At 45.0% G+C, this 126,391-nt stretch overlaps 1 protein-coding gene across 4 annotated transcripts; it reads left to right on the top strand.

The window, feature by feature from the left end:
• The first annotated feature begins 42,136 nt into the window (after positions 1-42,136).
• Positions 42,137-118,226, top strand: STARD8 (StAR related lipid transfer domain containing 8). Of its 4 annotated transcripts, XM_081276778.1 has the most exons (15): positions 42,137-42,321; positions 56,561-56,594; positions 106,335-106,406; positions 108,464-108,545; positions 109,498-109,561; positions 110,718-112,111; positions 112,752-112,925; positions 114,022-114,181; positions 114,653-114,851; positions 115,236-115,446; positions 115,709-115,823; positions 116,061-116,285; positions 117,362-117,579; positions 117,678-117,854; positions 118,051-118,226. In XM_081276778.1, exons 1-15 carry the CDS (start codon positions 42,277-42,279, stop codon positions 118,166-118,168), a joined length of 3,288 nt encoding a protein of 1,095 aa, XP_081132904.1. In that variant the 5' UTR covers positions 42,137-42,276; the 3' UTR covers positions 118,169-118,226. The 4 variants fall into 4 exon arrangements, with proteins under 4 accessions (XP_081132904.1, XP_081132903.1, XP_081132906.1 ...); XM_081276777.1 differs by lacking the exons at positions 42,137-42,321; positions 56,561-56,594 and adding an exon at positions 77,750-77,959; XM_081276780.1 differs by lacking the exons at positions 42,137-42,321; positions 56,561-56,594 and adding an exon at positions 84,928-85,077.
• The last annotated feature ends 8,165 nt before the right edge of the window (positions 118,227-126,391 follow it).

Genomic DNA, 126,391 nt, shown 5'->3' with positions numbered 1-126,391 from the left:
TATGGACTCTAGACTATGTTTGTGATTATTTGTTCTTATTGCATTTCTTCTGGCCACTTTGGAAAATACCTCCTCTAGACTCATGCTGACCCTAAAATTAGGTAACATATGGTCATCCTATGGTCTTAAGAAAGTCTTCTCTTGGACATAGAAGAAAATTCATCCTTTTCATATCTGTGGATATGTCCGGGAAGGGTCTTAATGTATGGAATGATTCTCTTCTAATTGGCTGCAGGAGAGGAGCAAAACAGTTCACACACACATCTGAGTGTTCACTGATAACTGCCAGGATAGGGTTGGATGGGAACAAAGGATGACATTTGGCTCCAACTCTTAGATTAAAAATTGGAGGCATGAATCTGTGAAGATCCTAGCGAGAGTTCTACTTCACAGTGCATGCTGATATTCTAATGGCTCTGAAACACCCAGGGATGCTTAAGCACCAAGCCAAATCCCCAGTCCTTTTTTATATTTTATTTTGAGACAGGGTCTCACTAAATTGCTTAGGGCCTTGATAAATTGCTGAGGCTGGCCTTGAACTTGTGATCCTCTTGCTTCAGCCTCCAAAGCCTCTGGGAACATAGGCATGAGCACTGCACCTGGCACTGATACTGTACTTCATTTTTTATTATTTTTTAGTTATAGTTGGACACAATACATTTATTTCACTTATTTATTTTTATGAGGTGCTGAGGATCGAACCCAGGATCTCATGCGTGCAAGGCGAGTGCTCTACTGCTGAGCCACAACACCAACCCTGATACTGTACTTCTTGAAAGAATGAAAACAAATCTGATGATCTTCTCATTTTCCTCCTCTTTTAAAAATTTTTTTCCAATGGTGATTATTAGTCACCAATTCTGATATTTGCTCTTATATAGCTATGGAAAACTCTGAATATCAGTGTCCTCATTTATAAATGTGAACTATGATGTTTACTTCTGAAAATTATTATGAGGAATAAATGAAATAATGCACATAAAGGACTGAAAACATTGCATGGGAAACAGTAGCTCAATAAAGTATCCTCCTATCTCTTTTAGTTGACCTGCAAGTGATGATTTCAATGCCTGGGTTTCAGCCCCTTTTCATGGTTGCCTATGACCTACACACAATTTTAAAACACAAAGGAAACTCTGATTACTAAGTTTCTTGACAATAAACAACAGGATGGAAGGTGATGACAGTGACTCATAAAAGGTTCAGTCCCTTATGATTGAAAAAAAGAAGAAGCTTCTGTCTTCAATTTTGTGTTCTCATGATTTTTTAAGGGCTAATGGCTTGTGAGTCATGTTCAAAGGAGAGATAGAAGATAAGGGAGAAAGAGAAAAAATAGGCCATCACGGATCAGCTGGGCCAGCCAACCTCAGGGGGAATAGGCCAGACCAATTACCATACAGGAATTAGCTGTCATCTTACATGGAAAAGAGAGGGACAGCAAAGTTGTGACAGAAGCAGCATACAAAAAAAGAATTGCTTAAAAGGATAAGTTTAATACATGAAATTATATAATAAAAATAGTTATTCACTGTTAGAGTATGCCAATGAAACCAACTTATTTTGAAAGCCAAAAGCTAAAGGGAAAGATCAAGCATTTGTCTTGGTTTTTCTCTAATATGGAAAGTGTGACCAAATAGTAAATGTGGGGAATTTCCATCTTATTCCACCTACAAAATGAATAAGAATGGCAGTGTTAGAGTATAATCATTTCTTGTAAAAAAAAATGTAGTTGTAGATGGACATAATGCCTTTATTTTGTTTATTTTTATGTGGTGCTAAAGATCAAACCCAGTACCTCACACATCTAAGCAAGTGTCCTGTAACTGAGCTACAGCCCAGCCCCTAGAGTATAATCATTTCTAATGGAAATCCTACTAAATTAATGAATTCAGACATTGAGCATCACTAGTTAATAACATTAAAAAACCAAAACACTAGATATTATGAACCTCCTGTTGAAGAACCCTATAATAACAGTGAAGTTCTATTTTTGCACAATAATCTGTACAATTTTTATTTGTTAACTTTTTAAAATAAGTAAATCAGCAAAAAATAATCAAAAAAGCAGTCTACATGAATATCAAAAAAGGTAATCATATAAGTAGTATTCTCTCCCCATAATATTATTTAAAAATCAATAACAAAGACACAACTGAAAAATCTCCACATGTTCAGATAAGAAACACATTTTTCATTCAATCCCTGGTACCAAAAAAAAAAAAAGATATAGAATGAGCTGGAAGTGGTGATGTGCACACCTATAATCCAAGCAACTCAGGAGGCTGTGGGAGGAGGATCACAAATTCAAGGCCAGCCTCAGCAACTTAGCAAGGCCCTAAGCAACTTAGTGCCACCCTATCTCAAAACTAAATTTTTTTAAAAAGGGCTGGAGATGTAGCTCAGTGGTTAAGTGCCCCTTGTTTAAGTCCTCAGTACTATTTAACATTAAAAACCAAAACACTAGATATTATGAACCTCCTGTTGTTCATAATAAATTTACTAATAACTATGCTAATTTATCTATACCTATATTTACCTACCCTGCTAAGCTTACATGGCACTATATGATTATTTATGGCCAAAGACTTGTGAATGAAAGTGATATGTATTACTTTGAAGTCAGAGGATTGAGAATCCACAAAATTCTCCTTCCTTCCTGCGTGGCAGCTAGCATCATTTGAGAAAATGGCTGCTTCTCCAGAATGTGTCTCGATGACTAAGTGAGCAGCAAATAGAACAAAATAGAAGGTCCCACATGACAACAAATGAAGAGAGGGAGATGGAGAAGGATAGTGGGAAGAATGAATGAGAATTCAAGGAACGGAACTTTTATGACCTCCTAATTCATATACTCAGGGATCCAGAAATATATTCAATTAATAAATCAAGAACAGGGTGCCACAACAAAAGAGTGATCATGGTAAAAAAAAGACTTCTTGGAAATTAAAAAAAAATAATCACATAAATATTTTGTGTTTTTATATAAATATTTTGTTTCATATTTTAAATTCACAATATGAAGTAAAAAACATGGAACAAAAGCCAAAAAATACTAAAATATATTGGATAAAAGTTAGGTCATGAAGAATCAATGTAAGGGTCCAAAGGTTTAATAGAGATTCCAAAAAATGACAGATAAACATGAAGATGAAGCAGCAATTTTTTATTGATTTTGTTATTTTTTTAAATAAATGACAACAGTGGAATGCATTACAATCCTTATTACACATATAGAGCATACTTTTTTATACTCTGTATATGAAGTATGTTCATGTCAATTTATGCCATTATACGTGTACTGCTTTTCATTACAATTCTTAATACACATATATACACAATTTTTCATATCTCTCTTTGTACATAAGGTATGTTGATACCCAATTCAAGTCTTCGTACATGTACTTTGTATAATGATGACCATCACATCCCACCATCCTTGCTAATCCCCTTCCCCTTCCCTTCCCCTCCCACCCCTCTGCCCTATCTAGAATTAATCTAATCCTCTCATGCTCTCCCTCCCTACCCCATTATGAGTCACCCCCCCCCCCTTATATCAGGGAAAACAGTTAGCATTTGTTTTTTGGGGATTGGCTAACTTCATTTAGCATTATCTTCTCCAATGCCACCATTTACCTGCAAATGCCATGATTTTGTTCTTTTTTAATGCCAAGTAATATTCCATTGTGTATAAATGACACATTTTTTTATCCATTCATCCACTGAAGGATATCTAGGTTGGCTCTACAGTTTAGCTATTGTGAATTCTGCTGCTATAAACATTGATGTGGCTGTGTCCCTGTAGTATGCTGTTTTTCAGTCCTTTGGGTATAGTCTAAGAAGAGGAATAGCTGGGTCAAATGGCGGTTCCATTCCCAGATTTCCAATGGAAATATGCACCAATTTGCAGTCCCACCAGCAATGTATGAGTGTACCTTTTTTCATACATCCTCATCAATACTTATTGTTGGTTGTCTTCATAACAGCTGTCATTCTGACTGGAGTGAGATGATATCTTAGAGTAGTTTTGATTTGCATTTCTCTAATTGCTAGAGATGATGAGCATTTTTTCATATATTTGTTGACCGATTGTATGTCCTCTTCTGAGAAGTGTCTGTTCAGGTCCTTAGCCCATTTATTGATTGGGTTATTTGTTTTTTGGTGCTTAGCTTGTTGAGTTCTTTATATACCCTAGAGATTAGTGCTCTATATGATGTGTGAGGGGTAAAAATTTGCTTCCAGGATGTAGGCTCTCTGTTCACCTCACAGATTGTTTCTTTTGCTGAGAAAAAACTTTTTAGTTTGAATCCATCCCATTTATTGATTCTTGTTTTTAATTCTTGTGCTATAGGAGTCTTATTAAAGAAGCTGGGACCTAATCCCACATGAAGATTAGGGCCTACCTTTTCTTCCATTAGACACAGAGTCTCTGGTTTAACTCCTAGGTCTTTGATCCATTTTGAGTTAAGTTTTGTGCATGGTGAGAGATAGGGGTTCAATTTCATTTTGTTTGAAGCAGCAATTTTTAAAGGAAGATAATTTCTTAAAAATAAAGGAAAATATGAATACTGAGTTGAAAAGATTCACCAATCCAGAATAAAAGAAAGATCTACACTTTCACTTGCAAGAAAACTACAGGCCTAGATAAATGGTTTTGAATTCTATCAAATATTTATAGAAAAATATAACACCAATTTTACACAAACTGCTTTGGGAAATAGGAGAGGAAGAAACACTTTTGAACTTATTTTATAGAGCACTCCTGGTGAGCATAACACTAGCTGCATCAAAGCCCAGTAGAAAATCTGGGGCACTAGCTCACCATGATCCTTCCTCCTGGCTCAGTGGGGCATGATCCAGAGAAAACATTCAGTTCCCAGCTTCTCCTGGGGAAAGAAAAGGAAAACTGAAACATATCAAACATTCAGCCTTTCTGAAGATGGCATGGGGGACTAGTATTTTTTAAAAAATATTAATTTCTTTATTTGTACACAATACCTCTATTTTATTTATTTTTATGTGGTGCTGAGGATCGAACCAAGAACCTTGCACATGCTAGGTGAGCACTCTACCACTGAGCCACAATCCCAGCCCCAGGACTAGTTTTTATTTTTCTCAAATCTAAGCACTGACAGAACAGAGGACAAGAGTGGGAGTCACACAAATTTCCAGGAATACCTTGGCTGTGTGTTATGGTGAATGCATCTGTGGGTTTTTGAGAAACTGACAAACTGTCTTTCAGAGTGGCTGTACCATACAATATTTCCACCAGCAACATTCAAGTGACCCAGTTTCGCTGAATCTTCTCCACAATTGGTATTGTCACTGTTTTTCCCCTTTGATTAATTATTATAGTTTTCACTTGCATTTCCCCAATGGCTAATGAATTTGAGCATTTTTTCATAAATTTGTTGGCCATTGAGGTTTTTGTTTTCTTTAAGTATTGTCTATTCATATCCTTTGCCCATTTTTCATTAGATTATTTGTTATTTTCAAGTTCCTCATATACTCTGGATATTAAATCCATGTTACTATTATTTGTCCATTTCAATAGGTATGAAGTAATATCACATCAAGGTCATAATTTGCATTTCCCTAATGGTTAGTGACTCTAAATGTGCTTTTTGGACATTATGTTATTTGTTCAAGTTTTTTACCCATTTTTCTAATTATTTTTTTTCTGTTCAGTTTTGAGAGTTTTTATATGACTTATTTTTGAAATTTGTGGCTTGCAAGTATTCTCTTCCAGTTTGTAGTATGCTTTTTTTTTTTCATTTTAGCAGTGTTTCTTACAGAGCTAAAGTTTTCAGTTTTGATGAAGTCCATTCGTAGAAGGGAGATTCTCAGTCTATCTTCATTAAGCATAATGTCAGCTGTAAGATTTTTATAGATGTCTATATCAAGTTTCTGTCTAGTCCTAGTTTTCTGAGAGTTTTTTAAATCATGCATGGGAATTGAATTTTATTAAATTATTGTTAGGTATCAATTGCTATGATCATGTGTTTTTTTTCTTTTGCTTAGTAAAAATGTGAATTTTATTTATTGATTTTCAAATACAAAACCAATCTTGTGTCCCTGTGGTACATAATCCCACATCTGTACCATCATCATATTTATATCTATTGATGGTTTTTTCTCATTCAAGTTGAGATTTTCCTCATTCTGTGTATTAGAGATTTTTCTATCATATCCTGAACATTTTGGGCATGATGTCATCACTTTGGATCTATTTAAGTCTATTTTAGTAGGACCTCTCCCATAAGGGAAAAGGAGATCATTACCTCATTACTGCAAGATGCCTGTGGAAACTGGGTTTTCTACTCAGCCTACATCAAAAATTAGAGGAGGAGGTTTTCTCCTTCCTGCTTGGTTTGTCTGGGAGTTCATACTATCCACTATTCTTCCCCTAATACCACCCTGGCTGGGAGGGGCAAGGGTTTCTCATTAGTCATCCCCATGTGACTTCCACTGAAAACAGGGGGAGTGGCCTTATTACTCTTGTATAGTAGTGGAAGCCTTGGCTCTGTACTAGATATTTGCTGACATCAGCCTCATACCGAGAGGGAGGGAATCTCATTACCATTAAGTGAGGTTACAAGTCCAAGCTCCCCATTGTTCTCCATTAATACCTTGGGTTTCAGTTTTGTTTCTACATAACAGGGATGAAAGTCCCAGTTTCCCATTTGTCCTTTTCTGACTCCAACTCAATGGAGGATAGGATAGGCACTGCAGCCTGGTGAATATGGAGATCTAGGTTCTGCGACTGGCCTTTGCTAGCAATGGATGTTGGTGGAGCCACTGTTGGGTCTTGGCTGCTTGGGTCATTCTCTTCTTTGCCTGGAATGCCATGGTTATTATCTAAAAATATTGTGTGTGCTAGGCTGCCCCATTCTTGATTCTTTTTAAAATATTTTTAGTTATAAATGGATACAATGCCTTTATTTTATTTATTTTTATGTGGTGCTGAGGATTGAACCCCGTGCTTCACATGTGCTAGGCAAGTGTTCTACTGCTGAGCTACAACCCCTGCCCCCACCCTCCAATTCTTGATTCTTTAGGAAGGAAGAGAAGACTTTTATTGGTACTATTTTGGCCTATGCTCACTGTCATTTCCACATTGCCTGTGTCACTGGTACCAAGTCTAGAACATATAAGGCAAAAAGAAAACTCGGGAAACTCACTGGTATGTCATTTCTATGATTCCTTGGTCCCTTGGTCCCTAGGTAGTCTGATTTCTTCCATATGTGTTTGAGATTTTTCTTATGTCTATTTTATATACAATGTCCAGGGTTGAAGCTATACTTAGTGGGAGAAACAGGAACAAATATATCTATCTAATACATCTTGTAAGGAACCAGAAGTCTGTCAAGTTGAAATTTTAAAACAAATGGAAGTATGCCATTTTTATACGATTGACTGGCATTAGCCAGTCCCTATCTTCTCACATTCCATCTGTCAATGTGAGATAGACAGCAGGGCAGAAGTTTGCAATCCAAGCAAAATCTGGTATCTCTCACCCCATGTCAAAAGAGTAAGGTAAAAGGAATGATCACTGGGAGAAAGGGAGGGAGGTAGAGATGGAGGAGACAAACAAACAAACATGATTGTGAGCAATCCCCATTTATGCCACCATTCTCTTTCACCTGAAGTTTAGGCAAGTCTTCTAACTAGTTTTCCTTCTTCCAGTCTTGCTGACATCCCAATCCATTCTCTGTAATGGCCACAGCATTATCTTTCTAACTCAAAGCTGATCATACCACTCATTCTTAAAACTGAGGTATAATTCATATATCATAAAACTGGCACTTGGAAATGTGCACTTTAATGGTTTTTAGTATATACACAAAGTTCTGCAAACATAATTATTATTTAATTACAGAATAACTCTGTCACCCCCCCAAAAAAATATCCTATACCCTTTAACAGTCACCATCCATTACTCCCTGTCCCCACCTCCTGAGGAGCAATAATATACTTTCTAAGTATTTGCCTATCCCAGATATTTCATGTAAATGAAATCATACTATATGGGTCCTTCTGTGTATAGCTTCTTTCACTTAGCATGATGTTTTAATTTATAGCATGTATCCATGCTTTCTTTTTCTTTTTGTGTACCAGGGATTGAGCCCAAGGGTGCTTAACCAGTGAGCCACATCCCCAGCCCTTTTTATCTTTTATTTAGAGACAGGGTCTCAATAACTTGCTTAGGTCTTCACTAGTTGCTGAGGCTGGTCTCAATCTTGCAATTCTCCTGCCTCAGCCTCCTGAGTTGCTGAGATTATAGGCATGTGCCACTGTGCCCAGCTCAATGCTTTATTTTTTATATTGCTACGTAACTGTCCATTATAGCACTATACCACATTTTTACCCTTTCATAAATAGATGGACATTTTGGTGGTTTACACTTTTTTTCTACTATACTGCCATCAACATCTGTGTATAACTTTTTCTGTGGATGTATGTTTTCAGTTTTCTTGGGTATATACCCAAAAGGGGAATTGTTGAGTCAAACGGTAGCTCTGTTTAACTTTCAGAGAAATTGCCAAAATGTTTTGCAAAGCAGATGCACTCTTTTTGCATGTAGAAATTGAATAATTTTGACAAGTAAAAAGGTATATATTTATTGGATAGAAGATGAGATTTGATATGTGTAAACATGAACACATTAAAAAATGGCTTAATCAGCTATTTAACATTTTCATTACCTCAATAACTTATCATCTTTTTGGTAACAAAACTTAAAATCTAATCTCTAGCAATATTTTTCTTAAAAATTTTCAAGTATACAATATACTGTTATTATCTCTAGTTCCCGTGATATAATAGACTTCTTGAGCCAAGTACAGTGGCACACATCTGTATTCCCAGGGGCTCAGGAGGCTGAGGCAGGAGGATCCTAAGTTCAAAGCCAGCCTCAGCAAAAGCAAGGCCCTAAACAACTCAGTGAGAGCCAGTCTCTAAATAAAATATAAAAAGAGCAGGGATGCGGCTCATTGGTTGAGTGTCCCTGAGTTCAATCCCCTGTACAAAAAAAAAAAAAAATAGACCTCTTGTATGTATTCTGCCTCTTTTACTAAAAAATTGTGTCCTTTGACTATGTATCCCCAATTCCCTATTGTCCAGTCTCTGGTAACCACCATTTAACTCTCTGTTTCTATGAGATCGAGTTTTACATTCCACATAGAAGTAAAATCATGCAGCATTTGTCTCTATGTGCGTTGCTTAATTCACTTAACACAGTGTCCTCCAAGACTATCCATGTTATTGCCAATGACAGAGTTTCTCTCTGTTTTAATGCTGAATAGTGCTCCATTGTTGATACATACTCCATTTTCTTCATTCATCTGTTAGTGGACACTTAAATTGATATTGTATCTTCAGTATTGTGAGTAATGCTTCAATGAACATGAGAGTGCAGATATATCTTAAATATACGTATTTTATTTCCTTTAAGTATATACCCAGTAGTGAGACTGCAGGATCATATGGTAATTATATTTTTAATTTTTGGAGGAACTTCCAAACTGTTTTCCATAAGGCTATACTAATGAACATTCCCACCAAGAGTGCATGAGAGTTCCTCTTTCTCTGCATTCTCACAAGTTTTTTTTTTTTAAATAATAGACATTCTAGGTGGAGTGAGATGATATCTCATTGTTGTTTTGATTTGCACTTCCCTGATGGCTAATGATTCCCTGATAATGAGCAGTTTCTTGTATAGTGGTGGTTATTATATGTCTTTTGAGAAATGTCTATTCAGGTTCTTTGGCCATATATTAATTGCCTATTAGTTTTTTATTATTAAGTTGTTTGAGTTTGTTATATATGTTGGATATTAATCCTTTGTCAAATATATAATGTGTCTTTTCACTTTTGAATGTTTCCTTTGCTGTGGAGAAGTTTTTTTTTTTTTTTATGTGATCCCATTGGTCTATTTTTGCTTTTGTTGTCTGTTTTGGGGGCACATCAAAAAAATAATAATAATTGCCTAGACTAAGTTCCCCTATGTTTTTCTCTAGAGCTTTTATAGTTTGGGGTCTTATGTAAGTCTCTAATATATTTTGAGTTGGTTTTTATTCATGGTGTGACATGAAAATATAATTTCATTCTTCTAGCTATGGCAGCTGCACTATTTTACGTTTTTGCTGGCAATGAATGATTATTCCAATTTTTCTACATCATTGTTAATGCTTGATATTGTCTGGTAGATGTGATGTGTATTTTGTCATGTTTCGTGGTATTGGGGATTGAACCTAGGGGTGCTTTACCCTTACATTTTATCCTCACCCCTTTCCAGCCCTTTTTCTTTTCTTTGTTTCCTCCTCCTCCTCCTCCTCCTTCTCCTCCTCCTCCCCCCTCCTCATCCTCCCCCCCTCCTCCTCACTCTTCTTCTTTATTTTTGGTACCAGGGATTGAACTCAGGGGCACTCGGCCACTGAGCCACATCCCCAGCCCTATTTTATATTTCATTTAGAGACAGGGTCTCACTGAGTTGCTTAGTACCTTACTTTTTGCTGAGGCTGGCTTTGAACTGGTGATCCTCCTGCCTCAGCCTCCCAAGTCACTGAGATTACAGTTGTGTGCCACCACAGCTAGCTGTATCTTTGTTTTTAAGTTGTAAGGTTTCTTTATATATTCTGGAAACTAGGCCCTTAACAGATATATGATTGGTAAAAAATTTCCTCCAGTCTGTGGGATGTCTTGTGGGATAGTGCACAAATTTTTTTTTAATTTTTGTTGAAGACTGATTTATCTATTTTTCCTTTGACTGCCTTTGGTGTCATATCTAAGAAACCATTGCCTGACCTAAGGACACTGTAATTTATACTTATCTATTCTAAGAGTTTTATACTTTTGAGTCCTAAATGTAAATCTTTGATTTCTTTTGAGTTAAGTTTTGTATAGGTATGAGGGAAATGTCCAACTTAATTCTGTCACATGTGTATATCCATTTGTGTCCACACCATGTGTTGAAAAGATTATTCTTTCCCCATTGAGTCATATTGGCACTTTGTCTGAAGTCAACTGACTATAAATGGAAGGGTTTTTTTTCCTGGCATTGCAATCCTATTCTGTTGGTCTCTGTATATTTCATTATCTCAGACCTATACTGGTGGCTTTTTTTTTTTTTGTGGTGGCGGGGTGGGGTGAGGGGATGCTTGCAATTGAACTCAGAGCCTCACCAGTGCTAAGGAAGTGCTCTACCACTGAGCTCACCCCCAACCCTCCTATACTATCTTGATAACTACCTTTGCAGCAAGTTTCAAAGTCACAAATTCCAAATTCTATAACTCTCTTTTCTTTTTCTAGACTGTATTTTCTATTCTGAGTCTCTTCCATGTTCATATAAATTTTAAAATCAGCTTGTCAATTTCTGAAAAAAAGGCAGTTGGGATTTGAGAAGGATTACATGCAATCTTTAAATCAGTAGGTAAGACTGCCCTTTTATCATTATTAAATTTTCTAGTCCATAAATAAAGGATATCTTTCCATTTCTTAAGTATTTAATTTCTTAAATGATATTTTGCTTAAATATTGCATTTTTTTAAAAAACTGCTTCCTAAGTATTTTATTATTTTGAGGGTAATGTCAATAGAATAATTTTGTTCTTGTCATTTTCAGATTGTTCACTGCTAGTATATAGAAATAAAATGACATTTACATGATGATTTTGTGTTCTTTCAACAGTACAGAACTCATTTATTTGTTCAAATAGATATTTATGGACTCCCTATGCTTTCTATATACAAGATAATGTCTTCTGCAAATAGAGACAGTTTGCTCTTTCTTTTCAACCCCAGATGCCTTTTAATTTCTTTTCCTTGATGAGTTTCCCTGGATAATACCGTCATTACAATGTTAAATAGAAGTGACTAGAATGGACATCTTGAAGTCCTGTTCTTAAAATGAAACCTTTCTGTCTTTCCCTTTTAAGTCTGATCTTACCTATGGGATTTTGATAGATATTTTTAACAAGTTGAAGGATTTCCTTCTATTCCTAGTTTATTGGAAATTTTAGGAATGGGTGATGACTTTTGTCATTTTTCTTCATTTTTTTTTTTTTGAGGCACTCATGTGACTTTGTTCTAGTATGGTGTATCACATTGGTCAATTTTTATATGTTGAATCAACCTGGCATTCCTGGGATAAATCTCATTTACTCATGGTTTATAGTCCTTTTTATGTTGCTGGAATAGTTGATTAGTATTGTGTTGAAGTGTTTTACATGTATGTCCATAGAAGATAATCTATAATTTATTTTTCTGGTTTTGGTATCAGGGTAATACTGACTTTAGAATGATTTGGGCACATTCTTTCAACTTTGATTTATTTGGAATATTTTTGAAGGATTGGTATTAACTCCTCATTTAACATCTGATGGAATTAAAAATTTAAATCATATTGGTCCTGGGTTTTTCTTTGTGGGAAGTTTTTTGTTTGCTTGCTTGTTTTTGTTTGTTTTTTTGTTTGGATACTGGGCATTGAACCCAGGGGCGCTTTACCACTGAGCTACATCCTCAGCTCTTTTATATTTTTTTATTTTGAGACAGGGTCTTAGCTACATTGCTTAGGGCCTCACTAAGTTCCTGAAGCTGGCCTTGAACTTGTGATCCTCCTGCCTCAGCCTCCTGAACCACTGGAATTATAGGCATGGGCCACCGTGCCTGGCTGTAAGAACTTTTTGATTACTATTTTAACCACTTTGCTTATTATAGGTTTACTCAGATATTCTTGCTCTTTTTCAGTACTTTTTGGTACTTTATGTCTTCATAGGAATTTTTCTATTTCATGTAAGTTATCTAAATGTTTGGAATATGTGTTCATAGCATTTCCATATAATCGTTTAAATTTTTGTGAGATTGATAGCAACGTCCTCTCTTTCATCTCTGGTAGTTTGTATTCTTGTGTTCTCTCTCTCTCCCTCCCTCCTTCCCTCCCTCCTTTCCTAACTCATATGGGGGTTTAACTGAAGGTTCTTCAATATTTTGGGTCTTTTCATAGAATCAAATATAGGTTTCATTGATTTTCTCAATTGTATTTTTATTTTCTATTTTGTTTATTTTCTTCTCTAATTTTTTATTATCTCCTCCTTTCTGCTTGCTTGGTGATTCGTTTGTTGTTCTCTTCCTAATTTCATTTTTAATATTTTTAGTTGTAAATGGACAAAATACCTTTATTTTATTTATCTATTTTTATGTGGTGCTGAGGATCAAACCCAGTGCTTCACATGTGCCAAGCAAGTGCTCTGCTATGAGCTACAGCCCCAGCCCTTTTCCTAATTTCTTAAGGTGGAAATTTATCTTGTTGATTTGAGTTCTTATTCTTTTTAAAATATAGATGTGGATAGCTATAAATTTCCCTTTAAAAACTGCTTCAGTTTGATCCCCAAAATTTAGTATTTCTGGGTTTTTTTTCATGCTTCTAAGAGGTTATTGTTTTTTCTCATTTCTCTTGGTTATTTAAAACTGTGCTAGTTTTCACACAATTATGAATTCCAAAGTCCTTTGTTAATGATTACTAATTTCATTTTATTATGTCAGAGAAGATATTTTGTATGATTTTCATGCTTTTAAATTTAGTGATGGTCTATCCTGAAAATGTTCTAACTATAATTGAGATAAATATGTATTCTATTGTTCTTAGATGGTATTATATAGACACAAAATTCACATATAATATTATACAAGTCTTCTATTTCCATATTGAACTTCAATTTAGTTGTTCTATCCATCATTGAAATGAAATATTTGAATCTCCAAATAGTTTTGTTAAATTATCTATTTCTCTTTTTTAATTTTGGCAGTTTTGTTTCTGTATTTTGGAGCTTATTTGTTAGGTACATATTTGCTTATAATAGTTATATTTTCTTGATGAATTGACTCATCAAAAACAAATAAATATCCTTCTCTGACTTTAGTAACAATTTTGGTTATTGATTTTGTCTGATAGTAGTAATAGACAGTTTAGTTTCTCTCTCTCTCTCTCTCTCTCTCTCTCTCTCTCTATATATATATATATATATATATATATATATATACACACACACACACATATATACATATATCTGTTTTATTCCTGAGAATTGAACCCATAGGCGCATAGATGCATATTTACCACTGAGCCACATCCCCAGCCCTTTTTATTTTATTTTATTTTTTTATTTTGAGACAATTCTCCTACCTTAGCCTCCTGAGTCACTGGAATTTTAGGCATGTGTCACCATGCTTGACATGGCTCTCTTTTTATTAGTGTTTTTCCATCATTTTCCTTTAGGCCAATTTATGTTTTTGAATCTAAAATGTATATCTTGTAGACCACATGCAGTTGCATCATGTTTTTATTTATATGGGAAAAGCTAGGGAATGATATATTCATAAGCATCTTCAAAAAGCTTTGACATATTCATGAGAATCTAGAAAGATATACATATTCATGAATCTGTGAATATGATGAGAGCTGTATACATACTCAGGAACACCTAAGGTTACACTATTGTCTATTCAGTTATCTACTACCTCAGGTAGTATTGTTGTTAAACAAGTGACTCTGATTCTTTAAAAAAATACCCCTGGGAGCTGACTACAGTGGCATATGTCTATAATCTCAGCTACTTTGGAGGCTGAGGCAGGGGAATCATAAGTTCAAGGCCAGCCTGGGCAATTTAGCAAGTTCCTGTCTCCAAATTTAAATGATGAATCAAAAGGGCTGGAGATGCAGCTCAGTGGAGTGCCTCTGAGTTCAATCTCCAAAAGGACTCCCCACCCCCACACAAATACCACTTGGAAAAGATTGTTGGCTCTTGGCAAGATCCTAGGTAGATCAGATAAAGATGGCCCTATGAATGTGGTCTCCCAGGGAGTAATAAACAGGGTGAACAATGGCAATTCTTAGAAAGAACTCTAATCCTATTGTTCCCCTTCCATTGGCTGCTACCTGGCTGGTTTCACTGTGATTGTGGTTTGTTAGTTTTCAAGGCTATCATATACCTAGGAAGGGGGTATGCCAATAGAACAAGTTACAGTGCCACAAAACCGAGATCTAGGCTTTTTCTTAACCAAACATTTCTCTAATTCCTGAAAGATTACAGTTAATTTTCAGTGTTCTCAAAAAATTAATTTTGATAACTTTTATGAATATTCTTGTTGATTTTATGGAAGACAGACTTTCCAATGTTCTTTAGTCCACCATTTTTGATGACATTACTCTCAGTGGTCCTGCTTAAAACTCCTAACCTTGCTCTCTCCAATATACTAAGGAGAGTTCAAAATCATTAACTTTATCTCAAGCAACCTTCCTATGCTTTCAACTATTTTTCACCTTTGCACTTTCTTCTCAAACAATACTGAAATTATTTTTTCTTCTTCAAAGCATCATATGTTGTCTTATTTTTGAGATTTTTGCCCACTGAATCCTTCCTCCAATAGAACACTGTCCCTTTAATCCCATTTTTACCTGGTAACCTCAGATAGCTTAATAAACCCTTTTCCCCTAGACTAGATTGAATCCCTCATCTCCACGTTCCATTAGCATTTAACATATGTTGTGATTATTTCGGTAATATCCAGTCTCCTATTAGACTGTAACTTCTGTGAAGACATGCTTGTGTGGTTCATAGGTCTAGTCACTTAGTAGACCCTCAGTAAATATGTGTGAAATAATGAGTGATATTCTTTATATATATATATATACACATACATACATACATACATATATATATTTAGGAAACTAAAGCTAAGAGAGTAAATTAGTTACCCAATGCCATTCCTGTGGTAAAAAGCAGAGCAAAGTTTTGAACCCATATTTGATCAGAACCAGTGTTTGTTCCTCTCTGACATCCTACTTCTATAAGGCCTCTAGTAGGCTAGTGGACTGTTGATTCTCATGAATTCAAACCTCCCACTGTGTGTGGTGGGGTAACCTAACCTGTCCTCAAGCAAGTAGTTCTCAATTTTTCTCAGCATTCAGCATTGGTAAAGCTCTTCTTGAGCAAAGTTGCTGTGTAGCCACCACTGAGGTATAGCCTGCTAGCACACTGGGCTCTTACCACATCCTTCCTGTGCATCCCACCACTGCTGAACAGAGTTAAAACCTGAATTGAGAGGACAGATTAACTGTGCGGTGGCCAGAGATAGCTGCTTAGCACCCTCCTAACCCCACCATGACAAGTTGAAGAAGTCCATACCTTTGGTATATGGAGGCTAGTCATGTATAGGATGCTTTTGAGGGGAAAGGAGGAAGGTAAGGATGGAAATCTAATCTCCTACAATGGGCTACCTACCCTCACCACTCTCCACATGTACCACTGACACTCTATTTAGAAACCCAAGGAGACCTTCAATGATACACAAAATTATAAGAGGTTATGAGGGGCAAGGGGGAGGGGGGGAAAGGGGAGAGAATTGAACAACAGCAGAGGAGATAGAGAGGGAAGATGGGAGGGGAGGGGAGGGGAGTGGGGATAGTAGGGGATAGGAAAGGTAGCAGAATACAACAGTCACTAATATGCCATTATGTAATAATGTGAGTATGTAACAGTTGTGATTCTGCAATCTGTATTTGGGGTAAAAATGGGAGTTCAAAACCCAATTGAGTCTAATGTATGAAAGATGATATATCATGAGCTCTGTAATGTTTTCAACAATCAATAAAAAAAGAAAACCATGACCAAAGCAAATGTGGATAAAGAACCTAACCTTTCAGATTTGAGCTCACCAAAGACAGTGATGCATAAGTAAACATATTTAAATTATTGAATAAAATTTATACATGATCTATAAAAAATAATAGAAACCCAAATTGAAGGATTCCTCCTGCAGCCTGTCACCGGTTGTCATTGTTGACAACCACTTCTTCCTTGGGATTTGATTCTTCTGTGAGCTGCATGACAGAGCTTCCTAGGACTGAGCCCTCCTCCCACTTCTCTGCCTAGGCCTTCTTTGAACTCTTTGGGATCTCCTCTTGCTGTGTTTCAGTGTAATTGTTTAAGAAACATCAGTTTTGATGTTGGGCATATGTAGAAATTAAAGCTGAATTCAAGAATGTTGAAAGTCTGCATAGAGAAGAGCTAATTCTTCCCCATTCCAGAAAGGATTTCTTAAACACTTCTGTCCTCTTTCCTCAATCATAATCTGTGTGTTTGAACAGAGAAACCAGGAAAACCTCCCTTCTAGCCCCCTTTTCTTCTCTCCCTCTTGGGAGAGCCCTGTCCACAGAGAATACATACTCTCAATGGATCTTTACCATGCAGACACCTTAGCAGAATAGTCACTGTCATTCTGGGGAGGCCTGGGATGGTCTAGCACTACAGATAGCTGAGTGGGTAAACCTCTATTATTTTGAGCTTTAATTTTAATATTAGAAACCAGCTTGGCTCCATGTATGCCATATTGCAAGTTTCAGGCCAGTCTGGGTCAATTATAAGAACTTCTCTCAAAAAAAAAAAAAGAAGTTGGAGATGTAGCTCAGCAGTAGATGCTCCCCAGTTCAATCCACAGTACAACCCCCACCCCAAGAAAAATCACATCACATGGGTTAATTCTTCATTTCCTTCTTCATTGAGGTCATATTAGTCATTTGCAAGATATTTAGGTTTATTTGTTTCTGTTTTAAATTAAATTTTCCCTCATTCTTGTTGGTTTTATTTATTCTTTTATTTTCTTGAAAACATTTTACTTCAGATTAAAAAATGAAGAGTTTCCACACTGTCCATTGCAAGATACTCAATATTCACAAACACAATGCTGGTGATTTGAGAAAATGTATACACACCTCAGTTTCTCCTTGATGCTTTTTTATTTTATAAAAATACTATTTATCAAAAAGAAACTGCAGCAATACAGGTAAAACTATTTCCCCAATAAATTTATGAAAACCCAAGATTCCCAATGGAATTAAGATTGCCTTCCTGCTACCACCACCTTAAGGTTTTATAAAAACTTAACCAGATTTTTAAATAAAAATAAAAAATCAAGAAATGCCAGATACATTATAAATGTTTCCAACACTAAACGTAGGTATCAGGTAAAAATATTATTCAGTTAAAAATTGTTGGTGGGCTGGGGCTGGGGCTCAGTGGCAGAGTGCTTCCCTAGCAAGTACCACATACGAAAAAATAAGCAAATATAATAAAGGCATGCTGTCCATCTGAAACTCCAAAAAAATTTAAAAATGGTTGGTGGGTACCTGGATGTTAGATTGGCCTCTATTTCTGTGTGTTGAAAATATTTCTTAATTTAAAAACTATTTTGAAAAATAGCTATTGCTCATACAGAGCATGCTACCAGCCATGCCAAAAACTTTACATTTAATTGGTGTATGACCATCTCACGAATAAGGAGACTATGGGTCAGAGAACTTTGCATGTAGCTTCATGATGTTAATGATTACTGGACACCAGGTGATAAGTTTCTTGTGCCTTCATTTGCAGAGAGAGAAAAAGGCCCAGAAGACCATTGATTTGGCTCCTCAAATCCCCAAGGCCTTTCAAGTGCTGAGACTGAACAAAGATCCAGGAAGTGTTGCAGGCATTCCCATAAGACAGCCCTACTGAAGGAGGAGAGGGGTGGAAGGTCCATCATTGCCTTCCAGAAAATAACTACATACATACACAAAAGGGAAGGTAAAGGACTGCTCCTGGTGGCTTGGGGTCCCCACCCAGCCTCATGAAAGAGGGCCATTGATCAGATGTGAACAACATGGAGTGGTCGTGGTTTATTAAGAAAATTCCTGAGGTGCTGTGGCCACGGCAGGGGGACCTGCACTAAGGAAGGGGCAGTGTGAGCAGGGGTACATCTCAGGAGGCGGAGGCTGCAGTGGCAGGGGTGGAAAGGGGCCGGGCACACAGGCTCCTCACTGTTTGTACCTTGCCAAGTGGGGATGGGGGACAGAAAACTGGATCCTGGCAGGAGTACAAAGACCCCTCTCAGCCCTCAGCCCAGGGCACAACCATGGCCGCACCCACCTGCCACCTCCAAGCAGCCTGGAAGGAGGAGCTCTGCGCTGGCACTGAGGGAAGCTGAGAGCTGGCCAAGCCCCACCCAGGCCAGGGGACTTCAGGGTCACCCTGCCTCTCTGCGCTCTCCCCCCCCCCCCAGCTGGGACACAGAGGTGCTCCATCCCTGTGCCCGGCAGCCTCAGCAGCCCACAGGCGACTCCAGGCACTGGGATTGGGCACGCAGGCAGACAAGCCAGGCCCCACTCTCGCCCAGATATGCCAAGAGCTGTCATTGTCCCTACCAAACACCAGGCAAGGTGTCAGCCCGGTGGAAGGCTGGACCCCAAAGCCATGCAGCAGACCCCAGCCAGAGCCTGCACTGGCTGGTGGATTCAAGGGGGCCCGAGGTTTGCTGCTATAGGCAGATGGAGCACATATGAACCCCCATTCCCTCAAGGGGGTCTGCCTACCCCAGGCCCAATCCAAGAGGTAGGTCACCATGGACAGGGCAACTGGTGACGGCGGCATGGACTCCCAGAGTAGGATGTCCACCCCAGCCACCCCATGGCTGCCCTGCAGTGGAAGGTCACAGTGTGCTGAGGACATGAGCCAAGGCAAGCCCACCCTTAACACTGCCCCCTCATCTGGCCCCGCACCCCTCAACAGGAACACACACACACAAGCAGCTGCGGCCACACGGTCACTTTCTCTAGACCCCAACTCTTCCCTTGGCCTGATCCAGTCTCTGCCCTGGATAGGTCTTATTTCCTCACCTAGATAAGCAAAGGCAGGACCCTAGTTCCCAAGGCCTTTCTTTCCAGAACATTCTCTGCTCTGTGAGATTCTCTGTGTGTTCCTGAGGATGTGGAGCTTCTGCAGAGCAAGAGGCTAGGAGTGCAGTGAGGAGCTCTGAGGAAGGAGGGAGCTAAGAGAAAGGCCAGGAAAAACAGAGGAAGGGAGAGAAAGGGAGGGTGAGAGGAAAGCTGTGGAAGGGAGGGGTGAGGCCAAGTGGGCTCAGAGGCTGGGACCAGTCTCTGCCACTGAATCACCCTCAGCGCACCCTGGACCCATGGGCACCCAGAGCCCCTGAGCAGACCTCAGGATCCTGTCCCCTTGCCTGGGAGCCTTGCACATGTCCTTCTGGGGCTGTGGCTTCCACAACAAAACCTGGGAGGGTGAGGAAGAGATGGAGGGCAAAGAAAGGGGGCTCTTCCTCTCTACCACACGCTCCCCCATCAGCCCACATGGCCTGCCCTGCTGCTGCCACCAGACCCTGAGCCCAACACATTGGAGGGCTGCTTGGGGAGGGGTAAGGCTCTCACAGTACTGCCCAGAACTGGCCTAGCCCAACCCTGTGACAATGGGTCTTGAGGGCTTAACTGTGTGTTCAGGCCACTAAGCCCACCTCCAGACAACCACCCCCTGCTGTCCCTGAAAGGCAGCCCTCACAAGCCCCAGGAGGCCATCAGAGAGGGGTTGGGATGTTCAAGGGTCACTTAGCCAAGGGGTTAGGCTCTGCTTGGCTTCAAAGTCCCTGTCCCCTCTCAGAGGGCTCTTCTCCAAGTATACCTCCCCCCCCACACACACACACCACCACCACCATACTCCTCCAAATACACACCCTCTCACTAAATAATGCTTCGGATCTGATTAGCATCAGCTGGGGTTCCCCATGCCCAAACATATGGTTCAGATAATGTGGTGCCCAGACCCTGTCTATGCCAGGGGTAAGGGTGGGGAGAGGGATAGAGCAGCCTAAAGCCTGAGTCCCTGCACTCCTGGAGCTCCACCTCAGTGCAGGAAGCAATGGAAGCCCCAGACAGAAAATGCCCGTTGCTGGCATGTGAGCAGCCAGCTTAGGTTCCAGAAGAGCCTGAGGGCATAGCAGCAAGGCTCTTAGGGTGAGCAAGATCTAATGTCTCAGGATCAACAAACCCCTAGGAAAGTGGCTTCTGTAACCCACCGTCTCCAAGGGTCCTGGATTAGAGGTCAGGGCAATATAATTCTGGTTTCTACCCTGCTTCTACCATGGAGGATTTGTGTGACCTTGATGAGGTGTCTTGCCCTCTATAGACTTCAGTATCCCAGTATGTACTACCAGAGTCTGATCCAAGGATTTCAAAGATTTGTCTCATGACAAATCTATGATAAGAAACCTAACCTGGTCTGTTCTGTTCACTCTAACTGGGGAAGGGGGAGAGTTGGTAGGGAATTCCTGGGGCAAGAATCCTGCAGAAAGATTTGAAAAAGCTCAGGCCAATCACTTGCCCTCTCAACCTAGCTGAGGCAAAGTTCTCTCCATTTCCCTAGGACTTGTTTATTCCAGAATGAGTCCTGGGATTTATTACCCAACTGTCCCTCTCTCTTTCATTATTCCAGATACAAATGTACCTCCTTGGAGGGCTTGTTTAGAGGACTAGGAGTGAGTCCCTGGGAACAAAAGAAGTGCCCATTAGGTGAGACTACAGAGTACTGGTGCCATTTTGCCAGCCAGAAAGAGGGCAACAAGATTCACTCTTCTTCTCTGTTAATAGATCAGATGTATCACAAAAATATGATTCCTTTATGCTATATTCCTCAAAGTACTTTGTACATACACTATAGGCACATCTCAACAAGGCAAATTGATTATTTTATACATGAGAAAATTTGAAATTCATAAGCATGTATATGAGTGGCAGATCTGAGATAGTACTCTCAAAGCCACAGAAAGTTGATGCAAAGCTCAGGGACAGAAGAAGATGGGTACTGCATGGTTTGCTAGAACTCCCTGTGACCCCCTGGTGATCCTTCCATATGAGGATTCTTTGTCCTGTGTATAGATTCAGGGAGTACTTGGGTTTGTGGAGATGGCTGTGGCCTGGGGCTGCAGGTCTCTATGCCATTCTTCCTCTTTCTCCTTCTTCAGCACTGAGTTTGACTCTGACTCTGGGGTTGAAAACAGGATTGAAAAAGTAGCAATGGGAAACAAATCATGAAAGAAAGTTGCAAATGGTCCAAAAGTCAGCATTCCTCCACGGGTAAGCAAAATGGAATGGTCTGATTGCTACACAAGGTGGCCTGAAGTGTAAAACAATTTACTGCAATGTGAAATGCTCTTTTGAAAAATTCCAGATGAGAAATAAAAATGAGACAGGCTCAAATGGATTCAAAATTCCAAAAGGTTAGAAAGTGGAAGAATCTGTGAATTGTTTGTTTCTATCTTTTTCTTTCTCTTCCAAGAACTTTCCAGCAATCTTCCCAGCCAATTAATGCTGAATAATGACAAAGAATTATTTTAAAGTTGTTTCTTGTAGTATATAGGAAATCTCTTGTTTTGTTTTTTTGCAAAAGTAACGTTTGGGAGATGAGAATGAAGTGATAGAAATGAGACATGTCTCATAAAAGGACCTGGATTTAAGCCCTAGCTTTGCCAGTACCCTGCACTGTCGGCCAGGTTAGTTCCCTGTAGACCATCATTTCCTTATCTGCCAAATGAGAGTAAGAGGGGCAGATGTTACACTAAATAATCTTTAATGCCCTTTCTGGTTCTGCAGGCAATATTCAGCCTGTCTTCTCTCTCAAGAGTATAGTTCCCTCATTATAAAATGGGCTCCATAACCTTAAACATCTCTCATTCCCAGTCCTTCAATTTGGAGTCTGAGATGAGAAGACATTCCTGGCGTACCAGTCTCCTTTTCCAGCTCCTCACATTAGGCATCATGAATACCAAGTCCCTGTAAATGAATAGGATATGGAGGTGTTTAAGCAAGAAAAGGGGGAGCTGGGGTTGTGGCTCAGTGGTAGAGCACTTGCTTAGTATGCATGAGGCACTGGGTTGGATCCTCAGCACCACATAGAAACACACAAATAAAATAAAGGTCTTGTATCCATCTATAACTAAAAATATCTTTGAAAAGGAAGAGTAGTGATAGCATATTGGGGAAACTTCAGAATGGAGAGATCAGGCAGATGGGTTCAAATTCTGACTCACACCACTCCACAGCTGTTGTGATTTTTAAGCAAGTCATATAACCTTTCTGAGCCTCACTTTACTTGTACTCAAAGCAAGTTTTGTGGGATATTGTAAAGACTGAGTGAGACTGAAAGGGTTTAGGAAATTTTTCTTTGCCCTTGTTTTAGTAAGCTTTTTTGCCACTGATGAAAAGAACCAACCAGCACAATTGTAAAGAAGGAAAAGCTTTTTTGAGGGCTCACAGTTTCAGAGGTTGCAGTGCATTGGCAGCTGGCTCCATTACTCAGGGCTCAGGTGAGGCAGAACATCATGGCAGAAGAGTGTGGCAGAAGGAAACAGCTCACATGATGATCAGAAAGCAGAGAGAGACTCCATTCCCATATACAAACATATACCCCAAAGTCACACCCCAATTCCCACCTCCTTCAGCCACACCCTACTACACAGTTACCATGCAGTTAATCCCTACAGGTGATTAATTCACTGATTAGATTAACGGTCATTTCTTCTCCAAACCTTCTTGCATTATCTCACATGTGAGCTTTTGGGGAACACTTTGCATCCAAACCATAACAGCCCTACAAATATCCCATAGGTTCAAGTATGATATTCAGCATCTATACATTTGTATGGTCTCGATTCTGATTGGTCAGAATTTGTGCCAAACCAGTTGTGAAATATTTTGAGTATCATTCCCTAGCAGTTATCATCATCATCATCATCATCCAGGGTTTCTATAATGCCAGTCCTCTTAGAAAATCTTGGAAGAGTTGGGTGCTGTGGTGTATGCTATAACACCGACAACTTGGGAGGCTGAGGCAGGAGGATCACAAGTTTGAGGCCAGCCTAGGCAAAGACCCTATTTCAAAATTTAAAAAAAATAGAAAGGGTTGGGGATGTAACTTAGTGGTACAGTGCCCCTGGGTTCAATCCCCAATGTTAGAGAAAGAGAGAAAAAGAGAGAGAGAGAGAGAGAGAGAGAGAGAGAGAGAGAGAGAGAGAGAGAGAGAGAGAGAAGGAAAGAGGGAAGGAAGGAAGGTAGGGAGGAGGGAAGGAAGGAAAGAAGGAAAGAGGGAGGGAAGGAAGGGAGGAACGAAGGAAGAATACTTGGAACACCCTCCTTCCCAAGCCCTTGTGAGTCAAGCCCCTCCAGTAGACCATCCACCTAATCAATAATCATTTACTAAATCTCTACTCTAGGCCAAGACTTGTGATGAGCACATTAATTCAGAAACAAATCAGATACAAACAAAATGAATTAGATTCATGAAGGAAGAGTGTTCACCATGTGTGGATATAGGATGATGGTTAGACAGGCTTTCTAGGGAAGGCAGTTCTTAAGGTGGGACTTGATGTAAGAGTATTTGTTGTGCAGCTGTTATGGAGAATGCAATTCAGGCAGCAGTAGCAGCATGCACAAAGGCATGTACTAGCATGTTAGGCAACTATAGATGGAATATGATGTGTATCCATGTGTTATCTCTTCATTACAATGACAAATACATAACATAGATCATTTAAAAGCAGGCAAGATTCATGTTAGCTCTCAGTTTCAAAGGTTTCAAGTCATGGTTGACTGACTCCATTGTGCTGGGCCTGAGATAAGGCAGAACAACATGGCAGGAGGGTATGGCAAAAGAGAGCTGGTTAGCTCATGGCAGTGGGGAAGCAGAAAAAAGAAAGGAAGGGGCCAGAGACAAGTTATAGTCCTCAAGGGCATGCCCCCAAGAATGAACTCCTTCATCTAGGTCCTACCTCCCACAGTCTCCACCACCTCCCAGGAGTCCATTCAGATACCAGTGAATTAATCTACTGGCAAGGTCAGAGTTTTCATGATCCAATCACTTCCACAAAATCCCAGCTCTGAAGTTTGCTGCATTGGGGATTCATGCCTTCAACACACAAATCTTCAGGGGACACTTCACATCCAAACTACAATAGTTAGGATGCTTTCAACTGCAAGTAAGTGGATATCCATCTAAAAATCTCATGAACAATAATTGTCTTATCATCTCACATGAGAAGAATTTTGAAGGAAGGTGGGTTTCCAGGCAGGTGCAGTGACTCAAGGATGTCATCAAGGACCTGGAGTTCCCAGTGACATCTCTCTTCTTGATTGCAAGGTAGTTATTGTGTCACATGCAGGGAAAACACCCATGCTAAGAGGACCACTTCATAATGAGTGTCCTTATGTTAGGCAGGAAAGCTTGCCTTGAATCATCCATCAGATATCCCTTTGAGTCCCTTGTCCATGCTCTAAATGCAGGGGAGGATGGGAAGGTGAATATTATGAGCTTTTTAGCCTTTATGGTGAGAGGCTTTACCACAAAGAAGGGATGGCAGAAGTCTGAAGAAGTTAGTTCCTAAAGGTTACCTTATGCTTGGCTAAGAAACTTGTATTTTCTCCTCCAGGCTAGAAAGAAATTAGAGAACACAATGGATTGAATTTCCAAATCTGCATTTTGGAATGTTCACAATGTTTTATATATATACACATACACATATACATATGTATGAATATTATATATAGACAAGGTCTGGGATGATAGATGTCAGCTGTTCCTAATGATTGTCTCTGAGGAGGGGAGTGGGATTGGCAGAGCTCAAGGAGGACATACACTTTTTACTCTTTAGCAGCAATTTTCAACAGAGGAAGGTTTTGCCTCCTGGGGGATATTTGCCAGAATTTCCAGATGTTTTTTTAGTTGTCACAACTGGGTGAGTGCTACTGGAATCTTGTGGGTGGAAGACAGGGAGGTTGCTAAAAACCCTACAAGATGCAAGATGGCCCTCACAACAAAAAATTATCCAGTCCAAACTGTCAATAGTGCTGAGGCCAAAAGGCCCTGGTCTATAGACTTATTACTTATTTGGATTATTTACTACAAACATCTAAGTCATGTAGTATTTAATTTTATAATGTTACATAACCCAAAACTCATAAGGTGTGTTGGAAAGCAGATTGGAGGGTTAGGGCCTGGAAGCAGGAAGAAATGTTAGGAGACTGCTGCAATACTTAATGCAGTGGTGTTCATTTTTTTTTCTTTTTCATTTCCTTCCTTTTTTGCTTTCTTCCTTCCTTCTCTCTTTCCCTTGCTCTGTCTCCCAATCTCTCTGTTTCTCTCTGTTTCTCTCCTCTCTCCCCCACTCCCCCTCCCTCTTTCTCTTGTCAATATAAACTATTTTTTCCAAATAATCAAATTTTAAATTGATCTTAGCATATAAATCAATTCATCAATTAATCAGTTCTGCTCTGTTTGAAGCAGGAGTTGTGACCACAGCCCTCATTTTTCATACTCTCCCTCTCCCCTTGTGATGCTTGATGGACTCCAGAGCACTAAGGCTCTTCAGTACAGTTTGATGATCCCCAGGTAGAAACTGAGAGCTGACCTAGGGCAAACATGTTAGGGCTGTTAGGTGAGAGTACTGTGTTTTTTAGACCAGTCTGGATAGTAACTCAACTAATTACAAACTGTTTGTTATAATTCTGTGATAGTAGAAAAATCCAGAGTTGTCTTAAATTTCATTACAAGGGCAGGAGGATGGAGGGGCGAGGGATGGAAAAGGTTAATCAGTTAACAGCAATGGTCCAAAAACAACAAAGTCTGCTTCACATTCCTGAGCGGATGTTAAACCTTAACCCAAATCCCCTCACGACTTCCTAAGCATCACCACATCCTGCTTCTAACTCCAACCAATCCAAAGGCAACAAGTGCTTCACCTTATGGACTGTCCTCCTATCCCAAAGCCTTTCTAGTTTTGTATTATCCCACCCCTCTTATCTAGATCCAATGTAGGGTCCATGTAAACAACTTGTGCTTTCTCCTCTCAAATGTTCATAATAAAAATGTTCTAAGCTCTGAGTCCAGTGGCTATTTTTCCAACTGCTATCGTGCCCTACTTCTGGAAGTTGTGGGAACCTGTCCCAGGACCTGGTCCTTTTTGGGGCTGGCATCTGTAATGGCTTAATCAACCCTTATTTCAGAAATTCCTCAGTCTCAATAATTTTGGTTTAACATCTGGCAGGAAGAAGGGGCGCTTTTTTTGACCTTTTCTAATTTATGGAAGTTATCTTCCTTATTATTACAGTGAGTAAACTGATAAATCAACAAACCAAGAAAGAGGTATCCAGTAGGCAGAACTGATGGAACATGGTGATAGGATAGTGGAAAAAGAGGGGGGAAGCTGGGAGGATTTCTAGGTTTCTTTTCTGGCTTAGGTTAGTGAGAGGGTGTGAGAGCTCCCCATTAAAGTGAGAATACAGGAAAGGGCTAAACAATGAGTTCAACGTTGGATGTGTTGCATTTGAGGAGCCTGGGAGACATTAAGGCAGAGATGTGAAGTAGGTAACTGGATACATGGGACTGGGCTCAGGGAGAGGTCTGGGCTCAAAATGAAGGTGGGGAATCATCAGCACTAAATGGTGGCTGAAGCCTTGAAAATAAATGAGATTATCCAGGGAGAGGAGAATGAGTCTAGGAAAAATCTTTTGAGAAAAGCAGTAGTTAAAGTACAGGCAAAGAAAGATGTCTCTGTGACAGAGATGGGGTAGTGATGAACCAGAGGCTGAAGAGAGGAGAATGAAAGTGAGGAGTCATTGAAGTCAGAGTTTTTCAAGGAAGAGAAAGTAATTAACAAAGTGAGTACAGATGTCAAATGAGAAAATAACTAAAAAAAACTAAAATAACTAAAAATAACTAAAATAACTAAAAAGTGACCTGTACTGGTTTCTTTTCTGGGGCAGTGCTCTTTATAAAGGATTTTAGGGTGAAGGGTCAAGAATGGACAAAATGTCAAGACTCTTTTCTTTAGACATTGTGTTAGCTTTCTATCACTGTAGCAAAATATCTGAGACAATGAACTTTTAAAAAGAAAAGATTTATTTAGGGTCTTAGTTTTGGAGATTATTTGACCCCATTGACTCCATGATTATTTGACCCCATTGCTTTGGGCCTGTAGCAGATCATAGTGGGAGGACATGGTAGAGCAAAAGCAATTGCATCTGAGGTAGGGAGCAAAGAGAAAGAGACCAAAGTGTCACAATCCCCTTGAGGGTACACCTCCAAAGATCTAAGGACTTCCCCCAAGGCCTCATCTCTCAATGGTTCCACTACCTCTTAATAACTCCACCCTGGGGACCAAGCCTTTAACACATGGGCCTTTGGGGGGCATTCAACACCAAAACTAGCAGAAATTAACCAAACCAAACAGTACAAAACAAAATAAAACTATCTTAAGCAAAAAAAAGGGGGGGGAGGGGTAATATAGGGTAGAACATGCAAACCTCAGGAGAAGCAGGAATATAACTGGGCCTTGGGAACAACCAGAAGCAAATGGCTTGTTTTTTTTATGCAGTCGGATCAAGTCCCTGTACTCCTGAGGGCCTTTCAACATGTGGGAAAGCAGCAAGTCCCTGTTCCTGCTAGCAGCCCAACATAATGCAGCTTGGCCTCCTCTGTGGACCTCAGGTGGAACCAAGGAACCATCTCAGCTCAACATTGTGGCACGATGTGCTTACCTTTGATGCCTACTGACTTCACCTTCTAGATAATTAGACTCTACAAGAGTACATAATAGGGGATTCTAGAAAGAAATGTAATGGGGTATACATTTGATACTAATAACACATTTTCATGGTGTTTTCAAATCCCTCCCCCAAAACTTTCATATGCATTAACTTATTTAATTCTCGTAATTCAGAGCAGATGAACACTGGCAAGAAAAGTACTGAAGTAGACCTAGGTGTCTGTATATTTAAAAATCATGTGTGAGTTTGCATTTGATTTAAATGTTTAACTTAGGAAAGGTTGATGTTCAAGCCAAACTGCTGTCATAAAGAGTCCCATTTTTATGAAGAAGGTGTAAATGAGTTGAAAAGCACAACACTCTCCTTGTGTCAGTGAACATCCCCCACAGCCTGTTTAGTTCCTCAGATTGTTATAAACACCCACTTCCATTTGTGTGGCACTTTACAGAGCCACAGTAACTTTCACATACTTTCTATCATTTACTATTACAAATAACCCTAGGAGATGGGCAGGGCAGAGATTTTCATTCATATTTTTATAAGAGGAAACTGAGGCAAGGATTGATGCAGAGGGTTTCCCTAGATCTCCAAGCTATAAGGGGCTGAGTGGGGAACACAAGGTACACCTCTTGTCTCTTAGTTCAGGGCCCTTTCTCTTCCTTTGAATATCTGTTTTAGCTCTGAGACTAGATTGTAAACTTTCTGAGGGCAGGACTATGTCTTATATCATCTTGGATAAATCCACAGTGGCTAGTGTTCAAAGAATTGCTGACTGTTTGACTTTCTGAATGGGGTTCAATTCACCCCCATCTGAAAGATGAAGAAGAGCTCACTCCTAAAGTTCCAGGAACTTCCAAGGAAATTAGTGTCTCCGCCCATTACCTGGCCTTGCCACCAGGGGTCAGCACGAGGGTGGAATGCAGGGAGAGGAAGGGCAATGATGAACTGGAGTTCCCAATGGTTACTTAGTGAGGAGACTCCCATTGCCTATGATAAGAATTTCCCCACCACATACGCTGTAACCCTGGCTTGGTAGAATATGCCAGAACTCAGGGTTTTGGGTGGGATTAGTAAAGTATGGGCTGAAGGATTAGGAGACAGAGGAGCCCTGTGGAAGGAAGCCTGGGCTAGAATAGAGAAAGAGGCTCTAGTTCCTGCCCTGGTACTTGAACTACCTTGTGACATCAGATACACTTGTTACTCTCTGGTCTTCAGTTTCCTCATCTGTTACATAGGAGGTTAAGCCAGAGCAGTGATCAGAACCAGAAATGCTTATCAGCATGATCTGAAGAGTTTCTTTCAAAAGACAGAAGAATCTTCTGCAGGTGGGATCTGATATTGTGTCTTTGGAGACAACTCCCTGAGGGATTCTGTTGCTTGACTTTGCCTCAGGAACTCCTGGACCTGGGGTCCCTCCCGGTCATGTGCCCCATATCTCTTCACAGGCAGCACTAGGCAAGAATATTCATAAACACTGCTGGCTGCCTCTAGGCACTACCCCTACCTTCCTCCCAGGACTTGCTTGGGCTGCCTAGGGACGGTTTTCTCCCCACAGTCCTTCCTGCTTACATCTTGGCTCTCTCACATTCCTGAGTGGAAGCTGCAGGGCTCTAGATGTGCTACCTCCCCTCCCTAGTGGCAGTATCCCCCTGGTCCCCAGCATCTACTCCTCCTTCCTCTTCAGGCAGTGTCCTTTTTATAAAGGAGAAATCCTGAGGCATTTAGGAAGGAATTATTACAGAACTGGGGGAGGGAAACATCAGGAGGCAATGGCTAGGAGGAAGGGGTTTCTGTCAAGATAAAAAGCAAAAGGTGAAGTGACAGATACTAAGGATGAAACTAGGAATCATTCTTCCCATCTGGACAGTTTTATGACTTTCGCAGTCATTCACCACTTTATATTTCGGGCCTCAACAAGAGCCCTTTGAGGTGGGGCCATTATCCCCAGGCTTGAAGCCTCTGCTTTCCTGACCACCCTCACTAAATAGTCCTACCCTCGGCTCCATCGTTTGTCATCTCTCCCTGCTATACTTAGTATGACCATTTTCATTACCTGGCATATTATTTTACTTTATTGCATGTTTTCTTTTTGGTTGGTATTTTTATTCCCCACTAGAAAGAATTTAAACTTGAGGAGGGTAGGATATATGCCCCTCTCATTTACAGTGATTTGAAAAGTGCCTGACTTATGATGATAAATATTTGTTTAATGCATAAATATTTATTTAATGCATATGTGATGATAAATATTTGAAAAGCATATGTGGGAAAATCAAGATCAAGAGAAGTGCTTGTTCCCCATTCCCATGTCAAATCACTGCTTCACATAGGAGTGGATCGTATGTCCCTCTCTCTCTCCTGGCTCAGAGGACAGTGCCCTCTCTGTTCCCCTGGAGATAGGGCTTAGCTCTAAAACCACTGTCTGTTGACTTGTGTACCAGAACACTATGAGAGGGCTCAGGGCCTGGTGCCAACAAACTGATGACAATTACTGCGGTCTTATGAAGCGTTGATGCACCTTCTATAGAGGAAAGCTTTGGCCTTAGCCACAGCTGAACCTTTCTTTAGGCCTGGCCAGCAAAGGCCACTTAATGGTGTGAGGTCTGGGAGAAGTGTGGATAATGACCAACCCACCCACACTGTTAGAGATGCTCCCATTAACTGCTGATGGGTTAACAAGGGTGGTTGAGACCTTTTTAAAAATTAACATACATTAATAGCATATATTAATGGGGTTCAGTGTGATATTGTTATACATGCACACAGCATGCACAGATCAAATTCAGCCTCCTATTTTCTCCCTCTTTACCACTTCATAACCTATAGTAATCACTATTCTCCTTTCAAGTCAACTCGTTTTTACTTCTGTATATGAGGGAGAATGTGTGGTGCTTGTCTTTTTTGTGCCTGGCTTATTTCACTTAACATAATCTCTTACATTCCCATTCATTTTGTTGCAAATGACAGGATTTCATTCTTTTTATGGCTGAATGGTATTCAGTTGTGTATATGTACCACATTTTCTTTATCTATTCATTGGCCAAGGGGCATTTAGGCTGGTTCTATATCTTGGCTATTGTGAATCATGCTGCAATGAATATGAAAGTACAGATATCTCTTCAACACACTGATTTCATTTCCTTAGGATATATACCCAGCAGTAGAATTGCTGAATCACATGATAGTTTATTTTTAGTTATTTTGAGGAACCTCCTCACTATTTTGTATAATGGTTGCATTTATTTACATTCCCACTAACAGTCTATAAGAGTTCCTTTTTCCTCTACATCCCAACCAGCATTGTTACTTTATTTTATTATTATTATTTTTGGGGCACCAAGAATCGAACCCAGAAGTGCTCAAACACTGAGCCACATCCCCAGCCCCTTTTTTATTTTTTATTTTTATTTTGAGACAGGCTCTCATTAAGTTGCTTAGAACCTCACTACGTTGCTGGTTGCTGAGGCTGGCTTTGAACTTGGGATCTTCCTGCCTCCCAAGCTTCTGGGATTACAGGTGTGCACCACTGCACCCAGCTTTTTATTTTCTTTTATAATAGCCTCTCTATATAGGGTAAGATCTGCCCAGTAAAAAGAAACAATCAACAGAGTAAAGAGACAACCTATAGAATGGGAGAAAATGTTTTTCAACTATTCATCTGACAAGGCTTAATATCCAGAACCTATGAAAAACTCAAAATACTTACACACACACACACACACACACACACACACACACACTCCAGTTTTGTAAATGAGCAACTGATCTGTGTAGGGACTTCTCAAAAAGAAGAAATGTAAATGGAGATTTGTTTTCTCCCCATGAGCATGAGGGCTGCTTATGCAGGCTCAGGAGCCAGTTTGCCAAGATGAGAAGCCAATTTCCACTACTTACACACTATGTGACCGAAACATCTCTGAACTTTCTTGGGGGTGTTCATCTCTACATTTCACACATGGTTGCTGGTGAGGATTAAATGGGGTATTCCAGGAAAAAGTTTAGAGTGGTGTCTGGCACATAATAAGTGTTTAATACATGTCAACCATGATTGTGACTATTTTGATAGAATTAATTATTCTACTTTCTTCTTGCTGTTCTATTATTATTAGTTTTATTTTTATCATTTTTACCATGGTTAGTATTCTCATTTGGGCATTTCATTTCCTCCAGCTAGCTATATGGATTGGCACATAGGGAAATGAAGAGACAGAAGCCCAGTATTGGTTTGTCCAGGGTTTCATGGTTTACTGAGTCACTGAGAAGGCCATATTTCACAGCTCAGGATTTGCTTTTGCTGAGCCTGAGAGCCTATTGGAAGCTTTCTTGCTACTATGGCAGGGTCTGAATCAAGCTCTGTAAGCTGAGTTGTGTCGAGCAACCTCTGGGCTGGACTTGACCCTATAGAATGCCTACCATCTAACCTTGCATGGTACCCAGTCACTACTGGTCTCCTTCCCCTATAGTTGAGAACTTTTGATCTCATTTTCAGGAGCAATTGTATCTCTGGCCCCATCCTGACATTTGGCTTCCCCAGGCCCACCTGATGAACTCAACATCAATCCCTTGCTGTGAGGTGCCCCTGTCCCTGCACCCTGGTTCTAGTCACTGGACTCTGATAACAGTGACCAGGTCCCCACCTTGCTCACTCCAGTTCTGCTGTCTGAGTTTCATCGGTTTTTGCTGGTCCCTTCACAGACTTGAGCCTGGCCCCTTTCCCCGCACCAGGGTCCTGCTGCTTACACACATTCCCCCCCCCCGCCCCATTGCTACCTTCTTCTGTCACTGTAACAAAATATCTAAGATAATCAACTTAAAGGAACAGAGGTTTGTTTTGACTCATGGTTTCATAAGTTTCAGTTTCTGGTCACTTTGCCTCATTGCTTTGGGTTTGTGGCAGCACAGTACATCATGGCAGGGGTGTGTGATAGAAGAGGCTACTCACCTTATGATTGGTGGGAATGAAGGAGAACGAGAAGAAGCTGGGGTCCCAATATCCACTGCAAGGGCATGCCCCCAGTGACCTAACCTCCTTCCACAAGACCCCATCTCTTAAAAGATTCCTCCCAATAGCATCACACATTGGGAACAAAGTCTTGAACACATGAGCTTTCTGAGGACACTCCAGATCCAAACCCTAGCAAGAGTTTATATGCCCCTACAATCTTGTCCATTACTGTGACCTTTCCTAAGACATTGTGTGGGCCTGAAGACCTCTGCTGCTCCCTTAGATACCACCACTTCTGGTTGTCACCTCAGCTCACCAGCAAGCTTATTCTACCTACCCAACTGTGAATGTAGCAAGACCTGTTGCATAATGCCTGACATGTCTCAGGGCATCCAGATTTGCTTCAGCAAACTGTGGCTATAATCCTCTAAGACAAGGAATTTGACTATCCACTAAGCCTGGCAAATAAAATAGGCTCCCAGTATCAGCAGCCACTATCTCAGAGTCTTCCTGAGCTCTATACAAACTTAAGATATGCCTGTGGGCTATCAGGGAATTAGAAGTGGGCCCACAATCTCCACTGGGTCATTGGCCCAGACCTTGCTCCAAGCCAGTTTCTTTCCTTCTCCTTTCCTGTTCTTGGTCCCCTTCCCCCCTCTTTGTCTCCTTGTCCCTTTTCTCCTCCTCCTTCACTGGACAGCATTCCTGCCCTGCCCTTTTTGCCCTTCCAGCCTCTAGCTAGAGACAAGATGGATGCCTTGCTGCCAGAGTATTTGGAGCCCCCAGTGCATGCAGAAGATTGCTCAGGTGCTAGACTGATAATGACTGATGAGCCTGCTCATAATCAGGTGCTTATGAGCTTCAGCCCTCAGTTGCAACCCCTTTTTGTGAGCCCCAGCAGAACTCACCTGTTGGCAAGTGGACTCTAGTGAGGAGGCCATACCAACAAAGCTGTGACCATAAGAGGTGCATGCACTTAGGAATGGAGTCCAAGTCCCCCTGGAGAGATGGAATGGGTTGGTCCCAGGCAGGGGCTTCTGGGCCTGGCTAGGAAATACAGCAGATCCTGGTCGAGGATTCCTTGCCCTGCCTCTAAATCTCAGCATACCAGGCTTGCTGAGGTAGGAGCTACGGGAGCAAGGAGGTTCTGAGCTGACCTACTTATGGGCAGTAGCCACTGTGGCAGTGGGCAGGAGCCATGCGTTCCTAAGCTAGGAAGTCTGTCTTTCAGATTCCAGGCCCTGATGAATGGAAGACCAGACTTTCCAACAGCAGGAATTTCACTTCTCCAAGGAGCAGCTCATCTCTCTTTTACAGAGCATGCCCAGTTCTTCCTCAGTCTCTGGCTGCTTGCTTTGATGGTCCTGCAACATACAGAACTTCAGTGTCTACCCCATTTCCCAGTCATCCTGAGCCCTTCTCTTGGGTAGGAAGAAATTCTGTCAAAACAATGGACATTTTGCAGCAAGGACATGACCCACTGCCTTCTATTTGCCAAAATGCCCCATGTTGGGGGCATTTAACGTGGTGACCTTCTGTAAGCTGGGAGGGGAATGGAAGGAGAGTTCCAAGTCTTTTCTGGAAATGTTTGGGCCTTAATGATGAGGATACTCAGGGGACAGAAAGGAATTAAGAATTTAGTAGTATTAAGGCATAGTCTATCTCTCTGGTCTAACCAATACATGGATGAGTCACAATACACATTGGAAGTAGAAGAAGGCTTAGTTACCTGACCCACCATTTTCCAAACCCAGCTATTCATCAGAATCACCAGAGAATCAGGCTCTGTCCACTTAAGGTTCTGATTTAGTATGCCTATGGAGGGGCCTAGGAGTCTATATTTTTTATTAGTTATTGATGGACCTTTATTTATATGTGGTGCTCAGACTCGAACACAGTGCCTCACACATGCTAGGCAAGCACTCTACCACTGAGCCACAACCCCAGCCCTGAGTCTATATTTTTGAAATACATGTGCACCAGGTTTAGGAATCACTGTTCTAGTCAGTGCTGTCACATTACATATAGGCAAACTGAGACTCAAAGAGGAATGTTTTCATGGTCGTTTAGCAACTCACTAGCTTCCCTTGAAGGCCTTCTATGATATGGCTCTAATCTACCCTTTCGCATTCTAGAATCCCATTTACTTGCTCTTGGGGTTGCCATACAAATACAGGACATCAGCTAAATATGCATTTCAGACATACTAAAAAAATATTGATTGATTATCTGAAATTCAAATTTAACTGGGCATGCCATACATTGATTTGTTGATATGGCAATGCTATGTACCCTATAATACAGACCATTTTAATTAGCTTTGTCATGTACACTTCCTGAAGTCCTACTTCTAGACCTTTTCAAATGCTGTTCTCTCTGGAATACTTGTCCCATCTTTTCCTCAAACCTGAGGCATCTTTCAATATGAATGCCACCTATTTCCCTCAAGCCATCTTATCCCTTGACTCAACCTTTATCTAGCCTCCAATGCTTCTCCATTTCCACCTGCTCATACTCCATTTTGGATCAAAGCCCTTGGTCTACTTGCTTAACTCTTCTGTGAGGCATGTGACAACCCTGTGCCAGGGAGGTGATCATATCTGAGCAAAGGGTACAGTGTAAAAGCGTGGGATTTGGCCTCAGATGGCTTTTGCTTGAATCCCAGCTCTGTCACTGATCAGCTATGTGATCTTGGGCACGATTTACCACCTCCATGGGACTCAGTTTTCTCATCTGTAAAATGGGAATTATAAGAGTAATTTCCACATAGAGATGCTGTGAAACTAAATGAGATAAAGCTTGGAGAGTACTTAGAACAGTCAGGGTATCCATAAAGGGTCCAGGAAATGTTAAGTGTTGTTATAAATTATCAGCATCATTGTCTGTGTAAACCAAGGCCAAGCATAGAGTAGTGATCAGCAAAGTCTACTGAATGAATAAACAAATAAATGCATGAGGAAAAGTAAAAGTCCTGGGTATATGATCCTGTGACCTATTAGCAAAAGTGCTAGATGCCATTCTGAGTGACTTTGCACTGAAAAGAAATGTGTGTGTTAGTTTGCTTTTTGCTGCTGTGACCAAAATAAGTGACCAGAATAACTTAAGAGAAGGAAAAGTTGATTCAGGCTTATGGTTTCAGATGTTCAATCCAGAGTTGGCTGACCAGATTGCTCTGAGCCTCAGGTGAGGCAGAACAGCATGGAAAAAAGGAATGGCAGAGGAGAGCCGCTCATCTCCTGACAGCCAGGAAGCAGAGAGTGGGGAGAGGGAGGGGGAGGCGGAGGGAGAGGCAAGAGACAAGATATATAATCCCCAAGGGAATGCCCCTAGTGACCTACTTCCTCCAACCACGCCCCACCAGCCATCAGTTACACGCACGCAGTATAGTAGTCTTTTCAAATTATTAACCCATCAAATAGATTAATCCGCTGATTAAATTATAGCTATCATAATCTAATCTTTTTGCCTCTGAACACTCATACATTTACACATGAGCTTTCCAGGGGACACTTCATATGTAAACCATAATAATGTGCATTGGAAAACAGTGTTCCCTCATGAGGAATTTTCTGCCCTCTAGGAGCTATATATAATGTCATATTCCTCTCTGGGAGAATAAATTGATGTTTGGAGATTAATGCACAAATGTTTGTCTCCTAGGAGAACTTCTATGCTTCAAATCTCTACAGTCATTGTTGGAAATGGAAATCCAGACTTGTACCTTTCACAAGTCCCTGCCTTCTTGTGGAATGCTAGGAAACTTTGTTTCCACTGAGCTTTGCTCTCTCCCTTCATTACACTGAAATGCATTAATTGAAACACTGGTAAAAACTCAGAGACCAAGAAAATAAGATGAAATGCAAGTGTAAGTTTGGTCCAGATTTTCTTTCCTAATTCCTTATTATTATATGCAGTAGATGAGAAGGGTTCCTTGGGTCCATAGCATTTACTAAAATGAGCATAAAATAAATAGGATTGAAATAAAAGGAGGCGAGAGAGGTAGTTTACTAGTGCAACAAGAATGAATATCATTCTCATCTGAAATAATTTATATTGTTAGAACAAGATACCTGGCACCTTGCCTGGTATATTGTAGATATCAAATACATATTTGTTGAATGAATGAACATTGTTGAATGAAAGGTGGAGAATAAATAAATAGGTTTTTTTCATTTAATAAAGTAAATGTGATCCAAAAATGGTAGTGTACACCTGTATCCCAGTGGCTTAGGAGGCTTAGCCAAGAGGATCACAATATCAAGGCCAGCCTGGGCAACTTAGCAAGAGTCTTGCTAACTCAATGGTAGAGTGCTTGTCTCGCATGTGCAAGGCCCTGGAAAAGTGACCATTTTGGCTGTGCCATGGGAATACTGCTTGAACTGTGGTGCAAGTACCATTTATAGTCTCATCTCTTAATCTTTGAGGCTGATAGGAATCTGAGAAGTTAGCTGGATCAATCTTCTCCTTGTACATGTCTAGTGACAGGGAGCTTACTGCCTTTTGGGGCAATCTGTGTGATCTTTGGATGCTCTGAAAAGCTCTAATTGTTGCATCAGTGACAGACCAGGTACCAATACCCAAGCTTCTCTCATCCATAGTTACCAGAGCTCCCACTATAAAGCTGATTTTTTTTGTACCAGGGGGCACTTAAGTACTGAGCCACATCCCCAGCCCTTTTTAGTATTTTAGAGACAAGAGTCTCAACGAGTTACTTAGAGCCTTGCTAAATTGCTGAGGCTGGCTTGCATTGAACTGTCAATCCTGCCTCAGGCTCCTGAGCCACTGGGATTATAGGCATGGGCCACCATGCCCTGTGAAACCTGTATTTTATTCAAAACAATGAAAGAAGAACTTTCCTAGGAAGCAAGAGACTTCCATCTAAGTCTGAGTTCTACCACTGACTTGCTGTGTGAAATCAACCAATCCCTTTTCCTACTTGGGCCTCAGTTTCCCTTTTTGCACAATGAGAGATTTCAAACTGAGTGCTCTAAAAGACATCCAGCTCAGATGTTCCAGGATTCTCTAATGTAGTCTAATTAGGATCTTCTAATGTAGTGATTGTGGAAGTGTGGTTCAAGAATCCCTGAGGGTCCCTCAGAACATTTCTGAGGGTCAATGAGGTCTCTATTTTCAAACTTTATATTTGTAGGAGGCAGGGTTTTCTTCATATACTCGAAGCCAAACTGCTTCTCACAACAGATTGAATGCAGAACAACTATGAGAAGCCAGCTGTCTTCTATTAAGCCAGACATTAAAGAGACCCAAAAAATGTAAAACAATGTCACTTTTCTCAGATTTATTTTTGTTTTGGAAATTATTGCTATTCTTAATAAAATAGATAAACATATGTTATCCAATATGTCATTCATGTTAACATTTAAAAATTTTAGGCCTGTTTTAAAAATCAATCAAACAATATCCCTTAAATGTCTCAGTTTTAATTTCTAATATGGTAAGTACTGATAAGTCTAGCCACATATATAAAAATTCTCTGGGGTCCTTAACTTTTGTTTGTACTAGTGATTAAACCTAGGGGTGCTCAACCACTGAGTCACATCCCCAGCCCCCTTTATTTTCTATTTTAAGACAGGGTCTCACTAAATTTCAGAGACTGGCCTTAAACCTGTGATCCTCCTGCCTCAGCCTCCAGAGTCACTGGAATTACAGGCATGAGCCACCATGCCTGGCCCCTTAATGACTTTTAATTGTAAAAAGCATTCCTGTTCAAGTATGTCTTTGACTTCCTGTCAGATTCTATAGGGAGCCCTCATCGTCACAGATGTGATCTGCTCAATATCTGGCGCAGACATGGACATAATGACCTTGGGAGGAAGGCCATTCTTCCTTCCTTATGGGACTCGACCACACCAAGTCTTTCTTCTTCATCTGGGATCCTTGGTGTAGATAAGTGACTTAAGCCTTAGACAACACAACCCCTCATGCACAGTGCAAAGGTTGATATGACAGCCTCTCTGCTTGCCTGTGCACAGCTGCTGCCTAGTGCACCCAACCTGGTTCCACCTTCCCTAATTGCTACTTTCAACCCCAAAGAAAGTAGGCTTCCTGCTTGCTATACTGATTGATCAGGGCAGACCTTAGGTGTAAGGCAAGACTCTGCCAGACTCAGAGCCCCTGTTGTATATGGAGGAAGGAAAGAGACAAGACAGAAGAAATGTCACATCCGGCCCTTCATATTTCTTCTTTCATAAATAGGAAACCTAGGAGATGAGTGGGGATCTTTATCCTCATGCTCTTGTTACAGCCAGAGAAGCTGAGGTCAAATGACTCTCCTAAGGAGGTTACACAGCCAAGAAGCAGTTAGACTTGGATTTGAACTCCTAGGTGAATGATGGCAATCAATGCTGCTTCTGCTTTTGCCGAAGGAGGGAGAGTCAGGAGCACCCAGAACAGGAAGAGGGAGGTCGGGGATAACCTTTTCTGAATACTTACTTATTATGAACCAAGCTAGTGAGTGCATGTGAATGTTATCTTGTTAACTCATAACAGCAGTCCCCTTATGTAAGCATGAATCCATGGTCCAGCTTGGAGAAAGAACGTGGCTTTTATAAGGGCGCCCTGCCAGGAGGTAGCAGAACCAGAATTTAAATCTAAGTCTTTCTGGCTCAAAAGCCTCTGTTTTTCAATAGTACAAATAGCATTTATTGAGAACTAACATCATGCCAGGCAGTGTAGTAAATGCTTTAACTCTTTCAGTTTAAACCTTCCCACAAGGTAAGATTTCTTATTATCTTCCATCTTACAGAGGGGAAATAATATAGTGACAGGGCTAAGGTCACTCAGAGAGTAACAGTACTGGGATTTGAACCCAGGCAGTCTACTTCCAGATGGGCTTAACCATCTCAGGCTAACCTGGAATGAAAGGTCCAGAACAGAAACTGAAGTCTCTTGCTTTCTCAGGTCAGTGTGGTGTGCTATGCACTATCACCTCCCAAACGAATGCCCAAAGCCACAGAGAATGCACTTCCTCCCAGAGTCCCGAATCTAAAGGAGGTGAACTGCAGGGAGGAAGAGAACATGTAGCAATCTTAGGCCTCCATGTGTCCTCTCCTACAACAGTTGATCCATGGCTCTTCATCCTCAGGGCTCTGGCTGCAGGGGACGTGGGCATATGCTCAAAGGAGGAAACAATCTCTGTCCTGGGTCTTCATTTTACACTTTCCCCCACACCCTGTAGGGAGCTTCCCCTTATAAGCCTAGGCCACATCTGAGATACTCCTGAGGTCAGAGTGAGAAGGTGACAGATCAGTTATTACAACCTCAGGGCATAACTAGCAAAACTGAGGGCCACAGAGTAAATCCTAGGCAGATCAGGAGGGACTCTTGTATACTCTCTGAACAGACCTCAGGACAAAACCACAGATAAGCAAAGTCCTTGAAGGCAGGCAGAGGCTTGCTTAAAGCAGGCTTGGGACCCTCCAGAGTCCCAGAAACTGGCCCTTTGCCTGACCAACTTGGTCTCTGAAAGAGAAATGAGAGAGTAAGTTATTCTGGGGCTCTTGATGACATGCGTCCCCAGAGACCCAAGCCTGGCCCTTTGCCATGGGGTCCCTGGAAGCTTCTAACCACCATCCATGGCACCCTGCCTTTTGAGGTCTGGGGAAAGGGTGTGTGGGGGTGGAAGGATCACTGTTTCTTAATGGCTTCCTGCCCAGAAAGTCTCTACAACTGCAGAGTGCTAACTCTATTTCTGCTGAAAGAACTGACTTCAGGGCGTCCAGAGGGTTCAGGTTTAGATTTCAGACTGGAAGCTTTCTGAGCATGGGAGTGGATAAAGGAAGGAAGGTATCATCTCTACAGGAGATGTTCAGAAAGGGATGTACACCCATTCTGTGTGAGCTAGGGGATGGATGAAATGGCCTTTGAAGACTCAGAATTTTGGGGGGAGTTACCTGACTTCCTATGCACTCCTAGAGGGCAGCTGGGGCATTCTGAGAGGACATAAATTTGATTTCTGGAATCGGGTTTCTTCCAGACTTGCCCGGTTTCTAACTCTAAATAGGAGTCATAAAAACAGACTTGAGACATAGAGACCTCTATACATTGACTTTGAAGGAAGGGAGGGAGGGATGGAAAGAGGCTGTCTAAGGCGGAGGGACCAGGAGGCAGGTCACTCCCTGATTCAAGCTCAGCATGGTTAACTAGTTTGCTCAGCTGGCAAAACTGAGACCCAGATGGAGGGGGTATCCCAGAAATGCCCGTGGGTCAGGATGCCTGACTTTAGAGTGGGGCTGAGAAGGATCCCCTGACACAGAGCCCGGAGCCACCTGTTTGAGGTGTTTCCAAGGCTATAAGCTTTTTCCCTTCCACTGATGGCCTTCACACCTTCCTGCTAAGGGCCAAGGGACTCCTTCCTTGCTCCTTCTCCTTGGCACTCTTTCCATAGCTCCTGCCTGGTCTGGGTTGTACCTGAAGGCCCTAGGGAGAGCTGATGTATTAATGGGCCAGGAGGCAACCTGGCAGACCTACTGACACACAGGTGATGGGACTGCAGCCGGAGCCAGCAGACGGACTAGACACCCAGGCTGGGAAATTGTAACGTCCCGGGAATTTCAACTGACATTGCTGTCCAGTCTCAGCCAACTGGTTAACGGTGCCGAGTTTGAATCAGTGAGTGACCCGCCTCCCGGTCCCTCCTCCTTAGCCAGCCTCTCTCCTTCCCTCCCTCCCTCCCTTTTTCCCTCCCTCAGCCCTCCGGGAGGGGCCGGCAGTCGAGGCAGCTGATCTCAGGCCAGCCGCTGCTCTCCGCCTCTCCCCTCGCAGTGCTTGCTGGCTGATGGAGCCCAGGGCCAGGGCTGGCTGTCCCTGAGACCCGGGTCCCTTCTAGCCTCGTCCACAGAGAGGCAGAGGCTCATGCCCAGTAAAGCTTCGCTGGCCCTACCAGCTCCCCGCGCAGCACCATGCCTCTGCTGGACGTTTTCTGGTCTTGCTTCAGGAAAGTGAAGGTAAGTGGCCGGCCAGACCAGCCCATCCCATGACTCTTGGGGGAAAGAAGCAGCTGGGACCATTACTGGCTGAGAAAGACAGATCAGACCAGCTCCTGAGATTTCCTGAGGCTCTTGGAGCTAAAAAGGCTTGGGTTCAAGTCTCACCCTTGTCTCTTAATCAGCTCTGTGACCTTCTACTGCTTTCCTAAGGAAATAAATAAGCCACCTGGCTTTTTTTTTTCCAGTTCAGGGGATAGAACCCAGGGCTTTGCACATACTAGACATTCCTACCGAGCTATACTTTAGTCCTTTCTATCTTATTTTGACACGGAGTTTTTCACTAAGTTGCCCAGGTTGGTATCAGACTTGTGATCTTCCTGCCTCAACCTCCTGAGTAGCTGGGATCACAGGTTTGTGCCACCATGCATGGCTGCTAGCTGGCTCTTTTTCCTAAAACCCACCTCTGTTGCTTCCCAAGGTTTCACATGAAGATAAGACACTTAATCTATTTGAGCTTCAGTTTTTTAGTTTTAAAATGAGGACAATAGTTATACTAGCCTTATGGGGTAAAGAGGTTGCTGTTAGTGTTTTTATTTCTTATATGTAAAATGTAAGAAATAATGTGTGTTAAGTTCCCAGCATGATGCCCGGCATGTGGCATCCACACAAGTAATTGTATCTGTTATCATTATTATTACTACTGATCTCCATCAACATATATCAATCACCTACTGTGTGCTACACACCGTAGGGACAACAGAAAGATGAAAAAGGACATGGTTTTTGTCCTTGTAAAAGAGATAAGAAAAGTGCCAGATATTCATTAAGCACCTACTATATACCAGCCCTGGGATAGGTAGTAAGTCAGTAAATATTTGAGTGCCTACTATGTCCTGGCCACAGGAAGTACATGATGAGCACAGCAGAATCAACAGGGATTTGTAAAGCATAATTTCTGCTTTCAAGTATTAAGGAACTCATATATATTTAGCATCTGTTATGTATCAGACAGACCTGGGCACTTTGAATTCATTCATTGTGGTAGTGAACTTTACTAAAATATGTAGTTTTCCTGCTTTGATAATTGGGAAAGGATCCAATAAACTGTCAAGGAATATCCACAAGACCACTCAAATATGACTGGAAGAGTTGTGGTTGGAACACCTAAGTCCATGCCCTTCTTGACACTATGTGGCTCCCCACAGTCCGACCTAACAGGAAAATGTTCAAACAATTAACCTGATTCTAAGATAGGATGAAAGGGCTGCTGGGACCCTAGGGAAGGAAAGATCCATTCCATGGGGAGGGACTTGGAAAGGTTTCACAGGAGGTCACATTTGGGCTGAGCCTGAGGGTTGAAGGAAGAGAAGAGTTTGTCAGTCCAAAAAGGGGGGAGGGGCATTCCAGGCATGCCTGGCAGAGGGAACTGCATGGGCAAGAGCTTGCAGGCAGCATGGTGGCTGTGCCTGGGGGGAGGGTTCATTCTGGTGATGTGGCTCAAGCAAGGGGTTCTAGGACAGAGGCACTAAAGAGAAGGAAGCATAGGCTACCCCGCCCCAAGGGTTTGAAATTAACCCATGGGCTCAAGGCTCTCACCCAGTGGGGGTCCCATCTGCAATGGAATGGGAGAAGACAAGGACTAAAGTAGTGTGGTTTCTCAGACGCTGAATTAATTCAATTCAAACTATTTTTATGTGGATATTATTGTGTCCTTACTATAGTATGGCGTGAAAAAAAAATTCTAAATATCTGTCCTCGGCAAAATAAATTTTAAAAATAGTTTGATTTATTTTAAAATATTTTAATATTTAAAATCGTAAACAAAAATGTGTCTATTTAAAATTAAATTCTTGGGCTGGGGATGTGGCTCAAGCGGTAGTGCACTCGCCTGGCATGCGCGGGGTGCTGGGTTCAATTCTCAGCACCACATAAAAATGAAATAAAGACGTTGTGTCCACCAAAAACTGAAAACTAAATATTAAAAATTTCTCTCTCTCTCTCTCTTAAAAAAAAGAATAAAAAAATTCTCAAAATCTTATAAAATTTTTTTTTAAAAAATTAAATTAAATTCTTTATCCATGAAATCCCAAAGTCTGGGGATTCCTGTTTTAGGGGATAGATAGCCCATTTCAGTAAAATAGGGATATAATTGAATGGGTGCTTTTAGGAGACACACGCTAGCAGCAGCAGGCGGGGGTGGAATAGAAGGGTCTAAGTGGAGATGCAGAGCCAGGGTATGTGGCGAGGAGATGATGAGAAGCTAGATGCAATGATAAAGGCAACAGAAGGGGGAATTGAAATTGCCTCTGAGGTCCCAGGTTTAAGAAGCACCCCTGACTACTACCCTAATTAACCATTCTGGGTGCTTGGCATGAATTTAAATTGCTTTGCACTCATTACCCCAAATTCTCTGATGCTGGCAAGTACCCCCATGCACAAGCACACAGGGACACACGGAAGCACACAGATCCAAGCATGTACACAAAACTATATAGATATGCAGAAGTATTCACAGAGCACAGAGGCACATGTGCATGCACGTGCGTGTGTACATGCACGTGCACAAGCATACACACACACAGACAGGGATGTGGTTGTGTGTGATCTTGGTAGACATGAATCAATACATGGCTAGATCTCAGGACCCCAGACCAATGCACACGCTTGGGCCTCATGCTCCCTTTTCCAGTGATGCTGGTTTAAGGCCCCAGTCAGAAAGGCAGGCTCTCTGGGCCTGTCAACCCAGTCAGCTGCTCTGAGCCACCCTTTCTCTCTGAGCCTTGCCTCTCTGTGAGCAGTCATGTGGCTGTGGGAAAGCTGACTGAGGGGAGGGGCGAGGCTGTGGCAGAGCCCACCATGGCTGAAAAGGGCTTTATCAGATGATCAAATTCAACCTCATGGTGGTTATGATGGGGGAAAATGAGCTTCCTACCACTCCATACCACATGGGGCTGTCCTTGAGCTAAAGAGATATAAGAGAAGGGAAGCAGATACACTCCCACATGCACACATATTAACCCTGTGTCTTTGAGCCTCAGTTTCCTTGCCTGAAAAAGGACACTAATCAGTACCTGCCTCACAGGGATGCTATGCATATTCCGTGGGTTCATGAATTTCACATGTTTGTCATAGAATAGGTAGTCAATACACTAGATTTCTAAACTGAGTACTAGGGGAGACCAAAGCAAGGATAAAATTACTCCATATTTGCATACTGCAGGGTTATGGTCTCAGGTCTTATCCACTTCTTTGCTACAACCCCCCCCCCCCCGCCCTCAGGCCTCTACTTTGACCCTGCTGGGTCTTGGAACAGAAGTAAACCTTGCTCAAGGGTAACACGTCAGAAGCCAAGGATACTGGGAAGGTGGCAAGAGGCCAGGCCAGGGCTCGGGATAGCTTTGAGGTTCTCTGAGGTAGGGGCAGCCAAGGGACAAGACGTTTGGGTGTGAGATGAACCCAGTATAAATAGTTCCATACGTGTCTGATGTTCCCGCCCTGGGGGCCAGCAGGGGCCAGGAAAGTATCTATGGCCTCTCACCACAACCAAGCATGCATCTGACTCTCTCTCTCTCTCTCTCTCTCTCTCTCTCTCTCTCTCTCTCTGTCATACACACACACACACACACACATTAAGAGGGTCAAATCTTTTGGGGCTAGGGTTGTGGCTTAGTGGTTGAGCGCTATCCTAGTGCATGCGAGGCCCTGGGTTTGATCCTCAGCACCACATGAAAATAAATAAATAAAATAAAGATGATATTGTGTCCGACTACAACTAAAAAAATAAACATTAAAAAGAAAGACGGTCAAATCTCCCTACTGTCCCCAGTCCCCTCCTCTTATAACATAGGTAGATAATCACACAATATCAGAATTGAAAAAATCTTTGGAGATCATCTATTCCCCCTTGTCTGTTTCCCCTTCCAAACTCCTAATTGAGGAAACTGAGATTCAGCAAAGAAAGACATGTGCCCAAGGTCATAGACTGAATCAGGACAGTCTGATTGAAATGTGGTCTGTATGATAATCTCTCTACTCGTTCTGTGGCAAAATTCAAACAATCATCTCTGGTAAAATCTAACAGCAATACTATGTGGGACTTCTGTTCCTGTGCCACATACACGCACACATACATCTATGTGGTAACAGCGCTATAGTATCTACCCTGAAAGCTTCTAGTGAAATCAAAGCCAAACATGACAGAAAAGTCCCTTGTAAACTTGGAAAGCTCATAGAAATTAGCCACACAGTTGTGGTCCAACATGAGCCACCATACCTGTCCTCAGTCACTGTATTCATACTTAGGTCATACATAGGAGTCTGTATGTGCATAAAGGCTCTCCTCAGTTCCCCCAGTTACATATTCCCAAGCACTCTGTCCTGTGAATGCTCTCCCCAGGGGTACACATGGGAATTCCATGTTGCTGATTTTATACCAGGTTGCTGGGGCTCCTGTTCATATGGGTTTGAGCTTTCACAGACACATCCCTCAAGCAGGCTCACACTCCTGTACACATGCACTCGCCTATGAGGTAACCTACATCCTCCTGATGTGAACTTATGCTCCAGGCCCCCTCTGTTCCCAGCCAACTTGCAGTTTTCTGGTCTGCAGGGGATCTGCCTGGCGAGATATGGGGTATAGGTGGAGCTCACTACCTCCTCAGATTGTTTCATCTTGGGACATTGCCACAGGTCCTTCAACCAGTCCAGGGTGACGTTGTGTGTGTGTGTCTGAGTATGGAAGTAGTAGGGTACATGTATACCTCTGAGATATGTATGCTCAGCCACTTCCTAATTTCTCATCTAAAGAAATCAATTATAACATAGATTCTCATGTTTTGGAAAAACTGCTTAACAAAGGCAGGGCAAGGCCCGATCCCCCTTAGAAAGAGGCTTCACCCCCAGGGCTCTCTCTGCAGAGTACCATGGCCCAGTCAAATATTGTGTTGGCTGAGTGGTAGGTCCTGGATCCCAACATTTGTGAAAAATTCATACTATCCATGAGTTGCCCCTGAAAATCTAACTGTAAGTCACCTAGATTCTGTTACACTATGTGTCTGTGATGCTCCAGGCCCATGGATGGAGGCAAGAAAATAGGTTGTGGTGAGGTTGTTGGCACATATGGAGTTAAAGAGATCTGGGAGTTGATTTCTGGAGAGACTGATATGGAGAGTGTGTCTACCTGGGCCACATCTGTGCTGAGTGGTCTTAGGCTGGTCAGCTGTCCTCAGTGGATAAGACTCAATGGAATTGTCAATGAAATGGTTTAAGGAGGAGCCTGGCCCAGGAATCAGGATCTGAAGGAATCATCTATGGAGTAAAGAGCCGGGAGAGTCTTCAAGAACAGTAAGGAGACAGGAGAAGGCACAGATCCAAGGGACTTGCCCTGGATATTGGGGTTGGGTGACAATGGTGGAGGGGGGGTGGTGAGAAACTTTGAAATTTCTATTTGTGGAGCTGGTGATTGAACCCAGGGCCTCACACATGTTAAGCAAGTGTTCTATACTGAGCTACATCCATAGCCAGAGACATTGAAATTTGGGTATGAGAGCTCAACCTTGGGGCTCTTGATGCAGTGAGAATACCAAGATATCTAGAGTAAAATTTGGAATCAATCCCTTCACCTGTTAGGGCCAAAACTTACTAGCTCTGTGCCCTTCAGAAAATTACTTAACCTCTCTGAGCCTTCGTTTCTTGTGCCATAAAATGTAGTTAAAAATATAAACCATCTTATAAAGTTGTTCTAGGGCTTAAATGAGTAAATACTTATTACATCTCTTCAAAAAGCAGCACACAGGGCTGGGGTTGTGGCTCAGTGGTACAGCACCTGTCTAGGACAGGTGAGGCCCTGGGTTAGATCCTCAGCACCACATAAAAACAAATAAACAACAACAAATTAATAAAGATTAAATTCTTTAAAAAAAGCACCTAGTCAGCAGTAGCCATTTTTATTCTTTGTATATTGGGCACGATTATAATTTCTACCTTACAAGGCTATGGTGGGGTTCAAAGGAAATAATGATGGTAAAGCATGTTGAGATGCTTATTGCTGTTATCTGAAATGAAGTGGAGATTTTCCTTAGGCTGGGAATACCCTTAAGAGTTCATTCCTTCACTCATTCACCCAATGATATTTATTCAGGACCTACTCTGGGTCAGGCCCTGAGGAATTAGATAACAGTGAACAACATAGTTATAGGTCCCTATGCTCATGGAGCTTACTGTCTAGTACATGTAAAATGATGTTTTCATACTCACAATCCCTGATTGCCCTGTTGATGGGTATGATTGGTACAGTCGAGAAAATTTCAGGATATGAAACTATACAATTAATTACCAATCTAAGTTTATCCAGTACTTGTTCTTGGTGACCCTGCTTAGTCCACAAGGCGGAGAAATGACCACACTGGAGTCTGGGTAATTCCTGTAAGAGCAAAGCCTAGAACCATCTTGGGTCCATCCTGGGAGTGGAGAAGGGACTCCTATCCCCTGAATTTGCCAGGCCTGAACTCTGTCCCTCTCTCCCAGTGGTTCCATCTCAGCACAACTGGTGCTATTTGCTCAAGAGTCATCTGAGATTAAACAGTATTTGTTCTGGAAGGTGGGAGATGGTGGGATGGCCATAGGCAGGTGAGATGGGGAACAGAAGGTGAGGTTTCAACTCTGACTTATGTCTCCTCAGATATGAATTCTTCCTTTGTCTTCAGCTTCTTTGGTGCCCAAAACTGTACAAGTGGGGCTGCTGGGGGTGGAGTATGCCTGACACTATGACTGGTAGGGGGAAGTAAGTGGAGAAAGCTAGAGATTGGCAATGCCAGGTTTGATTTTTTTTTTCTCACAAACACTAAAGAAAGTTGGAACTAACATGAATCACTATTGCTAGAGCACATACTCTGTAGCACATATCATTTCAACCTTTCACATGTGTTAGCTCATTTCTCCATCAGGATAACCCTACAAAGCAAGCACAGTTATTATCATCTTCATTTTACTGAAACACAGAAAAGTTTAGAAACGTATCCAAAATCACACAGCTGTTACCTTGGAATTTTTTTTAACCCATGTAATCTAGTTCCAGAGTCCATTATAGCTATATAAACCGGGACTCAGTTTCTCCACCCATAAAATGGGGATGTTGGATTGGTTATCTCTGAGAGCCATTCCAGCTCTGATACTCTCATTATATTTGCATATATTTCCCCAAACTTCCAGGCCAAATTGGAAAAAAAAAAACAAACAACAAAGACTGCTCCCAAAATGTCAGTGATTTCCACTCCAGGTCTCTGGGGAGGAAAGAGACTCTGGGGAGGAAAAAGACAAGCCCAGGCCCAGGGCAAAAAAAAAAAAAAAAAAAAAAAAAGCCTGCAATGAATAATAGGCCTCCCAGAACCCCCTAGGGCCTGAGAGCAGCTGGAGGCCTGGGAAGCTCTGGGAGCCAAGGCCTGGCCTGCATTTCCAAGTCACTGGTAACAATAACAAGGAACAGTGGCTCAGACCGCCTGTGCTGGGATTTGGGGTCAGAGACTTCACGGTAGGGTGGGGGCAGTAGAGCTCCTTGCCCCACCCTTCTGGCCAACCCTGGAGCTGCTGCTGCCACTGCTGCCAGGGACCTTAGAGTCCAGGTCACTTGGCAGTTCCAAGGCTGGGACTGCCAAGGGGCAGAGGAAAGGAAGTCCTGCATTTGGTGAATGGGGGTTGAGGCTCTGGAAATGAGCATGGGCTGAACTTCCTAACCTGGGTTGGGTCACCCTCTGGGAGCTGGAGAAAAGAATGTGGTATGATAACATAAAGATAGTAGCTGGAAACTAGGCAACCTTCTACTACCCCATGTTCTGCCTCTTCATGTTTTCTCTGAGCCTCAGTTTCCTTATTTACAACACGGGCAGCATACTTCCCATTTCATAACTGATTGCAATGACATCTGTGAAAAACCCTGCCACAGTAGGGAGTCAGTAAATAGGAGTTCAATGTGAAGATGATGAATTAATTACTGTATGTGACCCTATGTCCATTGCTAGGGCCCTCAGATTACTATTTTATTTTATTTTGGTACTGGGGATTGAACTCAGGGGCACTCTAACACTGAGCCACATCCCCAGTCATTTTTTTGTATTTTATTTAGAGACAGGGTCTCCCTGAGTTGCTTAGGGCCTTGCTTTTGCTGAGGCTGGCTTTGAACCCTTGATCCTCCTGCCTCAGCCTCCAGAAGCACTGGGATTACAGGTGTGCATCACCACACCTCGCAAAGTATTCATTTATAAAATGAGGAAAAATTAGATCTGCCAATTCCCTCACCACCCTGGCTGAGGAGAGCCTAGAATTGAGAGCATCCATGGAAATGAAAGGACAGTAGAAAACACTGATGTTACTACCCTGAGTTTTAGGAAGTGAGTTTTTTAGGCAATTCCCCTATTCCTCCTCCTCCCACCTCTGCTCCCACCACTGGTCAGACTAGATTAGAGTGTAGAAAAGAGGCTCCATCCCACACTGGAACTGCTGGGTCTGTCTCCTCCAGCCCCTTCCTACATATACTCAGTGCTCTAAGGCCCCTCCTCCGGAAAGACTCCCAAGCTCTGGGCAGGAAAGAGGGTCCCTGTTGGCTGGTGGGAAAGTCAAGTCTTTAGGATATGACATTCCTGAGATTATCCAGAGAACCCCTGGGGGGTTGCAGCTGCTCATTCACTCTCTTCCTTGGCCCAGCTCTCAGCCTGCTGCGGACACAGCCAAGATAGTAGGGTGTGAGGCTGGAGGAGAGTAGAGAGAAAGGGGACTGAAGTAAGGAGCCAGGCCTGAAGCAGCCCCATGGGCCAGGTGAGGGGTCAGGGTGGGGAAGACAGATCGGAAGCCATATCAGGACTGGCAGGAAGGAATAGAGGAGAAAAGAATTCAAGACATTAGGAATTTCTGTGTGTATCAGTGACTTATAAAATGGTCAGGGGTCCGGGGATGTGTCTCAGTGGTAGAGTAGTTGTCTAGCATGCATGAAGCCCTGGGTTTGTTCCCCAGCACCACAAAAATAAATAAATAAATAAATAAATAAATAAATAAATAAATAAATAAATAAATAAATAAAATGGTCAGAGTTCCTGTGGCTCCAGGTAGGATGCCTTTTTTAGGCAAGAAATCTGAGGCCCAGCAAAGAAATGATCAAAGGCATAGGGTCAAAGGCCCAGAATGCCCATGTCAGTCAGTCCTTCTGAAGACCAGGTCTCCTCTCCCCTTTTCAGAGAAGAGATTGGCATCCTCCAATGGAAGAATACCCCACCACCAGTAGAAGTTACATCCTGAACATGAGCACATGTTCCCTGGTTTAAAAAGTGGCATTGTGACATTCCAATTTAAGACCTGTGGCTGGTTCCACCCATCCCAGGCTCACATGCCATCCCCCGTGTACCCAGCTATCTCCACACTCGACTATAAACTCCTCTAGGAATCCAGACTGTGGCCCTACCATCCCTGTGTCCAGTGACAGTCTGGCCCAACCCAGTCCCTATTCCAGGCCTAACCCAGAGGAAGGTTAATGAGTGCATAAAATACACATATATACTCATGCAGGTACAAAGGGTCAAACCCCTTGGACCCACCTCCCAGCTGAGAGACCCCAAGAGACAGAGGAGTCAGCTCCAGAGGGGTCAGGGGAACCTGCCTTCTCATAGTGGCCATAGTCTGTGTTGGCAAAACATGGGCTGCGCCTGGGGGTGGTGAGGCCCACTCTGAAGGGAGGAAGGGAGGGCCAGGCTGTGAATAGGGCTCTGTGTAGCCCAGCTCAGAGGACTGGGGGAGGCTGGAATGTGAAGAACGTGCTCTCATGACTGTGGCCCTAGGCCTGGGTCTATGGCACATGGTTGACCAGGGGCAGTGGAGTGGGGGTGGGTGGTAAAGTTGGAGAGGAAAGCAGAGAAATCAGGCAAGGAAAGGACAAACCATTTCTTCAGGCCTTCCCTCAGACAGCAGGGCAAGGACAGGTTGGAGAGCCTGCAGACTGAGCAGAAAAGATGCTAAGAGAGTGAGCTTGGTCCCAGTCAGCCACTATGGCTGAGGACTCCCAGGGTTGGGCCAAGTCGTTTGATAACTTTGCAGCTTGTATGTGAACTACTCCTCTCAGACCTCCTGACTTCTCACACAGTAACCTACCTTTTGCTTTTATCCCTTCCTTGACTCTGACTTTCCCTTTTTGACTCCTTCATCCTGTTTCTCTTTTTCTCTCAAAACTGTTTCATCTTTTTTTTTGTTTTTGTTTTTTTTTTTTTTTCTGATCACTCTATCTCCCACCAGACTGCAAGCTCTTCTGGGGCAATGACCATATCTGCCTTTATGCATCTTAGCATCTGTAGGTCTACCACAATGTCTATTGGATAGCTCTGAGCAGATGTTCCACAGACCCTTCAGTCCACCATATCCAAGGCAAGATTCATTAGAACAGGAAGACTTTGCTCCCATATCCGTGAGCCACTTTTCCCCTGTTCCCGATTGCAGTTAATAGCCCCTCATTCACTCAGTTGACAGGCCAGAAACGTTGGAGTCATCCTGGACTCCTTTCTTATCCTCCCACATCCTATTATTTAACTTTGGTTCTTTTCCCATGGAAATAGTCGACATATTGGTCTCAAACTTCCTATCCCAAAGGTCACTGTCCAACCCATAACCTTACCAGTGCACTGGTCTCTATGTAACCTCCTCATTCCCAATCCATCTTTCATTCCACAGCTAGAGCATTCTTTGGTTTTTTTTTTTTTTTTGCGGGGGGGGGTACTGGAGGTTGAACCCAGGGGCGCTCAACCATTGAGTATTTAGAGACAGGGTCTCACTGAGTTGCTTAGGGCCTTACGGAGTTGCTTAGGGCCTCGCTAAGTTGCTGAGGCTGCGATCCTCCTGCCTCAGCCTCCCAAGCCACTGGGATTACAGGCATGTGCAACTGAGCCTGGCTAGAGCAACATTCTTCAAAACAAATCTATATATGTTACTTTCTTGTTTAGGCCCCTTCATTGGCTCCCCATTGGATTCTGGATAAAGCTTCTTAGGATGCCCTACAAGGTCCTTCATGGTGTGGCCTCTACCTGCTGCTCCAGTATCTGTCTGGCGCTCTGTTCTCCACCCAGACTATATATACTTCCTCAAAGCACATGCTTTGACATCTGCTTGCACTTTTCTGTGCCCTTCCTTCTGCCCACCATGTTTGTTATATGCATTTATCTACTTGATGAAAACGAACTACTCATCTTCCAGACTGACTTCAAATTGATATTCCCTTCATGTGGATGGTACTGCACAACATCCAGCATTGAATTACTCCTTCTGCTCAGTTTCATAAGTGCTAGTTTCCAGTTGTATTTACATGGAATTTTAATGATTTGTGCTGGCAATGGCTTCCCCACTTCACTGTGAATTCCACAAAGTTAGGACATTTGTCTGCTTTCTCTCTATCCCTTGGTACCTAGCACAGAGCCTGACCCCAAGGAGGCATCTAGTGAATGGGTGAAGAAATGCATAAATACAATGTGAATGAATGGCTCACAGAATGGGAAGATTGTCACTGTCTTTGTAGCTGCTGAACTTCTAGTTCTTGGGTTCAGAATCCCCCAAATCTGAGAGGGCTATGTTCTACACCAGGAAACAAAAAGAGCCTCTACTCTGGCAGAATTCTTGGATGCAAAAATTCATGCCCCCTCTTCCCCTGTAAAGTTTTAGGTACCAAAAGAGCATAAAGATCAAGGCCAAAATCAGAGTGGGACTCAATGGTCCTGGCCAACCCAATTATCCTGGACCCCAGAGGAAATAATGGGATGCAGTAAAATTGGGGACACTGTAGACCTCAAGAATAATTTTGACTCTGACATTTACTGGCTGTTTGACTTTGGCTAAATCAGTCATTTATCTGGGCCTGGCTTTCCTCATGTGCCACAAGGGGACAATAAAACCTACCATGTAGGATGATTGTGACAGTCAAAGGAAGTCATTTATTTGTAACCCATAAAGCCCTGTGTTAATTTAAGACCTAATTATCTTCTGAACTATCCCTAACTATGACATTCCCAATGGTGGGTAGGGCTGGTAGGATGGGAGAGGAGTAGATTTGGTATGATTGCAGCAGGACTTCAGGATAGCAGTCTGTCCCAATCATCAGTTCATATCCTAATTTCTCAGAACTGTCCAATTTAGGAGCTCACAGGGGAGAAAGCTTTCTCTTTCTCTTTCATCAGCTCACTCTTTCTCTTTTTTTTCCTCCACCTTGATCTACCACTGAGAATTATACTGACTTGATGTATCTTAGTTCCAACTTGTAGCTTTGTTTGAGACTTTCATATCTGTCTCTTTTGGTTCATACCTAGCTCATTCTAGAACTTTCTTTCTCCCTCACACTAACATCTCTCAAAGGCCTTGCCAGGGAACACTGCGAGGGGCCCATCTCTGATCCCTTCTCTTTCCTATGAACAAGTGTGGTTTTCAAGGGTGGACCTGACCTTTAGTCATTTTAGGGTGATCTAAAGCCAAGACAAATCTTAGGATGAGGAAACATTGTGGTTAAGTGTCTATACCTGGTGTGGCAGTCCTTATTCCAAAGGTAAGAGATAGTAAATATACTCTGATAACTACTTTGTTGATCCTTTAGGTTGATAAAGAGGCTGCCTGTGTAAAGACAAGAGAATAGGCCTAGAAAATTCTTCTATCTCTAAGAAGTGCCCTTCTTTCCTTCCTTTTATAAAATTCCTGCTTAACCATTAACTTAACATCTTTATCACTGCCATTTTAGCCCAAGTCTCCAACATTGTTTACCTGCACTATGGCAGAAGACACCTGGGCTAGGGATGCAGAGCACTTGCTTACTTACATATGCCAAGACATGGGTTCCATCCCCAGCACTATAAAAAAATAAAATAAATAAAATATTTAAATCCCCTGACAGGTCTCCCTGCTTCTGCTCTAGCTGTATAATCCAAACCACATGTTGCAGCCAGAGTAATCTTTTTAAGGTAGAAATAAAATCTTACCATTCTCCTGACCTATACCCACCAATGGCTCCATACTATGCTTGAATCAAAGCCAAAATCCACATCCTGGCCTTCAAAGCTCTGCAGAATTTGACTCTTGCCTCTTTCTCTTCAACTACTGCCTAGAACAGTCTGCATCCAGATTTTCACATAACCAACTCCTCCTTGTCATTCAGATCTCAGTTCAAAGTTCAGTTCCTCAGAGAAACCCCCTGTGGCCACCTTCCTATTCTCCTTATCCAATAACTCTCTATCTCATCCTGTTTTTTAAAGTTTCTCCTTGTTGGTTCTCAGTGGTGAAATTCCTTTATGTCTTTGTTTGCTTATTGATTGTTTGTTCCTTCCCAATAAGGTTTTGGCTCCATGAGGTCCTTATCTGTCTAGATTGCTATATGTACTTAGCATTAGGCATAATGCTAGGGTGCCCTATAAATATCTTTTGATGCCCTATAAGTATTTGTTGAATGAATTTAAAAGTGATTTATCATTTTTAAAAGTGTTTTCATATACATTAGTTTCTCTCAAAACCTGTGAGGTCAGGGTTATTATTCTACTAATCTTATATTTTAAAAAAACCTGAGGCTCAAGAGGTTATGGGCACCAGACACACACCTGTAATCCCAGAGACTCTAGAGGCTGAGGCACGATGATGGCAAGTTTAACGCCAACCTGGGTAATTTAGTGAGACCCTGTCTCAAAATAAAAAATAAAAGGGCTGGGAATGTAGCTCAGTAGTAGAGCAACCCTGGGTTCAATCCCCAGTTCTGAATAAATAAATGAGTAAATAAAGGTTATGGATTATGTCCAGTGTCATATAATCATTAAATAGGGGAAGGTGACCTTGAACTATTTCCAAGTTTAAATACTGCCATTTCCATCAGTATACCTTGCTTCTAGCATGGTCAATGCTATACCAAGGATAGTATATGCCAAGCAGATGTAGACTGATTCTTGAATTATCTTTACTGTCAGGATTTAGAATGGTATTGTGAATTTTGCAGACTCTATCTAGTCCCCTAATTTGGCAGGAGCAGTCTCCATTCCATGAGAAGGAATCGGCCATTAGGATAGGAGGAAGTAGTAAGGAGTCGGCAGTCAGGAATCTGGGATTCTAGAATTCACATTGCTCCTTACTTTGTTTTCCTTTTTCGGTGTTCCTCAATCTATCCTTCCATAAAATGGGTTGATTGAACTTGCTGATTTTAAAGCTCCCTTCAGTTTTGACATTACATCTTGGCAATGCTGTGACTTCTTTTCTGTTTCCTTTGCAGTGCTTCCCGTTGATGCAAGCGAGGAAGAATGCTGGTAAGTGCATGAGGCGCGGTTCACAAGCAGCATACAATGAGACTAAGCTTCTCAGTGGTTCTTAGAGACCAGCTGATCAGGTCCCCTAGGGACAGGAGCCAGAGCCTGAGATGCTAAGCTCAAGACATCCTCTCTGTCTCCCTCCACTGGGCATTTCTTGGTCTCTTTTGGGGCCCTGCCTTTTGGTTCCAGGCAGAACTTCCATTTCTCAGATGGAGGTTTTGCTTTTGTCTGGGAGCCAGGAGAGGATTTCCCTCTAGAGCTATCAGCAAGTGACAGGCACCCACGTGCTTCCCTTGCTCTCAAATGCCTTCTTTCCACTGGGAAGTGTATTACTGGTGGGAGATATATTGGGAAAGAGAAGCAGGTAAGTGAAAGGGGAAGGGAAGAGTCTCTGATATTCCCAAAACTTGCTTTATCTGGAAGGTTTTCAAGAGATTAGTTAGGCTAAGAGAATAAATGTAGCCTTCAGGTAAAAAATTTCCTCCTTCCTGCTAGGTGTGGTGGTGTATACCTGTAATCCCAGCAGCTGGGAAGGCTGAGGCAGGAGGATCATAAGTTCAAAGCCAGCCTCAGCTACTTAGTGAGGCCCTAAGCAACTCGGTGAGACCCTGTGTCTAAATAAAACACACAAAAAGGGCTGGGGATGGGGCTCAGTGGTTGAGTGCCCCTGAGTTCAATCCCCCATATCAAAAAAGAAAGAAAGAAAGAAAGAAAGAAAGAAAGAAAGAAAGAAAGAAAGAAAGAAAGAAAGAAAGAAAGAAAGAAAAAGGGGGATGCCATGAAAGTAGAAGGGAAGCCATTGGAGTCAAGGAGGAGAATAAGTGGGAGGGAAGAGAGGAGAGTAAAGGGAAGTAGGGAGTAGGGGGAAGTTGGTGAAGCTGATCAAATTATACTCCATGCATTTATGAATATGCCATAATGAAATTCACCATTGTATACAATTAATGTGCACTGATAAAAAAGTTGTAATACCATGTTTTTCTCAGCTTACTGAGACACAAAACAAAACAAAACAAACAAACAAACAAAAAACCTCTTTTTCCTCTTTAACAAGTTTCTATGGGCCTGACTGCCTATCTGCCTTCTGTCCTCTGATGTCCTACTCGGATGTGGACAAGTAAACACTCCCTGAGCCACTTCCTTCTTTCAAGGAGGACACAGTTGTCTAGAGAAGGGTGACAGGTTTGGGAAGTAAAAGAAGGATCCTGACCAGGGAAGCATTTGCTGCCATGGCTGGACTGGTGGCACGGGCCATGTTTCACTGAGGTCATGGGGTCAACCTCCTGTCTCTCTCCTGACCTAACCACTCACTGGCTCCAATTTTTCATGAAGATGAAGTCACTACTTGCATGATCATAGCTTCCAGGTGGCAGTTAAGGTAAGGGGCACTGAAACATAGAGGCACAAATGTCCTGCCAAGGGTATCTTGGGAAGGTACTGGAAAAGGTCCTTATTCCTGAGGACCATGCAAAGTAGTTGGAGCTGTTTTGGGCACAGTCCTTCCAGGAGGTAGACCAGGGATCTGGTAAATTCCCAAGGACTTTTCTACCTTAGGACCTTGAATTATTGGGTGGTGGCTTCTAAAACAGAACTGACAAATCAGTGCAGTGGTGCATGCTTGTTAATGAGAGCTACTCAGGAGGCAGAGTCAGGAGGCTCACAAATTCAAGGCCAACCTCAGCAGCTTATGGAGGCCTTAAGCAACTTAACCAGACCCTGTCTCAAAATTAAAAAATAAAAAAGTACTGGAGAATAAAATTGGTAATACAACTCTGGCTTCAATCCCTGGAAACAAAACAAACAAAGCTAGGCATGGTGGCGCACACCTGTAAATTCAGCTACTGTGAGGCGACTGCAGGAAGATCACAAGTTCAAGGCCAACCTGGGTGATTTTAGTGCGACCCCGTCTCAAAATAAAAATTAAAAAATAAAAAAGGGCCAAAGGTGTAGTTCAGTGATAGAATAGTATAAGTGAGGCCCTGGGTCAAACCTCAGGAGTGAAGAAAAAAAAAAAAGAAATGAAAGAGAAAGAAAGAAAAGAAGAACTCGGGGGTGAGGTGTTTATTTGCATTGCCATGACAGTAGAAGGAACCTATTTTGAAGCAGAACACTGCTTTGATCAGCATAGAGCATACATCTGCTCCTTCAGTACCCCCACCCCACCCATCACCATTCCAGGGCTTCTTGCTGAGCACAGTTCCTGCTTTGCATCAGAGACCTCTGGGGGTACAAGATGTATGCGCCGCCCATACTGGGGGAAGGACAAACTTCTCCATTTCAGAGACACCAGCTGCAAAGGCTAAAAAGAAACCCCTCAGGCCCTGAAATAGTGACCCCCCCCCCCAGACGAATGCATTTGCAGCTGCCAAGCTACCTCATTAGAATGTCTGTGCCAGGCTGAGGCGCCAGTGTGGAACCCCAGGAGGGTGGTCACCCAATGGCTGAGGGGTCTGTGGCTCCTAGAGCAGAGAGGAGTGTCTTTTAGGAGGTGGAACCAGGCAGAAGAGATTGCCACCTAAAAAGCTGCGATGAGACTGGTCTTCCTACTCCTTCTTTAGGTTCAAGTTTGAAAATGTCTATTTAAGGGCATATGAACACATTATCTCAGGCCTATTCGAGGACAGTCTGCAAGAAGTGATGATTTTATGTGGATGTGGCAATCACAGCAGCAAGGCATTGAGAAACACGGCACCTGGATTTTGGCCCAAATATCATTACAAATTCACTGTGTAAGTCCAGGAGAGTTGCTTCCTCTCTCTGGACCAGTGTCCACATCTATAAAATGGGATGTCCACATCTTATTGCATGGGATTCTTATGAGTCATAAGACACAGTGCCTTAAAAACATCAAAAGGCTGAACAAATGTGATTGACTTTGAGATTTCATAGAGGGAATGAGCAGAGCTCTTGATTTGTTTTATTATTGATTGATTGATGGAGTGGTGATGCCTTCATACACTTTAAAATTAAAGGGATACAAAAATAAAAATGTTTTCCCATCCCTGACCCTCAACTATCTAGCAATCCTCTTAGAGGTGACCAATTAGTAGCTTCTTGGGCCCTCAGTGAGTTCAGAGGTTTGGAAGAAAGTGTGCTGTGCTGGATGGGACTGCAGAGGGATCTGTGATTGCCTGAGTCTAGTGAGAGTTGGGTGAGGACAGCCTGCACAAAGGGGAGCAGAGCAGGGATTGCGGGGGCAGGAAAGTGGGGCAGTAGAATCAGCATTTGTTGGGGACCCTGTGTTGACAGTGCCACACATGGCACCATGATCCTAAGAGACTTCCTCTTCTCTGAACCTACATACTGACATCTGAACCCTGAATCTGTTGTGTTCTTATATGCCATGCTTCCAAGAGCCACAACAGCAGAACAGAAGTGGCAGAGAAGAGAACCAGCTAGGGTCTTTATTTAGATACCAAGAAAGTGGAGACACTGACTCCAGTTGACAATTGCATATAATTTGCATATATCATTTTTCCTATCAGGATGAGTCAATGGAAGATTTCTCTGATATGGTACGACTTTTGTCCTAGTGGTCCCATGGACCGAGGAAACCTTGGCAGGGGGGTCTCATGGGACCTCTTGGCATTGTCTTATAGGAGAGCGTGATGAGTGTCCAACTGGACTCAATATATGGGGTGCTGCCCAGGCCCAGAGGATGACCTGGATGACCTTTGAGAGCTCTGCTGTTGTGGTCTATCTAAAAATTCACAGCGTTCAGCCCTGGAGGCTAAGGAAGGAGGATTGCGAGTTCAAAGCCTCAACAACTTAGCAAGGCCCCAAGCAACTTAGTGAGACCCTGTCTCTAAATAAAATATAAAAAAGGCTGGGGATCTGGCTCAGTGGTTTAGCACCCCTGGGTTCAAGCCCCGGTACCAAAAAAAAAAAAAAAAAAAAAAAAAAAAAAAAAAAAAAAAGAAAAGAAAAGAAAAAAAAAATCCAATGTTTCCCAGACTTCACTTATTTGTAAACCAGGTTCAGAATTTTTTTTCTTTTTTGGTGGTTCTGGGGATGAAACCCAGGACCTTCTGCATGCTAGGTTTAGGCAGTAATAGCTGTGTAATTAGGTTTTGAGGTACTGGTTAGTTTTTTTTTTTTAATTCATAGTAAATTAAATAGATATTCATCACAATTCAAAATGTTAATGTACCATCCCAAATCATCCCACACTAATATCTACCAAACACTGGAAAATATAGAGCTAGAGGTAATAGGAACCAGCAGGTCAAGAGGAGGATCAGGCCTCAGGGGCACATTCCCCACTCAGGCATCTGGGCTTTCTGCATTTCCTCATGCTTCTTTCAAGTCCTCCTACCCCAAAGTGCCTCTAACATGGAGATTTCTGAAGCCTAAGGAAACCCCCTTCCTTTAAACAAAACCCACAATTCAAAACTGCCTCTTAGGTACTGAAGCAAGAACATGTGACCAGGAGCTCTATGTTCCAGTTTTGGCTCTGCCTTTTGCCACCTGTGTGACCTTGAACCTGTCCCTTGCCCTCCTTGGGCCTGAATGTCCCCAACTATGAAATGAGTACTTTGCTCTAAAGGATCTCTAAGGTATCTTGCTGCTCTGAAATTCATGACTCCTTGGCTTGCACACCAGTTCTGCTAAACACTTCAGCTCCCCTTCCCAGCCGCCTGGAGAGGTGAGGGGGCTGCTGACCTTCCTTCCCACCACACTGGGGCCAGATCCTCCCTGAGGCCCTTGCTCCTAGAGTACAAAGATCCTTTTGTTGGCCAAAGTCATTCAAGGCTTCTCTCCAGGCTCCTGCTGAAGTGACTGAGGTGACCTGAGGGGGTAATACTTTGCTTGTAATAAGAGCCCCTGCTCCCAAACCCAACTGGCTCCTGTCTGGCTGCAGGCTTAGCCTCTGCACCAGATTTGTCCAGACCCCTCCCCCGAACTCCAAGGCCTTGGAAGACCTATTTAAAAGGTAGAAAATAGCAACAAATTTATTTATTTAAATGCATTCATTTAAGATGCTATTGGGTGTCACCTCGAAGGCTCAAGAGGGCAGTAGGCTAAAGTACTAAACACATGAAAATCATCAAAATTAAGAATAATTTGATCTGCTTCCTGTCTTCTGAAAAAGACCAAATCATTCTTATAACTAACTCTTAACACATCTGGTTATTTAACATTGGTTTATCAAACATTTGACAGATGTTTTACCCAACAATTTGGAATAGTATAAAGATTTACTTAATTAGGATGTATCTGGAATTGATTATTATTTGAGACAGGAAATCTTTCAACCATGACCTACGGTGAATTCAGCCAAGGCAAAAACATTTTGAGTTGAGAGACCTAAGATGTAGACCCATGCCTTCCATTAAACTCATTCTGAGACCTTGAGTTAGTTGCCTTCCCTCCCTGGGCCTTTGGTTTTATTGTCTGAAAAATGAGAAGGTTGAACTAGAAGGTTCTCAGGTCCTCTGCACTTTGACTCCATATTATCCCCTATGTCTTTGCCAAAAGTCAGGCTGAACAGAGGGGGTTAGGGTCAGTGGAAAGGGCAATTTCAAGATGTTATTTGAGGTGGGGAAAGGGTTTCCAAAACTGTGGAGGCATATAGTGAATGGTTTCCTTTGGGGCCAAAGGGACTGAGAAATCCAGGTGGCCAGTTCCTGTTTTCAGGAATGCAAACCAGACTCAAGCCTCAGCTTACAGATGCAGGACAGACAAATGTACTGAGGCACAGTCTAGCTGGCCATTTTTGTAAGCTGGGACTATCCAGAAGATCAGGAGATGAAGAAGTAATGGGAATTCGAGGTCAAATGCCAGGTCTGTAAAGGACCTGGGAGGCGCTACTGGACACTTGCACCAGAAGGGCCTGTGGATCCTTCAAACTCAACACTAAAGATTGCAACTCTTCATCATTCTTTTGGAAGCTTTCTTTCTTCAGATTCCCTTTCTTGGTTAATGTGCCACCATCCACCCTAGACGCATGGGAGTCACTTGGACTCTGCCATCTTTCTCTTTTGCTACCATTCAGCCACCAAATCACGTGCATGAGACTTTGTTTATCTATTTGGTGCCAGGGATTGAACTCAGGGGCTCTTAACTACTGAGTCACATCCCTAGCCCTTTTTAATATTTTATTTAGAGACAAGTCCTCCCTAAATTGCTGAAGCTGGCCTCAAACTTGTGATCCTCCTGTCTCAGTCTCCTGAGCCACAGAGATTATAGGCATGCACCACCATGCCTGGTGAGAGCTCTTTTTAATGCTTCCTAAATGTGTCCCTCTGTTTTATCTGCTCCATCATTCATCCACATTGTCATGCACACTTCCATCTAGGCCCAAGCAGCTGTTGCAGGGATGGTCTCTATTACTTCCTAACTAGTTTTCTCACCATTATGCTTTCTCTACCACTTCACCTTCCATATTGCTACCAGAGTTCTCTCTTTTAAAGAAGATTTTAGGGCTGTGTGTAGCTCACTGGTAGCATACTTGCTTAGCATGCACAAGGCCCTGGGTTCAACCCCCAGTACTGCAAAACAACAACAACAAAAACTCAACAACTCTGTTTTATACCTTTGACCAAAGTTCAACTTCTTTGCTTTGGTATTCAAGGTCATCACACATCACATCACCACATTTCCAAACCCCAGGGGACAACACACTAGTTCTTGGACAAACATGGAACACTCATATTGGACTCTCTTGGTAGTCCCTCTTCATCTTGGCTTTTCAAGCCACCCTCGGACTCCGTTCCCTTCCCATCATGTCCATATCTCCGTTACAACATATCACACTGTTCTGTGTTGGCTTCTTTCCTTTATTGTCTCTCCTATAGACCATGAGCTCTTATTGTACAATGGCTACATCTGACTAATCCCTGTATTCCCAGAAATAAGCACAGGGCCTCACATAAACAATCAATCTGCCAAGGACTATCTTTTATTTTTGATGGCATAGCAAAAGAACTTCTGGTAATCAGACTGGTGAATTCTTCTCAGAAGATTTTCTTCCCTATGATTTCAGCTCTGAACTAGTTATTATAGATCAACACAGAGCTCCACTGACTCCAGAGGATATAATGTCTTAAGACAGGGCCTTGAGGGCCCAATAGTGCTAACCAGTGGTGCAGATCCATGTAAAGCACATTTTCAACCCAACATTTAAAACTTTGAGGTTGCCCTCCATCTCTATGCTGGAAGGGCAATTAAGTACCATATTAATCAATGCTTTTCAAACCAAATACTAAGGACCCCTTGGGTCCCCAGAAATTCTAGGGAATCAGAGTTCAAAGTTGAGGGATATCGCATGTCTATTTCATTCAACCAAATCCATTTTACCTTTTGGAGGTCCCATGGAGATTTCATGTGGAGACTGGAGCCTACCACATGGAAGTGAAGGTTGGCGGAGATCATAGCTTGAGTTTAGTGTTCAATTGCTAACTGGCTTTGTTTTTTTATTTATTTATGTACTAGGAATTGAAGCCACAGGAAATTTACCAGTGAGCTATACCCCAACCCTTTTTAGTTCTTATTTTGAAACAGGGCTTCACTAAAGTTGCTGAAGCTGGCCTCGAACTTGTAATCTTCCTGCTGGCCTTGAATTTGTAATCCTCAGACTTAGTCTCCTGAGTTAGTAGGATTACAGGTTTGTGGAACTCATGCCCAGCTCCTGGTTGACCATTATACCATTCCCGCTCTGTGCCCACTCAGGTTCTGACCAAACTTTCCAGGTAGAGTGAAGCCTTTTCTGTTCTATACTCAGTTGAAAGTTCTACTTTATGTTGAGAGACCTCGCCTTACAACAAATTCTACCCAGTGATCCTGTTTTTAACTCATTAGAGTCTTAGGAGAGAAGTGTGCTCCTTCTTCCTTATGACAGCTGGCATTTAGAATTCCCCAATTCCTGGGGTGGAAGGGACCTTAGAGATTATATGGACCAATGCTCTCATTGCAGCTGGGGGGAAACCCAAAGAAAGTAAATGATGTGCACCACAGCATATAGCTAGAGGATAACAAAATGGAGACTGGAACTCAGGTTCCACTCATTTTCAATTTCCTGCCCAGAATCTGTCCCTCCTCGAAATGAAAACTCTAGCTCTTAAAAATAATTTCTCACAGTCCTAGCTGGGTATGGTGGCACACACCATACCCAGCTAGGAGGCTGGGGCAGGGGGATCATAAGTTCAAAGCCAGCCTCAGCAACTTAGCGAGGCCCTAAGCAACTTAGCAAGACCCTGTCTCTAAATACAAAATAAAAAAGGGCTGGGGATGTGGCTCAGTGGTTAAGTGACCCTTGGATATATATATATATATATATATATATATATATATATATATATATATATATATATGAATGACAGTCCTGATGACTTCCTTAACCTTATTCCCAATGAACAGGAACCAATGGCTGAAGACTAGTCACTGAGCTCTGAAGGCTCCATGGTGCCCAGGGATTGGTCTTCCTGGGGATAGGGCCAAAGCAGAGGAGAACAAACTGGTATCATAAGCCTAGCTGATCCCTCACCATAACCTGAGTGCCATTCCTTGTCCTCCTTTTCTTTCCATAGGACAGAATTTCACTCAAACAGCCCTCCCCCATGGCAGGGCAGCCAAGGGGTAGTTTTCAGTGGCCCCTTCTGACCTGTTTGCTAGAGGGTTCCTGCTGTGTGACCTTCCACATCCCAAACCCAGAAACAGGAAGAGTTGGTTTGGTTTGCGTTTTAAGAAGAAAAATGAAAACATAGGAAGTAGAGCTCCTGAGAACAGAGGCTTCCAATCCTGTGTCCATTTGTCCCTGGAGCAGGATATTTCAGGGAATACATTCCACAGGGGAAGGGAACAGCCTCCTTTATTAAAAACAAAACACAAAGCCCTTCAAGGTTTGGAAAGAGAAAAAGGCCAAAAGGAGATTCTTAAGGAGGGGAGGGTCAGTCATTTCAGAATCTCCAGCCCTTCCCCCACCCTATCCGCCACTTGAAACTGTCATACTTTGATCTCACTGCTGTTATCACCATATCTGGCTCCCCAGAGATGTCCTGCTTCTTTAACCTATGGCCCAAGAGAGAATCCAAGCCCCCTTTCTTGTTTCTCTGAGGATCACCAAAGCAGACTGGTACTCAGAGCCCTCCTTTAAAAAAACAAAAAATAAAAATAGACATAATTAGAGAATGTGCAAACAGGAGAACAACATTTGGGCTTTATAAAGTGCTGGCTCCTTGTTTTCAGAACCCCAACAAAAGCAGGGAAGTGCTTTGTCAGTGCCCAGGTATCTCCCAGGATAACTACTTCATCATCCCTAATAATACTGCTGTGCGTTTGCCTGGCTTTCTGCCCTCTCAGCTCTCTATTACTGGGAAATGGGTGCCATCTTTTTTCCCTACCCTGTTGCTAGAAGGACCAATGAAAAAAAAAGTGTTTTGGAAGGAAGCTTCCCAGGATCTCTGGGATCCTTTTTGGTTCTGGTTTCTGGTTGAGGAACATGCCTAGTTCACAGCTAGTTGCCAGGTTAGAAGTGTGACTTGTCCTTGGGTGCCAGAGAAACACATGTACCTGTAAAGAAATCAACTCTTTCCATCTCTGGATATCCTATACACACACATGTACATATGTCATATGTGTGGCATTTCTGAACACATAGCCTTATTTACCCAAATCTTAGTTTCACAGAATAATAAGAAGTTCACCACACAAAACCATACCACTGTCTCCCCTGGGGCCAGAGATAAGTAGAACCTCTTCCTGTATGTTGCTTCCAAGAGCATCTGCTTACCACAGCTTATTTTAGTTAGAAGATCTGGGGACAAACTAACATTTTATACTAAAAGAAGTATAGACCTATTGTGGAATAGCATGTTAAGTTCCCAAGAACCTGTAAGATGCAAGTTTCCTACTTGTTTCTGGCTTCAGGGGATTCTCCTCCAGCTTCTAGGGGCTGAGTGGAGATGGAATTCATTGTGTCCAGTCATTTGGGTGTGCTTTGGTGCAAGAAGCACTGATTGAAATGGTGGCCTTCTTGAGGGTAGCAACTTGTTTCCTCTCTCTCTGTAACCTCTAATATAGAGCCAGCCACAGAGAGCACTTGGGAATTCTTTCTTCCATCCATCCCTCTGTCCACCCATCCATCTATTCATCATTGCCAAGAAACAAGCAAAAAGGCAAATCAGTGTACAGGAAATAACTCAGTGTTTGGAGAATCCACGCTTCTCTTGGTCTGAATTCTTTTTAAAAAAATATTTATTTCTTTTAATTATACACAATACCTTTATTTATTTATTTATTTATTTTTATGTGGTGCTGAGAATCAAACCCAGGGCCTCGCACGCGCTAGGTGAATGCTCTACCACTGAGCCACATCCCCGGCCCTCTGGGTCTGAATTCTAACTCCGTCACTTATTAACCGTGTGATCATCTCTTTAAACCTTAGTTCTCTCAATTTTTAAAGGGGGGTCCAGCTGAGTATGGTGGCACACAACTGTAATACCAGTGACTCGGGAGGCTGAGGCAGGAGGTTCACAAGTTCAAGGCCAGCCTCAGCAATTTAGCAAGGCCCTGAGTAACTTAGTGAAACCCTGTCTCAAAAAAAAAAAAAAAAAAAAAAAAAAAAAAAAAAGAAAAGAAAAGAAAAAAGAAAAGAAAGGGAGTGGGATGTGACTCAGTGATAAAGTACCCCTGGGTTGAATCCCCAGTACCAAAAATAAATAAATAAAATAAAATGGAGTCCATATACTGAACTACTGGGTTTGGGACCTAACTTCGATGAAGGGGGTGGGAATGCTCTATAATCTCACAGACTACACAAAAACTATAGTTATTAAATGATGATAAAATTAACATGACAAGTAGCCCAGGAAGTAGGATTGGGGAAGGAGGAGGCATTTTCTCCAGTCCAGAAGTCTGATTTAAGATTAAAAAAGCAGGAGCTGAGGCCTCAGGAATGAGCCTCAGGCCTCTAGGATGGGGAGGGCAGATGTTGAATGCTGACTCCAGAGCCTCACCTCACTCCAGGAGGCAGCATGCAGGCCAGAGGGGAACTTTAGTGGGGAGTGATAGAAAGATCAAATGTGCCTCATACACCTCAGGTCTCCAAAGACCAGATGTGCTGTCTTTCTTATGTCTGCCAATGAGCGCCTCTTAAAAGGCCCAGTTCACAGCAAGGGTCATTCATCACTGGGACTTAAGTATAGGCAGGCAGGATGTGTTGACCTGGCTGCTAATAGGTTCTGTGACCTTGGGTAAGTCCCTCTGTCTTGGCCCCAATTTCCCCACCATTAAAAGGAAGGGACTGAACTGGGTAACCTTTAAGGTCCTTCAAGCTCCTACATTCTGTGTTTCTACTAGCGTTAATTGGAAAGGGGTTTGGCCTTGATTTTCCAAAAACTGTGAAAAATGTAATTTTCCAAAAATGTGATCAATCTGATAGTTTGACACCCAATCTTGACCTCTGGTGAAAAGCAGTTTGGGGAGAGGGTGCTAGGCTGGGGACCCTTTCTGTTTGGATGTCTGCTGCTCCCTATGGTTCCTTCTGCCTACGCCTGGCTGAACTGGCTCAGCCAGACATGTCCTAGGCAAACCAAGATCACAGTCCAGGTGAGAGCCATGTGGATGAAAGCAGGTGTTTCCCAAGCTCTGGACTCTGGCCCAGGTATCTCACAATGTAAAATGAGGAAAGGAAAGAAAACAGGAAATCTTACCCACTATGTGTACCTGATTGTTCAGGAAGAATTCCTTCTAGGCAGGCCTGTTGTCCCAGAAGTCAACCACAGCTGCTGAGTGGAAATGGCTGACTTATGCAGCCTCTGGAATTCTCGAATTCCCGGCACCCCATCTCAATCTGTTTAGACTTTGGCCATTTTTTGAAGCCCAGCTCAAATATTGTCCCCTCCCTCTTTTGAATCCCCAGAATACTGAGTGTCTGTCTCATAGCAGACATGTTATAAGATCATGTTCTGCCTTGTGTTCAAGCTATTTCCTTTCACATATGAAATAAAAATAAAAATTCACACTCGGAGTAAAAATCTCAATGTATCTGCATATAAAATGAAGATCTAAAGTCCCATAACCCCTGACTCCTCCTTTCCAGAGTTACCACTCTTAAGAGGGTTTTTGGTTTGGTTTGCTTTTGTAGCTTTCCAAAACTCTTGTATTGTCAAAGCTCCTGAAAATGCAGATATGTTTTGCACAGGGAAATGGCCCTGGGGTCTAAACACTTGGGGTTGAGCCTCTGAGAGATCAGATCAGCTGGAGTGAATTCTGTGTCCTCTTTGATCTGTAAATGGGATAACAGTTCCTCTCTCACTATCTCACAGGCTGTTGTAAAGGAAAAATGAGATGAAAGCATCTAGGAGCCTGCAAGGGGGCCTATTTATCTCCATACTTGTCTCTGCAACTTGAGACTAAGCACCTTTGAAACAGAAACCTTGGCGCATCAGGGGCTCTGTCCCCATTGCTCTTAGTTTCCCTGACTTGTCCAGAATGGACAGGTGATGATGCTGGGGGGCAATGGAACTTGTGCTCTGCCCCTGCAGGGTTCATGCCACATAGCTCCTTGGCCTTTGTATGAAGCCAAACCTGGCTGAGAGGACCATTTTTCTGAAGTAACTTAGCTTGCAGAATTCTGTTCCTCCACCAAGTGGTCACTGGCCAAGCCTCCTTGTCCCCATGAACTTTTGTTATTTTGAAAATTCTGCAAATCTTGTTTCCACTCTGTGCCTCACTAGACAACCAGTTCCTCAGATTCTGGCCTCAATTAATGTTTTTGAAGTTCCTTACCCCAAAAGAACGTGTGTGTGTGTGTGTGTGTGTGTGTGTAAAGGTAATAGAAAGATGTGGCCAAGAAGATTCAATTTTCTAAATGGACCAGTTAGAAAACTATTGGAAATTAGATATGGAAAGCTTCTCAGATGTCATTTAGTCCAACCTCCTTCAGATGGGGAAACTGAGACCCAGATAAGTGAAGACACTTGCCCAGGGAGATAGTGGCCCTGATAACCAAGTAAAGGGGGGAAAGGATAAGCCTCTGCAATTTACCTGTGGGCTGAGGGGGTTAAAGTTGAGGAAACTAGCCTAAGGAAAGTGGGTGGGGCCAGGGAAGAGATGGGCGTGGTCAGAGAGAAGTGGGGGCTCAATCAAGAGAAACAGTGGAGACCAGCTGCAAAATTCCCCTGGAAAGTGGAAATAGAAGAAATGGGAGGGTTGTGGTTTAGCAAGTTATTATGAGTCTTGCTGAGCAAGGAGAGGGAGGAGAGAGGAAGAGAAGGATTGAGGGGGCCAGAAAAGGAGTCCAAAGGGAAGAAGAAGGCTGAGCCAGGAATACGGAGGCGATTTACAGTGACAGGGTCAGTAAGACCTGAAACGGAACAAATCAGCAGAGTCCTATACCATGTGTGGCATCCCACCACCTTCTAAAGTTCCCACCAGATCTCCTGCCTGATTTTTTCTAGGCTCTAAGCACATGAGCCAGTCCTTATTTTTAGAGCAAACTCAGAACTTTTCCACTGCTCAGTCTTTGGAGAAGTGGTCCTAAACTGTAGGCAGATATGGCACACCAACATGAGGGGACTGGACAGCCTGGTTTGGCTGCCAGAATAGGTCCTAAGTTGCCCACTCTACAGCCACAATCTAAGTCAAAGTCACATTGCAAGATGAGGTTGACCCGTTTTAAAGACGGTGGGAAACAATTTGCCAAAGAGAACAACAACCAGAAAAATAACCAAATATATATGGAGAAGCAATACATGTTAAGAATGAGGGTCCTGGAGCCAAACTGCCTTTATTCAAATTCCAGTAGTACCCTTCATTTGCTGTGTGATCTTGGACAAGTTGCCAAACTTCTCTGTTCAGTCTCTTTATTTGAAAAATGAAAATGATAATAGTGACTTCTGAGAAGATTTGGAAGAATCAATTAAGTTGATCCCCATGTAGCCTTTGAACAGTGCCTAATGCATAGTTAGTGCTCAAAAATGGTCACTATTATTATTATTATTACCATTGTTCTGTGCTGGTTGCCACTCTAGGCATTTCACTTGTGTTATACCCTGTAAGGTAACTGAGGCCCAGGTGCAAGAACACATCTAGTCCATTGACTACAACTTTCTTAGATGCAGACTCTCCCTGCCCCCACAAAGTGAATCCTATGTGAAACCCCACTATATCAAATACACCAACAGCATGGCTAATTGAAGCAAGGTGGGGGCCTGGAGTCTCCTGACTCAGTTTTGCCCTGTTCTTCCTGCAACAGCCCACAGCAGAACTTGAGGCTCTTCCTGCACTACTGATCTAGTCCAACTAAACTTGTATATGTTTAGATGATGCTGTCACAACTCCAAGAGGGCAAGTAATATGCTCAAAATCGCACAGCAAGCCAAAGACAGCATGAGCACCACCAGGTACATTGGTCAAAGAGAACAGCTTCTTGGTTAAACTGGAACACGGAACAGACATCCCTGACTTGGGTCAGACAAATGCTAGGAAAAGAGGGTAAGCAGGAGTGAAGGGAGGTGTCTGGACATGTTACCAGGTGGCACTGATTCTGGCCTGGGGAAGAGGCTAGGCTACACTGCCCGCCCCTCTGATTTCCCGCCACTCTGAAAATATTCAGAGGCAAACTGATAGGAAAATAGGTTTTCTTCAAAGCTATCTTTGAAAGAACATAAAAGAAACACATTCTTTCAAAAATTCCATCTTTGCAATCTCTGAGGGTAAACAAAGCTTTTAAAGAAGTAAAAGCATCAAACTGAGACAAAAGGCAGAGAAAAAATATATATGCAGATTTAATTACCCTGTTGGACAGGCCTGGGGAGGGGGTAATCTCAGCTTGCTTGGCATCTTCCAGGCCAGCAGAGAGGGGGCAGCCCCTCAGGCTTTATGTGCAGTACAAGGAAGTTTCTCTCAATTTTACAGGCCCTTAATTTCAGTCTATTTCAGAGACTCATATCCTGCTTGGCCCACCGCAGACATCAAGACAATTCTCTACCCATTTGGGGTATCTCACTGCACAGGGGTTAGGGTTCCCATTAGCTCTCCAGTCGGTGGGATGCAGCTGACCCACAGCTAAATTCCACCATCCAGGCCTTCCTATCGGGCTCTTGGCCTGAGTTGGCATTTTTGCAGGTTCCCTCTTCTCTGGTTCCGGACTGCAGCCTGACTTCCAACTCATTGTTGGAGGGGAAGTCTGTGGGGAGGACCTGGCACTCTGCCCTATTCACAGCTAAAGTGTGTGTGCACCCCTATCTGTGGAGAGTGGGCCATTGCCAACACTGATTGGCTAAGAACCAATGAGATGCCAACTTTTTTTTCCAGGACCTCAACATAGGTTGCCTGGGGACACCACACTGAGGAGAAGTTATGGGAGAAATGCCCCTAGAAAACTTTGGGGCTTCTCGGTCATCTCTTCTTCTGACCGAAACTCTTGAGCTACTCAGGTCTTGTGACAGTCCTGGAAGACTGGATCTGCAGGGCAAAGCCTGGGCCAGAGCCTAGAGCTGCTTTTCCTTCCAGACAGAACTTAGGAGCTCCAGTTGTATGATGAGGGATGGACCAGAGGTTTAACGAGGGCCCACCATTTCCAGCCTGGCCTTATGTGGACCCAGCGCCCTCTCATGTGTTGGCCTAAAAGTCCAGGGGGACATACTAAGGGATAGATGCAAACAAGGCCTTCCTAGTTTGTCACAAGAAGAGGGGGATGCAGGAGGAAGAGGTTTTTTTTTTTTTTTTTGGTACCTCGGATTGAACTCAGGGGCTCTCAATCTCAACCACTGAGCCACATCCCCAGCCATTTATTTTTTTTGTATTTAATTTAAAGACAATGTCTCAATGAGTTGCTCAATGCCTCACTTTTGCTGATTCTGGTTTTGAACTCGTGATCTTTCTGCCTCAGTCTCCTTGAGTCACTGGGATTACAGTCGTGCACCACTGCACCTAGCAGGAGGCAGAGTTCTGATCCCCAAGATGCAAACTGCTCCAGGGACACAAAAGCAGCCTTTGATCATGACCATGCTGGTTGCTTAAGTGGATAGAGCCTGGAACCCTGAACTAGACCACAGGGTATATGTTGCTACAGGGTATGTTGGTGCTACACCCTGCCAGGCAATGCGAAGAGGAGGAGGAACTTCTGCAAGTTCTGACATAGGTGAAGGTTTGTGTCCTAAGGCCAAGGAATGGGGATAGGGGACAGGTGTATGTGGGCACTGTAACTATTTCCCAGATAAAAGCAGAAAAATAAGTGGTCATTAGAACTGAGCAGCCTGCACAGGGGCAGGAAGAAACAATGAGGTGAGGTGAAGACTTAAAGGATGAGTTTGCAATTGACAAACACATCTTATTGAACAATTTAGGCTCAATAACTTGTCCCCATTTTTTCTCATTCAGGGCCTCTCACAGGCTAGACAAGCACTCTACCACTGAACTACACCCACAGCCCTCTTTAAAATTCTGTTTTAAGACCAGGTTTTGCTAAGTTGCTGAAGCTGGCCTCCAACTTCCATCTTCCTGCCTCAGCCTCCTGAGGAACTGGGATTACAGGTGTGTGCCACCAGGCCTGGCAAAACTTTCTATTTCTTTTTAGGTGAATAAATTGAGGCTCAGTAACTTGCCAAATGTTACACAACTACTGAATGGCAGAGCCAGGGTTTGAAACCAGAATTATGCCCAAATTCCCCTTTCCTTTTCCACAAAGTTCATTTGGCCAGCAAGGGAAGGACAGAGAAAACTCACTGAAGTATAATGTTTGAGACCAAAAGCAACAAACCTCAATTCTCTGGGGTGACATCTAAGTCCTTCCATCTTTTCCATATGAAATCTGTCTGAATGTAGAAGCAGTCATGGGGCCTTTGATGGGGAAACAGAGAAGCCAGCAAGCTCAGTTTTCCAGAGCAGCCTGCAGAGCTATTGCCTTTCATGGCTCACTAGATGCCTCACTGGCCAGAATGGCTTTCTTTTAGGGTGCCAGGTTTGGTCCAGCCACATGAATGGCTGGATGGGAGGGGGTGTTGCCTCACCTGCAATCGTATCTCATGTTTGGTCATCAATTCATTTTTATGTACCTCCACCGCAATGATATGGGGGAAAGAAACCCCCCAATCTCTCAGTCATTATTTGGTTTGGTCAAGTCTGCTTCAGGGCTTCTTCCTCCCTCCCTCCCTTACTCACTTACTCACTCACTCACCATTTATTCAAACCTTTTATCAATATTCTCTAAGGACAGACTCTGTGTCGTACCCCTTCCTGAGCAATGAATAGGCCATAAATAATAAAATATGGTCCCTGTTCTCAGAGATTTCAAATTCTTATTGAGCAGGAAGATATATAAATAACTAAGCTCAATATAGAATGACTGCTGGTGTAGCTGAGCTGTGGACACATCCAGAAAGGGAATGACTTTTGCTATTCATAGGAACTACTCAAAGGATACATAAGACTCTTCCAGGTACAGGAGATAGGGAAAATACTTCAACCTTTTTGTGCCTCAGTTTTCTCAACTATAAAATGGGATAATAATAGTTTGTACAGATTTTCTAAAAGAAATTTGTGAGTTGAAATGTGCAAAGAGCTTAGAGTGGTGGTCAGGCACATTGAAAGCACCATATGACTGTGATGTAAGTAAAGGAAATAAGGATGTGAATTTCTGGGAAAGAGAAGAGCACATGTAACACATTTGGAGGGTTAATGAAGCTTGGTGTATTTTTGGAATGCCAGCTGAGTTGCTGGGTGAGCTTGGGCAGTCATTTGAATGCCACCGTAGAAGTATGGACTTGTGCTGGTTACATAGTGCAATGGTAGAGCACTTGCCTAGCATGCCTAAAGCCCTTGATTTGATCCTCAGTACTGAAAAAAAAAGCATGACCTTGTCCCTTCAGTTGTGAGAAGCCACCTTTGAAGCTGGACTTTTGCAATAGGGGTAGGTGTTGGGGGGTGTGGTGGCAGAGAACTCCTGTGTGAAATGCTGTATCCATCAGCAAACAGATACTAGGACCAAGAGACTGTCACCTGCCAGGATATAGTCACCAAACATGAATGGAGGAACAGCCCTGTGTATTGCCCAGCTCTGGGCTCAGATCCAAGGATTGATGAGGTGTGGGAAGAGGCACTAATGTCTGCCCTCAGGAGCTGACAACCTAATTGGAATAAGGCCCAGTGCTGCCAATAAACAAATCAATAGATCTAGTGGGAAGGGGGGTGAAGGCAGGAAGGTAAGAGGAGTGGCCTCAGAGGCGGTATATATGAAGGTTACTAGCCCAAGCTGACAGTCCAAACTGTGTGACTTTGAGAAAATCACACCCAAACTTGTCACAAAGATTAAATCATATGTAGAAATTAGAGGAAGGAAAACACCAATTTGTATAAGAAATATATATATATATATTTGTGTGTGTGTGTATGTGTGTGTGTATAATATAAACTGGAAAATGCAAGTAGATATTTAAGATAAGAGCAGGAACTTCAAAGACATTCCCTGTGTGGAGCTAAAGCTTCAGGTTACATCTTCAGCCCCCACCCCCAAAGGCTTCACAATCTTCTCCCTCAGTCCCTGAGGGTATTTGAATACAAAAATGACACCAATGCAAAAAGTTTGAGCTCAGGAACCCTCATGACCTACCAATCATTCTTTAGAGTAAAGAAGATCCTTACCATTGTGCGGGAGATAATGGACATTCAGGTTTTAACTTCTGTCCTTGCTGCTTACTAGCTGAATGAACTTAGCAAGTTACATTACTTCTGTCATCCCTCAATTTGTCCTTCTGTAAAAGGAGGGTGATGAAGACAATGATGGTTATGATGATGATAATAATAATAAAAATACAACTACTTAGAGGGTTGTGGTTGACATTAAATAATTCTCAAAAAAAAAAAAACCACTTAGAGCAATGGCAGGCACATAGTTAGTGCTCAATATATTTTAGCTGTTATTAAATCCATTCTTGCCTCTCCCCCCCCCACAGTAACTTTGTCAGTTAGGTTTAATCCTGACCATTTTATGGAGAAGGAAGTTGAAGCTGTGTGAGGTTAGGTAAGATGCCCCCCTCTGCCAACAGTGGCCATTCCTGCAGTGGGGAGGCTGTGGGAGTGAATGACCTCTACAGTCCTTTCCAGCTCGGAGGTTCTGTGATTCAAGTTAATTTTTGGAGCCCTCTTGTATCATTTTTAAGGGTAGGGCTGAAGCATTAGAACTCAGGAAATAGGGGAGGGATTGGTCAGAGACAGAGATGCCTTAGCAGGGTAGCAAATGGCTACTGCCGCCCTTCCTTCTAGGCTGCTGTGTCACCATGCTCACGGCCAACCAGAGAGCAGAAGGGAAACTCCTATGCTGGGAGGAAGCTGGCTGGGGCCTCCTTTTCCTCAGGCTGGAACTTGCCCCTGTGGCAACGACAGTGAAGAGACTTCTGGAAACTCAGAAATCAAAGGCTTAGTGGCGCCAAGCTGGGCTCAGAGGGTGCATCCTGGTGGTCATTTGCTCTGGCTGACCTAGTCCAGTATGGTGATTGCTGAGAGGCCAGTAGGTGCTGGGAGAGAAGAATGAGTTCCCCACATTCCTGATTTCACTGATTTTTGATGAAAACAAAAAAATAATTCCATGAAATAGAGTGGCCTAATGAAAGGAGGAGCAGTCGGAATTCTGCCTTGATTCTGAAATGAACTCAGTGTGTGCCTCTGGGATGTCCTGGCCTCCACAAGAACAGTACATTCATTCCGTTGATAACTAGTTTATCAATGCCTTTTGATTGCCAGCACTAACCTGGGGGAATGGGGTGATGGCATGAAGAATGACGTGGTAACTTCTAATTCTCTTCCACTTTGGATACTAAATCTATGAAAAGTGGGTTCAAATTTCATGCCAATAAGCACACATCAACTGAACACTCTCCTTTTTCCTAGACTACTGCTCAAACATAAGGCTGCTTCCCTCAGAATAGAGGCACCCAGTGTGGAGAGGATAGAGGGGAAGGGCTGTGACCCATGACACAATGGCAATGTTGAACATGCTTTGTAAATGATAAGGGGTACAAACAAGAAATACAAACAAAGCTCAGAGAAGAGTCATGGCCCATGTTATGCCACAGTTCTTGCAGAGCCAGTATGGAAATCTTGGGCCCCATACTGGCCTTGGAGAGAAATGAAATGGAAATGACTGGATCTACAAGCTGGTGACTTTTAGCTTTGTAAATGAAATCAGTCAGGCTCTCCCACCACCTCCAAATCAGGTGATACAAGTTTGCTTGCTATGGGTGGGGGGTTACGTACCTTAGAGTCCAAGTTCCAGGTGTGTGTGTTTGTGTATCAGTGGGGATAGGTCCCCACTACTGAGCTCTTCAAGATTAAAAGTTAATTGTTATTTATGGTGCCTGTATTCTGTGCCAGGCACCCTGTGAACTCAGCCCTTCAAATCCTCACAACAGTCCTGCCACATAGAGATAACTGTCCCTGTATAGATGCTGGCTAAGCCATTTGTATTTTTGAGCCTGAGGTTTCCCATTTGTAATATAACAGAGTTTATAAAAGACAGCGTCCACTTCTGAACAGTCTTGGTACTTGCAGGATTTTAAGGTGCTCTTGTTGGAACATAGCTGGTTGCACTGCTCTTGCCAGCCAGCGGGAAAATGGGGCATTTGGGCATGTGCGTGTGTGTATGAGAGAGAGAGAGAGAGAGAGAGAGAGAGAGAGAGAGAGAGAGAGAGAGAGAGAGAGAGAGAGAGAGAATATGAGAGAGAGAGAGAGAGAGAGAGAGAGAGAGAGAGAGAGAGAGATGGTGTGGGAGGCTGAGGAGTGTCAGTCTGGCAAGATGTTGGGAATCATCATTCCTCTCTCCAATCTAGTGCAAAGTCTTCTTCCATGTCACCTGGTTGGTGACATTTGGGGCATATAGGAGGTAGAGGAGCTAAGGACATCCCCCACTCTCTCACACAGGGGTATGAGAGCAGGAAGGGGGGGATCAGTGGTGAGATACCTTTTAAATAGGAGGTCAGGGTGGAAAAGGCTAGACAGTGACTCCAACGAGGGGACTCCCACCTAATGGCACTGGGGAGAGAGAGTGACAGAGTAGATGACTTGAGACTAGCATAGCTAGATTAGAGTTCCGCACACGGTGGGGGCGTGGAACTTTCTAGTCATTACTGAGGGGGCGGGGAGACTACAGCCCTCATTCCCTCAGCTCCTCCCTTGCTCCCTCCCTGCTTCCCTGGCCAGAGGCTCAGTCCGGGTGCAACCACCCTAGGCGCCAGTGCTGGACTAGCACACTTGCTGGATCTCAGGCTCCAGAGCCTCTTGGCGCAGCGCAGCGCTGCGCGGCACCCACGGACACATGGCTGGAGCACGGGGCTGGGGGCCGGCCTTGTGGCTCCCGAAACCCCGGACGTGGACGCTGCGGGGTGTGAAGGGCACCCGATGCGACCTGCCGCGCTGGAATCCAGGTGAACAGAGCCCTGCAGACCCAGGCGGGGAGGTCCGGTCAGGTCAGGGCTGGGCTGCCCTTCGCCCAGAGCCTCCCGCAGCTGCCTTACCGGCGCTGGCTTCGCGAAGCTGCCGGTCCTCACTGGCTCCCTGGCTTCCGTCCCCGTCCCGTTTTCTTCTATTAGCCCTATGCCCATTTGCCAAACTCCACCTCTGGCTGACAATCCCCTCTTTTCAGGCCTTCCACCCCGCGCTCCTGCTTTCTTAATCGTGGACAGCTCTTGCTCTATTCCAGAGGTGTCCCATCTTCTTATCCTGGCTGTCCATCTGGCTTTGTCCCTTCGTCTCTACCACTGCCTACACTCTTTGGCTATTAACCCATAGTAGGTGTTTAGAAAACTGTACGTCCTTTACTGCTGATTCTGCTAAGACTTTCTTAGCCTCTGTGTCTGGTGTTTGCTTGTTCATGCTTCTGCCTGTCTTCCTGTCCTGCTACATGTCTGACCCTCGGCCTCTATTTTCCCCTGGTCATTCTGTTGTCTATCTGCCCCTCTATACAATCCCCCGGTTTTGTTTGATTGCTTTCAAACTCTATATCCTTGCTTCTTAACACCTAGACTGTAGCTCCCTACTTCCTATCCCCCTGTCAATGACCCCTTTGTACATCATTCTGTACCTCATGTGCGTATACCACTACCCGCCCAGTTATCCTTGCAGCATCTTTTTGGTCAACTCCCATTGCCTAAAAGCTTCATCCCAAGGCCTCTTTGAACCCAGAGGGATCTCTCAAAGTGTCTAGAACTTTGCTTTTCTAAAAGTTGGCAGCTTTCTATATCTTTGGGCACTGCCTGCTACTTTCCCTGGTACACTCTATTGATCCTATCCAAATGATATGGAGGAAATAGTAAACTTGGTTGGGTTTCTCACCATAGATTTGTAACGGATCCTGAACTACTGAAAGGGCACTCAAGAGATCCTAGATCAGACTCTGATTATACACCACACACACACACACACACACACACACACACACACACTGAGGTCCGGAGAAGGCAAGATTCTCTGCCAGATCACCAAGCATCTCTGTGATAGAAGCAGCAGGTTAGAAACCAGATTTAGAGATCCTAGCCCCTGACCCAGGAGTCTCAATCCTGGGGGTCTGTTAATCCAGAGACATCAGATCCTGCCCACCCATTTGGGATAGGCATTCTCTGTTAGGATAGGCTACACTTGTCTCTCCCCACCGGAGTGGGAGTTCCAAAAAGGCAGAGACCCAGGCTGCTGTGACTTGGTACTCCATTCCACATCCCCATCTTTGCAAGTACCTGATCCAGACAGGGTCTGGGCACCACATTATCTGAACCATATGTTTGGGCATGGGGAACCCCAGCTGATGCTAATCAGATCCGAAGCATTATTTAGTGAGAGGGTGTGTATTTGGAGGAGTATGGTGGTGGTGGTGTGTGTGTGTGGGGGGGGGAGGTATACTTGGAGAAGAGCCCTCTGAGAGGGGACAGGGACTTTGAAGCCAAGCAGAGCCTAACCCCTTGGCTAAGTGACCCTTGAACATCCCAACCCCTCTCTGATGGCCTCCTGGGGCTTGTGAGGGCTGCCTTTCAGGGACAGCAGGGGGTGGTTGTCTGGAGGTGGGCTTAGTGGCCTGAACACACAGTTAAGCCCTCAAGACCCATTGTCACAGGGTTGGGCTAGGCCAGTTCTGGGCAGTACTGTGAGAGCCTTACCCCTCCCCAAGCAGCCCTCCAATGTGTTGGGCTCAGGGTCTGGTGGCAGCAGCAGGGCAGGCCATGTGGGCTGATGGGGGAGCGTGTGGTAGAGAGGAAGAGCCCCCTTTCTTTGCCCTCCATCTCTTCCTCACCCTCCCAGGTTTTGTTGTGGAAGCCACAGCCCCAGAAGGACATGTGCAAGGCTCCCAGGCAAGGGGACAGGATCCTGAGGTCTGCTCAGGGGCTCTGGGTGCCCATGGGTCCAGGGTGCGCTGAGGGTGATTCAGTGGCAGAGACTGGTCCCAGCCTCTGAGCCCACTTGGCCTCACCCCTCCCTTCCACAGCTTTCCTCTCACCCTCCCTTTCTCTCCCTTCCTCTGTTTTTCCTGGCCTTTCTCTTAGCTCCCTCCTTCCTCAGAGCTCCTCACTGCACTCCTAGCCTCTTGCTCTGCAGAAGCTCCACATCCTCAGGAACACACAGAGAATCTCACAGAGCAGAGAATGTTCTGGAAAGAAAGGCCTTGGGAACTAGGGTCCTGCCTTTGCTTATCTAGGTGAGGAAATAAGACCTATCCAGGGCAGAGACTGGATCAGGCCAAGGGAAGAGTTGGGGTCTAGAGAAAGTGACCGTGTGGCCGCAGCTGCTTGTGTGTGTGTGTTCCTGTTGAGGGGTGCGGGGCCAGATGAGGGGGCAGTGTTAAGGGTGGGCTTGCCTTGGCTCATGTCCTCAGCACACTGTGACCTTCCACTGCAGGGCAGCCATGGGGTGGCTGGGGTGGACATCCTACTCTGGGAGTCCATGCCTCCGTCACCAGTTGCCCTGTCCATGGTGACCTACCTCTTGGATTGGGCCTGGGGTAGGCAGACCCCCTTGAGGGAATGGGGGTTCATATGTGCTCCATCTGCCTATAGCAGCAAACCTCGGGCCCCCTTGAATCCACCAGCCAGTGCAGGCTCTGGCTGGGGTCTGCTGCATGGCTTTGGGGTCCAGCCTTCCACCGGGCTGACACCTTGCCTGGTGTTTGGTAGGGACAATGACAGCTCTTGGCATATCTGGGCGAGAGTGGGGCCTGGCTTGTCTGCCTGCGTGCCCAATCCCAGTGCCTGGAGTCGCCTGTGGGCTGCTGAGGCTGCCGGGCACAGGGATGGAGCACCTCTGTGTCCCAGCTGGGGGGGGGAGAGCACAGAGAGGCAGGGTGACCCTGAAGTCCCCTGGCCTGGGTGGGGCTTGGCCAGCTCTCAGCTTCCCTCAGTGCCAGCGCAGAGCTCCTCCTTCCAGGCTGCTTGGAGGTGGCAGGTGGGTGCGGCCATGGTTGTGCCCTGGGCTGAGGGCTGAGAGGGGTCTTTGTGCTCCTGCCAGGATCCAGTTTTCTGTCCCCCATCCCCACTTGGCAAGGTACAAACAGTGAGGAGCCTGTGTGCCCGGCCCCTTTCTACCCCTGCCACTGCAGCCTCCGCCTCCTGAGATGTACCCCTGCTCACTCTGCCCCCTCCTAAGTGCAGGTCCCCCTGCCGTGGCCACAGCACCTCAGGAATTTTCTTAATAAACCACGACCACTCCATGTTGTTCACATCTGATCAATGGCCCTCTTTCATGAGGCTGGGTGGGGACCCCAAGCCACCAGGAGCAGGTTTTGCTCGTGGACTTCCATGAGGCCTTCAGGAATGCGTGCACAAGTGTGGAAGCCCGTGAGAGAAGGCATCTTTTGTCATGTGCTGGGAGGAGAGGTCACAGTGTAATTCATTTCCCCCTCAAGGCTCCACTTTCCCCGTTTACACTCCTCAGCTGAGTTCCCACCAGTGATTTGCCGTTGCTCCCTTACCTTCCATGGAAAAAGTAGTGGTAGGGTCTGTTTGTTGCTGTCCTGACATTCGCTCCAGCCTTTGAGGAATGAGGCTGTGGGCTTGTCTGCAACAGAGTGATAAAATCCTATTCCCAGGCAGAGAGGGATGTAGGGATTGTTGTGAGTCCTCAGAGAGGCCCATGTTGGACCCAAAGGTCTCAGAGAGAGGTTCTGGCTGGTAGTAGGTGAAGTTGCTGTCTGCTACATTCTAGAAGAAAGAGACTGATTGGCCCTTTAAAAACATTAGTTCTATAGCTCCTTCACTCTGACCCCTGCCACTGGCCTTTACAGAACACTCTCACATCCATTGCGTCCACTTTGTGCACTTGTCATTAAACTCTCCTCCCATTTTACAGGTGAAAAAATTGATGCTTGTAGTGATACAATGACTTGTCCTGGGACCTGGTCAGAAAGCAGAACTAGGACTAACATCCAGCTCTTCTTTCTAATCCAACGCTCTTTCCACCATTTCTCGGGCCTCTGTCTCCATATCTGGCACTTATGAGAACCTGCTATGTGGCAGCCATCATTTTAAGTGATTTTTAGCCCCATAGCTCTGTTCCACAGCCATGTAAGATCAGTACTGTGATTATCATCTATAGTGTACAGATGAGGATATGAAACCACAGAGCCGCAGAGCTAGGGGTGGGGTTTGTACCACGGTGTCTGGCTCTGGAGTCCGTTACACTCTCCTATACAGCTGGGCTCTGGTAGTGATAAGAATGAAGGAAGTTCCATACCACAGGCATAGAAACACATACACAACCACTTTTTTTGCCAGCCATTAGCCTGCTTCATACACTACATTTCCCTGAGCTGTCATCCAGTGTAGCAGGGGTGGACTATAAAACACAAGCAAGAGCTGGGGCTGTAGCCCAGTGGCAGAACGCTTGCCTAACACATGTGAGGCACTGGGTTTGATCCTCAGCATCACATAAAAATAAAAACGAATTAAGGCATGCTGTCCATCAACAACTACAAAGAATAAAAATTAAAAAACACAAGCAAGAGTGAGGACTTGTGGGAAAAGGGAAGCCAAGAACCTAAAGCTCCAGTTATCTGCAGAGCTGCTCAGTCTACATCCCAGAAGGCAACATTTCTTCATCCATTCCAAGCACTATTACTGATTATCCATTCCATTCAGGACAGAGTCAGGCTGAAGTGGGGAGCCAGGGCTGGCAGTATTGAAGGGGCTCAGCTGTCTTTGCCCTTCTGAAGAGGCTGAGCTCTCCTTGCCTTTTTGAAGCTGAAAGATGAGGGAGATTTAAGATTAAAAAAAAAAGAACCAAGGAAATAGCCCTGATATTGCTTGGACTATTTCAAAATGTCATATTGTACATGGAAAATATTAGGATTGTAGCTTTCCTTGACTATTGTTTTTATTCACTCATTCAAAGAAATATTTTTATTGAGTGCTTACTCTATGTCAGATACTGTGAAGTTCTTGTTCTATTTATTTATAGCAGTTTCTGGGTTCTTTTGTAGTGTTCCTTTTGTAGTTTTGTACCTCCTGTCCCATTTTACCACTAAGCTATATCCCCAACCTTTTTTTTTTTTTTAATTTTGAGACATGGTCTCACTAAGTTGTCCAGGCTGGCCTTGAACTATTGATTCTCCTGCCTCAGGCTCCTGTGTAGCTGGGATTATGGATGTGAGCCACCATGCCCACCAATTTTTGTAATTTTTGGTATATTTTATACTTTTGTAGTTTTCTAGTTTGAGTGCCTTTTAAAAAAATAACTGATGTCTCAGAATTCATCCTGATCCAGTTATATGTAACTACTGAAAGATAAGTTGGGTTTGCTTATTTTTCATAGGATTTTAATTTCTTCATATCTTTCAATATTTATTCAACCACTAGCAAACATTACTGAGAAACCACTGTAGGCAATGGGGTAAATGAAATCAGCTCTGACATGGTTTCTTCCCCTTGGGGAGGAGATAGGATCATGGTGGGGATCCCTACTTTTACATCCTTTCTAGCATTTGTGCATAAGCAAGATATGTTTGGCTTGAAGTCAGGACCTTAGGGATGCTTAAAATTATTACAGTCCAGCCTCAGGAAGGAGGTCATATCCCTTCCCAACTATCATAAGGATTCCTGACTCTGGGTAGGATTTTGTTTCCAGAAGTGAGTTCTTGTATTCAGGCCTCATCCACCTTCAAGATGGTTCACCTTGAACAAATTGCCAGAGGATACCAACTACAGCCCTGCCTTTGAGAGTAACAAAAGGGTAGGTGCAGGCAGTAGCCTCTCTTCATTGTTGCACCTCTGAATCTCATAAGGGCAGGAGAACTTCAATTTGACTTAGTAGACTTAGTAGACTGAAGGCCAGGAAGGAGGGAGAATCTGGAACTAAGCTAGGTTCTGTCATTATCATGGGTGAATTTGAGAAAGTTGCCATCTGGAAAATCATGTTTGCTCTCATCTGTGTTGGATAATCTAGCAAGCAAATTTGATGGATGCTGCAGTTCCTGCATTCTAAGAACCTCAGCTTCATTTCTCCCGTCTGTTAGGTGTGGGGAAAATAACCAATAGCATGGATTTGCTGAGTTGCTTAGAGCGAGTCACTTCTCCTCAATTTTTGTAATAGTAAATGTGGGGGAATGGTGGATAGACTTCAGGAGGTTTTAAATACTCCCAACCCTGACTAACAGGAGTCCTCAATTCAACAGTGAAATTGAAGCTGTGAACTTGCGTTGGAATCTTGGGAGGAAAGCAAGAGAGAAATCAAATCCTAACATGGTTTCTTACTGAATTTGGGTTTTCCGGTAGTACTTGCTGTCAGAACTGGAAGCCCACTCCTGCCATGATTAATGCCGATTTCCTCCAAATTTCCATGCATTTCTGAATGAAGATAACTTTAGTGGGGGGCGACAGAGGGGTAGTGTTATCAGGGAAGTTGCAGAATGCTGGGACCTGAGCAAGGTAGGGATGGCAACTTCCTGCTCAAATATTGAATGATTTAGTTCTCCTTTGATTGCCCCCACTAATTTGAAGATTTCACTGAAGGCGTCCTCTGGGCTCCCCATAAATTATCCTGAGCAAATCACTGAACCCTCTTGTGTACGTGGTATAACTATTTGAAGCCCCCACGCGGTGCAGCACACATTTAGAACTCAATAAATATTAATCTGTGCGTCTGACCAACTCGCTCCTTCACCCTGGGTCTTTGGCTTTGGGCTGGTGCTTCCTCCCTCCCGCGGTGTGACCCGAGGGAAAGGCAGCGGCGTGGGGATTGGAGCAGCCACCAAGCAGAGCCCCGCCCACCCCAATTTGGGCGGTTTTCTGGGGGAGGCTACTGGGCCAGATTGCGCGTTCATTGGTTGAGGGTCCTGTAAGTGGGCGGGGCGGCGCTACTGCCGGACTAGCAGCCGCTCCCTCCCCACCTGTGAGGAGAGTGGACTCGGGTTGACAACGGCTAAGCAGCAGCGCCAGCTGCTCCTCTGGCTGGCACCGTTACCCCCGCCCGACTCCAGACTTCTCGCGTGCCCCGGAGGGAGCAGTCCCGCCTGTGCTCGCCTGTCGTTGTGTCGGGCAGAAGTCAAAGAGGTGGATTCGGTTTCCAGGTAAGAGTTGGGGCGACGGTAGAGGAAGGGGGTGCCTTGGTTCCCTCCTCCCGCCTAATCTCTGTGGCGCGCTCCGGCCGGGCCCCTCTCCTAGCGGTTCCACGGGGGCGACAACATGGGAAACCGGGAGAAAACAGGCCGAACCCGGTTACCTCCAAGATTTGGGTTCAGAGTTAACGAAATCGGGGCGGGGGGGGCGCTCCAGAGAGCACTGGCCACACTGTCGGCCAGAGAAGCCCAGCGAGCGGGGCTGTGGAAAGTGTCCGCCTGCCACCCCTGGGCCTGGGTGGAGCAGGGAGCCGTCGCTCGGAGGCTTCAGAGGGGTGTGCGGGTGGGCCGGGGTGGCGGGGCTTTGGGCTCCGCGGCCAAGTCACGCCGTGTCTCCTACCCGCTTCTCCTTCATCTGCTTTCGAGGGCATTTCCAGGAAGCCATACTCGGCCGATGGACTTTCCCGTCTGCCACTGTCTGACTGCCTTCGTTTCTGAGAAATGCCTAGGAGTTTCTTCATGTCAACGTGGTGTTAGGGACCAAGGGAAAACTTCTGGATAGGTCGCGTCTTTCTAGGGCTCAGCTCCCGCATGAAGACTGAAATGCGTGTAGATGAGAGGACTTCTGAAGAAAGGCCTCTCCGTGGAAGTTTTGGAAAGTTCCAAATTAGATAGTCAGGGGTTGTCTCTTCTCCCAACACTTGTTGAAGTTGAGCAATGAATTATCACTCGGGAAACTGGGGTTCAGCCAGTTTATGTGACCTTAGGCGAGTCGTACTACTTCTGTGAACTTAAGTGTATTGGACTGCACCTCAGATGGCAGCTGGATTTCAATATTTAAAGGGGGCAGTCTCTTCTGCTGACACTTGGTTACTTGGTTACCCTGGGGCCCGTCTTCTAACTGGCAGGTAAAGGGTTGTCTCTGGGACGCTTGGGGTGACAGGAGCTATGCAATTTGAGTTTTGCGTTGATTATGCAGCTAAGCCAGCTGGAAAACTAGTGCGTATGGGGGTGGTGTGCAAGACAGTGGCCATACTGAAGGTGGGGAGAGGCGGGTGTTTCCTTCTAAAGCCCTGGGTCCTTGAGGTTGGGGACCCTAGAGAGTAAGCTCTGGAGGTTTCTCCTCCCCAGTGCTGCTGGGGAGGAAAGGGCAATAAATCACACCCAGGGCTATTTTCAAACCCTAAATCCTCCTGAGCCACCAGTTCCCACCCCCAGTCTAAGGGTACAGTCTCCCCTCACCATCTGTATCCTTGCTATCTGAGACCACCCCCACTTTAATCCTCCTGGAATGAAGGAGGGACAAAACTTGTCTGGGAATGGAAGGGAAGGCATCCCCAAAACAGAAGGCTGAAAGTAGTTTCTGGATGGCTGGTGGAGTGCAAGACCATGATGGGGAGGGATGTGTTTAGGAGTGGGTGGGTGAAACTTTTTTGCCCTAAAACTGTAACTGCCATTTAGCTGGACACAGTAAACTGGTCTTCATTTCAGAGATTTGGCCTTACATCCAGGTTCTGGATTTGGAATTTGGAATTTCTGCTCCCTGAACATCTATGGTTGCCACACTGGAGAGAGTCTTGTCTCCCTGGTTCTAATGCCTTTTTTCCATACCTTAAGCAACTCTTGGAGAAATATTTGGAACCTCACTGTGCATCTTACAACTCCCCTGTGCCTTTGGGAGCAGCTTCCAGGAGATGATATTGGGGGTTGTTAAAAAACAATCAGAGGAGACAAAGGTGCACAAAGGGGCTGGGTAACTCTGTATGAGTGCTGTGGTTAGGCAGTGAGTCTTGCAAGAGAATTGTAGGGCCTTGCTTGTGAAACCTTAACACCTCCTGAGTTCAAGAAGAGGAACAAAAGAAAGTGGCACTAAGAGACCTAGACTTTGACCCTCTATATGTCTTCTTAAATTTTAAAAAATCCATTGCTGGGATTACAAATTGGAGGGGAGCAGAAGACTCTTGGGGCCAGATTTAGGGATAGTAGTGGGGACACAAAAGCAAGAAGATCAACAAAAGGAGGAAGGGATGGTATCTAGTTGGGATGCTATTGTAACTGCCAATGCAATGGAACAAGTTCTGGAACTCCTTGTTTTAGCCGTGGAAAATTTGGGTTTGGTGGATGGCAGATTTAACAAAGGCAGGCTATGCACTCATTCGTCTTCTTGGGGAAGGTGAGGCAAGGGGTCTGGCTGGAATAAGGAGTTGATTTGGGCTTGAGTAAGAGAGAGAAAACTTTTTCTTGGGCTTCCAGTTTGGATAGAATTAAGCATCATGGCCTTGGGCCTTGGGGAGGCTGCTTAGCAGACAAAATGGGGACAGGAATGGAAAAGAGGCCAGGATTTGGGAGTGGAAAGTATGAACTCCTCAAGGTCTCAGTGAGTTTTATATTCTCCCTGACCCCATGACCCGGTGGAGGATAGTTGGGCACACAGTTGTTGAGGTAAAGTATATATTAAAGTTCTGTTCATCTGTGACTTGGGTTCTTGGTGTGTGTGTGTGTGTGTGTGTGTGTGTGTGTGTGTGTGTGTGTGGTGTGTGTGTGTGAGCATGCATGCATTTCAAGGGAAGGTCTTAGTTGATACAAATCAGTGGACTGGAGGCCACAGTCTGGGCCCTTGTCAAAAGTTCAGATTGCTGTATTTTTGTGTTGAGTTTCTTTTTGTGCAGCCCTCCATGTTGGGAACTTCCATTCCCAATAGTTGCTGTTCCTGCTTACCTCAATCGCATAAAGAATTTGAGAACTGAATATTAAGTTCCTTCAGAGTCCCAAGGTGGCATAGAGCAGAGGGTGGGAATTGGCAATATGGAGGTTTAGATCCAGTCTCTGCCACTCTCCTCAACCTCAGACTCAGTTTCTCTCCACTTTTTCCCCTTCAGTGAGTTAAACCAGTGGATACACAGCTATGAACTTTGTAAACTACCAAGTACTTTTACAAATTATTAATCATTAAGTTTAGGTATGGTGCCAGATCTTGTGGCGATCACAGAATTACAACCCCCTTCAGTGAATCTTTCATCTAGTTTGAGGGATAGTGGTCTGAGTAATACATGGCCCACTAAAATTCTTTACCTCAGTGAAGGCTTTTAAAGAAATTATGAAGAGGGTATGAGGTCGTGGCTTATTGGTAGAGTGCTTGCCTAGTGTATGTGAGGCACTGGGTTCAATCCTCAGCACCACATAAAAAATTAAGTAATTAATTAATTAATGGTGTTTATCTATAACTAAAAAAATAAAAATAAAAGAAATTATAAAGAACCATTAATATATATCAAAAGAGAGACAATTAGTGTAATAAGGCCTCAGGTATCCCCACCTACTTCACCCCCTTTCTTTTTATTTTGAAACAAATCCCAGATACCTTATCAATTCATCTAAAAATATTTCAATATATATCTTTAAAAAATATATCATCAAAAAAAATAACCACACTATCATTATCACACCAAGAACAGTCCCTTAATATTATCAAATGTCTGATCAGTGTTCCTATTTCCAGTTGTTGAGGAGATTTTTGCCCTGGGAGTTCAGTCCAGGGAGCGATTGCTTTTGACTGAGGGGAAGGTGACTGACAGAGGCAGTGACATTTGAGCTGAACCTTGGAAGCAAAGCCCATTAAAAGTCCAAGCTAGAGGGGATTATGGAGCCCTAGTCCCTCATTTTACAGATGCCACACTGCTAGTGTGGCGGCAGCTTGGTGGCAGATGTTAACTGCCTCTGGGACTCCCCATCTCCAGGCTGACCTGTGGAAACTTCTCCCAGAAACTCAACACCTCTGTTTCTCTGGTGGTAAATGAGAGTTCTGACTCCTACTTGCCTCCCCAGTTCCAGGGCCACCCAGGAGCTTGAGGTCAGCAGGCCTGGGAGAATTCCTGGGAGGCTGCTCTCCTCCCAGGCCCCTCCCCGGCCCCTGGCCCCTGAGGCCAGTTCAGAGCAAAACAGGATGCATTCAGGATGAGCGTCTTTTCCAGCTTGTCATCTAATCACCAAGGCCCAGCTTGGAGCTTCCTCTCTCATTCATGATAAAAACCCTCACTGTCTCTCTTTTCCCGCCCGCCCCAGTAAGGGTGTGCTGACTTCCTCCATTTCCGGGCCAGCCCTCCTCCACCCCAATGTGGGCTGAGGGAGAGCTTCCCTCAATACAGGCTTCTGCCCCTTACACTCCACCGCAGCCTGTCAGAAAGGGACAGAAAGACCCCAGGAATTTTCTCCCTGGCTGCAGCCTCCTGCTCTTGGGCTGTCCTTGGGAAAGGAGTGGCCCCTTTCCAGTAAGCTTGGGGTCCTGCCACTGCTTGGTTAATGATTGAGTCACATAATAACCACCTTGGAAAGTCACCTCTAGGGGATAGACATTAACTAACTCCCTGTCCACCCCAGGCCTTAAAGGGACCCCATCCTAAACACCAACCTTCCCCTTGAGGGGACATTGACAAACATTCAGTCACAGGAACTTCTTGGGCCAATTAAAATTCTACCCCTTTGTCCTTAGGCAAATAGAAATAGTTATTCACAGGGATTCAAGGACACATGGTCAGGTTGGATGGTCCTGAGAAAGGCAGGGTAGTTGAATCAGTAGGGATTTGTATGGGCACCAGTGGGGTGAGGAGTTAAGCATCAGTGTCAGAAGCATATTAGAGGGGTGTTTCCAGAAGCAACAGATCCTCTGATCCCAATTTGAAAGTCTGAAAGAGCAAGAAATGCCCACTCAAAGGGTGTGCTGTTGCTAGGTGAGTTTGTGTGAGCGTGTATGAGTGTTTTGAGCACAGCTGTGAGTCCCTCCATACTGGACTGAGAAGTTGAGGGCCTCTGTAGTGGAGGATGATTTCCTCAGAGAGCCTGTATCCAGAGAAGCAGTAGGAGTTGGGAAGGGATGGGCGAGAACCCAGACCCAATTTAGAAAGCTCCAGACCACAAGCAGCTTTCTACAGTTTCAGTGGGAAGAGAAGGAACCAACATTTAATGAACCCTGGTTGGACCAACTACAACATCAGAAAACTCCGCTTGTGGTTCTGCCACTCTGTGAATGACTTTGGGGAAGATGGTTGCTTTCTCTGGGCCTATATTTCCATGTCTATAAAGCAGGCAGTGCAGGTGGCATGGTCTCAGGATCTCCCAGGCTCCCTTACATCTGTGCAGTTATGCATTCCCACTCAAGACCTTACTACTTTTTTTTTTGGTACCAGGGATTGAATTGAGGAGCACTCAACCACTGAACCACATCCCCAGACATATTTTGTATTTTATTTAGAGACAGGGTCTCACTAAGTTGCTTAGTGCCTCGCTAAATTGCTGAGGCTGGCTTTGAACTCGCAATCCTCCTGCATCTGCCTCCCTAGCTGCTGGAATTACAAGCATGTACCACTGTGTCCTACAAAGATCTTATTTCTTATCCACAGGGTTAAGGAAGACTGGCTTCAAGTTCATCCAGGCCTAGTCACTAAATATTCTAACAGCTTGGATCGGTTTGGGTTCTCCTCTGGCATGGGCTTTTGTGCTGTTTGTTCTCTAGTCCCTCCCCATGCTTGCATCTGCCCCAGGTGGCTACCTCTGACCCATTCAGCCACAAGTTAATGAGTGACCTGCTCCCCCTGCTCCACTGGCCCAAGGTGCTCCTGGGATCCCAGGTCTCTGTGAAAAGCAAGGAGGGCATGGCCAGCTCCAGTCACTTTTCTGTTTTTTTTTTCCCCACCACCCCCCCCTAGAGGTAGGCATGCAGACTGAATCCAGGAGAGAAGGGCCTTTAAAGGACACTGAATCCAAGTCACCTTCTGAAGTTCGTGTCTTCCCACCATGTACTTTTGTAGTTCTTGCTTGCCTGTCTTCAGTAACTGGGAATGCTGCATTTTAAGCAATAGCTTTCATCTGAGGGATATCTGAAAGTTTTATCTCATGCCAAACATAACTATGTCTCCCTGAAGTTTCTAATCCTGGGTCCAGTTCTGCCCCTTTGGACTACCTAGAATGTCTGAGAACAGAACTCAAGTCCCCATGTGTCTTCTCCAGGGCGAACAACCTCAGCTCCTCCAACTATTCCTCTCAGCCTCCTTCCCAGCCTCTTCATGCTACTATTTTGTGGCTCCCTTAATGTATGTGGGCAGGAAATGGGGTGCTGAAAGCTCTTCACTCACTGTTTACTTCTTGTCTGAACTTTTCAGTATCATATCTCCTTAATTCTTTTCTGGTGACCCCAATAGGTAGACACTAAAAGCTAGAATCTTGGGTCCAAACACCTTATACAGATCTCTTCCTGATTTGTTCATCCAGCCAGCTCCCATGACTGGGGAGTCCTTTTTCTTATCAGTGCCCCTTTGGTGGGGGACAAGCCTGGTGAGAGCAGGTGCCCAAGTTGATGAGCTGAATACAGGGTAATATGGGGGGCTTCCAGTATACCCTGATTTTCTGACACTTGCCTTCATGTTTGGAGCTGGAGTGGGTAGAGGAAAGGGGATATTTTAGGGAATACTGAAGCCGGAAATGAGTATGAGCCATGCCCACAGTGGGGCTTAAAAGAGTGAATCAGACAGGGAGAAACACCAACTCAGTCATTCCTTCTCCCAGCAGTTGATGACAGTGACAACGAGTCCTCCCATTTCTTCCATGATCCTACTCCATTCTCAAAGCAACCCAATAAAGTAGAGGTCCCTCCCTCAGTGTGACCATTGGTGATCAGATGAGGACAAGGGAAGGGAAATGAACAGTTTTCACTGAGTACTGAGGGAGGATTTGGAACCTAGGTCTACTGAAGCTCAGCTCTCCCTGGTTTCCCCACAAACCATACCCAGCAGGAGAGGCAGCTTCCCCACTATAGAGGAACCTCTGCCTGGGCTGCAGCTCTCTGCCCTGGTAGAGGGAGCAACCTCCAGGGGAGGTAGCCTAGGATTTCCTGCCTTTTATCTGCACTGGCCAAAGGCTGGCCTGTCTGAAGTGTGAGATAGGTACCTGCAGCCCGCCATTCTGTTCCAGGCTGAGGTCAAATCAGGCTCAGGCAGGGCCAGGGAACTTGTAGGAAGAGCTTGGCCTTAAACATCTGGTATGAGCAACCCCTACCCCAGCAGGACCTTTTCAGTGGGAAAAAAACAAAGAGGGGAATGTGGGAAAAGGGCCAGAGTGGAGCAGAAGTAAAACACATCTAGAGGTGTACATGATGTGCGGGGGGCAGAAGGGTGTCCTGGCAAAGAGCATGAACTCTGGTATATGCAGCCCTGGGTGACTTCAAATAAATTATGTCACCTTTATGAGCCTTGATGTAGTCAAATATGAAATGGAGATATGTACCTACCTCTTGGGAATGTTAAATAGTCCAACAATATATATAAAACTCTAGCTGTTGTTGTTGCTTAGTAGTACTTTCTTGTCACCTTGCTGTTTTTCAGGGACTTGGGGATGTGTAGGGCTGAAACCTGCCACCTCTGGGCATTAGGTTTGGCTTTTTCTATCATTTCCAATTTCACCTCATTTGTAAAAGCTCTCCATAGCTGGACCCACCTAAAGGGCTCCTTCTTCTGGCCTTCTTTAGAGACATTTATGACACTGCAACAGGTTGTGGTAATGGCAACACCAATAATAATAGTGAACACTTCTAAATCCCTGATACACTTTAACATGCTTAATTTTTTGGAGGGGGGTACCAGGGATTGAACTCAGGAGTGCCACATCCCCAGCTCTATTTTGTATTTTATTTAGAGAGAGAGTCTCACTGAGTTCCTTAGTGCCTTACTGGATTGCTAAGGCTGGCTCTGAATTTGCGATCCTCCTGCCTCTGAGCCACTGGGATTACGTGTGTGCACCATCATGCCTGGCTAACATGTTTAACTTGGATGATGATTCTGTAAGGCAGTTACTGCTATCATGTTCCAAATTACACATAAATAAATTGAATCAGGAGAGGTTAAAGGAAGAACATGCTCAGACCCATGCAGCTAAGGAATAATGGTAGACGGATTGGGACCCAGGGAGTCTGACTCCATGTCCTCTATCCTTAATGGCTGGACCTTTCCTTTCTCTATCCTGATGTCTGGCCAAGAGGCAAGGGAGTATGGGTCTCCCTCCTCCTTCTAAATGCTCATCACACCCAGGAGCCATCAGTCACTTCTGTGCAGTCAGGTCCTTGCCTGCCCTCTCTGTCCCCTACCACCTCTAAGGTGGACAGATGGAAAGAGGGAAAACACAAAGGAGTGGGTATTATGTTCTAAAGTGGAGTCCTGTTAAGGTAGGGGAAGGGCATGAAGGACAGATGGGGGTGGGCAGGTTCTGGCATCAGAACAAAGCCTGCCTGCTTAGCACCTTTCAGCACTGAGGGTCAGAAACAGGGTGCTCGGTGGCATCAGGGAAAAAGAGACATTTTCATGTGTTGTCTTGACAACCAGGTTGCATTATTTAGAAGGCGTGGGTGGGCAGGGGCAGGCAGGAGACTGGTTGGATTAACACTTGTGATCCCTCCAGCTCATATGGCCCATGCTTGAATTGGGAGTGTGTGGGTGGGGAGTTGTCCAGATCCAGCCCTCCCTTCAATGTTCCCATCTCAAGCTCCTTGGGGGCTGCAAACTTCCTTCCTCAGGTTGTACCAGCTGCCATCCCCTTTGCTTTGGAGTTCATTCCCTATTATTTTATTTCCAAAACGAGCCCCAGGGTATCCTTTGAAGGGACAGTCCATTTTAGCCTCTGCCTCCCTGAGAAGGATAAGCCTGGCAATATTTCTGGCCAAGTATTCCAGGAGATATCAGCTTTTCTTTTGCTTTCAGATGTTGCTGTCCACCATATGGCCTGGCGCTCAGTGGGTACTCAGGTACTATTAGGTGAATATGTGCACAACTGATGGGGAGTGACTTCAGAGGGGAAAGCAAGAAGGAGGCTAAAATGGAAACTAGCAGGAGGGGATCAGAAATTTAAGCAGACTCCTGGCCTCATCTGTATTCCAGTAGAAGCCACTTGACCATGTATAGCCTCAGTTTCCCCATTTGTGCAGTAAGCATTGCCTGCTTTGGACAAGGTTGTTGTAGGGATCAAATGAGATGTGAGATGATCTGGTGCTTTCCCCACTTATGGGAAATTACTTCAGCCTAAGGGTTCACACTGCACAAACCCCTGATAGGTGGTTTGTTTGTTTGTTTTGTGTGTGTGTGTGTGTGTGTTTGTGTGTGTGTGTGCACTATGTGCCAGGCCCCAGCCTAGCCAATTTCTCCTTATTTAAAGAGGATGATTCTAATTTGGTACTTTGTACTTTGGAGCCAGATTGCCTAGATTTACATCTTGGCCCATCACTACTTAGCTGCTAATATTGGACAAGTTATCCCTATCTGTTCCTCAGTTTCCTCATCTGTAAAACATATTATTGGAGCACTTACCTCACAGAGTTACTGTGAACATTCAGTGGTATAATCCATTTTAAAAATGCCTGAAGAAATGCTTGAGACTTAATAATGTCTCAGTATGCTTGAGCTATTATATCATCTCATTTTATCCTCACAAAAACCTTATGTTGTTGGGGCTGGAACTGTGGCTCAGCGATAGAGCGCTCGCGTAGTATGTGCAAGGCTCTAGGTTCAATCCTCAGCACCACATAAAAATAAATAAATAAAATATCGTGTCCAACTACAACTAAAAATTTTTTTTAAAAACTCATGTCGTTCTACTATGATTATATCACTACTTTGCAGATGAAGACAATGAAGCAAATGGAAGGTAATTAACTTGACCAATATAATCTGTGTAAAGCTTTTTTTTGGGTGGAGATTGAACCCCTCAGGGCCACTTAACCACTGAGCCACATCCCAGCCCTTTTTATTTTTTATTTTGAGACAGGATCTTGCTAAATTGCTTAGGGCCTTGCAAAGTTGCTGAAGCTGGCTTTGAACTTGTAATCCCCCTGCATGAGCCTCCCAAATTGCTGGGATTACAGGTGTGTGCCAACATTCCTGGCCAATCTGTGTAAAGTTCTTGACCCATGGCCTGACACATAGTAAGCACTCAGTAATTAGTAGTGTGTATTGATAATTACCATTAATAATTCAGTATCATAAACATTGTTGTTGTTAATGAGCATAGTCACATGTAAGAAGGAACAGAGGCACGACTAAAAGCCACATCTCTAGGTTGCTAACATATCACTCATCCCACCATACCTCACAACCTCTATGACTTTAGGCCTTACCCAGCTGATAGGTCGCCATGTTGGGTTCTCCTTCTCTTGGCCCTCCTTCTCTTTACCCCTGCCTCCTGCCATGTGCAGCATCACAGCCCTCCATCTGGCTGGCTACAGGGCTCAGGGGAGGGGTTGTGTCTTCTGGCTTCATGAGGACTCCACTTCTTTGCAGCCCATTTCCTTTCTGTCAGAGACAATTTTCTCTGGATCTCAGGGTGGGGCCAGGCTCCTTCAAGGCATTTCCTGCCCGGGAGTTTATATTTGGACTCAGCAAAAGGAAAGGGAAGTAAGCAAGGGGGTGGGACACAGAGGTGGTAGCACAGGGTCAAAACAATTGAGTGCCAAGACTTTGCAGCCTAAGAAAGAGAAGTAGGCGGTAGTGCATGGCCCTTCTCTCAGGTGAACTTCAGATGCCCTTACTTGATCTTGGGTGGCACAGCTGAGTGTTTCTTGAGGTTCAAATGCCTCCATCCTCAGACAGAGCTCATTTTCTGTTCTCAGTCTCCTGGCCTGTTATTCCTGGCCCTGAGTTTTCTGCCTTGAGCAAGGCTTACTGCCAGTCAGTGCAGTGGCTTTGAGTTGAAGGTGTGTGCTATTGGGGTACCAGAGGAGGGGCTGGAGCCAGAGGCTTGTCCACCATTTGGATGGGAATCAATGCCTCTTGTCTGTGTGTTTCCAGTACACTCAGTAGCCCTTACCACACTGCAGTGGGGACACTGAGACCAATAGGACACAATGGAGTGGAGCTTCCAGTCAAATGGCAGAAATAGACTCACATGCTGCTGAGAAGGTAATGAAATGTTGAGGCCACATAATTGACCCAAGTGGGTGGTAAGGGGTTAGTAGGATGGCAGGGTAGAATCACAGGTTGGGATGTTTGGCCTGTCTTGGTGAATCAGTAGGAGTTTGCAGCTTTACATCAGACTGGGTCTAGAATGTGCTGAGCCATGGGTGTCGGGTAGAAAGCAGACTGATAACTGTTCCAGGCTGAGGGCAATGGTGAGCCCATTAGGTTGCAGAGCAGGAGAGTGACCAGGTTACAGCTGGGGTGTTGGGAGAAGAAGCTGGCTTGTGAGCCCATTGAAAGGAAAAACTGGAGGCTAGGAACATGGTGGGCGGAGATAACCCAGGCATGGAAACCTAGAGCACAGATGGGCTTGGGAAACCCTGATCAAGGTGTTAGAAATTGGTCACAAAATACATATGGGGAGAGAGGATAAGAATGACTTGAGGCCTAGGTGTTTGTTGTTCTGTAGGCAAGAACATAGGAGAGTTGGTTTATGGTGGAAGATGGGTTTGATCTTGGCCCTTTTTGAGGATGCTTACTTGGGTCCCCCACTAGAGAATGTGAAGGAGGAAGACAGCTTTCCATACTGAACCAGCCACTGCCAATCACACATTCCTCTGCTCTGGCTGTAAGTTTGGGGGAATGGCCATTAGAAGACAGGAAACTAAGGCTAGGCAGAGGTAGTGACTTGCTATACATAAGTAGTAAGTAGAACTAAGGCCAGAAAGTAGTTCGCCTGACCTTCAGTCCAATACTTCGCACTCATACCCCAGTGAAAAGCAGTTATTGCTGGTTTAACATCTGCCCCAGACTGGTTTGGCTGGCATCTCTTGCCTACAGGTTGGAGACTGGAGGTGGTAAAGTAGTACATGGCTTATTGGAACACCTGTCTTTCCTTGTCACCATGACCTTGACAGAGCACCTGGGAATGGAGTGGAGGCAGGAGCCCCTGGGGACAAGAAAGCTAATGGAGCAACTGCAGCAGAGCAGGTGGCAGCTTTGACCTTCACTGTCACAGGGAAGCCCTGGGCCGGACAGGAATGTCAGCTGTCTGTTTGGCCCTGCTGTGTCATTTGCTAGCCTAGGAGACCATAGGCCTGGCTACCTCTGGATCCAGATTCTCAAGCAGCTCCAGGGGACCAGAGGTCTTGTTTAACCTCAGGCTCCTCATCACTCTCACCCATTTGCAGCTGCCTGTAGGACTCAGGCTACAACTTCATGGGTGGGGGTGGGGAACCACAGTTTGGGGGTTTCTTGTGCAATTTCCATATATATAAAAACTCTAAACCAGAATTCCCACCTCTACGTGGCTGACGCTGTGAGGTGTCCACAAAAGCAAGGGAACTCCATTGACTGTTGCATCCATTCTTCACCTCCCACTGAGGACCTTGCCAAGGTGGGATATGGCTGCTTGAGGCCCCAGGTAAGGCAGAGGCTGAACTTCATGGTTTTACACTTTATACCCCCTGCTCCAGTTGGAATGATCAAACATTGCCCAATGTTTCCTCCAGGAGAAATTGTCTCTGGATGGGAATCTCTGTGGTAGTGATTTGAAGTTTTGCCTTACAACTATGGCATGGTCACAAAGTGTTAAGAAGAGAGATACATCAGAGGGTAGAACTCCACAAGTGAACCTGCCCCCAGCAACAGGAAGATTCAGTAGCTTGATTTTGTGATCACTCAGTCCCAGAAGATCCTCCTGGGCTGTGTGCTTTGGTGGTGCCTCATTTGTGAAGGGAGACTCCAAAAGTGTTGTTCACATGAGCCCAGGAGCTTGGCATCCAGCTGTAGTTCTGGCTGAGACTGAGGCTGGCATCTGAACAGGTGCAGCAGGGCCCCGAGTTTTGCCCCATGACCTACAAGCCGGAGGCCAGCCAGTGTCTTGTACTGCCAAGCTAGGCGGGCTGAAATACGGTGGCCCTTGCTGTGGTGCCCTGCCAGCAAGGTTTGGAATGTGGGATGGGAGCTATTTTGGTCTTGTCTCCCTTCCTCCTCATGCTTCCCTCCCTTGTGAGCATTGAGACTGGAGATTCCAGCTAAGAGCAGAAGGAGCAAAGAGAGGTAGCAAGCGTGCTGGACCTCCCAGTGGATAGGATATTGCAGGCCCCCTTGATTGGCCACTCCACCATCAGGAAGGGAAGTCTTAGTGGCCCTGGAATCCCTGATGGCTGTCAGTAAAGGCCCTTCTCTCTGTGTTTCCCAGGGAGGTGGTGAAGCTAGTCAATTACCTGTTAGCAGCATCTCTGCCAGGACTACTGTAAACTCTAAGGGCACCTTTATGCAAATTAGAATGAAGTGCTGCCTCAGGGATGCAACCCTGTACCAGGGCTCCAGGCAGTGTAGACAGGCTTCCTTTGCCTAACTCCTTAGTGTGTCCTTATGTGACGGTGAAAGGAACGGTCAGAAGCAGTGGGGGCCCAGTTCCAAGGATGGTAACTTCTGAGATAGCATTTTTGGTATCTTTTCTCCCCAAAGATCAGCGTCTCCTCCTTGATGGTAGGCTCCCTCTCTAGGGGTGGGTGGGGAGTAGGCAAAGGAAACAGGCCTTGATTAATTAAGAGATCAAGAGAAATTATCTGAGAAGTTTTTAGTCAGGGCCTAGAATTTCCTAGCTGCATTGACAGGCCTGTGGTGGTTGATGGTTCCTCTGCCTGCTTCCCAGCCCTACTTCATGGTACCAGTTTGATCTCACGGAGCCTACCCTGGGAACTTGGGTTGCCACAGAGAGAGTGGTATCCAGAGTCTTTCTCTACCCCTCAGGATACTGGCATTTCCTTCTGTGCTTACTGATGGTGAGAGAGACCAATGCGATATCAGACCCGATTTGGGACTACCTGTTCTATGGTGAGGGCCATGGAGGAAATACCTTTCCAAACAGGATGCTAAGTAAGGAAAAGGAGATGACTCATCTGTTGAAAGTTGCCCGTGGAGCAGGTCAGCTAATGGTTTGAATAAATTTACCTTCAGAAACACCCACAGACCTGCCTTCTCTTACCCCTATCATCTGCTTTCATATTCATGCTTGTTATCCCCTGCCCCTTAGGCCAGTGATTAGAACAGGCCTGAGTCTGGCCTCTAGTTAGACTTTTCCAGAATTCTCTACCTGTGGCTATTTAGCTGACCATGTCCATTTAGGGCAGTGGTTCTCTTATCTTGGCTACACTCTAGAATCACCTGGAGAACTCTCAGAAACAAAGAAACAAATGGGAAACTAATCCTTTCCTTAGCTATTCCAAATTTTTAAATCATAAGTGGGGTCAGGGCACTGACATTTTTCATAGCTCCCCAGGAGCAAATATACAGCCAGAGTTGAGAGTGAAGGAGAAGAAAGATGACACAGCCATGAGTAGAAACTAACAGGGGACATTTACATTGGGATCCCTGTGACCTCCATCCATTGCTTGCCTTGTGTTCTATGACTTATGGGGCATTAAGGTCTGAGCTGGATTGAGCTAGAAGGAGCAGGCTGAAGCTGGGGCCTAGGAAGCTCTCTCAAAACCTGCTGAGTAGCCAGAAGGCACAAGGACTCAGTTGCCTAATAGCAGTGTGAAGAGGGGGCCCCCATCCTGGGAGGGGGCTGGTGAATTTGGCTGGGTGAGACCTTACCTCCTGCAGTCTGGTAGCCTACTGCCTTTTTTCTTCTTCCCAGTTCTTTTCTCAATTCTGAATAACTAGCACAAGATCCAAATGCACCTTAAAAAGATTACTTTGTGATTACAAAGTTCAACTAGTCTTAACCAAACTAGCCATCTCTTTTTTCTTCTTCTTCTTTTTTGGATACCAGGGATTGAACTCAGGGGCACTCGACCACTGAGTCACATCCCAGCCCTTTTTTTTTGTATTTTATTTACAGACAGGATCTCACTGAGTTCCTTAGCACCTTGTTGTTGCTGAGGCTGGCTTTGAACTTGCGATCTTCTTGCCTCAGCCTCTCAAGCTCCTGGGATTACAAGTGTGTGCCTCCATGCCTGGTCAAACTAGCCATCTCTAATGATAAATTTCATATACCACTTTGAAACCCAGCAAAGGCCTGATCAATCCACACAGTAGGCAGGAGAGTTGTCAATCCCCCCTGTATTAGATGTGGAAACAACAGCTTAGAGGATGAAGCAAGTTGCCTAAGATGCCTGAGGCAGCAAGCAGGGAAACTGGCTTGATTGGAGAAAGTGTCCCACTGTTGGCAGGATTGTAAATTACTATGACCACTATGGAAATCAGTATAGAGGTTGCTCAAAAGAATAGGAATGGAAGCACCTTATGACCCAGCTATACCATTCCTCAGTATTTATCCTAAAGAATTAAAGTCAGAATAATATAGCAATACCTGCATACCCATAGTTATAGCAGCAGTTCACAATAGCCAAACTATGGATCTATTCTAGGTGTCTTGTCAATGGATGAATGGATAACAAAATGTGGTATATATACACAATGGAATTTTATTCAGCTATACAGAAGAATGAAATTATGTTATTTGCTAGTAAATGGATGAACCTAGAGTAAATAGATGAACTATGCTAAGTGAAATAAGCCAGACTCAGAAAGTCAAGGGTCATATGTTTTCTCTCATATGTGAAAGCTAGTGAGAAAAAAGGAAAAAAGGCAGGGAGGAAGCTCATTAAAAAAATATAAGTAAGACCGAGAGAGAAGAGGAAGGGGACTGAGGGAGGGAGGAGGGAAGGGAAAGGGGGGTACTAGGAAATGAGATTGATCAAATTATGTTATATGCATGTACAAATACATAATAATGAATCCCACTATTATTTATTATGGCATAGTAAGCATTAAATTAATAGAACACTTATGGTTGTTATTTTCACCTTTTCATCCTTCTCCCAGACTTTCTAAACATAATCAACTAATCTAATTTGGAAAACAAAAGAGAAAAAGCTTCCCTGCCCCCTACAATTTAGTTATCATATTGGGGCATTATTGAATTTCCTCTGAGGGAAAGGTTGCTGCCTTTTTTGTGGGTCCGTAAACTCTACCATCATTCATAAAGCATTTCTCAAGAATAAACCCTGTATTTTCATTCCATCCTTCACTGCATAGAAAAGTGCTCTGTGTTAAGAGATCTTTGGTATGTAACCTATATAAGTGTACGTGCAGATATTGCCATTGACCTCTGAAACCATGTGCTGCTACTCAGCCATTCCTTCTTTGACATTCCCTCCAGGAGACATGTGGGTATGACTCAGACCTGATTTGACTCTAGAGCTTTCTAATATGTCCTTTCTCCTAACTTGTGGCTCAGATCAGCTGTCCCCCTCTACAAGGAGAGAGTCAAGTCTTATATCTTAATGGAATTCAGTTTGTGCCAGCTCAGCACTGCTACTGACCTGTCCTGGCACATGGTCCTAACTTGGCCAGAGCACAACCTGCAGAATTTAGCAGTTCAAACTGCTGGTAGCCGTGCCTTGGAATCTGCACATCTGGACATAGAGGTTAGGGCCAGGGGCCACAGACATTCCTACCTCACTCGCCTCAGCCTGCCCAGTGTCACTCTTCCCGCTGGGTGCATAAGCCAGTCCTCAATCTGGACCGCCTGGGCTCCAGCCTCAGGTGACTTGATTCCACTGAAGGTGGGGGTGGGGTCACTCCCGGCCTAGCCTGAGCAGGCCAGGACGGGTTAGAGGGACAAAGGTAAAGTATCTTAGTTCAGCCCTTAATCACCAAGACATATGTCCCTGACTGCTCCATCTGGGAGGGAGCCTCAGGGCCTCTGGGGCTTCATGAGATGGTGTATTGTCAGGAGCCAGTGTCCCTGACATCCTGTTCGGTAATAACCCATTACATTCTCTAGATTCCTGCTAGGGAGGACTGCTGGGGAATTCGGTCTGTAGCCCTGCTTTGTCTTTTGGAGCAATTTAAGCGTCTTTGAAACTTCTCCTTCCTAACCTCACTTTCCTAAGCCATTTGGCTCCAATTCTGTAAGAGGTGTGAGTGCAGCCATTGCCCAGATCCAGAAAGGAATAAAGGAATGCTAGCTAGGCCTCTTTCTCCATTTTTTTTTTCTTTCTCTCTCTCTCTCTTATTATTATTTTTTGTATCAGTGAATAAACTGCTGAGCCAAATCCCCAGCCCCTTTTGTATTTTAGAGACAGGGTCTCACTGAGTTGCTTAGGGCCTTACTAAATTTCTGAGGCTGGCTTTGAACTCGTGATCCTCCTGCCTCAATTTCCCAAGCTACTGGGATTAGAGGCGTGTGCCAGCACACCTGGCCCAGTTTTCTCTTTCTTTGGGACCTTTTGGAATCAGAGTTGGGAGGGAATGCAGATGTTAAGTGCTTGGTACTATGATCCTAGGGCATTTATTTTCTCCAGTATTTCATTCAATGCTCTCTGGAGCTGTAAGAATTGGATGCTATGACCTGGGCTTTACAGTGGAAGAAACAGAAGCATAGAGAGGTCATACAACTTGACTCAAAGAGATGGTGACTGACAATATCAGGATTTGAACTCAAGCTCATAGCTCCACTAGACCAGAAGAGCAGAAAAAAAATTAAGGGCTTAGAGATGGTTCCTTTGAGTCTAAGCCCCTTGCCTGTTTGGCATCTAAAGGCAGATGGCATAATGCACTGGAAAAGAGCACTGAATGAGGAATTAAAAGATCAGGGTTGTGGTGTCAGCTGGGACACTTAACACTGAGTGACCTTGGGAAAGTCCCCTGGGCCACAGAATACTTCATACTGTAGCTTAAAAACAAACAAACAAACAAACAAACAAACAAACTTATGCTGGGTGCAGTGGTGCACGCCTATAATCCCAGCGGCTCTGGAGGCTGAGGCAGGAGGACCACGAATTCAAAGCTAGGCTCAGCAAAAGTGAAGTGCTAGAGTTCGTCTATTCCTCCTATGTTCCCTCTCCCTATCCCACTATGAATCAGCCTCCTTATATCAAAGAAAACATTCAGCATTTGGTTTTTGGAGATTGGCTTTGTTGGAAGGGAAGGGAGGGGGCATGGGGTAATTAATGATGGTGGAATGTGATGATCATTATTATCCAAACTACAGATATGAAGACACAAATTGGTGTGAATATACTATGTATACAAACAGAGATATGAAAAATTGTGCTCTATATATGTAATAAGAATTGTAATGCATTCTGCTGTCATATACAAATAAAAAAACAGGGACTTTTAAGGACATTTTAATTGGAATTTCTCAATTATTTCCTGTGATCTTAAATTATTCCCTAAAGAACGATTTAATAAATGTCACATTTAGGTGACATTTAAGCATATTTCTTAAATATGCTTAAAAAAAGTGAAGTGCTAAGCAATTCAGTGAGACCCTGTCTCTAACTAAAATACAAAAAAGGGCTGGGGATGTGTCTCAGTGGCCAAGTGCCCCTGAGTTCAATCCCCAGTACCCAACCCCCCAAAAATACTTCTGTGGAGAGTCCCACCACAGACCAATTAAGTTAGCCTTCTGGGAAGGCTACCAGTCCCGGGCACTGGTATTTTTAAAATACTTCCTGGCTGATTCTAATGTGCATCCAGGGGTGAGAATTGCTCAGCCATGTGATTTAGACCAGCACTTCTCAAATTTTAATGTATATGCAAATTGCCGGCAGATCTCATTAAGTGTAAATTGGGATTCAGTAGGTCTGGGTGGGAAGGACCGGGGATTATGCATTTATAACACGCACCCATGTGATATTGATGCTGCTAGTCTGGGATCGTACTTTGAGGGGCAGGGTGCTAGAGGGCTCCAGGTAGGAATGCAGAAACTTTTGAGTGAGCCTGTCCCCTCCCTGCCAACCCCAGCAAGGACTACTACTTAGTGTTATTGGAACAGGCAGGCAGCCTGTCACTCATGGGCTATATGACTTGGGCAGATGCAGATGCATAAACTTTTGGATTCCATTATTGTACTGTCCTACCTTTTTCAGGCTGAGGAAGAGAGTAGTAGGGGAAGGAAGTGCCTGTCTACTTCTTTTCTGTTCAGTCTCTAGTCTTGAGTGACTGTGGGCTGCAGTGGGATTTCAAGAGTTTGTTCCTGGCATGCCAAAGAATGACTTCCCTGCTTGGAATGGCCATACCAGACTTGTGACTCTTTAAGGATCACTGCCTCCTCCTGTGCCCACCTCTATGGAAACTCTGACTTGGTCCATCCTTTGGCACCTCCCTTTTGTTCTAATGACAGGAAAGCAGAGCTGGCTGCCAGGAGAGGCACTTAGTTCAGGGAACTGTCTTCTGCTGGGGGTGTGGCAGGAATGGGGGGACAGGGAAGTGGTTATGGCAGCCAGCTCAGCTGTCCCAGCAGCAAAACCATGTGCTTTAAATCCTCACTGGCTGATTTCACCACCTTGCCCAGATCGCTGCTGGCCTGGAGACCTGAATCCTTTCTCAGGCCTGCATTGCCCCCTGCCAGATGCACTGAGGTACTGCTAGCAGAGCTCTGTCAGATACTTTCCAGGGCTCTCCAAGGTTCTGTTCCTAGATCTCTGCCATACATTAGGAAGTTTCAGTAAGATAGAACGCATGTGCATGTGCATGTGCATGTAGGTACACACACACACACACACACACACACACACACACACACACAGATGTGGGTACATGCACAAACTGGGGAACCTGCAGGCATATACAGATGAACAATTCTGCACTGATCCTCCTAAATCATGGATAGGAGCAAACTTGGCTACAACAGACACTGGGATGGCCACTGAGTTGCTGCATGCTCTCATGGAAATGTACAGATGTTTAGTCCTGCCCCAATCCCATTTGCCTCCAAAGCCTTTGTGGGCTCCAGGGGTTACAGAGCTTTCTCTTCTCACTCTCATTCCTCATCCGTGTGCTACCTATGAGGTACCTGTTATTGTTTCTATCTTCCACCCTTTCCTACTTTCCCCTCCCTTGTCTACTTCCCCAGCATCTCTGAAATTTGAAGAGTTCTTTGTCTTATCAGTCTCAGGATCTCTTCTGGATTTCCTTGTGGGCGAGCACTGGGAAGAGGGAGCACTTCCTGTCTTGGAAAAATCCCACCAGTCTCCTTAGAGTTTTCTGGTCAGCAAGGTCAGACTAGATTCTGGCTATAAGCAGTAAGGAAATGAAGGAAGTGTTGAGGGTAGGACTCCATGTCCAGAGCAGCTTGGCTGAAGCCAGCAGCCTTTCCCTGTCAACCCTACAATGCCAAGATTCCATGACCCCAGCCCCCCTAGTCCTTTGCACCACATGGCTTGGGAGCAAATAGCCACCTTGGCAATTCCAGAGCTTCACTACTGGTATCTGGCCTACTCTGATGGCTGAGAGGGTCTCTTGACTGGCTTTAGGCCAGCTGCATCTTTTCACTGAGGCTGGCACTAGTGCCCAGCTCTGTGCCAGGCACTCTCAGAGCAGAGGTGGGATGCTGACCCAGCCATGTCCCTCTAAGACTCCCAAGGCCAGTGCTATGTCAGCATAACATTTACACTGAGTTGGGCCACACATAGCCTGAGATGTTGAGGAGAGCTGGGGCAGACCAAGCGAGGCACCCTTGAGAGGGGGAACTAGAACTTGGTGAGAGGTTGGGGAAGAAGACCACTGGGAAGCTACTGTCAAAAAGGCAGGAAACCCAGGGCTGGGGATGTGGCTCAAGCGGTAGTGTGCTTACCTGGCATGCACAAGGAACTGGGTTCGATCCTCAGCACTACATAAAAATAAAATAAAGATATTGTGTCCACCTAAAAAAATAAAGAAAGAAAGGCAGGAAGCCCAAACTAGAGTGGAATACCATCCCAGTATTTCTGAGAGACTATAGAGGAGTCCCTTCCTTTCTGATCTTATTTGTACATCCGGACATAGAAAAATGTTTGCAGGTATCTGTGGATGTTCAAAGAGATTTGGTTATGGAAGGAGAATGCTGGAGGTTATGCTGGAGGACGTTGGCTGTGATGATGAGAAAGGAAATAATAAGTATCATTGAACATTCCACATCTCCTAGCTGGGCTAAGATGTTCTACCCGGGGCTTTGGAAGTGGGTGGCTCCCTAAGGAAGGCTGGGGGTGGGCACAGCTGTGGTTTCTTATCCCAACAGCATTTCTTGATCCCAGATGATCCCAGGAGTTGCTGCTGGCAACTGGGTTCCCTTCCTGGGCAGGGGCTGGGAGAGTGGGAGGGGTTTTGGACAGGCAAGGAAAGAGGCTCAAGAAAGCTGTGGCCAGGACAGGAACCAAGGGTGCCCTCCCTGGTTATGACCTGGAGCCAATGGGCCAACCCCTCCTGAACTTCCCCTGCCATTTCTGGATCGCCAGAACTAGACACGCCTACGCGCTAGAGGTAAGGCAGCACACATCCAGATGGCTGGGTGCTAACCCCATTTCTCTGCCTCTTTCTTTCTCCCTGTTGTTGTAGAAACTGAGGCCAAACAAGCATGTGAATGGCTCCGAGCAACAGGATTCCCTCAGTATGCTCAGCTTTTTGAAGGTAAGGCCACTCAATTGTTCCCCTCCCCCCATACCTAAACATTCATTATCCTCAACTTTTCATCTATGAAATGGGCAAATCAGACTCTCTCTCCAACAACACAAGAAGCTGTGTATTCTGGGCCTGCTCAAATTTGTTCAGGGAATTGACCCCTGAAGGTAGAGCTCTGCTCTCCTGCATCATCGTCTGTTAGATCACTCTTATCAGCCTCCACAAGCTCTGGTGTTGACCACACTTGAAGGGATTTTTTTATTGGTTGCTCAAGACAATAGAAGGGACTTATTTTGCCAGGGACACTGTTCTGTACCACTCCTGAGGATGCCATTCACATAGACATAATGGAGTCTGCAACCTAATGGCTCATCCTGGACCTTACTTTGTCCACAGTGATGGCCTCACTTCTGTTTTGTTTCATCATTCTCCATTTCTTAGAGTTCTTCATATTCATATTCTTCTTTCCATACCCCCATGGCACCCTGGCTTCACCCCCACCTCACTTTGTCAAACTCACTACTGACCTTCATGGGGTCAAATTTAGTGGTCATATCCCAGTCCTCTTATTCCAGCTCTCAACAGCATTCAGTGCAGGTGGCCACTCCTTCCTTTGACTTGCAGAATGACCTCCTCTCCTGACTGGCTCTCTGGCTGCTGCTCTCAGTCTCCTTAGCTGATTCTGCTTCCTCTGACTTCTAAATGTTAAGGTGTCCTAGGGCTCAGCCTGAACCCTCTACACTCTCACCATTTCTTTTCTATGAGGTCCTTGTCCAAGTGTATCTGTAGTCCCAATGTCTCTGTCTGGACCTCATTCCCAAGCTCCAGATTTATCTATTTAGCTACCAAATCAATATCTCTATTCAGATGTCTAATAGGTATCTAGGAGATTTAAAAGGTCTAAAACCAAATTTCTGATGGCTATAACTCAAACTTTTTTTTTTAGTACTGGGGATTGAACTCAGGAGCACTCAACCATGGAGCCCCATCCCCAGCCCATTTTTCTATTTTATTTAGAGACAGGGTCTTGTTGAGTTGCATAGGCCCTTGCTAAGTTGCAGGGGCTGGCTTTGAACTTGTGATCCTCCTGCCTCGGCCACCTGAGCTGCTGGGTATAGCTCACTTATTTTGCCTGAAACTCTTTTCTAGTTTCTTTGCACAGCCTGCTTCTTCTCATTCTTCAGGGCTCAGTGCAGAAGTCAGTGCCTCAGAAAGGCCTTTGCTGACCACCTCTCTCCAAGTAGCCCCCACCAGCCTCTCTCTACCCCATCATCCTGGTTAATGTCTTTTGTGGCATTTGTAACTCTGTTCTCTTGGTGTTGTATATAGTTTATTGTCTGTTTCTCATGAGAGTACTACTTCCTGGAGGCAGGGACCATTTCTGTCCTGTTCACTATTGTGTGCCCAATACCTTGCATAATGCCTGGCATGAAGCCATTTTAGTATTACTCGAATGAGTAAATGGATGAATGAATAGTAAATAAATAGGCTTATTTTACCAGTAAGGTAGAGGACTGTGGGACTTCTTAGATTCTCTTTCCCCTTCTCCTAACTTAATCCTCGTTCCTCTCCCTTTCATAAGTCCCAGTGAGTGGGTTCCCAATGTTCTGACACTAAGGGGACATGAGGTATTGCTTGAGTACATACTGGCCCTTTTGTCCTTACTCCCTCTCTACTCCCCCCCCCATTCCAGTTCACCTTGGGCCAGGGAAGAGGTTCCCTGTCTGAGCAGCCCAGGATTCAAACGAGACTAGAAGAATTCAAGGTGGCTCTTGGCAGCTACCCAGGTTCTTAGGCCTGTGGTGCCCTATGAACCTGCCTGACTGACTGATGGGGTCCTTCAATCCAGCTCAACCCTCCTGGCTTTTCTCCCAACTGTCACAACTGTCAACTCAGAGTTCCATGTGTCCCCCTTCTTTACTCCTGACTCTTTTCCTTCTGCTTTGACTTCTCTTCCAGCTTCCTCTGTTCCCTCCCCTCCCCCTGTACACTTCCAGCTCAAGGGCTGCAGAGGCTGGGTTTCTGATTTACTACTTGACTTATCTTTGCTTCTCTCTGCCATACAGAAGGCTCGTTTCCCCTGGATATTGGCTCTGTGAAGAAGGACCACGGTTTTCTGGACGAGGACTCTCTGGGGGCCCTGTGCAGGTAGGGGGACTAAGGGTCAGGGCTAGGAAACCAAGGGCCCAGCTTGGGGTTTCCTCATGGAAAAATAAATCCCTTGTGCTGTCTAACAGAGGAGCCCAGGTTATTAACAAGGTTCAACTTCTGCTGTCATATTGCTCTTCTGATTTCTGTGTCTGTGACACTCTCACATACTCAGTCACTCTAGCTAGAAAACTCAGATCTCTCCTTCCTCAGATTCAGTCTCTCTACTTATAGCAGCCCAGCCCTTCTCTGAAGCCAAACCATGATTTCTCCTTGGATGTCTGAAAGTAACCTTCTACTGGTCTCTGTATTCTACTCCCACCCTCTCTGGGTCCAGCCTCTCAACAGTCACCAAAATCACCTTTTTAAATCTCCAAGTGGGTGCTCCTCTGTTTAAAATTTGTTATTACATACATACAAAATTTCAAAGCTTTTTTTTTCAGCCATGACACTCGAGGTCCTTTGCCATCTGGCTTTTGACCTGTCTTCACAGCCTTGATCTTAGCTTTTCCTAAATATCTCCTACTGGAATGCACCCTCTGTATCTTGTCATAGACTCCTGGGAAGAGCCTGGGATAGGAGTTTCTGTTTTCCTCACCTTTATAATCTCATTTCTATTCTCCAGGAAGCCTTTTCTGACTGCACCCCCCACTCTTCATGGGAGTTCCTTGTCCCACCCTCTGTCTGCTGTGCCTTCTGTCTCCTCTGTTCTTGAACCTGTCCCATTTGTGTAGTGGTTTATTTATTTATCTATAAGCTCTTGGAGGACAAAGGCCATGCTCGTCTGAGCATTGTGCCAGATGCTAAGGCCTTTATGGACACTGGGGCCTGAGGGAGAAGTCTTGATGGCTTGACCATGTGAAGTGGTAGACAATAACTTGACAGTGTCTTGGTAGGCCATGCCAGGCTTTTGGAATTTGGACCTTGGGTAAACACTTTCATTTCATTGCAGGAGGCTGATGACCTTGAATAATTGTGCCTCGATGAAACTGGAGGTTCATTTTCAATGCAAGCAGGTGAATCCTGGCAAGGGGTGGGACCTGTGGTCTTGTGGCACCTTGGAGGGAACCATGACATATATAAACTACTTGTGAAACTAGCTTCAGGATCACAAAAGTCTGGGGTGTCTAGAGCAGTGCCTTGCCCCAATTCAGGGTAGGAATGGAGGAAGCCCCCTGTGTAGCAGACCCTATGAGGCCACTGGATTTTGATGAGCCTCATCTACAGGTGAGAGGATGTGAGCAAGTATCCTGGCCCATGGCCTTTTACTGCCCCAGCTCAGTCTGTGTCTCCCTTATGGATTTGTCAGTATCTTGACCTAGTGATGGCCCCTCCTCAAGGAAATCCACCTGCCTTCACTGCTTGGTTTGTGATGGCTAAAATTCACTGGACGGTCTCACCTGCTGTCTGAAGCCTCATTTTCAATCAATTCAGGGGCTGGATTAGTAGCCTTCCAAGGTCTTTCCATCACTGCTGTTGTGGTATTGCAGAAACTAAGAAGAATTTGTTCTATACACTGGATTGGACATAGCTCTGGAATGTGGGCCTTGTAACCCAGTCATTTTCTGGGGAACAATTTAGTTGGTTTCTTCCAGAACTTTCCCCCAAAAGACCTGCAGCAAGATGGGGCAACTGAGTTGCTAGATCCCTACTTATGAAGCAGGAGGCCCAAGGAGCCTAGTTGCAGCTCTGCCACTGACTTTCAAGTGACCTTGGCCAAGCCTCTTCCTCAGTCTGGGCCTCAGTTTCCTCTCCTTGCCAAGGACAAAATGAATTAGAAAATCTAAACTTCCTCCCTGGTTCCAGCCTCTTATGATTCTCATATAAGACTACAGCCTGAACACTTAGGAGGTTGTCACTGACTTACTGCATGTCACTGTATGACCTTGGTCATGTGACTTCTAATTTGGAGGTGTCACTTTCCCTGTCTGTATAATGCGGAGGATAGGTGAACTCAATGGCTGTTATAATACATCTGTGCTCCTTATTTGACCCTGGCTTCCTCCAGCACTCCCAGATCCAGCTGCCCACTCCTAGGCCATGTCCTCAACCATAAAGCAAGGTCCTTCACCTCACAGCCCCCTGAAACTTTGGAGACAGAGAGCAGAGCACAGGCTGGGGCTCGTGGGCTGGCTAGACCTTGCTGACCCCTCCCTGTGGTACCCTCCCCAGAATGAAGACTCAGAAGAGGAAGAGCAGTGCACCATCAGCACTCACTGGGCCTTTCAGCCAGAAAGCAAGCGGTGGTCACGCGTGGGTTCCTCTGACCTACTGGCTCCACCGAGCCCTAGCCTTCCAGTGACCTCAAGCTGTGAGAGTGTCCTCACTGAACTTAGCGCCACCTCCCTGCCAGCCATCACTGTGAGCCTGCCACCCGAGCCAGTGCACCTGCCTTTGGTAGACCATGTCCCTAGCACTAATGACCTGACCCTCCTCAGCCCCACCCAGGGCCAGAAGGTTCCCCAGGAGAAAAGTAAGAAACAACGTTCCCGAAGCTTTCTTAAGCACCTTGAGTCTCTGAGGCGGAAGGAAAAGGGTGACAGCCGGCAAACAGGGCCTGAGCGTAGCCCCGCCACTTCAGAGAGGGCCCCCAAAGCCTCATCTTTCCGCAGTTGCCGTGGCTTCCTCTCAGCTGGATTTTATAGGGCCAAGAACTGGGCATCCACCTCAGCTAGTGGCAGTAATGGTGGGACTCGAGAGGTTTGGCCTGTGGCCACTCACCGGCATCCTCAGCAGGTACACCGGGGTAACTACCTGGTGCATGTGCCTGGGGACCATAAACCAGGCACATTCCCTCGCTCTCTGTCCATTGAGAGCCTGTGTCCAGAGGATGGACACCGCCTGGCAGACTGGCAGCCAGCTAGGCGCTGGGGCTATGAAGGCCGCCGGGGTTCCTGTGGCTCAACAGGCAGCCATGCCAGCACCTATGACAACATGCCTGAGCTGTACCCAGCTGAGCCTATACTGGCTAGGGCCGAGCCTGAAGATGAGGAGGAAGGTGGGGGCAGCTATGCCCACCTGGATGACATCCTCCAGCATGTGTGGGGGCTGCAGCAACGGGTTGAGCTCTGGTCCCAGGCCATGTACCCAGAACTGGAGCCTGGAGATAAGGAAGAGGAAGAAGAAGAGGAAGAAGAGGAGGAGGCTACTTCATCAGTAGAAATAGCCACAGCTGAAGTCAAAGGACAGGCTGAGACTATGGCCCAGGCAGAAACTCCAGCCCTTGGAGAGTCCCTCTCCTGGATCCAGGCCAAAGTCCAGCCAGTAGGCCCAGCTCAGGCCCCAGATGAGGTCGAATCATTGGCACAGGTAGAAGCTGAGGCCCCAGCCTGGGTCCAGGACAATGAGCAAGAGGTGAACTCAGGTGGGGAACCCACCTCTGCTTCCAGTCTGTCTGTAGAAGGACACTCCATTTCTGACACTGGGGCCTCTTCCAGTGAACTTGATAGTAGTGGGAACTCCACGAATGAGACAGAGGCTGCAGGGTCTCTGGTGGGACTCCAGGCACCAGTGCCCCGTGAACGGCGTGATTCAGGCGTTGGGGCCTCACTTACCAGACCCTGCAGGTAGGAATTTGGGGTAGGGTTGTGGGTGGGGATCCCTGACTCTTCTCTCTCTCTCTCTCCCTCTACCCAGTCTCTAATTTATTAGTCATGAGACCCAGGAGCAAGTTCTTGCAGGTTGGGAGATCACCTCCAGAGAGCTAGTCCTGGAAAATAGAAAAATAGAAAGAGTACAAGACTTAGGAGTTCGGACTGTTAGATTCAAGGTCTGCCCCTGTTGTGACCTTGAGGAAATAAATGGTAGCTTCTCTTTGGGTATCCGTTTCTTTATCTGTGCAGTGAGGGTGTTAGAGGAGATGTTCTGTGATCCTCAGCTCTGCTACTGAGGGTTTCTTGGAGAAGCTCCTTGAGAGGAGTGCAATGGGTAGAGGCTGGCACTGCTTTTTGGCACTGCATGGGCCTGAGCACAGTGCTACCCTCCGTGAGAGCTCCTTGGCCCCTGGGCAGACCTGGGAGCCAAAGTGAGCTTTATTCACCCTGGGGTCCAGCAATAGTGCTGAATATGGTCTCATCTCTGTCTTATCTTTTCTCTGTGGAGAAAAAAAAAGGACCAGAAGAACACAGTCTTTTCTAAGGATTAGCCAACTGCTTCTCCAACCTTCTCTGCCCCTTTCACCTTCTCTGCCCCTTTTACCCCCACCAGGAAGCTCCGTTGGCACAGCTTCCAGAATTCCCACCGGCCCAGCCTCAACTCTGAGTCATTGGAGATCAATAGGCAGTTTGCCGGCCAGATCAACCTCCTGCACAAGGGCTCACTGTTGCGGCTTACCGCCTTCATGGAGAAGTACACTGTGCCCCACAAACAAGGCTGGGTCTGGTGAGTGGCTCCCAAGCCATGGGGAGGGGAGCTGCTGGCTCATGTCTAGCCCCCTGGGGAGGCAACCCAGAGGTGGGTACAGGCAGGCAAAGCCCACAGGCCTGGGGAGTGGTGTGCTGTGCTAGGAGGCTGGAGGGGCCATGTGAAGATGGATGTGGGATGGGGGACCCTGGATTCTATAGCTGTCCTTTTTCCATTCCAATTTCTCCATTCCTATTTGGTTGTCATGTTCTGGAGAATTAAACACCCCCTGTGGCTCTGTGTTGTCCAGTTCCTTTCCATGGTGATCCTTCCATGTTCTGGTCCTGCCCCATGTGTTTGGCTCGGTACCCTGCCAGTGTCAAGGAATGCCATTGTAAAGGCCAATGGGACTAGTTGCCCTTCTCTCTCTCTCTCTCTCTCTCTCTCTCTCTCTCTCTCTCTCTCGGCACCAGGGATGGAACCCAAGGGTGGTTAACCACTGAACCACATCCCCAGCCCTTTTTTTAAAAATTTTATTTAGTAACAGGTCTCACTAACTTGTTTACGGCCTTGCTAAGTTGCTGAGGCTGGCTTTGAACTTGCAAGCCTCCTGCATCAACCTCCTGAGTCTTGGGGATTAAAGGCATGCACCACCACAACCCAATTAATTGTCCTTCTCTAAATGTGCAATGCACCCCCCACCCAACCTTTGCTTTTGTTGATGCTGTTCTCTCCACCTGGAATATCTTTTCATCATTTCTCTGGGACAATGCCTTTCTGTCCTTCCAGAGCCTGCTGTATTACCAACTCCTTTCTAAAGCCTTCCCTGACCTGCTAGGTACAGTTTCCCTCCCTTGTGAGTCTTTCCCTAAGTTCTTGCCCTACTACTTGGCCTACTACTGGACACATGAATTGTCACTGCCTATTCACACAGTTATCACCTTCACTGGACTGAGGGCCCCCAGTGTCCCTGTGTGACTCCCTCAGGCTGGGCCAAAAACAGGTGCTCAGTGAGCATTGCCCCTGGGGATATGGTATACTTCTTACCTTCCTCAGGCACCACTGAAGCTTCTGAGACTGGACAGTCTCTAAACTTTGCTCCTCCTCCATGATCACTTGTCACTCCTCTAAACAGGTCAATGCCCAAGTTCATGAAAAGGAATAAGACGCCAGACTATAAGGGACAGCATGTATTTGGGGTACCACCCTTTATTCACGTGCAGCGCACAGGCCAGCCCCTGCCACAAAGTATTCAGCAAGCTATGCGCTACTTGCGCAGCCAGTGCCTGGACCAGGTGAGCCTTCTGGGGAACCTGCAGAGAGTTGGTAGTGGGAGTGGAGCTGGTAGAGGCCCCCAAGGCTCAGGAGACGGGGAGGGAACTACTCTGACCTTCCCCCTGGGCTGGACTGGCCTACCAGAGACCTGTCCTCTCTTCAGCAAGAATGGAGCCAAAGCTCCCTTCCCCTCCTTAGTTTGAAGCCCTGTGCCCAGCTCTGTGGCAGCCTCTTTCTGCCCCAGGTTCACTAGTCCCCATTTGCTAGGAACTGCCTTAGCTTGAGGTTCCTTTTCCCTACTCTTATCCCTGAAGCCCATCTTTCTATTCAGTCCCCAGGCTGTAAAAAGCCTTCTGTCTGGTCTTGCCATTTATCTCCTCCCCTGCCCAGATGGAAGCCTCCTAGGCTTCAAATTCTCTAGGGTAATCTGTGCTCCTGACACCCAGACCAGGACTGGCTCACAGTTTCCCTCCTTCTTCTGCATGGGCCAGGTGGGCATCTTCCGCAAGTCTGGGGTCAAGTCCAGGATCCAGAACCTGCGCCAAATGAACGAGAGCTCCCCCGACAATGTCTGCTATGAGGGCCAGTCTGCTTATGATGTAGCTGACCTCCTGAAGCAATATTTCCGGGACCTGCCTGAGCCCATCTTCACCAGCAAGCTCACCACCACTTTCCTGCAGATCTATCAGCGTGAGTCACTTCTACCTCAACCCAAATAATTGCCCCATTCTAACTGTTCCTGACTTGGGGCAGAGAAATCTGGTGGCCAGATCCAGGAGCTTATTTACTCTCTGGAGATGGAAAAGCACTTGGAGAGACACCACATTCTGTCCCCCCAAACCCATTATATGAAAGGGTAGACTGAGTCCACGAAGACAGGAACAGACTTACCTAAGGTCACACTGCACATTGGGAGCAGAACTAGATATAGCCCCCAGAGACATCCTAAAGCCTGACTTTCCTTCCATCTCAGTGGCTCCCCTGGGAACTTTTATGTATTCTTAGAAGCAGAAGACTTGCTGCAAGTGCCTCTGGGGAGGTAAGGAAGGCCCTTCTGTTCTTCCTTCCTTACAGTCCTCCCCAAGGATCAGTGGTTGGCAGCAGCACAAGCTGCCACCTTGCTGCTCCCCGATGAGAACCGAGAAGTGCTACAGACACTGCTTTACTTCCTAAGTGACATTGCCTCGGCCGAGGAAAATCAGATGACAGCTGGCAACCTGGCAGTGTGCCTGGCACCCTCCATCTTCCACCTCAACGTCTCCAAAAAGGATAGCCCCTCACCCAGGTGAAACAGGGCAAGGGCATGGCAGCGCCAGGCTGGGAGGGTTTGGTCCCACTGGACTCTTGGCCTTTGACAGCTCACATTGCTGTTTTCTGGCCTTACCACAAGGGGACAGTGTGACTTCTCAGGGCCCAGGACTGGTTAGCCACTGTGGAACAGGGCCTTTCCAAAAAAACATGGCCTTTCCTGGGAGCTGGAAGCCAGTTTGTCAGCCATCTTGTCTTGTTCCTTGGTGCCATCCTCTCCTCTCTCCCCCTCCCTCCAGGATCAAGAGCAAACGCAGCCTGGTTGGTCGTCCAGGTCCTAGGGACCTGAGTGAAAATATGGCTGCCACCCAGGGCCTATCACACATGATCAGTGACTGCAAGAAACTTTTCCAAGTGAGTAAGCGCAGGTCATGGTGTCTGCTTACCAGACTTTTGAGAACCAGTCAGGCCTGACCTTTGCACCCCAAGTCAGGGATAGTGCACAACCTGTCACAGATATTTCCAGTAGCTCCCCCACAAGGATTCTCCTCAACCTCACTGCCTCATCACTGCCCTGAACACAAACCTGACAGACCTCATGGGGTCTCCTGCTCCCCATGGCCCCATCCCTGTGTGTTTGTGCCCTCTCAGGTGCCCCAGGACATGGTGGTGCAACTGTGTGGCTCCTACAGTGCAGCTGAGCTCAGCCCTCCCGGCCCAGCCCTGGCTGAGCTCCGGCGAGCTCAGGCCGCAGGAGTGAGCCTGAGCCTCTACATGGAGGAGAGTGTGCAGGAGCTGCTGCGGGATGCTGCTGAGCGCTTCAAGGGCTGGGTGAGCGTGCCAGGACCCCAGCGCACAGAACTGGCTTGCAGGAAGGTAGGCACCATGCTCCCCATAGTTGCCATGGGGCTGGAAGCTGGCATTGTGTAGGCAAGAGGGCTGAGGAACCTAAAGGAAGGAATCATGGGGAGCTGCTATGCCAGCCTCACTGGGCTTGGTCTTGATACTTAGAGGATGTCAGCCAGCCAAGCAAGTACCTTAAGGAATCAAAAACCAAGTAAAACCCAGGGGTCTCTCTCAGGGACCACCTTCCAGAATTCTTTACCAGAAGCCCCATTCTAGGCACAAATACTCCCTGTCCACAACCAAGCTGAACTTGCACTTCTACCTTTGTGTGTCTGCTTAGGGCAGCTTTCTGACTTGACTAGCCTGCTCCCAAGCATGCCATTGCTAATGCTATCTAAGTGACATTCTTAGGGGGTTGCCTACTTGTCTCCCAGTCCCTGGATCTTGAACAACCTGTGCTGGGACATGTGACATTCTCTAAGTCTCCTCCTTCATCCAGAGCCTTCTGTCATGCCCCAGAGTGGAGCTAATTTTTCTCCATGCCCCTCCCAGCATTGGGCTGCACTCTTTCTTGGCTGCTGTTTCTGTGTAAGATGGCAAGCTTGAAGTTTCCCATATATAAAATCGTCATGATGAAGCCTTCCTTATGGAATTGAGGATGGAAGGACCTTGCACAGTTCCTGGCACATACAAAAGGCTGTGTTAATGACTGCTTTTGCCATCGTGCACATATTTTACTTCCCATGCCAGATGAAGAGTCCTTTGAGGATGATCACTACCTTCTCTCCTTGCTCACTTTTAGAAATTCCAAGCACTATTCCCAGTCATAGTAAGGCCCAATAAACCTCTGGGAATGTGTGAAATGTCATCTCTTTGTGTTCTTGAGAAGGCTGAGAAGTAGGAATCCAGAAAAGACGGGGAAGACAGAGCATGGGCCAGCCTGCCTGGGCCCAGCTAGGGTTAGCCGGGGTGAACGCAGTCTTCCTTTGTCAGGGGCTGGAGCAAGGGAAACCCTGGGCCCTGCGGCTGGAGGCCTGGCTTGCAGGATGGAGAAGGAGTTCTCTGTCCCTGACAGCTGGCCCTATCCCTGCCACCATGGTTTGCAGGCACCAGATGGGCACCCGTTGCGTATGTGGAAGGCGTCCACAGAGGTGGCAGCCCCTCCAGCCGTGGTGCTACATCGTGTCCTACGGGAGCGGGCCCTTTGGGATGAGGACCTGCTTCGAGCCCAGGTGCTGGAAGCCCTGATGCCAGGGGTGGAGCTGTACCACTACGTCACCGACAGCATGGCACCCCATCCTTGCCGTGACTTCGTGGTGCTCCGGTAAGGGGCTCTAGCTGCCACCCTGCTGTGCTTGGGGGACCCAAGAGGTGGGGTGGGAGCCAGCACCAGGAATCTGAATGGGCGTTCTGTCCCCACAGAATGTGGCGCTCTGACCTGCCTCGTGGGGGCTGCCTGCTTGTCTCCCAGTCCTTGGATCCTGAACAACCTGTGCCCGAGTCAGGGGTGCGGGCTCTCATGCTCACCTCCCAGTACCTCATGGAACCTTGTGGCCTGGGACGCTCGCGCCTCACTCACATCTGCCGTGCTGACCTCAGGTACCAGGCCTGAGATGGCCTGCCTCAGCCCTGTGGCCCTGACCTCCTCCCTTGCCTCTGAGCTTACTTTATGTCTCATGCCATTGATTCCAGGATGGACATCAGGTCCCCAGGTGGGGATGATCTGGGTGGGGGTCAGGTCCTTTATTCCTTCCCCTTGGTGAAAGCTTATGCCTGGTTTCTTCTGCCTTTCTAGGGGCCGTTCTCCTGACTGGTACAACAAAGTCTTTGGGCACCTCTGTGCTATGGAAGTGGCAAAGATCCGGGATTCCTTCCCCACGCTGCAGGCAGCTGGCCCTGAGACAAAGTTGTGAGGCTTGGGCCGGCATGGCACAGGCCCCCTGTCACCAAGGAAGTGAAAGGGAATAAGAACAGACGCCCCCCCCCCCCCAGAGGCTGCAGCCAGCAGCAGAGTTAGGCCCAGGTGGCTCTGCTGCCTTACTTCCTAAAGTGCCTCTGCATGCACAGGCCAGGGTGGGGTGGGGAGGGTTTAGGTGTCCCCCTCCACTCTATCTTCATGCCCAGCACTGCATTCTGCTCTCCCAAGAAAAGACAATCATATTAGTAGCAGGAAGACTGCTGCTGTCCATCACCTGCCCAGTAAGCCACAACAGTCCCCCACCTGAAGGGAGAAAGAGGTCAAGAGCACTTATGGTCCCAGCTCTCTGCCAGACTGAGAGACCAAGCCATCCTGTTTGGTGCTAGGATCCTTTTGAGGTTGGACAGGAGGTTCTGGTCCTGCCTTTGGGGTCAACATTGGCCCTAAACTGGCCATTCCAGAAATGGAACTAGAACACATAGGCAGAGGGGAAGAGCATGGGACAGCCCCAACCACCATAAGTTGTTTGGTTTATGTAAATACGATGCCAATTTTTATGAGGCTGATTTAGAGTGGGTACTGACAGGCCCCTAGTAGGTGACATGACGATTTGGGATAGCTTGAGACATGAAGGTGGACAACCTTCCTTTCTCAAGTCTCAAGAGACCAATGAACCAATCTCCCTTGGCTTGGGCTCCACATTTCATCTGCCACTTCCTGGGGTCCCGGGTACCCTTTGACTGTGCACTGCCATGTCTGCAGAGTAAACAAGTTCACTCCCACCACACAGGCCAAGTCAAAGTACTTAGTGGCAGAAAGACAAGTATCTATGTCCCCATCCCTTTTGCTTATGATAGTGGGCTAACGTAATAGCCCTTTCTTGGGCCAGTGAGATGGAAAGGCCCATTTTAACCAGCTGGGGCTTTATCCAAACCTGATCAGTCATACTCACTGGCCAGCTTTGCTGACATGGAGATCCAATTGCCATTCAAAGACCCACTGGTGCTTTATTTTTCTTTTTGCTAAGTAAACTGGAGTGGGATGGGTCCCAGCCACCATTGTAATTTTTGAGTTTATTTTATTTGTACCTATAAATACTGTACAGTCAGAATATATATGTGTATTTGTATGTGTACATATAGATACATATATACATATATATGCACACACATATATACATGCATATATATAGTTTCTCCTAAATGGGTTATAATCTCTAAGTGGGAGCAAGGGTCTGGAAGGTCTCAGGGCAGGACAGTTCCTATGGGAGGGGAGAGGTGGAGAGCAGGGTACAGAAGAATCCCTTGGCAGAACAATAAAGCATTACTAGAGACACACTCTGGCTCTGTGCTGTCTTTGCTGAGACAACTGGTTAGGAACTGGGCATGGGTTGCACTCAAGTTCACAGGTCAGGAGTGAGCATTTACCTCACCTTCTCGCAAGCCCCAGCTCATTGATTTTAGGACTTGGGTGAAGCTGTGGGAGCAATGAGGAGGGCCTCAGTTCTTGTCTTGAGGAGGTAATGGGGGAACAGAACTTGAAAAAGCCAAAGCATGGGCAGACACTGCACACCCCATCTTTTGACCTGGCTGGCATTCCCAGATGCCATGTGGGTAGCACCCTTGTCAGGGAAAGCTGCTGTCAACAGGCAAACATTCTGGGGAGAGCAATTGTTTAACACCAATGCTGGGTATCCTTAACAGTAGCCCTAGGAAGAGATCAGCCTGGGTAAACTCCTTCCTTCCTCCCTCTCCTACACACCACCCATACAAAGATTGAAGTGGAAATGGCCACAAGAGGCTTGGGGGTCCCTGTTCTAGCCATAAGCCATGCATATCACTTAGCCATTAGGTTACATTCTGAGAAATGTATTGTTAGGTGATTTTGTTGTACAAATGTCATAGAGTGCACTTACACCAACTAAGAGAGCTATGACATCACTAGGGGCTATCTTATGGGACCGCCTTCCTATATCCAGTCCATTGATGACAGAAGCATTATACAGTACATGGTTGTATAGGCTTCCTGGAGTCGAACTTGGCACCACTTCTTACTATCTCTGAGACATTATGTTATCATCTCAGGTAGTTACATAGCTAGTTACCCAGGTGGCCAGGCTAGCTACACAGTCTGCTAAGGTGTGTGTCCATAACTCCTCCAGTGGGTCTCAAACTTTCATGAACATCAACATCACCCCGAGAGCCTATTACAACATGGATTGCTGGGTTCCACATCCAAGATTTCTGATTTCATGAGCCTGGCATGGAGCCTGAGAATTTGCATTTCTGACAGGTTCATAGGTGATGCTAATGCCATTGGTTCTGGCATCAGCTTTGTGTTGCTGTGACAAAATTACCTGAGAAAAACAACTTAAAGGAGAAAAGATTTATTTTGGCAAATGGTTTCAGTTCATGGTTTATTTTGCTCCATAGCTACATGCCTAAGGCAAGACAGAACATCATGTAGGATGAGTGCTCACTTCCTGAGAAGAAGAGGGAGAAAGAGATAGGGTGGTGAGAAAGGACTGGGGATGAGACATATCCTTCAAAGATATGCTCCCAATGATGCACTTCCTTTAACTGGGCCTACCCCAAGAGCTCATTTAGCTAGGAACACATCAGTTCCACCAATGTGGTCAAAGTCTTCATGATCCAATCCTTTCCTAAAATCCCCACCTCTGGACATTGCTGCATTGAGGGCCAATCCTCTGGTTCTCGATGAACCCTTGGGGGACATGGACCCTTGGGGGACACTTTATATCTAAACTATCCAGGCACTATACTTCAAAATCCACTGATCTTGAGAATTTTGATGATAATTATGCAAACTCCACTCAACTGAATTCAAATCATGTGTTTGAAATTGCCCTCAGTCCCACACACAGTACCTGCAGGCCAGGGGCTCAAAGGCTCAAAGTCATTACCCCTTTCTAGCCATGTGTCTTACTTACCCTCACTGAACTTCAATTTCTTCATCTTTAAAATGGAGATAATACCACCTTATGAGGAGGTTATGAGTATTCAACTACTTACCAAGTCCTCATGAGGTGGTAGGTCACCTTGATGCCATTGTCTTATTAATAATTCTACACATCTTCCTTTGTTACATAGAACAGAGCCCACTGCTAGGTGTGGGCAGAAGTGAGCTCAGGAAGGAAGTTCTTCAGGAGAAAAGGTCAAAAAGGGTACTTCCTGTATCACTCCTTAGTCTTTCCAGAGAATCTCCTTCCAAGATCCTCCTCTATTTCATTGATGACTGTTTAATTTTAATAAAGCATCCTAGCTGGGTGCAATGGCACACACCTGTAATCCCAGAGGCTCAGGAAGCTGAGGCAGGAGAATCAAGAGTTCAAACCAGCCTCAGCAAAAGCCAGGCACTAAGCAACTCATTGAGATTCTGTCTCTAAATAAAATACCAAATAGAGCTGGGGATGTGGCTCAGTGGTCAAGTGCCCTGAGTTCAATCCCCAGTACCCCCCAAAAACCAAATAAATAAGGCTTCCCATTCCTTTCCTGGAAAACTATAAGAGTTTCAAATTGTAATTCATATGTAGCCAGGCAGTTAGTACAGATAAGCAAAGCATGCTGGGTAAAGGCCATGGGAATTACAGAGTGCATGTCCCATATAAATTGGGTAGAAGATATTCCCTTCCCATCCATTATAGACAAATAGGAATATAGACCCAGATCCAGATAACCACTTCTGCTTTTTCCAGGGGATCTGGAAGTCCAAACATTTGTATAAAATCTGCACATTTTAATTTTAAATGATTCATTACAAAATAATTTAAGCTAGAATATAACAGGCCAAACACACAAGCATGAATAGCCCCTGATTTGCACCTAATACTCCTATTCTAGAACCACATTTGCAAAATGATGTAACCCTCCCCCAGAGTCATGGTCAGACATGCCATCCATCTTGGACCCAGGTCCTGTGCAGAGTAAGGGGCTGCCCAGTACTTCCCCCACACTCACAGCACAGAAACCTAATGGCTATGGCATGTAAGCTCAAAGCAGGAGTGCATACACACTATGGAATATTTGCCCACATAGGTGATACAGGCAATAATCCAGACATGGATATGAGGAAGCAGGTTCTAGAAGGTTGTTTTCTGTGGGGAGTTTCAGTTGTGCACAGTGGTGGAAGCACTAAAGTAACTATTTGGGCTAAAGAAAGATTAAAAGCTGGGACTATGGGCAAAGGGAAAGTGGCAGTGCTAAGAGCCAAGCTTTAGTAGAGTCCACACGGGGGCGCTGCTGCTCTGTGTGGGAATGTGGCCACAGGCAACAGGAAGCTGCTTGGATTCAACCCCAGCCTGTACCCCTGCCTCCAACTCTTCTCAGTGTGCCCTAGTGTCTATTCCTTTTTACTTTACATGGTCCCCCAGATCCTGTCCTTTCTCTTGTCCCCTTAGCTCTCAAGCTCTTGCCCCCTCCATCACAGAACCCTTGAACTTCTATCCCCTTCCCTCATCCAGCTCATTTCTAGGGATGGGAGAACTTCTTTCCAGATAGAGATTTACTGTCTAGTTCATCTCCCAATTGTACAAGTGAATATATGTCAGAACAGGCAAGGGAAGATAGTAGCTCAAGGTCATGAGGCAGCAAGAAGTAGTACTGTGATGGAACCTATGTATGTTGAGATCCAAGTGTGCCCTTTCCCATGTGACAATTATGGATTCAATAATGTGTGTGTGTGTGTGTGTGTGTGTGTGTGTGTGTGTGTGTGTTTGAAGTTAATAAACATGTAGGGAAAATAAAGCAGGAAAGGAGGATAAGGAGTGTTGGTGGGCAGTAGTGGTTGTTCTTTTAATAGGGCAATTATAGGATAGGGTGACATTTGCTAAAGGTGAAGAACAAGAAGACAGGAACCATATGAAGACACAACATGGCAGGCCTTGGAGGGTCAGATGTGAACAAGACTATCATATATGTGGATGCTAATACACAAAAAGGGGGAAGGAAGAACAGAAGTTCATTGGATTAGATAAAGGGGAAGGAAGAGAAGGGAGGGAGGATAGGAACAGGAAAGACAGTGGAATGAATCGGAAATAACTCTCCTATATTAATATATGAAAACATGACCAGTGTAACTCCATATCATGTACAGCTACAAGAATGGGAAGTTATACTCCATGTATGTGTGATATGTCAAAATACACTCTACTGCCATGTAGAACTAAAAAGAACAAATTTTAAAAAAGAAGACTATCATAGTGATAGTACCTGGGGTGGGGTGATGGCTCAAGTCTGTCTGGAACAGTTCACACAGGCCCACAACATGGAAAAAAGCTCCGTGCCTTTCCAACATACTCAATGTGAGGCATGAGAACACAGCTGCAAGTGAATTGGCTTCTCTGAATCTAAAACTTGCTAATCCAGTCCCTGGCCTTCTGGATCCAGCTTCCAGGAAATGTGATCAGGTCCCATGTTTGGGGGAAAAGGAGGGAAGGCAGGTTTGGGGGCAGAAGAGTGGGTGTCAGAATGAAAGCAGGACTTGGGGGTGTGACACCCCTCCTTGGGTGGGTGCATATGTATATTATTTCTGCTTAGTGTCTGTTATGGTTTAAATGTGTTCCCCCAAAGTTCTTGTGTAGAACTAACCCCCAAATTCATATATTAATGGTATTTGAAGGTGGGCCTTTGGGAGATAGTTGGGATTTGATGAGGTTGAGAACGTGGGACTCCCTTGATAGAATTAGGGGCTTTATAAGATGAACCTGGGTGCAGGGGCACACACCTGTAATCTCAGTGGCTCTGAAGGCTGAGACAGGAATATTCCAAGTTCAAGGCCAGCCTCAGCAACTTAGCAAGGCCCTAAGCAACTTAGTGAGACCCTGTCTCTAAATAAAAAATAAAAAGAACTGAGGATGTGGCTCAATGATTAAAAAAATAAGAAGAGGGGGCTGAGGATATAGCTCAGCTGGTAGAGTGCTTGCCTCACATGCACAAGACCCTGGGTTCAATCCCCAGCACCACAAAATTAAAAAAAAAAGAGGAAAAGAGACTGGAAGTAGCAAGCTTGATCTATATCACCATGAAATGCCCTCTGCCATGTTATAATGTAGGAAATAGGCCCTCATCAGATGTAGAGCAGACGCTGGCTATGTTAGTTTTCTGTTGCTATGGCAAAATACCTGAGAAAATAAAAATAAAGACATATTTTGGCTCACATATCAATCCATGGTCAATTGGCCCTGTCACTTTGGGCCTAAGGTGACACAGCACATGATGGTGGGTACATGTGATGGAGGTCTGTTCATCTCGTGACCTCTAAGAAGCAAAAAGAGAGGGGGGAAGGGCCAGGATTCCAAAATCTCCTTCAAGGACACACTCCCAGTGACCTAACTTCCTTCCAATAGGCTCCATCTCCTAAATGTTCCACTCCCTCCCAATAACATCACAGGCTGGCAACCAAGCCTTTAGTACATGGGCCTTTGGAGAGCATTCCAGATCGAAACTATAGTACTGGTGGTGCCATACTCTTAGAGTTCCCAGCCTCCAGAACCATAAGCCAGATAAACCTTGATTCTTTATACATTACCCAGTTTCTAGTATTTTGTTATAGCAACTGAAACAAACTAAGACAACATCCAAGACCTTCCCTACCCTCTTGGCTCCCAGATCCCCCAGAGCCTCAGACTCCACCATTCTGGAGATGCCTCCCTCCTCACTCCCCTTGAAATATCGCAGGGCCCTCTTTGGTCCCTAGCTACTGATTGGTTTTCACTCCACTTCCTCCTTGATAAGTTGGCTCCATGGCCATATCTTCTTTTTTGAGCCGCTCCTTTCTCCTTACTCAGAGATCTCTTTCCAATTCTTTGACCACAGCTACTTGGATTGCTTTCCTGCCCCTTCCTCCACCTCTCTTCTCCTTCTGTCCTGTCCCAATGACAGGTATTCCTCAATATCCTTCCTTCTGCTTCTCCTTCCTGCCTCACCTTGCTTATTAGGAAGCTTGCTGGCATCCATCATTTCAGTTTGTGCCTCTGTGCAGATGTACCTCACATCATCACTGAGTCCCCACCTGTTCCTTAGCTCAAGATGGTCTTTCCCATTGCATGAATGGATGGTTCCACTGGAGGCCCCACCTGCAGATCCAACTCAACAGGCTGCAGCCAAGTGCATCATCTTCCCCACACTTTTTGCTCCCCCACAGCCTGCTCTGTCTCTGTTGGTGACACTGGTCATTTTCTTGGTTGCCCAGCACTGATCCCCAAATATACCACAATCCTTTCCTCCCACGTACCCTTCCCAATTGATGCATGATGGAACCAAATTCCTACCTTCCTTTTGCATACATGCTAGTACCTGAGGGATTAGCAGGAGGTAGATAATAAACACATACCCAAGCTAACTTTAGCTGTGCTAAGGGCTAGGAGGGTAGGGTGAGGTAGTAATGAATAGATTGTCACTTCAATAGGGTGGCCAAGGAGAAACTCTCTAAAGAGGTCTAGAAGGCCTGAATGAGGAGAAGAAATTACCTAGGCAAATATCTAGGAAGAAAATTTCAGAGTGGAGGAAATAATGAGCAAGTGCAATGGCCCTGGGGAGTGAGATTGATGCTTTCAAGGTCAAGAAGTCAGTAGGGCTGCAATGGAGGGATCAAGGGCAGAGAGGGAGCAGAGAAGGCCAGTGTGAAGGGCCCCTCCCCACAAAGCTAGGTAGGTCCTAATGAGGAACTTGCTTTGTCCTGTCTACTCACCATGCACAGCGTGTCCTGTACCAGCCTCTGTTCCCAATGTCAGAAGGATTCCTCTTATGTGTTATTCATTTCAATCTCAATTTCAGAGAAAGTCCCTGATATGATTCAGATGTGAGGTGTCCCCCAAAAGCTCACCTATGAGACAATGCAAGAAGGTTCAGAGGAGAAGTGATTGGGTAGTGAGAGTTTTAACCCAATCAGTGAATTAAGCCCCTGATAGTGATTAACTGAGTGCTAATTGAAGTGGTAAGGTGTGTGGCTGGAGGAGGTGGGAATTGGGGTATGGCTTTGGGTATATACTTGTATCTGGCAAATGGAAACCTCTCTCTCTCTGCTTTCTGATCATCATGTGAGCTGCTTCCCTCTGCCACACTCTTCCAGCATTATTTGATGCTGCCTCACCTCAAGTCCTGAGGAATGGAGCCTGCTGTGTATGGATTGAGACTTCTGATACCGTGAGCCCTTAAATAAACTTTTCCTCCTCTATGATTGTTCTGGTCAGATCTTTTAG

The sequence above is a fragment of the Spermophilus citellus genome (genome assembly GCF_964194105.1).
Source record: "Spermophilus citellus genome assembly, chromosome: X".
Lineage (NCBI taxonomy): Eukaryota > Metazoa > Chordata > Mammalia > Rodentia > Sciuridae > Spermophilus > Spermophilus citellus.
The sequence above is the reverse complement of the archived record's forward strand: the minus strand, read 5'-3'. Positions and strand labels throughout refer to the sequence as shown.

What these genes read in the sequence shown, in the direction of transcription:
- STARD8 (XM_081276777.1), top strand. Translation starts at nt 77,851, where the DNA reads ATGGCTGGAGCACGGGGCTGGGGGCCGGCCTTGTGGCTCCCGAAACCC. An exon ending in GCAGCCAGTGCCTGGACCAG is followed by an intron (nt 114,182 to 114,652) that starts GTGAGCCTTCTG and finishes TGCATGGGCCAG; the next exon opens with GTGGGCATCTTCCGCAAGTC. An exon ending in ACTGCAAGAAACTTTTCCAA is followed by an intron (nt 115,824 to 116,060) that starts GTGAGTAAGCGC and finishes GTGCCCTCTCAG; the next exon opens with GTGCCCCAGGACATGGTGGT.